The following is a 121896-nucleotide window of genomic DNA, read 5'->3' on the forward strand; positions in this document are numbered from 1 at the left end:
ACACAAGAGCGGTTGTGGAAATAACATAATTAAGACTTCTACTGTAAGCCATCTTGTAGAGAACTTAAAAAGGCATAGAGTACAAGGAGAAAGAGACAAAGGAAGATACAGACAGCCCCCGGGTTAAGTTTATCTTTAACTCAAATTTGTATCTAAGTCAGAATTCATATTTACAAGCAGTCTGTCTAGTACTAAAAATGGAATGGTATTCTTCATCTTCCAGTTGATAAACAGATGAAATTGTGCACTATTTTTATGAAACACTGAAAGCAGGTTGCATATTCAGCTGTTTTTATGAAGCCTAAAAACATTGCATGGATTCAGTGATTCATTGTCTCAAATAAGAACACTGTACACCTTTTTAGTAGTAGGCAGCCCACTTGTAAGTACAAGCTGTTAAGTCAAACATTTTATAGGACTGCTTGTACCAAGGAAGAAATCTGATCACATGATATATAATATGTGCTCTAAGATAACCAGGAATGAATGTGAAGAAAACATCTTAAAGTACATGCAACTTAAAGGAAAGCTGCCTTATTTTCAGTTCTGGCAACTATACTGTAATTATACCTCAGTTATAGGTCTGTTAACAATGGTAATTGGGACTAGACTTTCCATTGCTAAGCAATGTGTTTATATAGCAGTCCTTGACTTCTGTCAGTTGGGATTGGAATCTTGGTCATTGAGTGAAGCACTTAAGTGAGGCATCGCTCAATAACTGCAATCCCAGCACTCCTGATTAAGCAATATCACAGCTTGTTCAATGAACAGAGTCTCAGGTTAGGAGTATGAGGTACCTCAGGGAGATGTGGGAGACCCTGGGGAGCTCCAGTCAGGATCTGAAAATCCTCCCTGCTGAAACCCAACCAGGACTTGAGCAAAGACATTCACATGTGAATTGTGCTACCCACCTGCAGCACCTCACAGCTCACACTCTACCTTATTATGCTGTCTTTCTGATCTCTGCTTGAGTTTCAGCTTCCTCTTGTCTCTGGGGACTGGTTGAAAGAGCTGTCTACCAAAGGAGTTCAGTTCCCCTCCATGTATAGAAGGGAACTCCATTGGCGAGGTGCAGGAACAGAGTTCAAATCTTTAAGATTTGAGCTTTGTTTCTAAACCCCACTGGATGACTTCAGGTTGCCTTGGCAAGCAGGTCTTTTAGCCAGCCTCCAGACATGAGAGTGAGTCCTCTTAGCAGGCAGTAGCAGCTTGCAACCTTCTTCTCAGGCTTTTTTATTGACTTTCTGAGGAAGTTGGCAGAGAAGGTTGCCAAGCACCCCAGATTATGATCATTTGGCTGTAGAGATGGTGGAACAATGTTTTGCAATGGCTGGAAGTGCTTTACAGGCCATAAAATACCCTTTTTGAGACCATCGTAATTTCAGGCAAAAGGTCATCAATCGAGGACTATCTATAAAGCGCAACATCATTTGACTGCATTGCTTGATGACAGTAATCTCAGCGATCCTGGTTGCCATTGTTAACCGAATCCCACCAATTATTAGACAAGGACCCACTCCAAACCATACCATTCCTGGTTTGGTCCTTCTCAAACCTGCATAAACTGTGTCTGCTTCAATTCTCCCCACCCCAACTCACTTGCCCCATCTCTGCCCTTTCTGTACCACTGTATTCCGTTGTCATGTCTTCTTTGGTGTGAGTGTCATTTTTTTAAAATAATTTTTTTATTTTTAAACAAACAATTCAACAATTACGCTGATTGATTCCTTAATCAATCAGTGTAACATCTGTACAATTTTTTGTGTGTGTCATCATATTCAACATTTATCATCATTTTCTTAGTACATATTTATATTTCCTTTTATGCAGTACCAGAGTACTGGGCTTTGTCCCCTTCCCCATGGATCTTCCTCCTTCACTCTGCCTTACTCTGCCCTCTGGTGGACTTGCCAACATCTCAAGCTTCATGAAACGGGGGCTCGGTCAGCATTGGGCTCAATTTATTCCACTTCCTGCTCTTCCTCCTCTTCTTTTTCCATACTGGGGCTGCACTAGAGACAAAAGACATGCGTGCATGCAAGATAGGTAGAATGTGAGTGATAGGGGCTCCAATTCCACTGCTACTATATTCGTGTTAGGTGCATTGAAGTGGTTCTGGGTTGAAAGAATTGAATGGTGACATCCCTGTTGCTGTGAGGATGCCCAGTTGGGGGCTCCTTTCATGTTCCCATGAAGTTGCCCATCAAAGTGATACCCATCCATCTATTTGTAGTCACCTATTTTTGAATTGCTGGGTCAGCAGGAGCAGGAGCATGTGATGGGAGCTCACCCCATCCCACAGTAGCAACCAGGTCTCGAATGTGAGCTTGCTGATCATCAGCCCAGCATCCTAACCTTGAGAACCAATGTACTCCTTCCAATTTCACAAAGGAAATGATTTACTACAATCAACAGGTTTATGTGAATAAACTTTTAAAACTGTAAGGTAAAGGTAAAGGTTCCCCTCGCATCTTTGTGGTCATGTGGCCGGCATGACTAAATGCCAAAGGCACATGGAACGTTGTTACCTTCCCACCAAAGGTGGTCCCTATTTTTCTACTTGCATTTTTGACATGCTTTCAAACTGCTAGGTTGGCAGAAGCTGGGACAAGTAACAGGAGCTCACCCCGTTATGCAGCACTAGGGATTCAAACCACTGAATTGCTGACCTTTCGATCGACAAGCTCAGCGTCTTAGCCACTGAGCCCCGCAGACTGTAGATGAAGAGTACATACATGCAAAGTGTATAAACATAGCTATTTAGAGCAGAATTTTTCCTTGAATTTAGTGTACATTTTTACCCTAAAGTTTATCCTAAATTATGAGGACTGTAAATATGCTAATAAAAACTATAGCCATGGTACATTTCCTGTACCAAAGATCTAGGATAGAGTAAATAGCATCTTTAAAGCTTAACAGTGTTTTTACTCTCTGCCTCCTGCGTCAGAGATTTAAAGAAGGCTCATTTTTAGTTTCATTCTAGCATTCTATTGCTGTGCCACTGTGCCAAGTTTTTAAACCTTGTTTAGCTAATTGCAACTGCAGTTATTCAAATCTGTAGTTGAGCACTGAAATTTCATGCTGCTTCCTTCACACCCACATTGTATAATATGATATAGTCCATAATGTCGTATGTTTTTAATACTGAGCCGGACTAGAAACTTCATAAAGTGGATCGTTTGTGCTAAATTTCATTTTAATAGAATAAATCACTACTTGATGATAGACATCCAACTCTTCATCTCCAGTCTATTGTTACTGGTTGCAGATATAAGCACATGTGATATTTATCTGTATGCTTGGAACTGAGCATTTTAAACAATACTGGTATTTTCTTTGCTGATGTCACGTATCATATTGGTCTACTGGAAGGCAAATATGATGAAGAAATGTTGATAGTGTTTTAATGTTATTTTCTTATACTAAAGGCTATAGTTATGCAGAACATCTTATTTGAATTTAAATTAACTTTTTTTGTGAATAAGATTTTCTTTAGATCGAGAAAGCTGTGTTTTCTCTTGAATACAGAACGGATGCTAGGTTTCATGCCTTTGCTTTTACTCTACTGCCATCTGCTGTAAAGATAAACAATACTGATTACATGATGAATTCTTATAAAGAACTAGTTCAAAATACAGATCAAAATTATCTTGACCCTTGTTGCAAAGGTGCTTCTTTCAAGAGGTAACTGGACTTTCTGGTTTTTCTTTCTCAGAGCTGAAGAAGCTTCTTGGATGAGAAGTGAAACGTCTTCAAAGAAAAACAAGAAAGTCTAGTTGCCTCTTGAAAAAAGCATCTTCGGGACAACCATGACCTGGATGTCCATAGATATCTTGACCTTTTTCTTCTGTTTTAGTTCAAGGAATTTTCGTTCGCAACAAAACTTACTGTATAGAACATAATGCAAACGGAATACTCTTAATTTCTAATTTGTTCAAATGTAAGAAGCCTGGGTGTATATCATATTTCAGAGTTCCTTCAGTTTAAAAAGGGCTTTTGTATACAAATGCCTTTGGGTTAGTCTTGTCTTCAGGCAAATACAGGTATGTGAGTCCATTGTCTTAGAACAGATTTGTCATTGCTTTTTTCTTAGGGATAAGAGGAAGTGGTTGGCCCAAGGTTACCCAATTGACTTCATGCCTAAGGCAGGACTACAATTCATAATCTCTTCATTTCTAGCCCAGTGCCTTTAACCACTTCACCAAACTGGTTCTCAAAATGTGGGCAATAGATGAATACTATTCCCATGGGGTAGGATGAATTGGAAACGGGATGTCCATCTCACTGAGAATAAAATTGTGGAAGTGAAGTTTTTTCATTGAATGTTTTGATTCTAGAAGAAATGGGTTTGTAACAATGTACAGTTTAGAATGAATTGATGCAAAAACAGCAAGTGTCACGTTTCATCGTAAATTACTGGCAGATAAAATGGACTGGAATTAGGTTTTGGGCTATATTGGTATTTTGAATAATGTTTGTTTGAATGCAGCATAATATAGATTATTAGATGATAACTTTAAGATTAAGTATCTCCAGATAATTTGCAGAAATATCACCCTTTTCAACATATGGCCAATTATGTAATCAGTAATTACAGGTTTTATTGTATGGATGAAATGCAGGTAGTTCTTGTTTAATGACTCCTGGGTACAGAGACTGTTTAAAAGTGATGAAAAAATAACAATGCAGCCAATCCTCATATTTATGACCTTTCTTGATCTGCAGAGCAAAGGAAAGCTCAAGTAAGATAATAAGTACACTTGTGATTTCACTCAGTGACTACTTTGCTTAATGACTGAGTTGCCAGTCCCAACTGCGGTTACTAGATCAGAATATCTGTAAGGAAACCAGTGCTTAATATAAAAAAGGTGACCGAGTTTTTTTAAACAATTTTATGAGGAGTTGAAAAAGTTCAAACTTAATCTAAAATATACAGATGAACATATTTTTTTATTATTCAAGGAGGGATTAGACAGAACCAAGCAATGAATATACATAGGATTCAACAACTTAGAAATATTTGATGAGATACCACATATGCCATATGTTCTAATCAGGGGTGAGTTCTAATTTTTTTTACTACAAATTATCTGGGCGTGGCTTGATGGTCATGTGACACTGGGCGTGGCTTGATGGTCATGTGACTGGGTGGGCATGGCCGATAACAATAAATAATAAAAATAATAAAGTATATAAAACAATAAGAGGTACCAAAAAACAACTTTCACACTTTACACACACACAAAACACAACACAACTGACTCATACACAATGTAAAAGCAACTGCACTTCACCCAAAATAGCCCCTGCAACAAGCAGGAACCTCACACAGCCACAAAAAGCTTAAAAACCAACTTTCACACTTTATACACACACACAACATAAGTGACACACACAATGTAAAAGCAGCTGCACCTCATCCAAAATGCCCCCTGCAACAAGCAGGAACTTCACACAGCCACAAAAAGCTCAAAAACCAATTTTCACCCTTTACACACACAGCACAACACAATACAATTGATTCACACACTCACACAAAATGCCACATGCAGCTTTGTGAGATTTTGCGTGTTTGTGTAGTTAGAGTGAAACACTACAGAAACACACCAAATCTCAGAAAGCTGAATAAATATTTTATTTTATTATTTTATTTAATTTATATTTTTTAGATCAGGGGTCTCCAACCTTAATAACTTTAAGGTTTGTGGACTTCAACTCCCAGAGTTCCTCAGCCAGGAACTCTGGGAGTTTAAGTCCACAAGCCTTAAAGTTACTAAGGTTGGAGACCCCTGTTTTAGATAAAAACTTCCTTAACTTTTAATTGCTGTCTAAAAACCCAACTCCTTAAAAAAAACCCAATTAACTATTTTTAAATAGTTTACTTACCCAATTGAGGCAAGCAGATTGAGTTGCTAACCGAGGAGATGGATTGCAGGCAGGCAGATTCAGTTGCTAGCTGATGCAACTGATTGCAGAAGCTGAAGTAAAGTATGGCTTTGTGAACCCAAAAGGAGCAGTAATTAAGCAAGTGGGGAAGGGGGTGGTTGGGTGGGCATGGGTGGGGACTGTTGTAATAGGTTGTAAAAAAGTGGTTTTAAAAGCCTGTGATGATCAGGAAACTCATCTGGGATTGCCAGAGGAAAAAAAGTTTTTAAAAGGCTCCTCTGATGATCCCAGCTGAAGTTGCCTGATGCAGCCCAAAACCTCTTAAAAGGATTTTTTCTACAAGCTCTTCGGCTGAACAGCTTGTAAAAAACATGTTTTTTAAAGGTTTTGGTGATCAGGCAATTCAGCTGGGATCTCCAGAGGAGCCTTTTAAAACCTTTTTTTAAACAACCTCTTCGGCCAAGGGAACCGGTTCGGGGCGTGGCCAGCTGGGCAGCGTTATTGGTTCTGTGAACTTGGCCAGATTTTTGCCAACGGTTCTTAAGAACCAGTCCGAACTTGTAGCAACCCACCACTGGTTCTAATGTCTGAAATCTCCAACCCAAAGTAGTGTTTAAGAGTTCTTGAAGTCAGGAAATAAAACATACAATTCTGCATCACCATGGCGTCCAGAACTGAACTGACAGGAAACAGACTTTCATAGAGTCCAGACTGCTATGAAATTCATCATGTACTGTATGTAAGTGAAAGACTGCCAAAAATGACTCATTTGATTTCAACAAAGGAAGTTACAACAGTTACAACAGAAACAATTAAAATAAGATTGATAAAAATAGAAATGGTCAAAGGTTATTCCAACCTCTACAATTATAAGTTAAACAACGAGTTAAAGGCTCTCCTAACCCATAAACCTCTTTGTCCAACATGGTATATGAAGAAATTGAGAGGGATGAAATGGATGAAGAGATGCCTAGAGTGTTGCTGGCAGAAGACATGGGACAAAATCGAACATGGGTAAGACCTGCTATTAAGGTCTTGGCGATTCGAGTGGTGAAGCATACGTAAGTACTTCTCGACACTAATTGTGTCTGCAGCTGATCAGGCAACAGCCCTCTTTATGGTGAGCTGTCTTCTCCTGGGGAAGGATAGAGAGATCTACCTGAAAAGCCGAGTTGAGGAAATTGCTGATTTTCTGGAAAACAAAATTGCACAGCTTCATTCCCAGTTTGATGCTGTGGTTGCTGGTTCAGTGGAGGCCCTTGTGGCAGGTTCTTGCCCAGTTATCTGGGAACGGTTTGACCCTGTTGCTCCTGAGGAAGTGAACAGGATCCTAGGGAGTATGAGTGCAAGCACTGTGTTTTAGATCCAAGCCCTTTTAGCTTGTTAAAGCTTCCTGGGAGATGAAGCCTCCAGAAGCTGGAGGAAAGAGGAGCGGACGCTAAGGCGAAGACAGTCAAAGGTTTCTTCCTTCTTCTTCTTCTCCCCCTCCCTGCCAGGCCATTAGCAAATGGAGAACGGACTCCTTCAGGAGTCCAATAGAGGCAGAATAGGAGCCGATTTTAAGAAATCCTCTAGATCAGCAAGCTTCCTTAGGACTGCATCTTTCTCACCAGTTATGGGCCAGACCCCCAGTCTCGTCTCTTCCCCTGCCACCCAAATAGAGAGGTTGCTGTCAAGCTACCTCTCCTTGTCTCTCCCCAGCACAAGCTTAGTGGTGTCTGTGAACAGAATTCCCCCATTGGCCAACATCCTGAAGTGAACTCACAAGCCTATTGGCTCATCTCCTGATGCATTCCCAACCTTCTCATGGGCCATTGGATAGCTAAAAGCTAGGGGTGAAATGCTCCCAGTTCGGATTGGATCACCCAATCCGGTAGTGATGGCAGCGGGTGGTTCAGAGAAACCACCCTGCCTCCCCCTTTCCCCCACATGCCCAGCTGAGCCACCCGATCATCAGAGGTTTTTTTTACTTTTAAAAGCATTTTTTCTTCAGCCGAAAAAATGCTTTTAAAAGTGAAAAAAAAGCCTCTGATGATCGCGCGGCTCAGCTGGGATTGTCAGAACATTTTCAAAGCACTTTTTCTACAAGCTTTCGGCCAAAGAGGCTGTAAAAAAATGCTTTTAAAAGGCTCCTCTGGCGATCCCAGCTGAGTTGCCTGATCATCAGAGGCTTTTAAAAGCATTTTTTTACAACCTCTTCGGCTGAAGAGGTTGTAGAAAAAATGCTTTTAAAAGTAAAAAAAAAAAAAGCTGGCTACGCCCACCCAGTCACATTATCTCCCCCCTCCACCAAGCCATGCCCACAGAATTGGTAGTAACCAATTTTACATTTCACCCCTGCCAAAAGCTAAACCTGAATACGTCTTCCATACCTATGGGGAGGAAGACGTTGAAGAGCTGTGTCACCTGTCAATCTATCTTTGCAAAATTATAATTTTTAAAAAGCAGGAAGGAGACCAGAATGCAAATATATTAAGAAAAATGTAAAAAAATTAGAGGACAGATTTTTAGCCTAAAGCCTAATTTGTCAACAGAACCAATAGGCTTATGATGCAGGCTTGCACTATTTAAAGAGAAAAATCCGAGGAGTTGGCATCATGTTGAAACAAGTTGTTCTCTATAAGACATATTGACTCAGATGAGGCAGAGATGACTAGTAAAAATTCAGTAATAACTATAGATTCAGCCTTTTCTATGTTTTTTTCAATTAACTCAATTGAGAGGGTTTGCACAAAAATTGAAGCATGAGCTAACTACATTGGCTTTTCATAACTAGGCCAAAATATGGTTGGTTAGTTTGTGGTTCAGCATAGTGTGTAAACAAATCCTCTTATAAAGGTCTAACTTGTCTCTTGCTGGAATAACTAAAATGGCAATTGAAAAGGGATGAAAAATCAGAAGACACATATTTCACAAACTTCCAGATTGTACTTGTATATTTATGAATCAATATAAAACGTAGAGGAGTTTCGAAAATGTTTACTGTACCGATAAAAACTGATTCCATTGAAAGCATGCTAGTAGAGGATTCAAAACCTAATTGCTCATTACTTCATTGCTAGATACGGTGTATTCTTACCTGAAAAGGAGAGGTCAATACAAATCAAAATGTTTGTTGATTTAAATATCAAATTTCTCCCGATCTCAAGCTCTTATACAACCATGACATTTTGTCAATTTTCTCCTCTTAGTAAGATTCTGCAGTTAGCAGATGCATAGGGGCATCATAGAGCATACCTGGTTGGGTGGTAGTACTTGTGAGAAATATCTAAGCATCCTGATATACGATGAATTAAGTAGGAGCCAGGAGTGTGTTGCAGCTGCCAAAAGAACCCAGACCATCTTGAATTTTGCTACAAGAAAGTGTTAAGATCACCAGAAAGTGATGATTCTGCTCTATGCAGCTATGTTTATTTTTTCTGGTCAGCATTTTGTTTTGTTTTGCCATGGAAGCAAGCAGTGGGAGAGTACAGGATATTACAACTGGAAGCACTATAGACTATATAAAATTCCATGACATGGAGCCATTATAAGATTAAAAATTTTGTGTGGAAACACTCTTGGATGCAAGTCATATACCTGGTTTCCCCAAAAATAAGACCCTGTCTTATATTTTTTTGAATCCTGAAATAAGTGCTTGGCCTTATTTTTGAGGTGGTGTTATTATTTTGGGGCATGTGGAGCAAGATGGGGCTCCTCTTGCCGTCTTACCTGATTTCCAGCTCTGCGTTTAAATATTTTTTTGGGGAGGCTTATTTTAGCGCATGCACTCAAAAGCCCGAGCTTTTGATAATAAGAGCATGGGCTTATTATCAGGGGCTGTCTTATTTTCGGGGAAACAGGGTATTATGGCTTCCTTCTTTTCAGATATATAATTTCTATTTGATGCAGGTAGCTCTTATCATTCTGTCTAAACAGTTTTCTGTGTTCCTTTGTATCATAGAGTTAATCAAAATCTCAGGATTCGTGTTCACAAATAAAAGGGCACAGAGGACTGTGATCTTATTTACTTTGTTTATAATGTCTACATGAAATGAGATTTATTCTTTACATAAAAGATTGCAATAGCCCACTTATATTCCACTCTAGGGAAGTGGAGTACATGGCTTTAGAAACTATCTCCAAAAAGGCAGCTCAGATGTGAAAGTCATGAGAGAAATGCATGTTAAAAAGACCGAGTATTTTCAAGATGGGGACTTCAAAATTATTTATTTAACCCAGACTTGTTTTATAAATACCTCCTTGAAACATGTCGTTTTTGTTTCTTGGCTTTGCTAACTATATCGTACTTGACAGCAGTAAACTTTATTAACATCAAGGAAAATATGACAGGCTCAGAATGTATTGGTGTGGTATTGGAAGCTAAGCAGAGTTGGGCTTGGTTACTATTTGGATGGGAGATTTCACAGAAATTCCAGGTACATGGATGTTCTCTAAGAAACTGAAAATTACTGCCTAGAAAATTATATAAGTGTATCCATTAAGTCACCTGAAATTAAGGCTCAACTTAAAGAAGACATTACCTTTTTATTGCAATTAAAGTTAAGAGTTTCATGCAGCAATTCTAGAACTCTTTGAAAATAAAATCCACCTAATTCAGTGGAATTGAATTCCTGAGCTGCACCCAAGTCCGAAGAAAACATAATAGTACCTTACTGATGAGACCAGGGGAATTCAGCTCAAAGTAATTAAGCAGAACAGATTTTTCTCCATTTAGACCAATTCCTTTCTGAGTTACCATTTTCACAGCATAGGGCAACACTTGCAAGGGCATAAAACTATTAGTAAGCAATGATTCATCTTAAATGCCATACTTCAATATATTAAGAATCAGTCTGTTATATTTATAGTTTCAAAATATTTTGAGACTGGAATTTATAATTTACAAGTGAGTATTCAGTATATACATCTGAAGTAATAGATCACAGTATAAATTAAAGCAGCCTTGATTTAGCACTTTGTAACAGCTAGTTTCAATTTAGAAAACATATATTATGAAAATATAAGCACAAAATACAGTTCTTAGGTATACAATATTGTAGAGATTGCTTGAACAAAGTAGTGGTTCAAATTAATCAGTATCTTAATTCAGAACAATACAATGATCTTTATTACAGAATTAAAAATATATTAAATATATATTTTTAGAAATAGTTCTTTCAATTAAATAGCACATGATGAATATACTACCAGAGGACTGGCCTATATATATATTGGGAGGAGGGGCGCTTTAAACCTTTCTGGCTCTTTTGACCAGACATAGATCAATCCTATAATTCACATAGAGTAATCTAGTTACTATAATGGGTAATGTATAAAATGCAGATGAAATATATAATTCACTATCCTAATTATGTTCTGGCTCAAGAAACAGAGAAAGTTCTAACATGCAGATTTTCAAAGAAAGCTCCCAGTTGCTCCCATTCCTTCTTCTGGCACTTAGGCCTTTTCTACTATGATATATAGCACCATAAATCAGAATCTTGCAATTAAATTTCAACCTAGAAAAAATACATGCAAATACAGTGACTTTCATACTTAACTGCTGCTGCATTACTTGCAACAAAACTTTGCGTAAATTGTTTTGAGACCGGTCTACAAATGTTTAACTCACCTAACCTCATTTTTTCCTTTGTGTTATCCTTCTGTTAAGTTCTGCTTTATCTCTGATGAATATATTGAGTCATCACAGAATAGGTTGTAGATGAAGGACTGCCTTGATGCAAAGGTTATATATCTCTCTCAGACCAAAAATATGCCACTGCATAGCCAGTATAAACATGGCTCAGAAAACTCTGTGAGACAAAGATTTCACTTCACTAAGTATTTTTTGAATAGCAAGATAAAGTTTACAAATTTGCAGGTAATCCTTATTTTACAACCTTTTGTCTAATGATGATTTGATGTTATGACCACCTTGGGAGAAAAGTGATTTAAAAACCACTTTGAAGTTACAACTGCTTGTGCCACCTTGTGGTCACATGACTGTAATTCAGACACTTGACAACTGGCTCTCATGTATTATGGTTGCAGCATCTTGCGGTCACACGACTGCTATTTATGATCTTCTGGCCAACTTCCAACAACAGAGTGAATTGGAAGCTGGATTCGCTTAATGACTGCATGATTTGCTTAATGACATGATTAGCTTAACCACAGGAAAAATATTAATACAATTGGGTCCGGTCACATGAGTCACTAAATGACCATATTAGCAACTGAAATTCTAGTCCCAATTATGATCATAAGTTGAAGACTCTCTATATTTTCTAGTATTTCTAAAACTAGGAATCTCCTGAAGTACCAGTGAGTAGTGAGCTGAATTGACTGTAGATCTGAATTAGCGTTAAGATGGTTTCTTAGATAAGAGTAGAACATAGCACTAGACTTAATCTCAGCCAGCAGATATTTATAATGCATTGAAAATTACTTTACATAGTATTTAAAACTGAAATTTACTAGTGACAAAATTTAGGTGCTGCATAATTTCTAAGACAAGTAATTACAATTACTTTGAAGAAATTTAACTGGGTTCCATGCAAATATAAAAGTGATGTGACCAAATTCATGCACTTTTCTTAAAATCTGATAAAAATTCAGGCTGGGCATATGACATTTCAGCTAGGACAATCAGTCAATCTGGATTGGCCAAAGATTTGATAGTTATCTTTTTCAAATGTAATGTCAATGCACTTATGAAAAATTAACACCAAACATGTATTCTGGCTCATAATGTGTGACTCTAACCTAGTGGTGGGATTCGAGTAATTTAATAACCAGTTCTCTGCCTTAATGACTTCTTCCAACAAACAGTTTGCCAAACTGCTCAGAAAGTTAACAACCGGTTCTCCCGAAGTGGTGCGAACTGGCTGAATCCCACCACTGCCCTAACCACAGTAATCTGGAAATTACCACATAAAGCAGTATGCTGATATGTACTATTTCCCAAATATTCTACCTTCAATATTTTACATACTGCATAAAGTGTTTAAGTTCTGAAGTATCAGGTACCGAAGTGTATAGGGAATCACTTTGGGATTATCTAATGAGTGAAAAAACCATCTATTTACGATAGTTGCACTGTCCTGGAGTTATGTGAAAGAGGCTTCTTTCATTTCTGTTTAAACTTAAAATTAAGATTCTAAAATCTTAACTTCTAAAAGGCAGATATACCAAGATTTCCCCCTATCTCTTAAATCAGAATATCGGGACTCCAAAGGTTACTGGACAATACTGACCATTCTGGCCCTATCAGCAAATCCTAAATTCTTCATATAGATAGAAAACAGCTGACCAATTTCCAATTAAGCAATTTGAAAACTTCAAATTTCACCATTTTTAAAGCCATAAAAAATTAAGGCCATCATTGCAAGGGTGAGTCAATTCACATGCTAATTTATTTGTCTCTGTATTCTATTGTTGAAACATCATTTGGCAAGTAGTTAATTTCTATATCATGTTTCACTTTTAGCTTACTAGTTTTCACCATAAAGAACCCTTAAAATTAACAAAAAGTTTTTACTACTTTTCACTCTAGACAGTCAGCCTCCAATCTTAGAACCAATTTACCTATATCCGTGATGGCGAACTATGGCATTCCTGCCAGAGGTGACATGCAGATCCCTCTCTCTGTGGGCATGCTTATCGTCACCAGCTGCTCTTCTGGTTTTCAGCGTGCACATGTGCCAGCTGGTTTCTGCATGTGCCAGAACACCGGAAAATGGCCCCAAAAATGGCCAAGAATGTGCTGGCCAGTGCATGCGCATTGGCCAGCTGGTCTTTGGGTTTCCAGCACTCCATTATGGATGCATCTGTGTCTCTTTCATTTGGGAATGGAGTGGGAGATCATTCCAATAAATATATTTCTATCAAAAGGAGACGATTTACAGTAGAAAATAGAAGTATGTGAGATGTTCCTATCTATGCTAGAAATAATTTTTGTTATACAATCTTAATCTAGATTTTCCATATGAAATCTCCTAGGGTGGTTATTTGAACATACCCGCATACTGATCTCATCTGATGAATAAAATCAAATCTGTCCATTATAAGTAAGTATCACTTAGAACATGACACTCTGACATTTAGTGTCTTGACCACTACCTTGGGTTCACTACTATTCCAGAAGACTTTTTGTATTGCTTGAATATTGTCCGAGAACAATAACTGCTTAGTACAATTAAGTCTAAAGCAGAAATAAAATTGTGAGTTATATTGTCCAACATATAAATAATATTAATTATTGAGATGTCTGGCTATACCAAGATAGAGAACGACGGACAGCTTTTATCCAGTTACTCATGGCAGGTTCATATTCTTTTGGCTCTCTTTGTGGCTTAAAAACTATGTCAGTTTGCCTCAACGTCTTCAGATGTTCTTTGTCAGTCCAATATCCTAAAAAAACAAACAAAAAGATACAAAATAGTCATTCTCATGTTGACTATAATTCCTGTATTAAAACACATGTAGGGGTATATATAAATCTTGTTCGAAGAATATAAACAACACAATGTTTAAATATGTGGAATATTTTTCATATTACACAATTAACTTACAGAATAAATCTATTAAGTAATAATCTATAGATTTTTCTGCAGAATTATATATTCTGTGGGTTTTTTTCTCTGTAGCTTCCCCTTGTCCTGTGGATCATCCTTCTCCCAGAAATCTACTAGGCCTCACCCTCTTTGTCTTCCAGAAGTTTGGAGAGCTAATTCTTCCTACAAGTGTTGAGGTGGGATGAGGTTGGAGAAGAACATGTTGCAGGGATGTATAGGAAAGTGTTGCCATAAGGTGATATTTTTAATGTAGTTATACCTTATTTTTTGGAGTATAAGACGCACTTTTCCCCCCTAAAAGAGACTGAAAATTTGGGTGTGTCTTATACTCTGAATGTAACCTTTTTCAAGCTTTTTTTCAGCCCTAACGAGGCGCTAGCGAGTGATCTTCCGCTGCTTCGCCTGCTTTTCTCATTGCTGCTCCCTCCAACGATCAGCTGTGCTTTAGCTTTTTTTCAGCCCTAACGAAGTGCTAGCAAGTGAAGTGATCTTTGTCTGCTTTTCTCATTGCTTCTCTCTCCAATGATCAGCTGTGCTTTAGAAGCTGTTTATTCCCAACCCAGCGTGCGCAAGCACGCATTCAAGAGCATCGAACTAATGTGTTGAAGGTGACCAGACTAAGGACGCTAGCCAGATGAATACCTGGTAGGCAGAATTTTTTCTCCCTATTTTCCTCCCCCAAAATTAAGGTGCGTCTTATACTCCAAAAAATACAGTAACTGATTTTTATTTTATGGTTTGGAGCTTTCTGTTGATTTAATGTTTTGTGCACTCCCTAGTGTTGCTGCTACAATTCAGGCAGCTGAATGTAAGTATTTTTAAACAAACAAACAAATAAATGGATAGTATAGTCAACAGTAAGAGAGATATACTACTGCAGTTTCTATTCTACCTTGGTTCAAATGATTGCAAAATAAATTTTGAAAAGCAAAGTCACTACATAGGTTTTCTTGGTTGCTTCAGAGAACTTTGACTATGTAACTAAACTAATTTGTGAATTTATAGAGGTAATCCTCAACTCACAACCAGTCACTTAGCAACCATTCAAACTTTTTGCTGACATCCTCCAAAAGCTACGTATGTCAGGTATGAAATGATGGTTCAGAATTCAGGGTAAATATGGAAATTACCCTGTGGCCATTCATCCTTACGACTGATTGCAGGGACACTGCAGCACCATCACCCCTGTCCCACCTATCAGGGTTGACTTGATGGACCATAACAAAAACTATATAGCATACTCTTGAAAAAACATCATTATTATTTGCCAATTGTGTACAACAGGAAATAAATGATCATTTCTCTTGAAACAGATTCCCCAGATATTCAGACTAAAGCATACCAATAGCGAGGCCTGCTAGAAAAGCTGCTCCAAGACAAGACATGTCTGTACTGTCAGGCTTATTTATTGATTCATTGATTAAATCCGAAGTCATCTGCATCACAAAACTATTTTTAGTGACGCCTCCATCAGCTCTATAGAGATGGGACAGGAAAAACAACAAAATTTATTTCTTTATTTATTTATTTAATCGCATTTTTATACCGCCCTATCTCCCGGGGGGACTCAGGGTGGTTTACAGCCTAATAAAAACATACATATAAATACAAAATAAAACACCAATTAAAAAACTTATTAAATAAGGCCGAATATTAAAAAATTGCGATAAAAATAATAAAACCCCGTTAAAACCAAATTTAAAATTTAAAATTCTAGTCCAGTCCTGCGCAAATAAATAGATGTGTCTTAAGCTCGTGGCGTTAAATAGTATTCAAATTCTTTATAATATATATTATTTAAATTGTATGCCCAAAAGACAAAACATAAACACTATAGCATTGTCATCTGCAATATAAGAATGGTATGCATAATGGGTATTCTACTATAAGTAGCAAATGGGTTGCTTCTTAGGTTTTTTTCAAAAATTCTAAATAAAACTGAATGTAATTATCAAGAGACCGAGATTTTTCATGTTTGTAAAATGCTTAGTTTTATATTTTATTTTCATCAGATATATATGAGGTACTGGAGAATCTGATTTGGAACCTTTAATAACGATAAGATCCAATTATGATAAAATTCACAAGTTTGCTGAAAACTAAGTAGTTCAATTGACCAGTGCAAGAATACACAACATGGTTTTGCCAAGATAATATACTTTCTGAAGGATCCTATTTCCAGCTTGACAGTGATAATAAAGTCAGCATTACTATTGGTGGGATTTATCAGCATATCAAAAGACATATCTCTGTCAATAGGTACAGCATTCTTGTACCTGCAGTCTTAGAATACTGCAAACCAGGGATGGGATTCAGCGATTCAGACTGGTTCGGATGAATCGGCAGTTCTAATGATCAGCAGGCCCTGCCCACCCGCACCCGCCCTATCCTGTCCTTTATTTCCTTGTTTCTAGCTTATATGAATCGTGCGGTACAGCTGATTTATGCATCTCAGCTCTTCTACTTACTGGGGCTGACTTAGAAGGTAAGCAGCTGAGCTTTAAAAACCTCCAGTTTTAGGGCTGCGAACAAGCACCCTAGGCACATGCACATAGCGGGTGCACAAAGCGCACACTCACCAAACCAGTTGTTAAACAGGTTGCAGCCCACCACTGCTACAAACATATAATGCTTCAATGTGTAACATGGCATCATGGCAATGCTTTGAAGAATGTCTAGCTCAATCTAGTTGAAAAAGAAAAGCTAAGTGAAATGGAAGCAAAAGTTATATATGTTGTAATATGTAGAAATGCTTCACGCAAGCCATGAATATGTATTTTGTTCTGATAAAATGTACCATTCTTAAAGGTAATATTAACTACTTTCTATTTCATAGTTTGTACCTACAAGAAAATTACCAAGCTAATATCTTAGATTTCCAAAGAATAAATTGGAAAACAGTGGTTTGACAAATATACAAATACTACTAAGAGACTAACAACAGCTTTGTTAACAATTCTATACCCTGCTAGAAGTATCTTTCGGACAGGAGCTTACAGCAAGAGATGGCTCCAAAACAGAATTATACTGGCTCTAACTTAACCATTGGGCCCTAACATTCATGCACCAAACTTATTTATTATATATAAATTCATATTAAATATTCATATTGAATATTTTGGATGTAATATATTTTATTTTATTTTATTTATTTTATTTTATTATTTTATTTTATTTATTTATATACCGCCTTTCTCCTAAAGGACTCAGGGCAGTTTACAGCCAAGTAAAAACAGTTTTCACAAAAAAATTAAAAACATTTTAAAAATCTGATTCAATTAGGCCGAAAGCAAGTTAAAACTATAATAAAACCATAATAAAACCCACGTTAAAATTACATTAGGCCAGCCCTGCGCGATAAAACAGAAAGGTCTTTAGCTCGCGTCAAAAGGTCCGGAGGTCAGGGAGTTGACGTATCCCCGGTGGCAGCTCATTCCAGAGGGCAGGAGCTCCCACGGAGAAGGCTCTCCCCCTGGGGGTTGCCAGTCAACATTGTCTGACTGATGGCACCCTGAGGAGGCCCTCCCTATGTGAACGCACAGGTCGATGGGAGGCTATTGGTGGCAGCAGGCGGTCCCGTAAATACCCCGATCCTATGCCATGGAGCGCTTTAAAGGTGGTAACCACACCTTGAATTGCACCCGGAAGACCACCGGAAGCCAGTGCAGCTTGCGCAGGAGAGGTGTTACATGGGAGCCTCGATTTGCTCCCTCAATTACCCGCGCAGCCGCATTCTGGACCAGTTGGAGCCTCCGGGTGCTCTTCAAGGGGAGCCCCATGTAGAGAGCATTACAGTAGTCCAGGTGGGAAGTGACGAGAGCATGAGTGACCGTGCATAGGGAATCCCGGTCTAGAAAGGGACGCAACTGGCGTATCAGGCGAATCTGATAAAAAGCTCCTCTGGCGACGGCCGTCATATGATCTTCTAAGGACAGCCGTACATCCAGAAGGACGCCTAAGTTGCGGACCCTCTCCATAGGAGCCAATGACTCGCCCCCAACAGTCAGCGATGGAATCAGCTGGCTGTACCGGGATGCCGGCATCCACAGCCACTCAGTCTTGGAAGGGTTGAGTCGAAGCCTGTTCTTCCCCATCCAGACCCGCACAGCCTCCAGACACCGGGACATCACTTCAACGGCCTCGTTGGGGTGGTTAGGGGTGGAAATGTACAGCTGAGTATCATCAGCGTACAGTTGGTATCTCACCCCAAGACCACTGATGACCTCACCCAGCGGCTTCATGTAGATGTTGAACAGAAGTGGCGAAAGAACCGACCCGTGGCATCCCACACGAGGCGCCTCGTGGCCGATCTCTGCCCTCCTGCCAACACCGTCTGTGACCAGCCAAAAAGATAGGAGGAGAACCACCGCAAAACAGTGCCCCCCACTCCTAAACCCCCCAACCGTCGCAGCAAGATACCATGGTCGATGGTATCAAAAGCCGCTGAGAGATCTAATAGGACCAGGGCAGAGGAACAACCCCTGTCCTGAGCCCTCCAGAGGTCATTTACCAACACAACCAATGCCGTCTCCGTGCTGTACCCAGGCCGGAAGCCGGACTGGAACAGGTCAAGATAGACAGTTTCATCTAGGTACTGGGGGAGCTGTCGTGCCACCACACTCTCAACAATCTTCGCCGTAAAACGAAGGTTGGAGACAGGACGATAGTTCGCTAAAACAGCTGGGTCTAGGGAGGGCTTCTTGAGGAGGGGCCTCACCACCGCCTCTTTCAAGGCGGTAGGGAAGACACCCTCCGTCAAAGAAGCATTGACAATTCCCTGAAGCCAGCCTCGTGTAACCTCCTGTGTGGCCAGTACCAACCAGGAGGGACACGGGTTCAATAAACATGTGGTCGCATTCAGCCTCCCCAGTATCCTGTCCATGTCCTCGGGAACCACAGTGTCGAACTCTTCCCAGATGACCTCCTCAAGATCTACCCCCGTCATCCCACCCGAATCTACCCAATCTGAGTCCAGACCCTCCCGGATCTGAGCGATTTTATCGTGCAGATATTGTCCGAAATCCTTAGCACAACCCTGCAAGGAGTCCTCCCGAGCTCCCTGATGGAGGAGGGAGCGGGTCACCCTAAACGGGTGGCTGGGCGGTTATCTGCCGATACAATAAGAGCGGAAAAATACTCACATTTTGCCGCTCTTATCGCCACTAGGTAGGTCTGAATATGAGACCTTACTAGTGTTCGGTCGGATTCAGAACGGCTGGCCCTCCAACCACTCTCTAGGCATCTTTTCCGGCGCTTCATCTCTCTCAGCTCCTCAGAATACCAAGGAGCCAGTCGAGATCGGCGCCGGGTCAGAGGCCGCAAAGGCACGACTCGGTCCAAAGCCCCTGCTGCCACCCTTTCCCAGACGGCCACTAGTTCTTCAGCCGAGCCGTGAGCTAGATCCTCAGGAAATGGCCCAAGCTCCATCAGAAACCTCTCCGGGTCCATCAGGCGCCTGGGACAGAACCAACGAATCGGCCCCGTCTCTCTGCGGTGTGGGATGGCGGTTCGGAAGTCGAGTCGAAGGAGTGAATGATCTGACCATGACAGGGGTTTCATAACTAAATCCCCTAATTCTAGATCATTCAACCACTGTCCAGAGACAAAAATCAGATCCAGAGTGTTTCCCCTGATGTGAGTGGGACCATTCACTAACTGGGTCAGGTCCAAGGCCGTCATGGAAGCCATGAACTCCCGAGCCGTCGCTGATGCTTCACCAACTGACGGCAGGTTGAAATCCCCCATAACCATAAGTCTGGGGGTATCAACCGCCATCCCGGCTATCACATCCAGCAGTTCGGGCAGGGCTGCTGTCACGCACCAAGGAGCCAGGTACGTAATAAGCAAGCCCACCTGCATCCCCTGACCCCACTTCACAAAGAGAGACTCACATCCAGCTATCTGTGGTACAGTGACCTCCCTCGGTTCCAGACCTTCGTTAATAATAACTGCCACCCCCCCACCCCTACCCTGGGCCCCTCGGCTGATGAAATGCACAGAAGCCCGGTGGACACATTTCAACAAGGGGCACCCCCCCCTTCCGTGCCCAACCAGGTCTCATACCAGGTAAACCTACCGAATGGACATAGATGGAACGTCCACCTCTGTTGTAATGATATCGTACAACTGTTTGTTCCTTGAAAAAATAGATGGGGAAGGAGAAATTCAATAAACTACAATATACTAAGTTACAATTACATTAGAAGCATAAAGTGTCAATCAAAATTAGCTAGATATTTAAACATGTTTATAATGAAGTTAAAATTGAATATAGTAAAATAAACTGCTTAATAAACTAAGAGCTGTAGATTTTTCAGCTACAGTTTCTTTTCTTTTACATTTTAGGTTATTTTTTTCATAAGATTAAAGCAGTATACATCAGGTATTCAACAAAACCCCAGAAAATAAACCATAAGCAGGAAAGGTACTAAAGGTCAACAAGTTAACAAATTAAATTGCTGTATATCATAAGACAGAAAAATTAATGATAATTCCAATGATCTTAATGTAGAAAGTGCTATTAGTACAAAAGTCTAAAAAATAATAGTCATATATTCCTAGTCTATTCAGTCATTTTATCACATAATCACTGTTCCCAAATTAGAATATATGAATTCAGTTTTTCGTCTTATGCTTTACACGACAAAGGCAAAGATGATAATTAAGATTTATTTAAGATAACATAGCTTTCTCAGTAATCAAAATAGTGAAGCATTTTTGCATCTCCTAACAGCAGTGATCATGCATTTTATTTGCCAACAAAAAGTAATATAAATAACATAAAGCCAATTTATAATATACATTTTAGTTGCTCCAGTTGAATTTAAAATTTTATTAGCAAGGAACAAAACAAAATAAATCCCATCTATCTAATCTATTGTCTTAAATCTTGTAGAGAGCCGAAAATGAAATACAAATGGAGAAGTGGATTTGAACATGGGGAGAAAATACAGGATACTGGAAAGAAATGTGCACAGAAAGCAACTGTCAAAAAAAAGTCATTAGAATGAACAAGGGTTTGAGCTTATTTAGCTTGTATGCCATGGGATATAATGATAGGATTCATTTCCTTATAGGGATGTGCTTATATTTTAAGAGAGTTGGGTTGCCTACCCTTGACAGTGGATAAGTTTATTCCAATAAGAAATCCAAAAGTACAGAGATATTACAATGGAAATTAATATAGTAATTTTCTGAAAAACGATGAATTCTAAACAAAACATAAACTAAATGTGATTGGTTGTAATGACTGCTGATAGGTACCATAGCTAGTGTGGATGCGCCTGTGTACACAAATAGTACAAGGACTGAGAACTGAGAACAGGACCAACCATGATGAGAGAGCATGTCCACGTACCTGAAAGCGATGGATTCCAACACAGCTCGAACAAGATGTTTTTTGGTAGTAGTAGGTGTGATCCCCATAAAAGAAGTACATGCATAAGGATCATTCACAGGTATCTGAAATAAAATAGATATTAAAATAAAATATATAGGAATATGTTCTATAGACAATTGTTCAAGAAAGGACTGAAATATTAGGGAAAAGAATAACTTACAGGTGACAATAAGAGGCAGCATAGTAAGAAGAAGAAAATTGAAAAAGCAGTAAGCAGTCTGTAAGCAACTTACATGTAAGTGTGTGTGTGTATATGATTATTCAGAATGTAATTTTATTTAACTTGAAAATATTGTAGAACATACTGAAAGTTGAATAAAATATATACAGCTAGTCCTTGATGTACAATCACAACTGAGCCCAAAATTTCCATTGATAAACAAGGCAGTTGTTAAGTGAGTTGAGTCTCATTTTGCTAACTTCTTTGTCACAATTTTTAAGCAATTCTTAAATGAATCAGGCGGTTGTTAAGTAAATCTGGCTTTCCCCACTAACTTTGCTTGTTGGAAACTGGCTGGGAAGTTTACAAATGGTGATCACATGATCATGGGACACTGCAACGGTCATAAATACGTGCCAGTTGCCAAACACCCAAGTTTTGATCACGTGACCATGGGGATGCTGCAATGTCATAAGTGTCAAAATTTAGGCTTAAACTAAAGAAAGTAGGGAAAAGCACTAGGCCACTCAGGTATGAGTAAGTGTCAAAACTGATCATAAGTCATCTTTTTCAGTGCCATCATAACTTTGAACAGTCACTAATGAATGATTGTAAATCAAGGACTACCTGTAATTTAGGACAATTATACTTGAAAGAAAAACAGTTACTTAAGAAAATAAATCAAAGGCAGTATTTTTACCTGCAAACCACTAAAAGATGGAACAAAACAAACTCCTCCCGAATTTACTAGGCTATGTGCCATTTGTGATGTCTCTTCAACATTGTCAAAAAGTTCTGGATAAGCACACAAGATATGAATTAATAGGTATCAAAAACTCTCAAACTTCTATATATAATTATTAATGAACTCCAGGAAAGTATATGTCCTTTCTGCTCCTTTAGTTATAATTATTACCTCAGTTATCTTTTCAGTACAGGTAGTCCTAGACTTAAAACCATTTAGTGATTGTTCAAAATTATAAGGGCACTGAAAAAGGTGATTTATGACCATTTTTCACATTTATGAGCGTTATAGCATCCCCCATGGTCACCAGATCAAAATTCGGGCACTTTGCAACTGGCATGTATTATGACAGCTGCACTGTCCTGGAGTCATGTGATCACCATTTATAACCTTCCCAGTCGGCTTCCAACAAACAAAGTCAGTGCGGAAAGCTAGATTTGCTTAATGACCGCATGTTTCACTTAACAATTATAGTGATTTGCTTAACAACTCTGCCAAAGAAGGTCGCAAAAAGGGGCAAAATTCACTTAACAACTGCCTTGCTTAGCAATGGAAATTTTGGGCTCGGTTGTGATTGTAAGATTGAGGACTCCCTGTTTTGGAAAATATTCTAGCATTTCAAGTATTGGGCACCTCTTTATGGCAAAATAATCTAAATGGCCCTTTTTGTTTCTCAAAAAAGTGAGTGATGTGCTCTTCCTTACTGTTCTGAGAAAGGAAAATGTTAAATGCTATTCCATCTTTTCACTATTGGCAGTGTTTGCATATTCAGCAAGAGTAGCTGAATGGAAAAATCAAAATAAGGAAGAGCAGAAAAGCATATTTCTTATGTCTGTGTCAGAGGAAATGGAATAATGAGTGTTTGTATAGCTATGGCTTAACAAATTAGTACTACATTTATATATAAGTAGTATACAGCTAGACCTGAACTTCTTTCAATACAGAATGTCTGATACTGTGGAAGACGTTATTCCTAAACTTGAAATGCAATACAGATGCAAATGCTGTGGTAAAATCTTGCAAATCTTTTACTGCATGGTGATAAAAGTACACATTTTTTGGGGTCAGGGAGTTTCTAAATCTAAAATATATTTTTCTTCTAGAAAAGAAGTTCTGAATTCATATTTGCTTTACCTGGTGTTTCATTTGGCATTGGATCATAAATAAAGTTAAAAAAACTGCTATAATTTATATCTTCAGAATTATTGGAAGGAAAAAAGACAGTTTCTTCATCCATCCACGTAAAAACTAGTAAGACATAGAGATGTAATACTTTTTATTTTATCATTCCTAGGCTTAAATAATCCAACTTCAATAATTAAACTCACCTAAGCTCTGAATCCATTTGATAGCATTTCCAGTATCAGAAGCATTGCCTTCAGCTAAGAAGGTGATCTCGTTCCCAATTTTCCAACCAACCAATGGATACAAGCCTTGAAATAACAAAACATACATTTTCAAAGATATGCCACAATAGGCCCATTACATTAACAGAAAAGCTTGGGATTCAGTGCAAGCCTTCAACAGAAGACATGTTAATAATGTTCACCAAATTCCCCTACCACCTCTGAAAATATAACCAGAGAATTAAGACTCCCTATAAGGGATAGAAGGATAACTAAAGAGTCCTTCCCTTCCTCCTTTTTTGGATAAGTAGTAACTTTAAACAATCGCTAAGCAACTGGCCAAGAATAATCTGTAGGTTATATTAATAGGAAAATTAGTGATTTATTATATAGCACAGCAATAAACTACATTCAAATCTAAATTCTTTTCATAGTTATATGTTCTTCCATTGTTTGAATGAATGGGGGGACACAATTACATGAGGTCTCCTAAACATAGAAATCTTTTGAGAGATTTATTCAAATCATATTTTTATAAAATTTTAATAATCTTTATACTCCAGGTTGAATTGGATCTTTTATATCCAGTCTTTCCAATAAGGAAGTCTCTTACTTTGGTGTTGCTTTTTTCCTTTTTATGACTAACTGAAAGCTGTAAGTGCACTTAACCTGTATCAATTAGAACAAAAATGTACTTCTAAGAATTGTGAATTATATTTTGAGATGTGTTTTTTACCAGCATAAAAAATGAAAAAAAAAAACCTGATAAAATATGTAGTTGGGAATGGAGCTTTTCAGAAATGATTTCCCTTTCTAAAACTTTAGTTATCTATGTCCTTTGACTAAAATAGATTTTTGATTATTGATAAATAATTAATATACTTAATTATATAAATCATTTTAATTCTAATAAAATAAAATTTTATCAAATTAAAATAAATACATTTAACATTAAATTTAAATTAACAATTTACAAAGCATTGTATTTATACAATAATTATTTTTATTTCATGGTAAAAGCTTTGCTGTGTCCATAATTGTTCCTGCTAACCAGAAACATACAAACCTACCTTTCTTAGATACATGAATGTTGTTTCCAGTATTAATATCCCAAAAGGTACCAGTCCCCATGGTGACTTTTATGTCACCTGTATCAAAACAGCACTGTCCGAACATGGCTGCCTGCTGGTCTGCTGCCTACAAATAAATATCAGACAGTGAGGTATCAACAGCTATTCTAGAAATTAAACATTTAAACATTGAGAAGTTCATCACAACTTTACTGTGTTGAAAAGCTAATGTGCCAAGCTTAAAAAAATGAAAAGGAATAGAATGGAAAGAAGACATGTAATTTTCCATTTCATTAATCAGATAAATAATATTAATAGGTGTCCTGTCTGTCTATGCTTGTTTAAAAAAGTTTTATTTAAGGTGGCATCAGACTTTGCTATCACTGTTGTGGTAAAATTAAACTGTTAGAGAAATAGGAGTGTGACAGCAAAATAGAAATGAAAAGAAACAAAGAAGGAATGTGTCTTAATCAAATAGACACACAGAGAAAGGTGGCCTTGGATGTCTAGCTAACAAAAAGCTTTATCAAAAAATTTCTATGGCAATATAATGACATGTTTCTTTTTCTAAAACAATGATTCTTTCTTGAACAACAGAAGCCATGTAGAACCAATAGAAACCTAGTAACAATAGAACCACGGGAAATAACTTAGAATTGTGAATATATATGCTTACATCACCTATTATTTAGTCATATGTATGCCTGTTTCTCCTCCTTTCTGAAATGTATGAGTGCATCCTTTGTCTGTAGATGTGTCTCTCAATATTCTTTAGAGGAGGTTTATCCAGTGTGAAAAAAATAAACACTGCAGCACATCTTGATTATTTGCTTTGGATCCTGCATTTTGATTCTACACTGTACAGCAGTGGTTCTCAACCTTTATAGTGCTGTGACCCCTTTAATACAATTCTCCATGATGCGGTGACCCCTTTAATACAATTCCCCATGATGTGGCGACCCCAACCATAAAATTATTTTCATTTTGAATTTATCGCGCCTGAAGCCGTATTGGCTAGCGATCTGAACTGCTTGCAATTGCCTTGAGGACGGAGGCATTAAAGCGGAGACTCCTCCCCTATTAAGTTTATCGTGCCTGAAGCCAGATTAGGCTAGCGATTGGGAGTGATTGCAGCTGGCTTGAGAGGGAGACATCAGAGCAAAGATTTCTCTCTTTTTTAATTTATCGCGCCTAAAGCCGAATTCGGCTAGCGATTTGAAGAGCCTGCAGCTGGCTTGTGGAGTCAACCACTAGAGCGCGATTCTTCGACTCGCAAGTATACTTCCCATATTTCCGATGGTCTTAGGCGACCCCTGGCAAATTGTCATTCGACCCCCAACGGGGTCCCGACCCACAGGTTGAGAACCGCTGCTGTACAGTCATCAAAGTGATAAAACTGGCAGAACTTCTTACAGATGCTGGCTCTGGGTTACATACACTTTATACTTCGTTTCCAATTTCTCATACATTCTTAGTAAACCAGCTATGTTTTAGCTTCTCACAACATCTTTATCCTAGCATTGCCTCTGGCACATTGTGGGGCAATTGAAAGAATAATTAAATCCAGCTGGCTGCTGCAGATAGGTAAGGCCATTGAGACAGGAGAGAATAGAGACAGTAGCTTCTTCCAATCCATTATATTATGGGACAAAGTTTACCACACTCAGGGAACAAAGATGCATTTTATTATTTGAGCTGTAATTCTAACAAGGATAGTATTATTATTATACGTTTTGTAAAATAAGGTATGGGCGGTAGGAAAAGATACTGAATGTATTTAGGAAAACATAATAACAGTTTATGTCCTTAATACTATACTCTTCTCTATTCATTTTAAAACAATTTAGGGACTCGGTACTACATCAATAGCAATGCTATTTATTTCTCTCTTCATGCACAACTTAAAGAAGCTTAGCTAAGAAAGCAGCACTTGTTCATCTATATGTTACATTGTAGATACAAACAGAAAAAGGAAGAAATAGTTGACAAAACCATAAACAGCAGCATTACACTGGCTTATACTCATTTTTTTTAATTTATAAAAGGTTTCAGTTGGTTCACTTACCCATTTTCCTGACATATTAAACTTGACATAGAGATGATAAACAAGTCAAAAATAGTTTGAGAAATATTTAGAGGTGATCATTGACTCCACAATTTCAGTTGAAAGTCATGATGATCCGAAAGCAGGTCATCAGTTGACCAAAACTGATGTTACAACCTTTCTTACAGCAGTTGTTAAGCAAACATGGCAGTTGTAAAATACCATGGTTGTTAAGTAAACACATTGTTTGCTAGGACAGTTTTTGACTGAAATCTGAAATTAATTAGTTTCTGGAAAAAACATTATAAATCAGTCTTGTGACCACAGGGCACCACAAATGGCCATGAATGTAGGCTGGTTGACAAATGCCCAAAATACAGTCATATGACTGCAGTGTGTCTGTGTATGTTTCTCGGATTTCAAAACTTTGAAACTGGATCCTAAGTAGTTTTTGGAGGTTCATAAATTAAGCGCTACCTGTGTATTGTGATGTAATGTCAGGATTAAGTTCTGGCTATGTTCCAGTCCTAGAGCATAAATAAGGTATGCCAGATGTATTGAATATAATAATTATTATCAAATATAGATTCTGAATTATGGCCCTAGATAAATCCTTCCCAAATAATATATGTGAATCATATTTAGGTTTCTAAATCCAGGTTAAGAATATGAGTGTTTTATTAGTTTTGAAAGGCTTCTAGATAAATGTTAAATCTTAAACTCGACTCTCAAAGCATTTATACAAAGAGGTATAAATATTTAGAAAATAATATTGTGCAATTTTAAGGGCTTTAAAAAGAACTTTTCATTAACAGTTAATTCACTGAAATAGAAGATTTTAAAACTGGAATGCTTAGTTTTTAAGGATTAAATAGCATGATCTTCAGAGTAAAAGGAGATTTACAAATGTAAATGCAGCTATTGTACAAATCCATTTGTGCATACTTATTCTTCCTCTCCCTTTCTTCCAATCAGCTTATCTTGAAATTTAAGAACTGAATTAATTCAATGTAAAAGGTTTTAAATACCGGTACGTTAATTTGAATCTATACTTACCAAAGCTGCTATTGCAATAGGTACTCCAAATATTTCAGCATCAACTGATCCAAAAATGTGACTTAAAATAAAGATAAATAACTAAAGTTAACGCTTCCAAATTATTCAATATATTTGCAGTAAATGAACTAGCTAGAGAAACAATGTCATTTCTATTTTAAACAGAACTTTGATATCATTTCATATTTACATTTCAACTATCTCATATTTACATTTCAACTAGACAATTCATGACCCATTGGGTTATCATTTCAGAGATAATTCTTTATCTAAACAGAAAAACAGAAAGACCATGAATGGCAAAAAAATCAGTGGAGTGGGAGTAATATCCAATTTCTTTCTGGTCTCCCACTGAGTTTCCTTGTGGAAAGATGGCAGTAAGCATCAGAAATCTTCCTTCCTTTCCTCCCTCCTTTTCTTTCTTTCCCTTCCCAGCAGGTAGATAACCTGGCTGCTGCAGAGGGAAGAGAGGAAGCATGGTGCAAGCGCAGAGGAATTGCTACTACAACAGAACTGTGGGAAGCTTTCAGGGAACTTTGAAATCGAGGATTACATAACTGGGCTGGTCATAGCAATGCCGTGGTGACACTGAAGCAGGCAAAATTTCCCCAAATTTCAGGAGTCCCAAGTCCCAGCATTCTGTAAATTGGCCTATTTGAGGTACCTTGGTTGAAAAAGGTTTTGCCCTGGAACATACCATTTTTCCCAATTAAAAGTTACAGACATGAGAGCTTTAATAGTATATCGATAATTATTTTGATATTTATGTCTTCATTTGGAAAAAGTAAAAATATATGTTAATTAAAACTTACCTACTGTCCTCTATTGGAGGGAAAAGCGATATTGGAATGGAGAGTAACTTGCTAAAAAGGTCACTCCATTGCAGCTGAAATCACATGCATATTAAAAAAAGAATTAAAAACAATGCAAAGACAAACCGTAACAACAAGGCAGAGGGAACTAGTCATACCTTAAAAGGATCAAAAAACGCAGTGGTACTGGCATTTGAATAATCTGTAGCATACACTGCACCTAGAACAATCAGATATTGAAAAATAAAACAAAAAGCAATTATAGGACAACATGGAAATTATAATTTGGCGATTTATCTCCTGAACAATGTATCAGTCACATAATTCTTAATTATAAAACAATGATTGCCTCCTTCTAAGAGATTATTTAATTACAGAGTATACCATGCACTTTGCACCCCCCTAAAAGGGGGTGGAAATGTGTGTGTGTCTTATACAGGGAATGTTATCGAAGCCCCGCCAGCCCTTCCCTTTGGCTGTTTTTGGCCTCCACACATTGCGTTTTTGGCCAGTTCTAGACGCCGGTGATTGCTGATCCCCGCTACTTGGTACAGGCTGAAAATGCAATGTGCGGAGGCCAGAAACACGACACAAAGAGGTGGCAATTGGCAGCGATGTGCTGTGGCGATCCTGGCAGCATGCAGAGACTGAAAACGCGACAAGTGGAGGCCAAAACGAAACGTGAAGAGGCGGTGATGGGCTGTGGTGATCCCCATAGCCTGGAACAGCTGATTGAGGGTATTCCCGGAGGCCAATTCTGCTGCCAATTAGCTGCTTGTACTGAATCAGGCTGCGATAACGTGCTGAAGCTGATCAGGCTGTTCAGCAATGCTAGCCAGATGAATACTGACGGATGCTGGTAGGCAGAGGCAGAATATTTTTTTCTTGTATTCCTCCCCAAAAACTAATGTGTGTCTTATATTCCAGAGCGTCTTATACTCTGAATAATACAGTATCTTGTAATATAGAACTGAGCAGTTCATTTAAACTAATGTTATTCTATTAATGCTATTATCACCATTCCTTTTATTGGTGCGCTTGATCCTCTACACAGTGCACAAGTATAAAAGCAACCAATCTCACATGCACTATAGAGACTATAAAATTGTGCATGTTAAAGACTTTCCCTGCTTCCAAATGTGAAGGCTTGCAGGGCAAAAAGTTCCATAAGTAACTATTATGGTCTCTTTGCATAGGTCCTTGTCAGAGGAGAACTGAGAATCAGATAACACAAATTCTATGAGACATCTTTTGTCTGAAAGATACGATCTGAGCATAGAATTAGAACTGTCAACTCTGATTCTTAACCCTAAAAACACCTCACAATCCTTAAGTCTATGAGAATGGCAGTATCTTCAAATTGTGGTACAAGGTATAAAATGGTGAAAAGAGCAAGATTTTAAAGCTGAACTTACAGAGAAACATGAACATTTTCTAAATGGATTACTATTAGAACAAAGACATGAATTAGAAAATGTGGGGTTCCAGTAGAATTCTCTGCTGCCTTGAGATAAACCTTCGAGAAATAATGTATTTTGCAATTCCCCTTTTATATTATGTACCTTATTTCAGCTTGCTCATTCAGATTCCTGAACTTTGCTCTGCCTCTTGACTACGCTTTATGCTTGCACTTTGAAACTTTGGTATTATCTGTTTTTGATCGTGGATTAGATTTGGACTAAACGTGTTATTGTTCTTTCACTGCAAATGTCTTTTGAATTTTCAACCTTGGTTAGACAGACAATGTTTTTTATTTCCAGACAATTGATCTATTCTATTTTACAAGTGCTGTTGTGTGAAGGATGTCAGAATAAGATTCACTTGCAGAATTTTAGAGGTGATATGTGGGTATATTACCTCCACTCCATTTAATCCACTCACCTTTAGTGAGTTTATAAAGTAACCATGTGTCAACTGTTCCAAAACAGCAATTGTCATCTTTAGCAGCTTGTTCTACCTGCAAATGAACACACAGGTCACATTTTTTTGCAGGAAGGCAAATGTAATCCATCCATATCAGTGCACTTACAATAGCTCTAGATAGCTAGTCTGCTACTCAGTCAAGTCTAAGGGACTGATAGTAGTATACAAAACCCTAAACAATCCAGAAGATTGACTTAATTAGGATAATTAATAACATCAGCCTTCTTGGTTCTTATGATGTTTAAAGGAAACCCTTTTCTTTATGCCATAATGTGGAAATTGCTGTTTGGTAAGTGTTCAGAAGATGAATCAGATAGTTTTATGAAATGTACAACTCTATGCATCATGGCTGATCCCAAAGCTAACATTTTTTTAGATATCTTTCAAAAACACACTGAGTTATATTTGGGAGGAGGAGGAGGGGGAAGTGGAGGAAAAACCAGTCTGGACCCTTTGCTAGCTACTGACTAAAACTGCCAGTTGAGAAGAACAGATTACCACTGTAAATTGTAAATTGGCTATGACAATGGATGTGTATATTCATATAGCATGCAGCTGGATGATAATCCTGAGAGGAAGGGAACTGTGCTTAATCTTTTACAAAACTTTCTGTAAAAGTTATTTTATCTCAATGCTTACAACATGTTATTGCTGTTGTCATTTCTCATAAAATAATTAAGATTTCCTGTATTGGTCTCTTGATGTTAAAAATTGTTAAAAATTGTATCAGAAACTATTTTTTATATTCCCATATAAAATGACCATCAGATAATTTTAACTTTTATATTATGCACCTTATTTCAGCTTGTTCATCCAGATTCCTGAACTTTGCTCTGTCTCTTGACTACGCTTTATACCTGCACCTTTGAAACGTTGGTATTATCTGTTTTTGATATGGTATTTTGGTGTTTTGTGTGTGTGTGTGTGTGTGTGCCTTCAAATAAGTTTCTGACTCCTGGTAACTGTGTGAACAGGTCTCTGCAGTTTTCCTGTCACTATTTTCAGAAGTGATTCGCCCTTACCTAGGGCCGAGTGAGTGACTGGATCAAGGTTACCCAGTTGACTTTGTGCCTGACAGGACTAGAAGTCCCAGTTTTTACCCTGATGTTTTGACCATTGTATCAAACTGGCTCTCAATAATAACTATGTAGAGCTCAGAAAATAAATTAGTATGAATCACCAGTTTGGAACATCTTGGATCATGGATCTTCTCCAATTGCATGCTAACCAGATATATTGGCCTCTAAGCCCCAATACTCTAGTCAGTCTAGGATCATGTCGAGAACAGTACACTGGAAAAGACTAGAATAGTTACCAAGTTCATCTCCAATTGGAAATTTGATAAAACAAATAAATGAACACTAAGAACACTTAGATACTATATAACCTCAGAGCCAACAGGAAATCCCACACAAAGAATTTAACATGAGGCTTACCTCAGATAAATGTTGTAATATCCAAACCAGTCTTAAAGAGACATGCTGGGTCGTAAAACTAAAAGAACGGGCTAGCAGAAGTTTATTAATCCGAGTGAAAAAGTGCAGCAAAGAAGAAATACCATGGACTGCCTGTTTGAAAGGAAGATTCGTAGTAAACATTTGAGTTTCTGTCCAATTAGATTTAAGTCAAGTTGTATTTATTTAGGACTATACAGAAAATGAAATATATATTTTGAATTGAACCCAGAATAAACAGTGCATTCTGGAAAGTTTGCAAATTTGGCTTCAGTTTAACAAAAAATACATAGTTGTTTGGTTGTTCTGCATTTCAGCAAAGACAAAATCCAGAGGATCCCTTACCTGGCCTTTGCACTGACCCATCCAGTTCCCCATCTTCCCAGTATTTTCCATTCTCTCATTCTATAGAAAACGTATTTGCCTAAGTACCTGCCTCCCTAATACAGTGGTCTCAGCAGTTCAAAACACCATCTTTGACTGGCCTAACTGCTTGCAATCTTCTGGACCATTTCTTTGCAATCTTCCCCCAGCTGCTATTGATATATAAGGTAAAGGTTCCCCTCGCACATATGTGCTAGTCGTTGCCAACTCTAGGGGGCAGTGCTCATCTCCGTTTCAAAGCCGAAGAGCCAGCGCTGTCTCCATGGTCATGTGGCCGGCATGACTCAACACCAAAGGTGCACGGAATGTTGTTACCTTCCCACCAAAGGTGGTCCCTATCTTTTCTACTTGCATATATATATATATATATATATATATATCATCAGCATGCTCATTCCAATCTCCCCAAAGTTAAATAACTGGAAAAAAACAACCCTATTTTCTTCTACATTTGGATCTCAACATTCAAAGCATTTTGAATTTTGATTTGGATGCTTATTGCTCAAAATCAGCTGCACATTTTGTACATTCTTAATATTCTTAGTAGCATATGCCTACAGCTTAGTGCACTGTGTTCAGATACAAAGCCAGAAAATGATTTATTCATGCCTCGGTTTATTGCTTATTGCTTGTTTTATGAGTTCAAGATAATGTGATTTGTAAAGTATAATTTGTCTGAACCCAGCCATATTCGCACCCATGCAAAGTTCTTTCCATCCTTCATCTGACTTACTTTCAACACAAAGTATCTTACCTTCATTAAAAAAGATCTGTTCCAGGATTTAATAAGGTTAGCAGCTCTCACATCTTGCCAACTTATGAAATTATGAAAAGGTTTCCCTGTCTTTCTGGAAGAGCAAAAAGGAATAATTGACTTTCCAATTGCTTCGTTAATATTATCTTATAGTTCAGTAATAGAGTTTAGATATCAGCTCTAAACAGATTACAGATTTTAAAAAATGTAGCAACACAGAATCAAAGAAATGTGCAAGTAGATGGGATCACAAAGATCATCTAGTAGTTTAACCCTCTACATTATGCAGAAAAGTCCATAAACAAATAAACCATGCTCAAAAGGTAGTTGTCTAGCTCTTCTTAAAAACTGTCATTTGTGGTTATAAAGATCTTACAATCAGAAAATCTTTTAAAGTGAAATTTAGGTACTTGCAACTTGGGACCTCCTTCAAAAGGTTTTCACTGACCAGTGACTTTCACACACCAACTGATTATGTTTACTTCTTTAGACTGTCCTGTGCTTTTTTCCTACTGTCAAATGGGGCAAAGTTGTGGCTATTGATTGATGGCTGATAATTACTTCTGCAAATTAACATCCCCACACTGTAATCATTACATTACAATTAATTATGTCCATAATGGGCAAAGAGATTTTAACACTAAATAGATGTGGAGCCTTCTTGGAACTGTTGAAAGGACTGTGTTGTAGACTAGCGGTAGATGATGTTGTATCCCTCCCCCTCTGTTGAGAGAGGGCTGTTCAATAGATAGCCTCTTTGACCCCTCTTTTAAACCAACAGTCCTCTCTGTCCAAAATGTGGACTTTTCTATCTTCAAAAGAGTGGCCTTTGTCTTTTAAATGCTTATGGACTGCTGAATTTTGTCCTGATGGGAAGAAAAACCAGAAAGTCCAGTTGCCTCTTGAAAAAGCACCTTGGGACAACCATGACCTGGATGATTGAGAATCTCCATAGACATCTAACTTGTACCAATTATTTCTTGTTCTCATTTCTGTGGCAATAGAAAGGTTCCTGATAATTATCTCAGTGTACTTCAATACTGATATCAACTCTACTTTGAACGTACCTTGATGAACGTATCTTTTCTTTTATGTACACTGAGAGCATATGCACCAAGACAAATTCCTTGTGTGTCAAATCACACTTGGCCAATAAAAAAAAATTCTATTCTAAATTCTATTCTTTCAATCCTCTGTTCTCCAGATTCATTATGCCAAGTTCCATTGGCTTGTTCTCAAGACCTTGTTTCATCTCTTTTGCCTTGTTTCATCTCTTTTGCCTCCACCCAATCTGTTCTAGTCAATGTCCTTTTGGAAATGGTGCCCAGAATCTCTCACATAGTCCTAAGGCATGGTCTCCACAGTGCGTTGAGAATGCTTCTTCTAATGCTGCCCAAAACTCTTTTAACGTAAGTCTTACTTTGTTGTCTCGTGTTCATCTGTCAATGACCATACCCAAGTCCTTCATCAAAGTAATTCTTCTAAGCCTCTTTCTTATATAATGCCCTGTATTTTTCCTCTCTAAATACAGTACTTTACATTTCTCCCTGTTGAAGGATATCTTGTTCTTCCTAGCCCCGTTTTCCAAACTGAGAAGTTTAGATTGCAATATTGTTAGATCCTGGTTATTGGCCAGATTTCCTAATTGTGTTTCAACTGCAAACAGGATGAGCAACTCATCCATTTCAAATTGTTGACTAATATTGGGTGGACACAGAGACCATTACTTGTCTCCCACTCACTATGGAACTATTAATGCTGACTGGAGTGTGGTTAGCTAGCTAGTTAATTATGGACCCATTCTACTGCAGTACTATCCACCCATACCAGTATAGTTTATCTTGTTGAAGAAAAGATATAAGATTTGTCTCACCTATTTTTGGCAAAACTATGTTGACTTTTAGAAAGATAGCATTGTCTTCATTTTGGCTGCAAATGGCCTGCTTTATTATCTATTCTTCAACATATTACAGATATTGATGTTAGGCTTACTGTCAATTATTTTGTTGCTGTTAGTTGCGAAGTCATGTCAGACCCATCACGACCCCATGGACAACGTTCCTCCAGGCCTTCCTGTCCTCTACCATCCTCTGGAGTCCATTTAAGCTCATGCCTGTCAATTATGTTAATTTTATTTTTCTTTTCTTAATGCCAGGTACTCTATTTACTCTTCCCCTATCCTGTAACACTTCCCCCCCCCCCACGATTCCTTGAAGATAACTGACATGAAGTTCAAGTTCTAATAATTCTTCAGCCAGATCCTTCAGTATTTTAAGTGTATTTCCTTAGGACATGAGCACCTGAAGAGGTTCCAATTAGTTGAAGTGCTGGATTTCAGGGAAGTGTTGGGTTTTAGTGACTATGCTCTACACAACAGCTTTTCTGTTATGACATGAAAGCCTAACTAGTAGATTCAAAGTAGCTGGCTGGAGCCTTCTGTTGTTTGTTCTTAATATATGCTACTCAAATCATCATTTCCTTTGGAGAGAAAGAGCTAAAAACTGCAGTTCTCACCCTTTCTCTTAATTATGTTAGGATCTCTCAGTTTGAAGTAAGCCATAGTTTTACATCTTCTTTGATTTCCTCTTGCTACTGACATGAAGAAATCCTTCTTATTGGGTTTTGCCTCAGTGAATAGCTTTAGCTTTCCACCTTTGCCTTCCTGACCTTATACCTAATTTTTGAGCTAAACATGGGAAAATTTCGTTGAATGTTAATCCTTTCTTCCACTTCAAATAAGCACTCTTCTTTAATCTCAAACTCTTTTGTGAGCTGCCTATTCAGCCACATGGGCTCCTTTGACATTATTTGAGATTAAACCATCCTTTGTTTCCAAGAAAACTCAATTAGTGACAAAGTCTTTGTCTTTAAGGTTTTATTCCTATGCATTTTCTTTACTATTTGATTTATTAAAAATAGTCTTTCTAACATCCATACTTTGTATTTTTGTTAAGATCAACTCTAGGAAATCATGGTCAGTTCAGCTTCAACATTTCATTTTTTAATATATTCAATCAATGACTCCCTGTTAATAAGGACCATATCTAAGGAACAAATTGCCTTGTGCCTAATCATTTGAAAGACATAATTATCGCCAACACAGAACAAAATTAATCTGACATCTCCTGTTTGACAGGATTAACTTTCCTACATATGTCTAGGTAGCTGAATTCTTCACCAATCAAGCCTCATTTATCTGAGGCTTTTTATCTGTTCCAATAACTCATCTATCTGTTCTATGGCCTGTATCAGATTTCTAGCAAAACATCAATTCTTGCCCTTTATTCTAGCCTAGATACTTTTATCTTCTCCCGTTATCCTTTGTCTAGATTCCTCCATTCCTGAAATGCAGCATTGTATTACTCCCTGTCTTGTATTTTCTGTTTCTTTGAAGCAAGCTATACTCATTAAGCCCAATATTTATCCCACATAGTCCTGCTAATCCTTACTTGCCCTTACATTTTGTTCAAAAAGAGACCCAGTGGTTAAGGTACCAGGCTAGAAGCCAGGAGTCTCTGAGTTCTAGTCCTACCTTAGCCATGAAAACCAGCTGGGTGACTCTTTCTCAGACGACTGCTACTCCTGGCCCTTCCATTCTCAGATGCCTCACCGACCACCTGCGCACCTTCCCCACCCAGTAGATCACTGTCATAATAGAGCTGAAATCTATTCAAAAACATCAGCCTTAATGTTATTGTCCTTATTTAAAGGACATGAATTCATAAGAATTAAGCTTAGGCTGTTTATTACTTTTTTGTATTCTTTGTATCTTAACTAGGACAACTTAATATCTTAACTAAAGAATTCAAAACAAACAAAACTATTTTTACATAAGAACATTTTAGTAGAATAACTGGTTTTGCAATGGTGAGATTTATGCAGTGGAAGAGATTTAAAAACCTGTTTTTATATTCCTTTCTCCCTATTCAAAATATTGAAACGACTAGAAGTACTTTGCTGAAAATTTTTGAAAGAGATTGTTTTCTACCCTGCCCTACTTTTCAACTTAAAGTTTATTGTTGTAACTCTTCCTAGGATATATAGTATTTCTTTAATTTATTCTCATATAGAAGAATTCTGACTGAATAGTTGAGATAATTATTGAACTAATTTTATTTATCAAATGTATAAAACCATCCACAGAACAAACTGGACTTATAACTGAAGAATTCAGGAAAGAAATCTCAATATTCATATTATTCATAGACATTTATCCCTGCAACTTGTGTAAATACAAACCCTCTTAATTATACATTTTTCATTTTTAAATTTCATCAGAATTTTATATAAAGACCATAATTATGATATACAGATTATTTGATAGAATTCACATTAAACTGTATTCTTTCTGCTCTCTAAGCTGTTAATATATTAGCTAGTTTAATGGAATCAATGATAAGAATATTTTGGACAGGCCAGACAGATTGATAACTACCCAAGTCAAGTGCTGTTGGTGTAAGCCTAATATTCAACACATTATATTGAAAAAGAAGAATTCGAAAGAAACTGAAAAAGCTACGTTCCTGTTAATATTTAAAGGTATGCAGGAAAAAGAAGTTGAAATAACTTATCATCCTAGGCTGAAAACTTTACAGGGATGATGGGTAGAGCTAATGAATCTTAATTCATTAAGAGATCTCTAATTCTAGGCTGATATTATGATTCAAATCCAGTTTTGCATACAGACATCCACATTTTTAATTAATAGGATTTTTTTTAAAATTTGCATTTATATCCCGCCCTTCTCCGAAGACTCAGGGCGGCTTACACTATGTCAAGCAATAGTCTTCATCCATTTGTATATTATATACAAAGTCAACTTATTGCCCCCAACAATCTGGGTCCTCATTTTACCTACCTTATAAAGGATGGAAGGCTGAGTCAACCTTGGGCCTAGTGGGGCTTGAACCTGCAGTAATTGCAAGCAGCTGCTGTTAATAACAGACTGTCTTACCAGTCTGAGTCACAGAGGCCAACAGAGGATTAATTGTGGACACCTCTAGCAGAAATTATGTTATATGTTTGGTCACTGCCTGCCCCCATCCCCCACTACATATGTCTCCTAGAGAGAAAGGTACCAAAGATCTTAACCAAAAATTAAAGTACAGAGATATCACACAGACAGAGACTGTCCCCAAAGGTCCTTTTTCAAGAGGCAACTGGACTTTCTTGCTTCTTCTTTGATGACATTTCACTTCTATCCAAGAAGCTTCTTCAGCTCTGACTATCCTGCCAGAACTGAAGAAGCTTTTTGGATGAGAAGCTAAACATATTCAAAGAAAAAACAAGAAAGTCCAGTTGCCTCATGAAAAGCACCTTTGGGACAACCATGACCTGGATGACTGAGAATCTCTACAGACGGAGACTACATTTCTTCATTTGTAAAAACATGGCTGTGAAAATTGGAATATCAGAAAGGCTGAAGGACAAATCGATGCCTTTGAATATGGGTGCCAGTGAAAGCTTTTGAGAGTACCATGGACTGTCACCACTGAACAAATCATTCAATCATAGATTAATAAAACCATAAAAATTTTTTAAGTACTTGGGGCACATAATGCAAAGGCAAGAATCAGTTGAAAAGTCCCTGATGTTTGAAAAAAAATAAGGCAACTGAAGAAAAGCCCAATAACATGGTAGCCAGATATTATCACTGATAATACAGACTTGAGCTTACAAGAACTAAAAAAACAAACAAAAAACAGTTGCTGCCTGGCAAACCTAGCAAAATGTTGTTCATTAGATCACAAAGGGTAAGAAGCAGCTAAATAATTAAACAATCTTGATAGTTGGGTATTTTCAAACTAGAAGACTCCAAGGTTCCTTCCAACCTTGTTATTCCATGTTTTATATTCTATATACAGTATATTAATAGTAAATATAGAATTCAGCTACTATTTTCTTACATAAAAGCTGTGGCCTAACTTTTAAAGTGGCATTTTAAAACTAATTAAAGAATTAGCAAAGCTTTTTAGCTGTGTAGAAGTATAACCTACATCCATACATAAACAACGTAACTAGCACCTACCCTGCATCAAATCATTTACTGTATTTCAGGTGTTTATTTAATTGAACTTTGTTGAAAAATACCATTTATAATGATACATATATGGGTTTAAAACAAAAGCTAAATATATTTTGTTATTATTTTCAATATCATGAATGTTAGTAAATAATGCCACAAAGTATTGCTGTAACAAGTGAACTTCATGTATTTTGAAAAGCATCCATATATATCCACAAACACAGAATGTGGTATCAGTTATAACCTTTATACATACTTGTTCCATGTAATGAAAGTTGCACGTTGTGTTGAAAGTCCAAGAGCAGAGATTTGATTCATTTTAAGTCCTGCAACTAAAAGATATATGTATTTATTTAAAAAGATTTGTATGGTTATCCATTCGGGTGGGCCATAGAAATAAAACTACAAACCCAAATCAAAATTGTTAATTCAGTTTCTAAAAGGCGATGTGAAAGTACTCCAATATGTTGTAAGTTCTAGATTAGCTTTAATCTAGGTATTCTGAGAGAATGCGCACTTTGAAAAGTAGTGGGTAGGAGTTTTGGCACCACAGAGCTTTCCCAAGGACCAGGCAGTAATTTCTAATGGGTTAGAAGGTTATATAGAAGGACAAGATTCTGTCCATTAGATGAAAGTAAATAAAGGACTGAATTTGATTGGATTTTACTGTGTCATTTTTGAGCTTCAACGTGTCTCATCTTTGAGCTTGAACCTGACCTTGAACCTTTGAGCTTGAACCTGACCTTGAATGTCTCATCTTTCAGCTTGAACCTGAATCTCAACACAAAATAAATTCAATATGGCAGAATTAAGTTTTGAAAAAGAAAATTAACAGGGTTGCATGATTACCTTGAACTGCTTCTTTAATCACATCAATGAACTGGGTCCACAGACTTTCAGGGTCTAATTCAACCCAACCGGGCTGAGGATGAAGTGCCTCTACCTATTAAAGGAAACACAAGTTTACCAAGATCATAGATGTTAATGATCTTGATGAAGATTACAAAAAAGCATCTTCACATATTAAAAGAATTAAAGTTGCTTAGCTTATTTCTTACATATTTATAACTCACATTCTCCTTTTAAAAAATATGCAAAGATAATTACAGCACAGCCATTAGAACTCAATATATAGTATGTACATATACTATCAAATATATTGTTGGAACCCTCAGCTTATGGCCACGTTTTCCATTAAAGCAGACTGTTGCTTATGAGAATAGAATGTGTACATTTCTTTGGTATTAAAAATCACCATAAAACCACAAACCAACTGTTAACTGAATTTGGAATTTGAAAAACAGTCTAATTTCAAAGATAAAAAACAAAAGTAAGTAATGGAAATTAATACTAATACTTAAGGACTGATCATCAGAAAATAAATGCTACTAATGAACCTTCAAGATCAAATCAATCCTTTGTCTCCAAAGAAACTGGTAGCAAAGTGTCAAACCCCATCACAGTAGTATAAGAAGAATTATAAAACAATAAATATTATACAAAGTTAAATATATTTAAGATGTTTGCATAACTTTTTCTGATTGTTTCTTATATTAAATATTATTGTATACTTACTACTGCAACTCATAGATGAAATCTCATGTTTAATTGCGAACTGCAATTCAAATGCTGTATAATTATTTAATAAAATAACCAGTCTGTATGATCCTATTATAAAAGGAGACTTTGGTGTAGCAACATTATGATAGAAGTACTTAGAAGTACTAAGGAATCCTCCCTGTATTTCCAGTCTTCAAAATGCATCTCTTTAGTTCTGCATCAGGAATGAAGACACGGAAATTAAATTATTCATTAATTAATCATGCCTCCTTAAAATCTGAATTTGATTCAAGTTTCAGTAGGTTTTGTTCACAGAAAATATATTCAAAATGTTCGTACAAAATCTTCATACATCTATTACCAACTCAAGGAACCAGTTTAAGCATTGCCTTCAGAAAGACATCAAGAGACACAAAGTATTAGCAATGTAACAACAGTACGTGTGATACCACAACTACTGAGATGACCTTGGAGATAACACAACAAAAGCATGCCTTTAACCCAAGAAACGGAAAAAGAATGTGAAAGAAGCTAAGACTTCTTGTTGTTAGTTGCGAAGTTGTGTCCGACCCATCGCAACCCCATGGACAATATACCTCCAGGCCTTCCTGTCTTCTACCATCCTCTGGAGTCCATTTAAACTCATGCCTACTGCTTCAGTGACTCCATCCAGCCACCTCGTTCTCTGTCATCCCCTTCTTCTTTTGCCCTCAATCTTTCCCAGCATTAGGCTCTTCTTCAGTGAGTCCTTCTTTTTCATTAGGTGGCCAAAGTATTTCAGTTTCATCTTCAGGATCATCTTCAGGATCTGGCCTTCTAAAGAGCAATCAGGGTTGATCTCCTCTAGAACTGACTTGTTTGTTCGCCTTGCAGTCCAAGGGACTCGTAGGAGTCTTCTCCAGCACCAGAGTTCAAAGGCCTCAATTCCTTGGCGCTCAGCCTTTCTTATGGTCCAACCTTCACAGCCATACATTGCAACTGGGAAAACCATAGCTTTGACTATACGCACTTTTGTTGGCAGGGTGATGTCTCTGCTTTTTAGTACGCTGTCTAGATTTGCCATAGCTTTCCTCCCCAGGAGCAAGCGTTTTTTAATTTCTTGGCTGCAGTCCCCATCTGCAGTGATCTTGGAGCCCAGGAAAATAAAATCTGTCACTACCTCCATTTCTTAACCATCTATCTGCCAGGAATTGAGAGGGCCAGATGCCATGATAAGACTGCTTCCACTCTAATTTGTCAGGATATAAGAGTGAGGAAAAGGAAAATACAACCATGCTTTAAGATTTTATTATAATTTATATCAACTAAACATAGCTCCATTTAAACTCCCTGAAGTCTATTTGTTGACCTTGCTTACTTCAAAAAGGATGAAAATTTGCTGTTTCACTTTGATACTAAAGAGTATTGAGAATATATGGCACAGTGAGCAAGTGATTAAGATGGTGGGCTTGTCGAACAGAAGCTTGGCAGCTGGAGACCTTGGCAGTTTGAGCTAGTTACTTGCCACAGCTCCTGCCCACCTAACAGTCTGAAAGCATGCAAGTGCAAGTAGATAAATAGGTATAATTTTGGTGGGAAGGTAAAGGTGTTCCACACACATTGATGTGTACTCATGCTGGCCACATGACTATGGAAATATCTTCGGATAATGCTGGCTCCCTCTGCTAAGAAATGGATATGAGCACCACTCCCTAGAGTTGGGCATGACTGGACAGGGGAAATCTGTACCTTTACCTTATTAGGAATAAATGTACCCATGAGGGCCTGATTATATGAATGTATAGAAATGCTGTAAAATTAAGAAGAAATTCTTCAATGCCACCTTATACAAATAATATTGCAGGAAATTTATGAATTATTTTATGAATTTAAGTGATGATTTTATATGCTCTTGTATTAGTATTTTTATTTTTAGAAATCGTATTGCTTGCTTTTACATTGTTTTAATCATCTGAAAGTTGGTCAGAGTCATATTAGAGATAGCTAGCTAAATAAAGTAAAATATCTCTTCAGTTCTACAATCAGGGAATGGACAAATGGAAATTAAACTTGCCTCCTTAAAATCTAAATTTGAGCCCAAACAAGACCTTAAATTCTATTAAAATAGAATTCTATTGTATACTGTAGATTCCACCATTCCCACCTTCTTTTGTATTGTTTATGGTCAGCAAGTTGCCATATAGCATACTGTACTGAAATAATACACCTTGTGTACAATTAAGTCAACTCTCATTTACCTATTTAAGGAGAGAAAAAATAAATACATTCCACTGTGATTGTGTACTCTTGCTGTAGTAATTATTCACTGCATAGAAAAGCTACTAAAAATTCTTTCCTCATTCATATCAAATGAGATAAAGTAGAAACTTACTAACTTGAGTAAATAAATGACAATTTAAGAACCAAGTAGATTTAAACCAAGTAGTATTTAAAATACAGTTTGGTAGGGTACTTAAAAGTATTCCCATACAGTAGAAATGGGAGGCCAAGATTCAAAACCATCCTTGGCCACTTTAAACCAAATCACAATCTCTGAGCCCAACCTACTTCACAATGTATTTGTCATGGGGGGAAACTGGAGGAAAGAATGCTATGCAATCTTGAACTCATACAGGAAAATCTAAAATACATACATCTGAACATATGTGGAAAAGAGAAACATTAGTAATGTAACTCTTTAAACCGCAATGCTATATTTAATTCATTTCATCAAGAACAAGATTCCAGTGGCTTTTGAGAATGTTTACCTATTGTTAACTTGCCCAGTTTTCTTTATTCTCATGACACAATCATCAGGTAAATATATGGGTTGGTCCCATAACATACTAAAAGACAAATGTGGTCACAAGAGTGTGGTTCAGTGGGTTATTCAAGTACAGCTTCTATGTCCTTCACCATAGATTTCCAACATGCACTGGTCAGACAGTACATACAAAATGCCACGAAATGCATGTACCGTTACTATACTTGGGAATTTAAGTTACTAAATTGTCAGGGTTCATTAGATCAGAAACATACACTGAAATCTCTCTCTAATAAAATATCTAAGTTTCACAGTAATATGGAATCTTTATACAAATAGTCCTTGACTTACAAAGGTAAAAAAGTATAGTGACTGTTCGAAGCTATAATGGCACTGAAAAAGTGACTTTTGGATTACGCAACATCCCCATGGGTCACATGATTAAAATTTAGCCACTTGGCAACTGGCATATATTTATGACAATTGCACTGTCCCAGATCGTAAGTATATAATCTTCCCAGCCAGCTTCCAACAAGCAAAGTCAATGAGGTAAGCTATTTAACAGCTGCATGATTCACTTAACAACTGCAGTGATTTGCTTAATGTGGCAAATCTTAACCCTAACCCTTGCTTAAAAACAAAACTTTTTGATTCAACTATAGTCAAGGTCTATCTGCATAAGCTTTTTGTGGTAAGCACAATTTGTGCATGGTATATTATGTACTTGAACGTACCAAGAATGAGCAAGATTGAGAAAAAGCTGAACTATTATTACAGATAGTCATTGACATATGACCACAATTGAGCTCAGCATTTGTTGCTAAGTGAAACATTTGTTAAGTGCATTTTGCCCCATTTTACAATCATTCTTGCTACAGTTGTTAAGTGAATGACTACAGTTAATAATAATACCAGAGTTTGAAGGGACCTTGGAGGTCTTCTAGTCCAACCCCCTGCCCAGGCTGGAAACCCTACACCATTTCAGACAAATGGTTATCCAACATTTTTTAAAAAATTTCCAGTTGTTAAATTAGTAGCACTGTTGTTAAGGAATTACAGCTTCTCCATTGCCTTTGCTTGTCAGATGGTTACCAAAGGGGATCACATGACCCCAGGACATTGCAACCATCATTAGCATGAGTCAGTTGCCAAGCATCTGAATTTTGATCATTGACAAGGGGGAAGCTGCAATGGTTGTAAATGTGAAAAATGGTCATAAGTCTTTTTTTTTCAGCACTGTTGTAACTGTGACTGGTCACTAAATGAATTGTTGTAAATTGAGCACTACGTTTTACTTGATCTGGGTAGTACAGCAGAGGCATAACTGAAAAATGCAATTACAATGCCACAGAGACCTGTGCTCACATGATCAGTTTCCGATATTCCCTATTGGTTTCCCGAAAGCAAAGTCAATAAAGAAATAGACAGGAAGCCAGAAGTTGCTATTACATAAAGTCCTCATTTAACAATGGCAACCAGGACTACTGTTGCTAAGTGACAGTCACATGATATTGCTAGTCATAAAGTGCAATATTGTGTGACTGTGTCACTTAGTATTTATTTATTTATTTATTTGTTCACACTTTTATACCGCCCTATCTCCCCAGGGACTCAGGGCGGTTTACAGCCATATAAAACACATATATATACAAAATAAAACACCAATTTAAAAAACTTATTACATAAGGCCGAATATTTAAAATAGGAATATAAATAATAAAGCCCCATTAAAACCCGATTTAAAATTTAAAACATTAAAAAATTCTAGTCCAGTCCTGCGCAAATAAATAGATGTATCTTGAGCTCGCGGCGGAAGGTTCGAAGGTCAGGAAGTTGGCGAAGTCCTGGGGGAAGCTCGTTCCTGAGGGTGGGGCCCCTCACAGAAAAGGCCCTTCCCCTGGGTGTCGCCAGTCGGCACTGCCTGGCTGACGGCACCCTGAGGAGTCCCTCTCTGTGAGAGCGCACGGGTCGGTGAGAGGCAATCGGTGGCAGCAGACGGTCCCGTAAGTAGCCCGGCCCTATGCCACTTAGTGGTCCCAAATGCCATCATAACCTAAGGACTCTATTTATATCCCACTACAAGCTACAATCTTAAGGGACTCTTGGCAGTTTATGGAAAGTACAACAAACAAAATAACCCTGTTGATTAAATCTGGTCCGTTTGTCAACGCCATTTTTAAATTGCAGCCTTAATCACTGGAAACAATGAGTTAATGCAATATGGTGCTAAATAGAGAGGAAGAATGATTTTTTACATTACACATCTGTTGAAGTAGCCTAGAACTACATTTGTTTTTTATCATTGCATCACATTCCTGACTCATGTTCAGTTTGTGATTTACCACAATATTCAAGCTCCTTTTTGCATTTAGCACTGCCCAATATGACCTCCCCCCTTCTATATCTTTTCTTAGTCAATCTAAGAAAAACCCATTTTGTTCTGCATTTCTTCCTGTAAATTTATCTTCCTGGTTTCTGCCTATTGTTTCAGCTTATAAAATCTTCCAGAATCTTTTTCATACTTTGCACGGTTATCCTTCATCTTTATTCTGTTTGCAAATTTCATCACCATATTTTTAGCAGGTTATCCAATTCATTTAAAAATATGTTAAACAGCACAAGGAGAATAACAACAACAACAACAACAACAACAATAATAATATAAAAATAATAATAAAAACAATAGACTTAAACTTAATGTCAACGGCTTCAAACTTGATTGCAGAAAATATGACTTCTGTAACAGAGTTGTTAACACTTGAAACTCATTACCTGACTCCATAATCTCTATTCAAAATCCCAAAATCTTCAACCAAAAACTTACTATTGACCTCACCCCATTCCTAAGAGGACTATAAGGGGCGTGCATAAGAGCACAAAGTGCCTACCATTCCTGTCCTATTGTTCCCTTCATTATATCAAATTAACATAGTTATTACATGTCTTTATTTATAAATACAGGTATTTCTTTCATGATATCTTGTTTTTATTTATGATGATGTTTGTGTATACTGTGTGACTAATAAAAAAAAATAACTAGAATTCAGACCTATGGAATGCCATGCAACACTTCCTTCCAGCTTGATATGGGTTTTTCCCCCCAATAAACTTTATGTCTTTTTCAATATCCAGACACTGGTAGCATGGTCAAGACTGCATTTTGCTACTCTTTCTTTTCACATTTCATAGGAGATCTGTGCACTATCACTGTACTTTCAAACAAGATTTGTATCCCACTTTATTTTTCAAGCAACCCAAGGCGATGAACGCATTTAACACTATATCCTCTTATTTTCCCCATAACAGGAGAGCTTTTCACCAGGTTCGCCTGATGCGTCAGTTGCACCCCTTCCTCGACCGGGATGCCTTATGCACGGTCACTCATGCTCTTGTTACCTCTCGCTTGGATTATTGCAATGCTCTCTACATGGGGCTCCCCTTGAAGTACACTCGGAGGCTTCAGTTAGTCCAGAATGCAGCTGCACGGGTTATAGAGGGAGCCACACGTGGCGCCCCTGTAACACCACTCCTGCGCAGACTGCACTGGCTGCCTGTGGCCTTTCGGGTGCACTTTAAGGTGCTGGTCACTACCTTTAAAGCGCTCCATGGCTTAGGGCCTGGGTACTTACGGGACCGCCTGCTGTTACCACATGCCTCCCACCGACCCGTACGCTCACACAGAGAGGGACTCCTTAGGGTGCCGTCCGCCAAGCAATGTCGGCTGGCGGCGCCCAGGGGAAGAGCCTTCTCTGTGGGGGCTCCTACTCTCTGGAACGAACTTCCCCCTGGCTTGCGCCAATTGCCTGACCTTCGGACCTTTCGTCGCGAGCTGAAGACGTATTTATTTACTCGCGCGGGGTTGGCTTAAATTTTAAATTCTAAATTTTAATTTTTTGGATGTATTTTAATGGGTTTTAAATTTTTAATATGTTTTAAATTTTTGCCCAATTTTATAATAAGTTTTTTAACTGTTTATTTTAAATTGTATTTGTTACTGTTTTTATTTCTGGCCGTACACCGCCCTGAGTCCTTCGGGAGAAGGGCGGTATAAAAATCTAATAAATAATAATAAATAAATAATAATAACAGCAACCCTGCGAGAGTTGTGCTGAGAGTGAGTGACTGGCCCAAGGTCACCCAACTGGTTTTTATGGCTAAGGCAAGACTCAATTGGAAATGTTATTGCTTTCAAAAGTACTAACACCTACATTTTTATATTATTTATCTTCAACTTTGAAAAATGTTCAAAGGTAACATGGATAGTATATATGGTGTGATTATTAAGCAAAGGTTAAATGCTGAAATTTTAAAACGGTATTTAAGCATTACATAGAGTAAGATATCTGTAAATGCTCCAATAAGAGGTCAGCATATCATGCAGTCCATGACTTAATCATGGACTTTTGTTATTCAAATTCCTGCTGCATAAACAGTTCAGAGTAAGTGCCACATAGCAAACCAAAGTAAATCCAATTTCTATATAACCATTACAGGTCAATGTGCAAATTAGTTTTATTTACTTATACTACTAAACAAGAACAAAAAGACAAGCAAGTTATATATTTTAATAATGACAGAAATTGCAATATACATTACAGAAAAGCTACAAAGCCCAATGTGATCACTAAGACAGAGACTAGGGCAAAAAACAAAACAAAACAAAACCCACAGATCTTTCCTCATTCCTAAGACAGTGGAAACAAACCTACTGCCCAGAAGTAGTAAAAGACTGAAAGGAAACCAGCTTGGATTACAGGAGGCAACCAGTGGTGGGATTCAAGTAATTTTTTATTGCTTAACATAGTGTAAGCCGCCCTGAGTCTTCGGAGAAGGGCGAAATATAAATTCAAATAAAAAAAAAATAACAACCGGTTCTCTGTCCTAACGGTTTCTTCCAACAACCAGTTTGCCAAACTGCTCAGAAAGTTAACAACCGGTTCTCCCGAAGTGGTGCAAACTGGCTGAATCCCACCACTGGAGGCAACTGTTTATAAAATATACACCAAGGAAAAACTTTAGTTTTAATTGTATATAACTTATAGAAAGGCAGCAAGTGCCACTGAATTTAAGTAGTAATTCTCTCCCTACAATTTAGGAATACCAATCTCTGAGTTTGTTTTTGAGTAAATTACGAAGTTGGCACAACCATGATTTACTGAATCAATTCTGTTGAGCCGAATTATTTACTGAACACAAGAGCTGAGCACACACATTTTGGATTAACCTGTATTTGGACACTTCATGATTCAGTGTCTCGAGTGCTCACAATTTTTGGATTAGGACCACGTTGCACTGAGTTGTAATCTTAGGCAATAGCATAAAACAATCCCCAAAGAACTCCGTGAGTAAAACGGAGTTAAAGGAACCTCATTATGTCGGGCCTTCTTCCCCGAGGCCCGCACAATTCTCACCTGTTTGCTACTGAATCCTTTGAGGACCGCCGCCTTGTCGTACACATGGCACCGTATCACCGAGCTGCCCACGTCTATCCCCAAGATATACTTCACCTCCGGGGCAAGATTGCAGGCCGTGGCATCGCTGGCGGTGGAGGCATTGTTGGCCGCTGGTGCGCCACTATCGATCAGTTTCATCCGCGCCGCGCCGCGCCTGTTCAAACCCCAGGCAAGCAACTTTCCGCAGAATCTAACGCAAGTCTTCTCGCAATGGCTCCGGCGGAAAGTGTCAACCGACCCTTTCAGGGGCCGGCAGTAGCCGCCCTTACTTCAGGGGCGGGTTTTATGAGGCGAGAAAAAGGGGGCGGAGGCTGTTGGCAGTAAAAGCTGGTAGGGAAACGAAAAAATCGCGCGGGGAAGCCGGAGCCAACCAGGGGAAGGAAATAGGGCGAGAGAACTGTGCCGAGTCGCTCCCTTTCTCGGATTTCTCGGATTTGACTTCGGATTTCTCGGATTTGACTTCCCAGGCGGCTCCCGTGAATGCTTTATTCTAATTTAACTACAGAGACGATTGCAACCTTTGCCTGTTTCCGTAGGCAGGGCATATCGAGGAAATAACTGAGCGGGGCGAGGACAAGAGCGATTTTCCACGAAGTTGCTTGTGTAAGGCAATCATTCTCCAGAGGCCGCCTGCGAGTTTGAAACATAAAAACTTGTTTTGGTTTTCTAGTATAATTTGCATTCTAGGAACTGAAGCCCAAAAATCAGGTGGTTTCTTTTTGTTTCTAGAGCACCAGCGTGCCTACCGTCCTTGTCCTAATGTTCCCTTTAATTGTATTCACTTTTATGTATTCAATTCCTGCTTATACTTATATATATTATCTAATATGTACTCGACAAAATAAAAAAAAGATGATGATGCAACCGCACAAAGAAGTTACCAGTAAAAGATAGGTGCTGCGGTTTTAGTCTTGTTTGGTTTTTCCACCCTCTTAAGAGTTACTTAAGAGTCATTAAAAGGTGTAAAAGGACCCAGAAGGAGGCGGGAACGGAAAACGAACCACTTCTCAGGGTTCCCTTCTTTCCCTGGGCACTATTGGGGAGAGGGGCTGTCAAAAATGAAAGAATAAAAGATTGTATCGACTTTTCTCACTGGAGGTGATTCTGGCAGTACGACGGGAAGGAAAGGAGGGAGGGTGGTGGTCTCTCTTCAGCTGCTTTTTCCTTAAGTGTCAGGACAAGGGGTGGGTGGGGATATGGCGAATGGCTCCTCTTGATACGGTTCTCCAATCTCATACTGAGAACGGAGAAATGCCTCAATTCTCATTTCTTACCCTCCCCCTTTCCACCTGCTTCAAGTGAGGACAAGCCCTGAGGATGAACAGGGGTGGGAAGTTTCCTCAGGACTTAAGGTGGCAGAATTTTCTGCGGGTTCTAACCTTAGATAACAAGATTTGAGGACTAAGGACGATTCCACACAGCAGCTCCAAAATAACCAAAATTCTACCCCAAGAAAGAAGCTGAGTTTGCATAAAGTCACCGGAAAGATTTGACTAGTTTGTATATTGGTGATGGGCAGGTTGTATACAGTAATCTTCGCATCAACTCTCAAGCAAATAGGGTTCTTTTCCAATACTAGAAAAGGAGAAAGGAACAAACAACAAACTTCTCTCAGAAAATTTATCAGAGAAATTTAAAAAAAGGCGGTGGTGGACTGAAAGGGAAAAATGATTTGGTTAAGCGGAAGATAATTTAGGGAAGAGGGTTGTGGGTGTATGGTTGAACCAAATGAGTTCTAGGCAGTCTTGGTTCCTGAAGACTTTCTTCCAGAGGAACTGGAGTGAGACTGTTGATGTAATCACTCCCAGGTGGAGTGATGAACAGACCAGTTCTGTTTATGGCAAGGGATTTGTCTTTGTTACTGATGCCCTTAGGGAGAAATAACCAAGTCTTGCCAGCCTAAGAGACAATGCCAGCCAGTGTAATTGTACAGTCATCTCTAAATTGGGAGAGGAAGAAAAAAGGTTTACTGGCACAAGTAGAAATAAATCACTGCTGAATTTTTATGTATTATTGAAGCAGAGATGAGAGGAGGGGGGCAGAGAAATTATGTTTACTTAAGTGTTTTAATTGCTTTACATGCCTAGAAATAAAAAAAACATGTTTATCACTATTAGTAAATGGTGAAATCACAAGTTCTGTTGTATTATTTCTGAGAATCTATAATAAACCATATTTAGACCATTCAAAAGAGAGAACCAAAAAGCTAAGAAAAAAAAGACCAGAACATATCCTCTCCAGCAACCAAGACACAGATAAGCAGAAAAACAAGCAAAAAGTAATACCCTAATCAACGACTAAGGAGAAAACCATACCCCATAGGGCAATGCAATCTATACTTGCATTTTGTTGTTTTATTTGCTGTACACCGCCCTGAGTCTTCGGAGAAGGGCGGTATAAAAATATGAATAAATAATAATAATAATAATAATACTATACAGAGGGAACAAACCCTAGTGATATTAACTAGTTGAATAATGACATGTCTGCAAACAAATGACCAAACTCGGAGAGAAACAAGGACTCTATAATCCTTTCTAGTTCTTCCTTCAAAATGTTTTCCTTGGAAGCAGTAAGAAAATGATTTTTTCTCATGCTATTTTAATACTATAGCTTTTATATTATTAGTCTGATTGCATGTGACTGCTCTGACAAACAGGGTAATGAGAGGCAACAGGAATGTTCCAACATGTTCACAAGATTTGATGAATGACTATGAGGGCAGCTCCATTAATCCCTTTATTAAGAAACATTAAAGAAGCATGTAGAATATCTTGTCTTGGCCATACTTGACCAACTAATTGCATTACTTTGCAAATTACTCCCTCCACCCAAGCTTTAGTTGATAAGTGACTTAAAATGCAAAACACTAAAGTGAAAATAATTTTAAGGACAGGCATTTGCAGGTCATGCATTTTTAACTTGTGTTTAATCTACTTCTAACGCTACCTATTTCTTAATTTTAGAGTTAACAAAGAGTTTACAGATTAGTGGCATTTTTTCTCTTTCTCGCTTAGACTGGCAGCGGGCTTTTTTTCAAGTAGTAAAACTTGCTTTTTTAATCCCTGGAGATTGTATGTGCAGAGTAGATTATATCCTATGACACATTCTGTACTTTCAGACTTCAATATTCTCTGGATTATATTTCTCAAACCAAAAACAGTTCAGCAGTATTCATAAGTGCTATGCTTAATATTGTGATTCCATTGAATTTATGTTGATGGTATTATTACTGTAAATACCATATTTCCCCGAAAATATGACCCTTATATTTTTTGACCCCCGAAAAAAGGGCTTGGCCTTATTATGAGGGGAGTCTTATTATTTTGGGGGTGTAGGAGGCAGTGAGCATGGCCACCTCATGACTCCTGCTGTTTTGTGCTGCTGTGGCAGCACAACACAGCCGCTCGTCAGCTGTTCGCTGTGGCAACCAAAGGTGGGAATCTCCCTGGCGTTCTTGGCACTCGCCCGCCTCCCATCCATCCATCCCCATGGCCTGCAGACTCCCGCCCCACTCCCACCTCTCTGCCGGGTGACCCCCAGCAGCCCCAGACGTCCAAAGCCTGCACCTGCCCAGCTCCCTTTTCCACAGCACCCAGCTCTTTATCGAGGGGGGTGGCATTTGGGGCAGGGGAGAAGCAAGACACATGGAGTGAGACGGGGCTCACTCCTCTTGCCATCTCTTCTCCCCCCCTCACCGGGGGCCGGGGAAACGCGAGACGTGCGTCTTACCTGCCTTGCAGTTCTGTTGCGTGTCTCGCTGTTGTCTGCAGGCAAACACATTGTAGGGTAAAAAAAAAAATTCTCGCGAGTTCAAATTCCTCAAACTTGTTAGAAGTTTTTTTTTAATCCTACGTGTTTGCCTGCAGACAACAGACACACGACGGAGCTGCAAGGCAGTTAAGACACATCTTACATCTCCCCAGCCCCACCCGTCCTCAAACGCCACCCCCAAATTGCATCCAATTTGGGCATGGGCAGGAAGCCCTGACATGCCTGGTGAGAGGGGGAGAAGAGACGGCAAGAGGAGTGAGCCCTGTCTCGCTCCATGTGTCTCGCTTCTCTCCCACCCCAACCCACCTGCCACCCCCCGCACTTCATAAAGAGCCGGGCGGTCGTGGGCTTTGGGCATCTGGGGCTGCCGATGGTTGCCCAGCGGACAGGCGGGAACAGGGCAGGAGTTTGCAAGCGATCACTTCCCCTTTGCCTTCTCTCGAACTGTGGTGCTTGAGATGACTCTTGAAAACTCCTTGGACTATAAATAGATCAAATCAGTCAGTCCTAAATGAAATCAACCCTGATTGTTCTTTGGAAGATATTGAAGCTGATTGTTTTCTGGAAGAGACTGAAGCTTAAATACTTTCGCCACCTAAGGAGAAGAGAGGACTCACTAGAAAATACCTTAGGTCAGGGTTCAAAGTAATAGTAAATGTTGGGAAAGTTTGAAGACAAAAGAAGGGGGCGGCAGAGGATGAGAGGGTTAGTTAGTGTCATTGACACAATGAACATGATTTTGGGGAAAATCCAGGAGACTGTGGAAGACAGGGGAGCCTGGTGAGCTGTAGTCCATGAGGTCATGAAGAGTCAGCCATAAGTTAGTGATTGAACATCAAAAAACAGAATTAAAGCATTTTCCAAATTAGTAAGTCAAATGAATAAAGAGTTCTTTCTATGCAAAATCATTTAATGCTGAATCTTTTATATATTGTTTGTACCATCAAAAGCAAGGTGATACACTGAACAACTAGAAATGCAGTTGCAATACAAATTTGAATCAACTGGTATATCTACAATTTGGGTAGCAAATTATTCATAGATAAATGTGAATACAGCTCAGCAGATTTGACTGTTTTGGAACTGATTCAAACTTAATTTATTTGAAATTATGATATAATATTAATTGTATTTTGACTAAGAATGTCATTTAAATTATAGTTTTATTCCTTATTCCATATTTACCCTGAATTCAGAACTGGATTATAACTGCCTATATTAATTTTTATAGTTCAATTTTGATGATCCTAATGTCAAAATATGTAAAAAAAATTAATACATGTTATCATTTGGCTACTAAAACCTCTAGCCAAATCATTACATTATTACATTTTAATACAAGGAGACAAAGCCAAGTCTTATATAAAATTATTGTATTAAATTTCTCCATGGTATTTCAACCATATATGTTAATCCTTCATTGTACATTGTAAATTTGCATTTTAAAATACCTTTGCACAATATTTTATATGATATGATAGAATTCTGACATACACGCACTATACACAAAAATACACTTGATATTCATGCCAATTTATGACATCTCACTTAGGTAGACAAAGCATTTTCTAGAAAAGAAATTATAAAATCTGCACATTTTCCCTTTGAGATTTTAATAAAATACTGTTTTGTACAAGATTTGTGAAAAAATCCAGCATTTATAAAATACACTCTGAGAGACCTTAAGCCAATTATTTATGTCTTACAACATAAAAAAACCCCAGGGTACCTTATATGGACACTAACACTGATTTGGCTGATTCATAAGAAAAATGAAAATACAACAGATGTAATGTACAGATATGAATGAAATCATTGAAAGTAAGTAGCAATTTGGATAAAAAACAAATATAAATCTAATAGGAAAAAATGCATATTTTTGCTAGTTGAAAGTCAACTTTTTCTTAGTTGCTAACACAGAGTTTACAGATTTTGACACAGAAAAAAAACATTCCAGGGCCTAGAATATGAATGTTTATATTCCTTAACATGTAAACAAAAAGCAATCCAACCTTCAGTCACACTGGCAAATAAAAGTGGTTGTCATCCATGGAAATCTGTAACCAGACCGTACCTATTAAAAGGTAAAGGTTCCCCTCGCACATACGTGCTAGTCGTTCCCGACTCTAGGGGGCAGTGCTCATCTCAGTTTCAAAGCCGAAGAGCCAGCGCTGTCCGAAGACGTCTCTGTGGTCATTTGGCTGGCATGACTAAACACCAAAGGTGCACAGAACGCTGTTACTTTCCCACCAAAGGTGGCCCCTATTTTGCTACTTGCATTTTTGACGTGCTTTCGAACTGCTAGGTTGGCAGAAGCTGGGACAAGTAACGGGAGCTCACCCCGTTATGCGGCACTAGGGATTCGAACCACTGAACTGCTGACCTTTCAATCGACAAGCTCAGAGTCTTAGCCAACTGAGCCACTTCATCCCTCACCATACCATACCTATTGCCAAAACCCAAATTAACAGGCAGCCTAATTTACTTAAACTCAGAAAAATAATAGGCTGATTCCTAAACTACTCTGGATTTAAAACCAAATGCCATCATTAAGTAAGTATTCTCTGTTAAACATAATTCAAGGCAAAGTATAAGAAAAGTACTGTTTGTTCAAATTGAAGGTGGTGAGTATGGCCACTTCCCATGCTGTGATGTAACAATGTACTAATTTTGCCTGAAATTGTTAAATTTCATGTTAAAAAGGAGTTTTTTGTGTTGGATCTACATGGACTCGGCTTGGATGCAAGTATGTGGAGATAATATATTGACACCATTATTTGGGTATTTTCCTATAGTGAAATTACTCTAGCATGAAAAATGTGTTATTTGAAAGTGATCATACTCATGCATATAATGCTATTGCTGCTTCCAGTAAAAAAAAAACATTCTGAATGTTTCAGACGTTAGTAATAAAACAATATCCTGCTGATTCATGTTTTATTTCTCCCAAAAGACACTGAAGGTGAACAATGAAACAAAAATAAAAAGACTTGTGGGGTGTCCAAGAATCAGTTAAGACTGTCAATTATTTTCTAGGAAATCTTATAAAATTTTTATCCTATGAAAAAACAACTGTTCCAAATTGTAAAGAGTTCATTTTCATAAATAAGGATAGGTTCAGAGCTCATGTTGTATGCCACATCCAAGTGTATGAGATTACTGAACAATGTGCAGAAATAATTTTTGTGTTCAGGATAAACCCAGATCAATAAATTGTGTACCTTATTTGCTACAACATGATGCAATTTAGTTAAATACATTTAGAGGTAGTCCTTGACCACCATTCATGACTGTTCAAAGATATGATGGTGGTGAATAAATACACTTACAACCCATGCCTGAATTACAGCTGTTGTAGCACCCCTATGGCTGCCTGATCAAATTTTGAGTGCTTGACAGCCTGCCTACATTTATGACCCCAGGGGCACTTCAATTCCTCCCCACCTATGCCCCCATCTGTGCCTTTTGGGAACCCTGACGCCGTGTGCTCCACTGCCTCAGCTAACTTTCACTGTCTTCATCCTCCCACTGCTGATGAGGTTTGCCCAGCCTGGTTGGTGGACTTGGCTTCAGCTGTGGAAAAATAAAACCTGAAGCAGACCTTTCGTAACCAGCTTCTGGGTGGGGGTGAGCTTTCTGTTACTAAAAGTGTAGGGGTCCCTCAAAGCAACCCCTTGTAAAGAGCTTCTAGAAGGGATTAGCCTACTGTTCCAACCCTCCCCTCCTTGGGACTGCTTTTAGTTTTTATTTATTTATTTATTTTGGGAACATAAAGCTCAGCTTTGCTGAGAAACTTTTTGCAAAGGGACTGCCTTGAACTCCCCCCCACGCCCCCCCCCCCAGCGGAAGGGCTGCCCAGTCCAGCAGCCAGATTAGGCATACCTCGTTGGCAGTGGGAGCAAGGAAATGGTGAAGATCAGTGGAGGGGGGGTTGCAGAGCACAGGGTGGGAGGGGTCTGCTAGTGCAGAGTGGTAAGATTAACTAGGACTAGGCTGAGCTTCCCATGGCATGTCACACAGCCTCAGTCATGTTGTTCTTGGGGTTGCTTGCTGCTCCACAAGGTAGAGTACAGGGTGGTCAAAGGGCAGAAACTGGGTGTGAGATAGATGGGAGGGGGGAAACTGGAGGCAGTCCGTTACCTTATTGAGACTTTGGCTGGGAGGGACAAAGAATGCTGGATTGTAGTCATTAAGCAATGTAGTCAGTAACATTATTCTTACTTTATGACCACATCACTTAGTGACAGAAATTCTCGTCCTAATTGTCATAACTACCTGTAATTGTCAGGTAGTTGTAATTGTACAATAATTTTAGGACATGTTTAAGTTCTTAAATTGCTTTGGTATAATTCCTAGATATAATTTTATATAAAGTTGGCAGTGCCACAGTAGTTAAAATCTATTCACGCCGTATCAGATTAAAAGAATCTGAAATATAGAAATAAAATAATGGTTACATATAAATAGTTTGTAGAAGTTATGTAATCTTTAAAAAGGAGACAAATCATCAGAAATAATTCTTTCAGACTCACTTCCAGTTTTGAAAAAGCAATTCTAGCGCTATCAATATTATTGCTGCTCTCTTGCGTTAATGTTTAAAACCCATTTTAAAAAAATTTTTTAGGCAAGATGGCTAGTATAACTACCTTAATTCAAAAGTTTCTGGATTTTATCAACTAAATAATATTCTTTAATGAGCATAATTAGTATTAAAAATAATGTGACTGGCAGAAAATATTAATTAAAAGCATAATTTGGATTAGAATTAAATTTTAAAATTGAATTTATTCGTATAATACAATAAAAAGGTAAGTATTCTGTGTACCATACTTATTCTGAAGATTTCGATGTACCAAAATTGACAGCCAATTTTCTGGGTTTTCGTTTGGTAGAAACATTTGGTGTTGACTTTTTACGAGGTACCCTTGAATTTGGAGGTGCCATTTTTTCTTGAAAAGATGCTGCAGATTGAACAGTCTGAGAGGGTCTTAAAGGATCTGAGGAAGTATCTGGTGAATTCAGTTTTGTAGTGTCAGATATTGACTGATCGTTCTTTAACTGTGCATCCTGAAGAGAAGCTTGGAACTCCTTAGACTCAAAAGTTATTTTGTTTGCAGCTGTTTTTTTAGTTACCTAAAAACAAAGCAATAACCTGAATTACTTTTCTAAAATCAGAGAACGTACTTATAAATACATTCCATCTGCTGTCAAACTTACCTGCAAAGGTATAAATTGGTTATGTGTGCCAACTGGTATTGTTGCAGGATATGCAGTTCCAGGATATGAACCTGTATAGTAAGATTTGTTGTGAACTGGCATTGCTGCTCCCCATTGCACTGAACCAAAGGCAGGAAATGATGAAGGAAATATATTAGCTGTGAAAAGAATTGAATATAGATATATTAAATAAAAACTGTTTTTTTATTTAAACTGTTTTTAGTGGGTTGGTTTTCAACAATTCCCACTAAATAAATTTGGTAACTGCAAGGTCTAAACTGATGATACTGCAGCAGAACTCCTATAGTCTCTTATTTTACTCTATAAAATTAGAGAGCAAGAGGTACAATTTTTTTGTTTTGTTTACATTTATATCCCGCCCTTCTCCGAAGACTCAGGGCGGCTTACAGTGTATAAGGCAATAGTCTCATTCTATTTGTATATTTTTACAAAGTCAACTTATTGCCCCCCCAACAATCTGGGTCCTCATTTTACCTACCTTATAAAGGATGGAAGGCTGAGTCAACCTTGGGCCGGGCTTGAACCTGCAGTAATTGCAGGCTACTGTGTTCTAATAACAGGCTCTAACAGCCTGAGCTATTCCGGCCCATGGAACATAGTGAATTTTTTAATATATTAATCAATTGGTTACTTTTTATTATACAACTTGTCTCCCTACAATTACCTTTTTTCAAGCAATATACCTATTTCATCAATATTTTCACTTGTTCATATTAAAAAGAGTGCAAAATAACTTTTTTCCTATTAAGGGCTCCATTCAATTAAGTATAATCAGTTAAGGGCATGAGGAGAGCTACTACCGCTTTTCTCCTTTTCTGATGTCCCAGTCTTAAATAAAAAGTATAAATTCATTCTTGCCAGAGCACTTGCAAAGCACTAGACTATGTCATACTTGAATCATTTGGACAGCAAGTGTCTAGAGAAGAAAATAGATTCTATATTTAACTTTTTTGTATGGAAAAGATTTCACATCCTGAACGTTTCTGAACAAATAAAAGATAACATTTAGCAAATTTACCAGTCTGCTGTTGACTAAAAACCGGTGGGATTGCTCTCGGTGCCATAAGATTTCCCAGTGGCTGATAATTTGGAAATATTGGTGGGGGTGGCAATGGTTGCTGCGGTGGCAGGGGAAAATTCATCCCAATAGAGCTCTGTATAAAAAAGAAAATGTTTTCAACGTTAGAAAATAGAAGCATTATATGTTAAAAATTCAATGCAATGCAATAGTTTCAGAATATGGTCTCACCAACTGTTGTAAAGCAAAAAATGCTGCTTTCTCTTTGGCCTCATTTTGAGAATGGCACTGAGGTCCATGCACTAATAAGCCATTGGATAACTTCACTTGACAAACTGTCATTGTCTATGGAATAGAAGCATATAATGTAAATAAATACCTTTTTTGCAAACAAAAATAGTAAAGAGCTTATATTTTAGTCCTGTGATAGGCTCCTAAATTCTCCTAAATAAAAGCAGGATGCAATATACCATTAGATCTAGCAAAGAAGGCATGTACCATCTGCTAGGGACTTATATTTTAGTGGCTCCCAGGAGGCAAGCCTTTTCTGCTGTGGTGCTGCCTTAGGGAACATTCTCCCTTACCCCATCCTACCCTCTAGTCACGTTAGTTCCATCCCTATTATTGTTATGTCACCAGGCTTTTGGGGGTGGGGGATGTCCCAGAAACGAGATATGGCTCTGTGGCTCACTATTGTGGTTATTATAGTCATTCTCTTCATGCCTTAAGGTTTCTATAGTTTTAATTTAATATTATTTTAATTTTAACAATGATTTATATATTTTTATACTTATTGATTTTACATATTTGTTGTTTTATAAGAGAATAACAGAGTTGGAAAGGACCTTGGAGGTCATCTAGTCCAACTCCCTGCATGAGCAAAGCCTCCCTTCATTTGCATTCCCTCCTACATAATCTAAATTTTATCTCGTAAGCCTTCTGAATTCACTGACAGTGAGTTGGGCAGCCATATATGTTTTCTTAGATAAATAAATAAAATCTAAATTTACCTTGAAGAGATTTCTAGCAAATTATTTAGGTTCCTGCTTCTGTCTCCAGAACTGTTTACCATTATATCCACTGCTATTTGTTCATTAATAAAATGATTTAGATCTTCCTTGATAGAAGAGAGTGAATAAAGGAATGTCTTTATTTATGCTTTTTTATACGATGCCATGTTTGTATTGTAAACTGACCAGAGTCACTGGTGAGGATGTGGGGGGGGGGGAATGTAGAAATGTGATGATAGACAGACAGACAGACAAACAAATCCACTCCCTCTATGACTAAGCACCACTGAAAAAAATTTTGATGTTAGAAGAAACTTTTTGTTGATTATATATGAAGTTTACTGGATGCCTACACAATCCAAATGCAATAGCAAATCTTTGAGTTATGCAAGTAGAAAGAGGCTGTTAAAAGGCAGTATTTCCTTCAATTTTAAATAAGTAATAATTAACTTATTCAACCAATTTATTTAATTCCAAGGTTACCTGTGGGGTTCTAAGGAATGAGAAATCTGGTTGCAACATTCCAACAAGAGAACAGATACGAGAAAGTTCAGACACAGCAGTGGATACTGTATTTGGTGTTCCAAGTGGAGGATGGCTTCCTTTTCCCATAGCTTGAATGTTCTGTGACCCTCCAATATTAGATTTATTCATGAAGTCCACTATCAATGAAACATAATATAAAAATGAATATATAACACCAATGTTTTGAATAAGTCAAAATATTTAGCTTTACTTGCTTCAATGTAACATTCACAACTGGTCTGCTACAAGCAGACACTCATACTCCCTCTATTTTAGATGGCCCCTTCAAAAAGTACATAGATGGCTAGGAAATGTCTTTGAATAGACCAGCTTCTGCAGCAAGAGAATAACAGATCCTAGAGTATCAAAAAGTCTGTATATAATAGTGGTTCCATGTTCTTTTGAAGGTGTATTTCTTTACAAACAAACCAGTAAAAACAAATTTGCCCATCCTCCCTACTCTTAATATTTTTAGTATGTTAAAAAAATTCTAATTTGAAGTGCTCATAAGTAATTATAATTATTAATCTGATAATGTGCTACAACTATTCAATTTAGTAAAATAAACCAGACATACCTATCTTTTGGGGGTGTCTACATTGTGATGCAGGTTCAAAAGAGTCCTGTTTACAAGTGGAAGGTGAAATTTCATTAGTCTTTCTTTCTGGAGTGGCAGAAGCATCTATCTTCAAAATTTCTTTGAGCATCTGTGTTCCTTTCTTTAAAAAAATGAAGTTAAATAGCAATATAAGCATATATATGTGTATATGTGTATGTATATAAATATAGAATAACTTGAAATTTTAGCATACATTCTGCATCTTAATTTAAAAAACAGAATTCCAAAGGAAATTCCAATTTGACAAGTAAAACAATCCAATATACAAACCATGGCAAAAGACTGGGGAGATAAATGATCTTCATTTGTTGGCTCCTTGGAATCAGATGATTGTTCCTTTTCTTTGAAAATTTTTAACGATGCCAAAATATCTCCAAGTTCAGACCCATTCTAAGAAGTAGATAAAGATATAGTTAAAAGCACACAGTATGTAAAAGTAATGAGATTTAAATATTACGTAGAAGGTTCTTACTAAGTATATTCAAAACAGTTTGAGTGCGTTTTAAAAATAGTATTTTACCAATTTTTCTGCCATGTTACCTACTTATACAACTTAGCATAGTTACTAGCCACTCTGTTATTACAGATTTAAGTGAAAAAGAAGAGAATAAATGGCTTATTCTGGACTCTGAGAAAACTCAGCTAATTTGAAACAGGATTTTTCTTCAAATTCAAAACTAAACACATTTTGATTCTGAGACACCTGTTGTTTATACTATTCACTATAATTTTTGTCATCTCCTTCAATAGAATAGTGAAGAGTTCAGTTCGCCGCGAACTGAAAACATATCTGTTTGTTCGTGCGAGGCTTTCTTAAATTGTCTAGTTTTAAATTTTAAATTTCTTTTTAGTTTTAACTTGGGGTCTTTTAGATTTTTAACTATTTTAATTTCGGCCACACTGTATAATAAGTTTTTTAATTTATTTTAACTGTACATTGTTTCTTTTTTACTTTGGCTGTACACCGCCCTGAGTCCTTCGGGAGAAGGGCGGTTTATAAATCTAATAAAATAAATAAATAAATAAATAAGAGAGAGGCTGTACTTGGAAGGATGCACAACAAATATGCATTCTCAACAAGGTTAAGTGTTTTTAGTAAACCATATTAGGGACAATTTAATAACAATCCATTATAGAACTTCTAATATGCTGATCTTATTGTTTTAAACATGTAAGTGACCTAGTTTACTGAAGACACTATAAAATTCTCCCTTTTTACAACCCTGTAGTCCATTAATTAGGAGTAGAATCGGGGCAACTGGATGGAGCGGACGGCTTATTGGTCTGATGCCCTTCCTGATGCCTATATGGACTTCGCAGCAGATATTTTTACTGCCACTGCCTGAATCAAGTTTCAAACTTCCAAGTGTGTGTCAAAAGTAGAACCATTTATACATATAAAGCATTGGTATCAAACTCGCAGTGTCACGTTGCTGTCACATGACATATCGTGACGTTTCCCCCCTTTATGGAGCTGGGTTCGACGTGGCCTGCACATGACACATCCAGCCTGTGGCCCACCAATTTGACATCCCTGATATAAAGCATCCTCAGTGTGTCAGTCTAGAGATCATTCTTACTTTTACACTTTTGAAAACTAGGGTCCCTTCTGAGATGTTTTGTTCCCCCACTCCTCCTTCAGACTCAGATTTTGTTTATCAAACAAGTGTCTAGGCCAGGGATGTCAAACTTGATTTCATTGAGGGCCACATCAGGATTGTGTTTGACCTTGGAGGGTTGGGGCTGGGGGTGGTCATGGTAGGCATATCTAGCTCAACATCACTCGTGTTGAGGGCCAAGTGCTAAGGCAGGACTTCCCTGAGACCCTCCCTCACTCTCATTATAATCTCTTTTCTTCCTTCCTTGATCTTTTTTTCCCTTCCTTCTTGATTCACCTTTCCTCTTCCTTCCCAACTTTCCTTATTTTTCTTTGTCTTTCCTCTTTCCCTTTCTCCTTTCCTGTCCCTTCTTGAATTCTCAAATGCAAAAGGGAAACATTTCTCCTTTTGTTTTGTTTTTAGTTTGTTTTGATAGCCCTCTGCCAGCGAAAACTGAGCTGGGGGGGCCCTCCATTTTCTCTGGCAGAGGGCTGCAGGATGCCTTTGCAGCTGAAAACGGGGCACAGTATGTGTTTGTGTGTGTACGCGGGCCCCCAAGCTCTGTTTTCACTGGCAGAGGCACCCTGGGTTGGTCCTTTGCTGTTTCCAGGCTGGCTCCATGGGCCAGATCTAAGCACCCCATGTTTCAAGTAGTTTAATAAAAATGCAGTTAAAAACGCTATACAAGCCATCATAAAGCTGCCTACAAGGCAGACGTAACACCTGTAACACCCTGCAGGCAGATTCGGTGAGTCTGAGACCCCTGGTTTGGGCTGTGTCTCTCTTCCTATCTCCCAAGGTTAATCCACGTACTATTACAATCTCTGTATTTTGAATAGTGCAGCTAGTTAATGTTCCAGGGAAGCAATAAGAATAGAAAAATAATTCTGGCAATAAAATAGGCATCTGGGCTCTTATATGTGGGGTTACATTTGCTTATTTCTGCCAGTGTCATTTTAGATATCTCTTCACCCATTTCATTTACTGCAGTTCCTTAGTGAAAGAAGAAATGACAGAGGATCAGTGAACAAGGCCTACTGGCACCCGGGTTTCTTTATATTCCAGAGACTAGTAAGATTTCTCCAGATCATTGGGAAACTCCTCACATGTTATCAGAAAGCCTGCTGAATCCATCAAACATGAGGGGCATCTCAATAAGTCCTTCTTTCTTTCAAAGGTTGGCTATTAACTTCACTGTCAGGAAAAATTGATCTCCCTATGGCCAAGAGATTGATGGAAAAGTCTTACAGAATCAGATCATGATTGGTTCAAGATGAACACCACACCTAAACCCTGACCAGACACGAGTTGGGACAGTGATGACCTGGGACAACTTCATATTTGTCATACAGCCATGAACTTCCAAGAAGTCTTGAGAGGTGAGGTTGAACTCATCCAGCACTAGCAGTGTGAGTGAATCCACAACCACTCTACACTAATAGCAGTTTGGTGAAGTTTACAATCAATCATCAGATGTCTGATCATAAGGAGAAAATGAATAAAAATCAAATAAAAAAGCAAATGGACTGAGGGGAAGTAGAAGGCCATTAAAGTCAGGTTTGAATGGAGCTGATGAGAACATCAAAGTGGTAAGAAGTTTACAAAACAAAAGCAATGTAAGAACTGGTATAATAAATAGCATTCTCCCTGAGATTTGGCTGGCTCCAACCCTGCCTGATTTTCAAAAGGCAGTAACACTTGGTTTACTGTGGTATGACCTGTTGAATAAGTTTTCCTGGCATTATGTGTTTTTGTTTTGGAATTACGGGTTTTTTTTAATGATTGTTTCATTGTGTTCTACTAATTATCTATCCAATTGTGAGTCCTGTGCAAAGTGGGCAGTTACAATATATAAATCAATTAATGTAGCATAATAAGTATATAATGCTCATGTAAGCAATTTCTAAATTTTATGTCATTTATTAACTCAATAATCTTGCCAAATTAATATTCCAATGGGCCACTGAGATTAAAGGCATCCATCTCATGGGTAATCAAGGCATATTCTGATTTATATTTGAGAAAGGGAGATAGGGGCCAATATTACTTCATGTTCAGAGCTTTACATTATCAGCATAAATATAATTATATAAACACAGCCACAAACAAAATTAAATGCAGTATTTAACTACTTTGGCAAAAGCAGAAATCTGTAGTTTCCGGATGTCGATCCACTTACATTCCCATCAATCCCAATTAATTATGGCCAATTGTAAAGATAGTTTAGAACTGTTGTCCAATAACAAATGGAGGGTGGCGAAATTTCCCAGTTTTCCATTATGGGTTAATAAAACTCTTTCTTTCCAGAGTACAGTCAAATATATATTTCTATTCAGTCAGCCATTTCCTACCTTTGCAGTTATACTGGGATCATGAATTGCAGATTTTTGTTCTATTTGTGTACTTGAGCTTTCATTTCTTTTCAGAAGCTTTACATTACTCTTACTTGCACCTGCAAAATTCTGCAATTTAACAGAAGTTTTTTCATTAAATTGGTTCTTATATGTGAAAATATTGTAAAATAATTCTTCAAAAAGCAACTACCAATATTTTAAAATCAAGCATAAGCTGTAGAATTCTATAATGAGTCATCTACAAGTTATATATACGAGGAGAGTGAATGGTTCAGAAAACAGTTTTCCAAATTCACTGTGTGAAGTCTTCATACAAGTATCTTTTATGTATGTACATACATACTGAAATGACATGGGAAGGTCTCAGAGTAGCCTCAGTGAGCCTTCAAGAGGACATAACACTTCAAAACTTTAGCAGCAGGTTAAGAGGGATATTTTATTTGCTTCCTGCTCTCACATTAAAGGTTCCTTGGTTTTGCAGTCTTACTGTATAGTGATTGGGATCCCTCTTCATATTTCTATAAGGCCCAGTAGTCAAATTGAAGACAAATTGTTCTTAACCTGTAACCTGGGTATTACTATTGATCTTGGAGAAAATGACAAAGTAAATTCTAAATTATTAGGAAAACTATAATTTCAAAAGATGTTGACATTCTCTTGCAAAAATGTGTGTGTGTGGGTATAATATTAAAATCCTATGAAATTGTAATCTTTTCATATTCCAATCATTTTATGAAAAAAATCATTCAGGAGTCTTCCAGATGCCATTTTGAGGGGCAGAAATTCCTAGCTTATGTTATAGTGTGCATGAAGGAAAATACTGGGATAACTATTGTAAGCCATTTAAAAGCAATACTGACTGCTCTTTAGAAGGCCAGATCCTGAAGATGAAACTGAAATACTTTGACCACCTAATGAGAAAGAAGGAATCACTAGAGAAGTGCCTAATGCTGGGAAAGATTGAAGGCAAAAGAAGAATGGGACAGCAGAGAATGAGGTGACTGGATGGAGTCACTGAAGCAGTAGGCGTGAGCTTAAATGGACTCCAGAAAATGGTAGAGGAAAGGAAGGCCTGGAGGAACGATGTCCATGGGGTCGTGATGGGTCAGACACGACTTCACAACTAACAACAACAAAAAGGAATGCTATATTGCTCATCACAAATCTGCTTAATAAAATTCTGAACTGCCTTCCATAAACAACTTCAAAAAAAGTAAAATAAATAAATAAAGTACAATTATGATAATAATAATAATAATAATAATAATAATAATAATAATAATAATAATAATAATAATAATATAATTACCAGTTTGTTTGATATTTTTTGTGTTTGACCTTCATTTCTTGGCTCTTTAGAATCTTCTTTAGCTGGAATTTAAAAATTCATACAACCAGTTTAAAGAGTAAAATACAATGAAAAATAAAATTTCTGTATGTGTCTACTAAAAAAAAATCCATTAATTATAGTAGGATTTATTGTTAAGTAGAACAGCAAGCTTTCTTCACAACTCAGTATATTTTTCCTCGCTTCCTTCATGGTTTATCTATTTAGATATTGTACTATCATAAAACAGATAAAATAAGGATGTGAAGCTACAGTGGGAAATTTCAAAAGTGCTATGTTTTGGGGAGAATTTTGAAGAATTAAAATCCACAGCCATGGACTATGGACTTAAACTTCTTTTAGTTCAGGATTCAGTGATACTCATTGAAGTCAGCTGTTTTCAAAACAGGATTCTTAAATTTAAAGTTAAATGTTAAAAAAATATTTAAAGTAAGTTAAAGAATTTATACTCTACAGTACTTACATTTCCTAAATGAGTCCTGGGTTTTTTGCTGGCTTTCAAAGCTATTTTCATTGAAACCTGGTTTGCAGGACCTATTACCGGCACCGAATTTTACATATTGAGGTAAAAAATCTTCAACCTAGAAAATCAAGTTTTGCAAGAGTAATATTTTGCATAGACTTTAGAATACTTAAAACGTGAGGGTGTAATCCAGTGTTGGCGAACCTTTTCGGCATAGAGTGCCGAAACGGGAGCATGTGCACCGGAAACTGGAAGGGCAGCCCCCCATTGCGCATGCGTGCAATGGAAAGATGATCTTCCATTTACAGCGAGTGTTTGCACACCAGCCAGCTGGTCTTCGCGCACGCATACGTGCCAGAAACCAGAAGAGCAGCCGCCTGGTGCACATGTCTGCGCCGGGAAGATGATCTTCTGGTTTCTGGTGCACACTGGGCACCTGGTCTTCCAGTTTCTGGCATGAATGCGCAAGCGAAGACCAGCTGGCCAATGCGCATGCGTGCAATGGAAAGATGATCTTCCATTTACAGCGAGTGTTTGCACACCAGCCAGCTGGTCTTCGCGCACGCATACGTGCCAGAAACCAGAAGAGCAGCCGCCTGGTGCACATGTCTGCGCCGGGAAGATGATCTTCTGGTTTCTGGTGCACACTGGGCACCTGGTCTTCCAGTTTCTGGCATGAATGCGCAAGCGAAGACCAGCTGGCCAATGCGCATGTGCGCACCAGAAACCAGAAGATCATTTTCCCGGTGTGCGCATGCATTCTGGGTGGCTGCTCTTCCGGTTTCCAGCACTCCCACATGTGTGAAGACCAGCTGGCCGGTGCACCAGAACCCGGAAGAGCAACGGGTAACGGCTTTGCGTGCCACTCCCAGCATGCCTGCCATAAGTTCGACATCTTGGCTATATACTGATTGGGATCCCTCTTCACATTTCTATAAGGCTCAGTAGTCACATTGAATATAAATGGTTCTTAACCTGTAACCTGGGGATTATTGATCTTAGAGAAAATGATAGTAATTTCTAAATTATTAGGAATAACTATAATTTCAAAAGATGTTGACATTCTCTTGCAAAAGTGTGCGTATGTGTGTGGGTATAATATTAAAATTCTATGAAATTGTAATCTTTTCATATTCCAATCATTTTATGAAAAAAAAATCATTCAGGAGTCTTCCAGATGCCATTTTGAGGGCAGAAATTCCTAGCTTATGTTACAGTGTGCATGAAGGAAAATACTGGGATAACTATTGTAAGCCATTTAAAAGCAATACTATATTGCTCATCACAAATCTGCTTAATAAAATTCTGAACTGACTTCCATAAATGACCTCTAACAAAAGTAAAATAAATAAATAACAAAGGTACAATTATGAGTAGTCATATGCAAGCAGAAAGATGACAATTACCAGTTTGTTTGATATTTTTTGTGTTTGACCTTCATTTCTTGGCTCTTTAGAATCTTCTTTAGCTGGAATTTAAAAATTTATACAACCAGTTTAAAGAGTAAAATACAATGAAAAATAAAATTTCTGTATGTGTCTACTAAAAAAAATCCATTAATTATAGTAGGATTTATTGTTAAGTAGAACAGCAAGCTTTCTTCACAACTCAATATATTTTTCCTCGCTTCCTTCATGGTTTATCTATTTAGATATTGTACTATCATAAAACAGATAAAATAAGGATGTGAAGCTACAGTGGGAAACTTCAAAAGTGCTGTGTTTTGGGGAGAATTTTGAAGAATTAAAATCCACAACCATGGACTTAAACTTTTTTTAGCACAGGATTCAGTGATACTCATTGAAGTCAGCTGTTTTCAAAACAGGATTCTTAAATTTAAAGTTAAATGTTAAAAAAATATTTAAAGTAAGTTAAAGAATTTATACTCTACAGTACTTACATTTCCTAAATGAGTCCTGGGTTTTTTGCTGGATTTTAAAGCTATTCTCATTGAAACCTGGTTTGCAGGACCTATTACTGGCACCGAAGTTTACATATTGAGGTAAAAAATCTTCAACCTAGAAAATTAAGTTTTGCAAGAGTAACGTTTTGCATAGACCATATACTTTAGAATACTTAAAATGTGAGAGGATAATCCAATGTTGGCGCCCTGGGCAGCTGGCCTTCGCACACGCATGAGCACCAGAAACCAGAAGAGTAGGTGCCCAGTGGGCATGCCAGCACCAGAAGATGATCTTCTGGTTTCCAGCACACATGAGCACCAGCCACCTGGTTGTCTGGTTTCTGGTGTGCATGCATGTGCGAAAACCAGCTGCCCAGTGTGCATGGGCGTGCCAGAAGCCAGAAGAGCAGCCACCTGGTGCACATGTGCACTGAGTGGCTGCTCTTTCGGTTTCCACTGCTCCCCCGTGCATGAGGATCAGGTGGCCGGTGTGCCAGAACCTGGAAGAGCAACGGGCCATGGCTCGTGTGCCTGGAGAGATGGCTCTGCATGTCACTTCGTGTGCGTATGCACACCGGCCACCTGGTCTTCTGGTTTCTGGTGTGCATGCGCATGCAAAGACCAGCTGCCTGAAGATCATCTTCCTGATGCGCACATGCACACCGGGCGGCTGCTCTTCCAGTTTCCGGTGCTCCTGCGCGCATGAAGACTAGCCAGGTGGTGCACAGAAACCCAGAAGAGTTACAGGCAACGGCTCTGCGTGCCCCTTCCGGCACACATGCCATAGGTTCGCCTTCATGGTTTTCGACTGTGTTTATAAAGGTAGAAATCCCAGAACATTTCATTGTCCTCAGTGTAAAACCAATACACAGACTTGGAAGCCATGGAATATGGTGAAACTGATTGGCTTCAATTTGGCAAAGGAATGAGACAAAGGTAGACCTTGATTTAAGACAAATTGCTTAATGACCTTCCCTCAAAATATTTACGAGCTGAGTTTGCTCCTCAACGTGCCATATAAGATAGGTACAACTGAGCTTGCCCTTTTTGACATATACTAACCAGTTCATCCTTATTTTGTAGGGAAGACTGAGACTTTCCAGGGTTCTGCAATGATTGCCAAATGTTGCAAAATTCATCATCTTTTTTATTGTGAGCTTGCTAGGAAAGAAAAACAAAACAAAATAAATGGAAACTGCCATGAAAACTCATTGAGAACAAAAATCTGGAGTCTTATTATTTTTCCCCACAATGTTTTCATTATCACAAGAACTAGCCATGTCTTAAGTTTCAACAAAGTAGCAATTTAAATTGCAGGCATATATCTTAGTTACTTCAGTTACTAGTTATTAGTTACTTCAAATTTTTAAATTTACATTTAAAAAGATAGAAGTGAAGACATGTTGTCCCATGATGGAATATTATTATATTGTATTGCAGAGACAGTATTTCTAAATTCTACACCAAGAGGTTTTTTTACATTTTTTCCCCATTTCCAAGGCATAGTCATGTTCCATGACTTCGATCCACAAAATTGATCATCTCTTTCATACAGAAACTCTCAGAAGCTTTCATGAATTTCTCATTTGTGCTTTACAACTCTGTTCAGTGCCATATAGTACAATCTCTCAATTGTTTGCCATCTCTCATTATTTCTAAAAGTAAACTGGTTCACAGTAGCTATTACTACCACTGTTGCTATTTAATCCTAGACTTTTGGGAATGGGAAAGATTTTTTTTTAAAAAACCCAATCAAAAATCAAAACTCTGTTTTGATTTGAGCCACCATGACATTATCAACTAGTCAATGGGTGATAAATTGGAAATTTTTTAGTCCACCCTATTCCATTCTTAAGAATATATAGCAACTCAATTGAGTTACCGTATATACTCGAGTATAAGCCGAGTTTTTCAGCACGTTTTTTGTGCTGAAAAACGTCCCCTCGGCTTATACTCGGGTCTATACAGCTTATACTCGAGTTTTGTTTTTTTTTAAGCCCCTCGGCTTATACTCGAGTATATACGGCTTATACTCGAGTTTTTTTTTTTTTCTTTTTTTCACATTTTACCGGACGGCGCGGGGAAGCCCTGCCGGTGCAGTGAGAGGGCGGGGCGGGGGAGCCGCCAGCCTTCTCAGCTGAGGGAGGGAGGGTTTCCCCAACCGGTAGGTGCCTCATTTCCCACCCTCGGCTTATACTCGAGTCCCCAGTTTACCCCAGTTTTTGGGGTAAAATTGGGGACCTCGGCTTATACTCGGATCGGCTTATATTCGAGTATATACGGTATATTTAAAGCAGACTCATTGAAATAAATAGAAAAAAAATTAAACTTGATCTATCCTCTTTTAGGATCCTAAGATTGTCAAAATGTCACTTACTACAGCAGTGCAGTACGAACAAGAAGCAAGTTATATTGTAGAATCAATTTTATGAGGATATCATAAAATTGGGTTTAATTCAACTGATAAATAAAATAAGGTTAAGTTTTCATTAATTTTGGAATATTATCAAAATTAGATAATTTGATGTATAACTCACAGACCAATTCAGTGCTTGTAAACATAAAAGTGTGCCTTGGGGAGATAGGCAGCATTATATATTTGTAAACAAACAAAAATATTTACATAAACACATTTCACAGGTGTGAAAAAATGTGTTTATGTAAAATATTTTGTGTTTTTCTTGAATTTATTGCAACTTGATACATTTTGGAATATGTGTCCAATGTATTGTCTTTGCTTGGTGTTATTGTTTCATTTGCATTACTTTAGCTTATGTTTACATTATTTAGAAACTGATTTTTAATGTATTATGTCATTATGTATCTTAAGAGTATTGAAAAATACAATTTTTATACTATATATATATATATATATGTATATGTTTTCTGAGGTTTTCGCGGGTGTTTATATGTAGGTCTTTGGTTATTCGGGTTTTTCCCTTACGCGGGAGAATTCGGGTTATTCGGGTTTTCTCTTTACGCGGGAGAAAACCCGAATAACCAAAGACCTACACACACACACACACACACACACATATATATATATATATATATTTGTTTTCTGAGGTTTTCACGGGTGTTTGTATGTAGGTCTTTGGTTGTTCGGGTTTTCTCCCGTGTAAAATTGGAAGTGTCTTGGCGACGTTTCGACGAAGTCTCATTCGTCATCTTCAGGCTTCAGCTTCGTGCTTCTGGGAGCAATGTGTGAAAAAAAAAAAAAGGAAGAAACAGCTGCAATCACACATTGCTCCCAGAAGCCTGGCTGAAGCCTGAAGATGACGAATGAGACTTCGTCAAACGCCGCCCAGACACTTCCAATTTTACACGGAGAAAACCCAATAACCAAAGACCTATATATATATATATATATTTGTTTTCTGAGGTTTTCACGGTGTTTGTATGTAGGTCTTTGGTTGTTGGGTTTCTCCGTGTAAAATTGGAAGTGTCTTGGCGGCGTTTGAAGTCTCATTCGTCATCTTCAGGCTTCAACCGTGCTTCTGGGAGCAATGTGTGAAAAAAAAAAGGAAGAAACAGCTGCAATCACATTGCTGCCAGAAGCACGGTTGAAGCCTGAAGATGACGAATGAGACTTCGTCAAACGCCGCCCAGACACTTCCAATTTTACACGGAGAAAACCCAATAACCAAAGACCTATATATATATATATATATATATATATATATATATATGTTTTCTGAGGTTTTCACGGGTGTTTGTATGTAGGTCTTTGGTTGTTCCAAAGAACAACCAAACACAGGAGAAAACCCGAACAACCAAAGACCTACATACAAACACCCATACACGGGAGAAAACCCGAACAACCAAAGACCTACCTACATATATATATATAATCTTTTTTCACTTTATTATTTTAACAAAAGCCAACTTACAAACAAACCCTAATCCGACTTCCTACAGAACCCAAAACCATTTACCCTAAGGTAGCAGGTAAAACAACTTACTTTACATTTCTGATGGATACTTGTATAGGTTACTTTCTGCTGAGAACTGGAATTGCCCTGCTTTTCTGTTTTGATACTATTATGCTGTCTTCCATTCAATTGCTGGATAATAAAGAAAAAAAAATCAATTTTTTCTATTTATTTAAAATATTATACATTCAGCTATTTTTTCTCACACAATATTACAAATTAACAGGCCCACAATATATACTCAACAATTTTAACAATAATTGTTGTGGGACATTATCTACTTTCTTTCTTTAGATATTATGGAACAGAATCTCAAACAAATGTAAAAATAAACTTCTCTGATATATTCACAATAACTGAAGTGCTCAAGGCACATCTGAGAACTATCATTTCCTTCTTTATGCATATATTAGTCTTGCTAGTTATCATATCAACATCATTTTAGCCATTGTCTATTCATTGCAGGATGAAGGCTTTCTCCGCATGTTTCCAACCAATATGGTCCTGAGCTTTGTTTTCTCAACTGGACCCGCAATACTTGCTGATGTTGTTGATCCATTTTGTTTTAGGTCTCTTTCATGGACACTTTTTTATCAAGTGGGATTCATTCTATGAGTGCCTTGGTCCACTTGCCATCAGTTTTTCTTGCTATGTGACCAGCCCATTGTAATGCCAAGCATTTATCTTTCCATGGCTCTTTGCGTCACTTATAGTTTTTGTATCAATTGTGAGGTTAGTGTCTTATGTTTCATTGACGTATGTTAGAGCAGGTAATACACACTAATCAAAAATATACCGGACACACAGCAAGAAGAACTAATGGCAAGTTCCAAGGCACTCATAGAATGGATCCCACTTGATAAAAAGCATCCTCAAAAGAGATCTAAAACAAGATGGACTGACAACATCAGCAAATATTATGGGCCCAGTTGGCAAAAGAAAGCTCAGGACCATGTTGGTTGGAAACATGCGGAAGACACCTTCATCCTGCAGTGGATAGACAATGGCTAAAACAGTGATGATGAATTGCTATAAAAAAAAATCAGAAATCATTTCTTTACAATGTTTTTTCTTTTCTTTGATTTTTTTCTTTGCTCCTTTATTCTTTCCTTTTTTCATTCTAAATATTTGGCAGCCTTAGTTTTTATTTTGTTTTCAAACTTCTAATGAAGTTTATTAAAAAAAAACTATCGTTTCCTACTTGGAGGGCCAGGGATAGGGGTTATTCCTCTGCCCTGGTCCTATTAGACCTCTCAGCGGCTTTTGATACCATCGACCATGGTATCCTGCTGCGCCGGTTGGAGGGGTTGGGAGTGGGAGGCACCGTTTATCGGTGGTTCTCCTCCTACCTCTCTGATCGGACGCAGACGGTGTTGACAGGGGGGCAGAGATCGACTCCAAGGTGCCTCATGTGTGGGGTGCCGCAGGGGTCGATTCTCTCACCCCTCCTGTTCAACATCTATATGAAGCCGCTGGGTGAGATCATCAGTGGCTTTGGGGTGAGATACCAACTGTACGCTGATGACACCCAGCTGTACTTTTCCACCCCGGCCACCCCAGTGAAGCTGTCGTGTTGTCCCGGTGTCGGGAAGCCGTCCGGGTCTGGATGGGGAGGAACAGGCTCAAACTTAATCCCTCCAAGACGGAGTGGCTGTGGATGCCGGCACCTCGGTACAGTCAGCTGCAGATGCGGCTGTCTGTCGGGGGTGAATCATTGGCCCCGATGGAGAAGGTACGCAACTTGGGCGTGCTCCTGGATGGCGGTTGTCCTTTGAAGACCATTTGGCGACCGTCTCCAGGAGAGCATTTTATCAGGTTCGCCTGATCCGCCAGTTGCGCCCCTTCCTGGACCGGGATGCCTTATGCACAGTCACTCATGCCCTTGTTACCTCTCGCCTGGACTACTGCAATGCTCTCTACATGGGGCTCCTTGAAGAGCACCGGAGACTTCAGCTAGTTCAGAACGCTGCGCTGGTTATTGAGGAGCGTCTCGGAGCTCCCACATAACACCTATCCTGCGCAGACTGCACTGGCTACCTGTTGTTTTCGGTGCGCTTCAAGGTATTGGTTACCACCTTTAAAGCGCTCCATGGCTTAGGACCGGCTATCTACGGACCGCCTACTGCCGGCTTCTATCTCCCATCGTCCGGTACGCTCCCACAGAGAGGGACTCCTCAGGGTGCCGTCAGCCAAACAGTGTCGACTGGCGGCCCCCAGGGGGAGGGCCTTCTCTGTGGGGGCTCCGACCCTGTGGGACGAACTTCCCCTCGGACTTCGACAATTACCTGACCTTAGGACCTTTATTTCATATGGCTGGACTAGCCTGATTTTTATTTTTATTGGATGGGTTTTTAAAATTGTGTTATTTTACAGGGGAGTATGTTTTTTAACGTTTTGGGCATTTAAATTAGTTTTTTAAGGGTTGTTTTTAAATTATTGTGTGTATTTATATTTTATCTGCCTGTTCACCGCCCTGAGTCCTTCGGGAGAAGGGCGGTATACAAATTAAAATATTATTATTATTATTATTATTATTTTATCACATGTAAGTCTGGTAAATCTGCACCAACTAATTATTCTTCTCTCTCTCTCTCTCTCTCTCTCTCTCTGTGTGTGTGTGTGTGTGTGTGTGTGTATGTTCCTTTGGGTCAGGATTGTTTGTTTTGTTCTTAACTCCTGGCAACTGCTTGGGAAAGTCCCTGCAGTTTTCTTGGCAAAATTTCAGAAGCACTTTGCCCTTGCCTGCTTCCAAGGTCTGAGAGACAGAGTGACTGGCACAAGCTGGCTTCATGTCTAAGGCGAGACTAGAATTCATGACCTCCCAATGATTAGCCTGATGCCTTAACCACTACACCAAACCAGCTCCGCTACTTATTATGACAATTGTTAAACTTCGTTTAAATTTGGCTATGCTTTTTTACTAGCTTAAGAGAATAGCAGTATATTTATTTTCATGATAGAACTGGGTAACTGAATTCACACTTACTTGAGTTGGAACAAAGAGGGAACGAGGAGAATGATTGAGGCCTCCTAGAGGTGCTTTTTGGGAAGATACAGAAAAGGATTCTGATGAATATGAGTTGTAGGAACTCACAGCTGGCTGTGGCTTAACTATGGCTGTTAACTTCTGATTTCCTGTTTCAGTTCGATAGCCATGAGATATGTTAATTAAGGCACAAGCTGGCATGCGGTATCCTCTGGAAGGTGAACTCCTAATGAAAGAAGGGCAATGAAAGCAACTTTGTCACGGTCATTACTCATATAATTTCAAACTATATATTTAAAATATTTATAGAATATAATTTAATATTTTGGATGGAGCATAAAATGAACTTGACTAACATACTTCAGATCCAGTTTTATGAGGCTGAGGGAATGGCTAGATGGAGGTGTTTTTGATTCAATAAAATGAAAGTTTATAAATTTACAATGACAATAAAAATAGATAATAAAGAACAAAATTACCCCCCCAAAAAGCATTTTAGTGTCACCTTCTTATACAATTATTTTATGTTTCTGAGGTTCTATTGAAACACTTAAGAAAAACAAGCAATTGTTTGCAACAAACCTTATTGTTAAACCTCCATGAAATTCTTCATCAAACAGTACTTCATACAGCACATCAGATTCTCTGCTGGCTAAAGAAAATATACATTGTAAGCAATAGCATCAAATGTGAAATTGCTAAAGAAAATCATAATAATATCGCTTATTACTACGACAACAATTTCTTTATTAAAAAAATCATTATATTTATCTCCAGAACTACTTACAAAGATCAGAACTACCAAATAAGAATTTTCAATATTCTCCTCTATACTGGCTTACATTCCTGGTCAATATAGCTGACTACATAGACTATCTTCACCTACATGCAGGGTGTATAAAAATCGATGATTAAAAAAAAATTGCATGTTTTTTATTTAAATCGGATTTTTAAAAAAATCAAATTTATTTTAATAAAATGCTTTCGGAATACAAATCTATCTAAAGATAGTTTTCTATTTAAGATACATTAATAATTTACTTTATTCAGCATGAAATGGAGCTTAGTTATGTAACATGAGGCTGTATATTCTGCAATATTGGGACTGTTGGTGAGTCAACAGCAGGTCAGAGGAGGAGCTGCTACGGGAAAAAAATGACAGTTGCTCTTTTAAAATTATGATTTAAATCAAGCCTTTTTACTAGTGATTTAAATCAACTTGATTTAAATTAATCCATCCTGCTTACATGGTTCCCTCCTAATGGTGTGTATTATACATTCCAGAATTCTCAATTATTATGACTAACGAAATGTTATAACCAGTGGTAGGATTCAGCCAGTTCGCACCACTTCGGGAGAACCGGTTGTTAACTTTCTGAGCAGTTTGGCAAACTGGTTGTTGGAAGAAATCATTAGGACAGAGAACCGGTTGTTAAATTATTTGAATCCCACCACTGGTTATAACCCAGAGGCAGAACTCTGATTCATTTTTATAATTTCTTTATTATTGACTTATGTGCATCAATGAATTTTAAAGTAGTTTCAGTCTTACTAGAACAACACCACCAAAGTCATGGTGTTTTTAAACTGAGAATATATACAAAGACATGTTATGTGAGTTAACACACATTCTCATCTTTCCAAAACAAGAAAAAAAAGATCAAAGAAGGCATCTAGTAGCAATGTTTTTTTTCTTATATTTTATGCAAATAATGAATTAATAAGAGTTAGGCTTTCCCATGTGTTTGATTATACTGTATAGAAACATGTGTCCAAATGTTCTTTAGTTACAAATGCTACAAAAGTACTATAGATCTGTTACCTTGTAGACGAAAAATAACAACTCATCCAACCATGTAGCCTACTCCATTTCATAATAACCAAGGGGTGATGTATGGTGTGGACATTATTTTTTTAAAAAGATTAATAGCAGTGGTCACATATCAAAACAAAACCATTATGTCAATTGTTTGGATCCAAAAGTGTCTGTATGAAATGTTATTTGTAAAACAGCTTCCCAATTCTCTCCTGACCCCAAATTGTATATTTTAAAAGGTCTAGAGGCCCTTTTAAATAGCTTGAACTATGGTGAAGGTACTGCAATAAAAGAGCAGAGGCCATTTGGTATGGACAAAATTCTTATGCTCAACTGTAGCCTGTGTGATTCAGATTAAATCTTTGACTGTCTCCAAGAATATCAAGAAAAGTATACAGAAGCCCCACTTATAGAATTTTGAATTCAGCTGATTAAAACAAACAAAAAGATGTACCTTTTTAACCTCAGTTAAACTGGATCTTTGATAAATATCCAGTTGATAGTAATCAGTATTTTTTTAAACATAGAAATCATTCACAAATCAAAGGCAGAATTATCAAAAGCTAAAAAGAAATTCAGTCATACCTCCTTTAATTCCTATTATAGTACCACGAAGTCCAAGGGGAACAGAAAAGTTCTCTCTCACATTCACAACACGATCAAACAATCGATAATCTGCATCTTGATCTGGTAAAATTCCATGTTGTTGTTCTAAAGGCTAATAAAACCAAATATTTAAACTATAGCAAAAATATCTAATTGTGAATATAATATAGAATAAAAGTAGTTATATATGCCTCTTGGGGTATTAATTTTATGTGCAATTTTATTAAAATGAAAAGATTAAATAATCATGTAATGTCCTGTTCATTCTATTGAGCTTCTGATGCAAGGATGATTTCTCAGTAGAGAGCAAACAGACTCCAAATCCGGCTATCAGAAAATATAGTAAGTTTCATCTACACAATTGAACCAGCATTGCCATTTTTTACATACCTTGTTCATCAGTTTTACAATATGTAAGATGGAGGAAAAAAGAGGAAGCTGGTATGAAATATAAAACCTTCCTTGAGTCAAGCTTAACTCTTGATGACTACATGATACATTCATGTTTCTTTCTTGGCAACATGAAATTGGTTTGGTACTGCCTTTAACAAAAATTCTTATGCAACTAGTTATATTAAACTTACTCTGTATAATAAGTGAGATTTCACTGTCACACGCACTTTCTTATTACTTTTTCTTTGCTAAAAAAAAGCAAAAATAATTGGATGAAATCATTCATAGATTATTATTGCTATACAAAATTAAAAGGTCACATATTATAGCCCACATAAATTATAACAGTGATAGTAAATCTATTTATATGCCTTAGTTTAATGTGTGTCACTCAACCTTATTTTAAAACCATTTTGTTAGATAAGTCCAAGAATTATGTAACAGCTCTCTGACTCTTTATTGGTGCCTGCTGTTTGGAGAGTGGTTTGAGAAAAAACAATATGCTATTAAGAGAAAACAGGATGTGAGAAAGACAACTTTAGACTTTGAATACATGCACTGCTTGCTTATATTTTGACTTATCACACAGAACTTAATGGACAATCCATGAAAATAATATGACCTTGATGGAAAAAGTTTGTTCATTCCTACTCCAAATATTGTATTGATAGACGGTCATACTGTATAACTAATGTTATGGGTATTCTAAACTATTCTGTTGTTTAGAGTTCTCCAACACCAAACACTGATCTAACAGAGTATAAAGAAACATACCAGTAATCTAACAAGAGCAGGACAGAGAGGAACCTTATGAACAAAACCTTCAGTGTAACTCTAGAGGTATGAGACTTCATGAATTTTAAACTCAATAAAGTTTATCTAAATCAAGGTGGGTGATACAGATTATATATAAACAAGTAGGTCATCAGGTAAGCTGGTAAGGTCTCCCGAATGTTTTATTTTATTTTAAAATTGACTTTTTTATTGCTTTGCAACTCAAAATTACACTCAAATATTTATAATGTAAACATTCTAATAGCAATTTAAATGACATTTGAAACCTAATTGCAGTATATTGTGATAAGAATCAGATAATTTAGACAATATTTTATGTACCTTGCATTTGTCTATTTCTTCTTCAATCTTTTCAATGATAGCTGCATCCAGAATTTGCAAATCACAAGATGAACGTGAAAGTGTACTGACAGGATGAGCCTTAAGCCATGACATGATTTCTTGAACTTTTTCAGCACTATGTTAAAAATTATTCCATATTAATAATCATCAAGATGTAAAATCTAGCATAGTCAACATGTAAATATTATAAAATGGAAAATTATTATGTATTATTAAGATTTGTTTTTAATTTTTTAAAAAATATGTCCTAATGTAAGAAAAATAGATATAAGCATTGTCCCAAAGCTTAACAATTACATCAAAGCTGTCAAAGCAAATTTGAAAATTATAATCCAATTATGGCAGTTTGGTATATATACTTTATTACTGTTATCCATGTGTTCTATGCCATATGCTAAATAAATAGGGCAACAAGAATAAAAATCTGTACAAAAGAAATTGGATTATTTTTATATCTCGACCCTACAATTCCTTGAATCAAGATTATATATTTTCAAAATAACAATTGTGTTCTTAAGAGACAATACCTGGAAAATAGTATTTTGACTGCTTGATAGTAATTAGACAGCTGCAACCATGAAAGAATGCGGCATAAAATTGTTCCTCCTTCAATCCAAGGACCTGTCTACTAAATTTGAACTAGCAATCTTCTTGCTGATTGTCATTATCTACTTATTTACTAATCTACCAAAAATATAAACTACCTACCCATTCTCCTCTTCACCAGGCCAAATATCATCTTCATAAAATATATCTTCTGGACTGTTTTTGGCTAAGTAAGTAAAAAGTTCTGGTACTCTGTGAAATATATAAATATATTTGAGTATCTATTTCATATTTACAAACATATATATCATAAAACCTCCACCATTATTTACTAGACTCCTGTTTGCAGGAAAAATAAGTTGCACATATTAGTGAAATATACTATGCAGAGCTCCAGAATTATATCCAAAAAGATGCTTTGCACTAAAACACTAATGTAACACTGATCTGTCTGTAACTTTTAAAAACAGCTGAGGTGTTTTTCTAATACATTGCAGAAACAATCATGTAACTTTCATGGTATGAAAGATATGGATTCAGTTTTCCTCACATAATGGTAGTACAGTAACCAAGGAATAAACAACTATACTCACATATGGAAGGATTTAAAATTAATTAAAAGTATTTCTTCACCCAGTTAATATACTACTAAAACTTTGATTCCTCTTATAACAAAATGGTGTATCATAGGACAAAACGTTTGAACCAAAGTACAGTACCTCAAATGGGCTAACTTACAGAACACATTCAAAATTCAGGGCCAAAAAATGGAAATTTGACCAATTTTATAAAACCTTCTATGACATAAAATAATCATAAAAGTTTATGGCATAATACAAATTAGAATAGACTAGAACAGAATTCTTTATTGGCAAAGTATGACTGGACACACAAGGAATTTGTCTTGGTGCATATGCTCTCAGTGTACATAAAAGAAAAGATACATTCGTCAATTATTATAAAACATTCCCTGTGCTGATGTTTGACGATGATATACAGTTCAGTAGGGGATATTTTTAAGACAGTGTATCTCTGAATATATCCCAGCTTTTCCAGTAAAGGCAGTTACATTAGAAGCTTTTTCAGTCTTGAAGGCATTGAGGAATCTGATTAGGAAATGTCTCTGAAAATACGATGGTCACCATTTGTCTGGAACTTTATCAAAAACTGAAATGTACTATCATCAAAATTGGTGAAGTCCAGGAATCAATATTGTTTTGAAAAAAGAATACCTAATTTTGGCACATTATGTCTTTTATTTGATTATTTGGTTCTTTTTGTTTTAACTGGCCATTAACTGCCCGGAGTCTAAGTGACTAAGCAGTCATACAAACTGAAAAAATAAATATAAATATAGAATAAACCATAAATATCTAAACCCAAAAATCAAAGCCAGTATGATTAATAGGCCAGTTGCCTATTAAAGAGAATGCTTCAATAGACAGTTATCTGGCTCCAACAAAGCTCCCTACAATAACGCTCTACAACAACATTATCCATTACAAGGGTATACACACAAGTCCATAATAATTTTAAGCTTACCTTTCTAAATATTCAGCTAGAAGCTGTTCCACTGCAGAAGAGTACATCCATTCATTTCCAACTTTTTTAGTGTAGCCAGGGACTTCTTCATTCCTTTTATTGAATTTCAGATTTAAACCTACATTTGCTTTATGGTCTCCACGTGGACTGCAAAATAGATGTTGAATGTTTATTTATTTATTTATTTATTTATTTATTGTTTAAATTTATATACCGCCCTATCTCCCAAAGGACTCAGGTAAAAACAGGTAAATACAATCTAAAAACAGTTAAAAAACTTATTCTAAAAGCCTAAATTAAAAATATGAAAATAAAACCCAATTTAAAAAACCATAAATTAAAATCTAGCTCAGTCCTGCGCAATTAAATAAGTATGTTTTAAGCTCGCGGCGGAAGGTCCGAAGGTCCGGAAGCTGACAAAGTCCTGGGGGTAGTTCGTTCCAGAGGGTGGGAGCCCCCACAGAGAAGGCCCTTCCCCTGGGCGTCGCCAGGCGACATTGCCTCGCTGACGGCACCCTGAGGAGTCCCTCTCTATGAGAGCGCACGGGTCGGTGAGAGGTATTCGGTAGCAGTAGGCGGTCCCGTAGATAACCCGGCCCTATGCCATGGAGCGCTTTAAAGGTGGTCACCAAAACCTTGAAGCGCACCCGGAAGGCCACAGGTAGCCAGTGCAGTCTGCGCAGGATGGGTGTTATGCGGGAGCCACGAGGGGCTCCCTCTATCACCCGCGCAGCCGCATTCTGGACTAACTGTAGCCTCCGGATGCCCTTCAAGGGGAGCCCCATGTAGAAAGCATTGCAGTAATCCAGGCGAGACGTCACGAGTGCATGAGTGACCGTGCATAGGGCATCCCGGTCCAGAAAGGGGCGCAACTGGCGCACCAGGCAAACCTGGTAGAACGCTCTCCTGGAGACGGCCGTCAAATGATCTTCTAGAGACAGCCGTTTATCCAGGAGGATGCCTAAGTTGCGCACCCTCTCCATCGGGGCCAATGACTCGCCACCGATGGTCAGCCGCGGATTTAGCTGACTGTACCGGGATGTCGGCATCCACAGCCACTCTGTCTTGGAGGGATTGAGCTTGAGCCTGTTTCTCCCCATCCAGACCCGTACGGCCTCCAGACACCGGGACAGCACTTCGATGGCTTCGTTGGGGTGGTCCGGTGTGGAAAAGTACAGCTGGGTGTCATCCGCATACAGCTGGTACCTCACGCCGAAACCACTGATGATCTCACCCAGCGGCTTCATATAGATGTTGAACAGAAGGGGCGAGAGGATCGACCCCTGCGGCACCCCACAAGTGAGGCGCCTCGGGGCCGACCTCTGCCCCCCTGTCAACACCGACTGCGACCGGTCGGAGAGATAGGAGGAGAACCACCGATAGACGGTGCCTCCCACTCCCAATCCCTCCAACCGGCGCAGCAGGATACCATGGTCGATGGTATCGAAAGCCGCTGAGAGGTCTAATAGGACCAGGGCAGAGGAACAACCCCTATCCCTGGCCCTCCAGAGATCATCCACCAACGCGACCAAAGCCGTCTCCGTGCTGTAACCGGGCCGAAAACCGGACTGGAACGGGTCTAGATAGACGGTTTCATCCAGGTGTAAGGGAAACTGATATGCCACCATACTCTACAACCTTTGCCGCGGGTTGGAGACCGACGGTAATTACCTAAAACAGCCGGGTCCAGGGAAGGCTTCTTAAGGAGGGGCCTCACCACCGCCTCTTTCAAGGCGGCCGGAAAGACACCCTCCACCAAAGAAGCGGTCGTAATCGCCTGGAGCCAGCCTCGTGTCACCTCCTGGGTGGCCAGCACCAGCCAGGAGGGGCACGGGTCCAGTAAACACGTGGTGGCATTCAACCTACCCAACAACCTGTCCATGTCCTCGGGAGCCACAGGGTCAAACTCATCCCAGACAATGTCACCAAGACCACCCTCGGGCGCCTCACCTGAGTCACCGCAATTTTGGTCCAACCCATCCCGAAGCTGAACGATTTTATCGTATAGATAACCGTTAAACTCCTCAGCACGTCCCTGCAGCGGGTCATCTCGCTCCCCCTGGTGAAGGAGGGAACGAGTCACCCGAAACAGGGCGGCTGGGCGGTTATCTGCCGACGCAATGAGGGAGGAGGCGTAGCAACTGCAATTATATACTGCAATTTACTAAAATTCTAATAACTAATTTTGCTATATGTTAATATTAATACTTAATATTCATTCTTCAAATTTATTGTCTGAAAAAGAGCAAATGATCAATATTAATAAAATCTAAACTAAGTTTGAATGATTTATTCAGCAAAATATATGCTCATAGTTATTTCCATGCTAGATTGCTATAACATGATCTATAGTACATGCATTTATCTTTGAAGATTACCCAGAAATTACAACTACCGTATATACTCGAATATAAGCCGATCCGAGTATAAGCCGAGGTCCCCAATTTTACCCCAAAAACTGGGGTAAACTGGGGACTCGAGTATAAGCCGAGGGTGGGAAATGAGGCACCTACCGGTTGGGGAAACCCTCCCTCCCTCAGCTGAGAAGGCTGGCGGCTCCCCCGCCCCGCCCTCTCACTGCACCGGCAGGGCTTCCGTCCGGTAAAATGTGAAAAAAAGAAAAAAAAAAACCTCGAGTATAAGCCGTATATACTCGAGTATAAGCCGAGGAGCTTTAAAAAAAAAAAAAACTCGAGTATAAGCCGTATAGACCCGAGTATAAGCCGAGGGGAAGTTTTTCAGCACAAAAAACGTGCTGAAAAACTCGGCTTATACTCGAGTATATACGGTAATCCAGAATGTAATGGCACAAACAGTTCTGGGTACTCTGTGGTTTGCCCTTATCATACTGCTGCTGCCTGAGGTAAAATGACTCCTAGTTTGTTTCCTGGCAAAATTCAAAGTGTTAGTGATCACCATAAAAGTCCTAAATAGTCCAAGGCCAAGTTATTTGAGGGACCTCCTCTCCTTGAGGTATCTATCAGTCCTAACAGGTCAAATAAGAAGGAAGTGTGCTCCAGGTCCCCTCCTTAAATCCTATAATTTGGCAAAACCTAGGAGACACTCTTTTTGTGAAGTTGCACCTATCTGGCAACTAAAACTAATGCTAAGGCATTCAGTATCCTCAGAGGTCTTGCCATAGGTTGCCTCTGGAAGTGAGTGCTTTGATTCCTTACAGTTCCAAATGAAGCACTGTCTGTATATTTACTTGGAGACAACCTAGGAAGGCCCTGAAGAAGTTATGCCGAGTCTTCAAAAAGTCATAACTGCCTAAATGCTTCAATATTATCAATATTATTAGTATCACTGATCAGTTTCAACATGTAAAGTATGTTCTGCCTTCATATCTCTAACTGCTTCTCTTCTTCCTGTTTCCATTTCTTTTTCCTGATAAATTATGCTCAAATTCAACCTATCCATGTTTTGGAATACGTTTTAAAAATGTACATACAAGAATAATTCCACATGGGGAAAAGAAAGACAGAAAATTGGACAAAGCACTTTATAAAAGAAGTACTTTGGAAAAATAACTTTAACTATGCTTTAGAGTGCTTTAAAAGGAATTTTACAAAACAACAATAAACATTCCTTTTTAGTAAAACAAAAACAAAAACCAGATAATGGCATTTCAAACTCTCTCTGGATGAGCTTTAAAGAGCCAAAATACTCCCAATGAGTTCACTGGCTCACAAAAAGGGGCAAAGAAAGATGTGCCTATACATTAGTGATGCAAAAGTGCAGTGGGTTATGTTTTTGAAAAATAGTATTTGCACACTTATGGTAGTTCCTTATCATACTTTATAAAGGTATTCTTTCCCAATTTTAAACTAAAAACTGGGCACAACTAACCTAAAATTGTCTTTCTCGACACACTGCAATCTAATCTTCTCTCTGTACTAAATGCATAAATAAAGGCAGAAGGTCTAGTTCTGTTAATTTTTCTCTGTTAAAACTGATTTTCAAAGCAAATAGGAAGAATCAGATTAATAGCATTTTAACCAGGGTTTAATTCAAATGTAATTAGATATTTCACTGCAAAATGGTATTATATTCCGAACTTACTTTCTCCTGGCTCCTCTTCCAATAAAAATGCTTCCTGTAAATCTTGACACAAGATAGCTGCTCACTCCAAGGCGACTGGCCAACACATATGCAGGATTATATTTCACAGAATATTTCTAAAATATCAAACATTTTACTTTTAATATTTGAGAACTATATTAACATTTATAGAAAAAAAATATGGAGCCTTTGGAAGACTACGGATTTGTTATGCAATACATTTTTATGGACAAGTCTTTACATAAGGTATCTCATGAAGCGGATTTGAATCATCCTTCTTCAATTCACAGGCATATAGCAAACTATACATTAGGCTTCAAGTAAGTAGGATATATATTTTCTGAAATGGTATACAATAGGATAAGAAACTACTGAGGTTCACAGTGTACCATTTCTAATAGAAAAACAAAAAGAATAAAAATAATGAAATCAGCATTTGCTGAATAAAGAAAAGAAAGAGATATTATGAGAGTGACGGGGGGCATTAATATGTCAGGAAAAGTTGGTTGTTGGAAGAAAAGAAAAACAGGAAAAAGAAAAAATATTTCTTTTCGATAGATTTACAAAGAAATAAAAAAGAAATGCACATAGTCCTTGACTAACAACAGTGACCATTCAAAGTTACAGTGGGACTGAAAAAAGTGATTTATAACTGGTTTTCACACTTATGACAGTTGCAACATCCCCATGGTCATGTGATCAAAATTCAGGAACTTGGCAACTGATTCATATTTATGACAGTTGCAATGTCCCAAGGTCATGTGATCACCTTTTACGACCTTCTGACAAGCAAAGTCAATGGGAAAGCCTGATTCATTTAACAACCAGGTTACTAACCTAACAACTGCAGTGATTCACTTAGCAACTGTGGCATGAAAAATCATAACATGGGGCAAAATTCACTTAACAACTTAGCAACAGAAATTTTGGAATAGATTATAGTCGCAAATTGAGGACTACTTGTAACATTATTATTAGGTATTCCAAGGCAAGAAGAAGCATTTCTTTCCCAGCAGAAAGATTAGCATAAGTTACGGTTATCTTTCCAGTTCTCAGCTAAAGTGCAATGCAATTTGGTTGCCACTTCTGAATATTGTAGTTTACAAACAGCAAAAAGATTTTATATTTATCCCAAAGTCATTGGGACAGCAAAGAGCTAAAACAATAATATAATTGCATGATAAACTCACAGTCAAGCTAAACCAAAAGCATACAGTGGCTTTTAAGGCAAAAAGTAAAAATAAGTAAGCTCTAGAGAGTTAGAAACCAATTAATTTTGTTTGGAGCAATGAAATGAATTATTGGAGTCATTATTGAAATTATTTCTGATTAACAGAATAATGCAAAGATATTCTAATGAAAGCAAATGTAAATCAATATAGTCATAGATTGGTCTTAAGGGCTGGAATGTTTCAGAATTTTGATACTTTTCTCATCAGAGTTCTGATTTGTCAATAATTATCTAATAATCTAAATCAATAACTGGATGGATGTTGAATATTGTATTCACATAAGTAATTTTCTTTTTTTTAAATAAAATATTATTAAACAGATCAGAACATAAAATTCAAATGAAAATGAAAATAGTGGGAAAATGGGAAGAGAGAGAAGTGAAAGATGCAGGAGAAAAATAAATAATAAACATAATAATATGCATAGGTAATTTTCTAATCTAGTCAATGAAGGAAGCTTTTAATTCTAAATTGCAAAATGTTTCTTTAAAGAATATTTAAATAAAAAAGTTGTAAAACCAGTTCAAAATACTTTAGAACCTTTTAGATTCTAAGTTATGTATACAAAAATATAAATGGAAAAGATTAAAGTAAAAAAGACATAATTGCTAGTTATTTGAAAATTTTTCCATAGTGTTCAATTACTTCCTGAAAGATTAACATGAACTCTGCAAGGGTATTCCATTGCTAGAGAAATAACACTTACATGCTGATTCTGTATTAAGATATCCAGCTGAGGTTCAATTGGAATGTTGAAAACAACACGGATTCTGCCATCTGAGATTACATCAGAGGAATTCTGAACCTAAAAGAAATAATCGATACGCTCAGGTTCACAATGGAAAAAAAGTCTTCCAAATATTTATAGTGATTACAGGTAGCTTAACAACAAAATTAACAGCCTTGGAAGGGATCTTTTATGGCCTGTAAAGCATTTCTGATCACTGTACGTACCCACCTCAGTCATGTGAATACATACCAGTTGCAAGCACCCTGTGATCATGTGACTACCATTTGCAATCTTCTCTGCCAGTTTCCATAGAAAGTCAATGGGGTAGACAAAAAGAAAGACTGAAGATACTGCTGACTGATGAGAAGACCTTATCTTCGGGAACTAGATAAAAGCTTCCTACTGAAAGATTTTAGCTCCATGCCTGCTTGACATGGAGCTGTAATTCTTAGTTCCTACTTGCATGGAACTGAAATTCGTTCAACACGGAGCTCTTTCAGCCGGTCCCCAGAAATAACAGAGAAACAAAATCAAGCAGGATTTTCAGCCCATGGGTGGAAAGGCAGAAATGTGGATGTTTCGTGAGTGGGGAGGTCTAGTGCAGGCCACAGTCTCTTGATGTTCAGGAGCTGAAAATCCTGCTTGGATTTGAACAGGGAGGATTTTCAGCTCCTGAGCAAAGAGACAATAGTGCATAGTCTGCACCAGGCCTCCTCCACCCTTACACTCCTTACCTAAGACTCTGTCTGTCTACTTAATGACCCATAAGATCACCTAACAAGTGCAACCAGGAGTGCCAATATTATAGACATTAAGTGAAGCAATCATGTGATGTCTCACTTAACTGCTTCACTTAACATCTGAAATTCCTGTCCTAATTGTGGTTGTTCAGCACCTTTTCTGTGAAGAAAATAAGAGGTGGGAATATTATGTACATTGCTTGGAGTTCTAGAAAATAAAGACAGGACAGAAATATAATGAATAAATACATTTTAAAAAGAGATGGAGACAAGTACAAAGTCATATATTCAACAGGCAGACAAATAATAACTCAAAACAACCTAGATAATCATTTGATCGATTTCTGATTGTTTAAATTTATGAAATGAATCTGATGGAAGATTATTTTGAAACTCACTTCTCCTGTACAGCCATAGTAAGGTGTTCCTAGCATGAAAACTGTGCATCCAAGAGGGAATAGGTCATCCAAAGTTTTTAATTTGGAGAAGCGGCAATCAAAAGTTTTTATATCCTGTCAAAAAACCCCAGAAAGATACGTCACATTAACACAATCCACACTAATCACTGTAATAATGCTTGCCAATGATCTATTTTAAAACAGCAAGTTTTAGTCTTCAGTGAAGATGAATAAATTTAGGAGTTTCGGTTAAATAATGTCCTTCAGCTGTTCAGCACAGACAGTATCATCTTAAGTACAATACAGTTACTCATGACAAAAGAAAATGATAGTGATAAGAGTGGGGAAGATCTGGTAATATTTCATGACTATCTGTAATCCTACTGTTTATGACATATAGTATGATCAGAGGTTTTTCTAATTATTACTTACATATAAAGAAGTTCTGGTCAAACAAGGCAGTACAGTGTCTTTGTTTTATTCAATACGTTAAGCCAATATTCACTGTCTTTGTTGGAAAAAGTATGTGACATTTCAGATTTAGTAACTAGTGGCATCTCCTTTAGCAGCAAGATCTCCAACCAAACATTTCCTAACACGTTGATCAGCCTTGAATATTGGCTTAGAGGTGTCTCAGCCTGTACCTATTTATAGCACTGCTTCAGATATTATCACATTTCAGTTGGACTCAGGTAAGAAATCTGAATTGCCCATTCCCAAACACAGAATTTATTTTGGTTCAATCATTCCATCAAAAATTTTTATGTGGGTTTAGATCTAGCTGTGTTACATAGCCCACATTTGGATATATTCACACCATGGATAGAAATCTTGACATGGAGAATATAGTTGTTCAATCCCAAACACATTGTTTCTTGAAAGACTGGGGGTTGTTTGTTCCTGAGATTTCAAAGCAACCCCAAATCATGATATACTGTATTCCCTACATCATGTTTCATGGCTGTAATATGGTTCTTTTTATCAGAATGAGGTGCTTCATATTCTTAAAAATTTCTCATTAATGCCATGATAGTTCTAAAAATTTCAGTGCAGGTGGCAATGTGCTTTCCAACCAGAGACGGCATCTTCCCACCACTATTTTTTTGTTCAGTTTTTCTTTCTGTGGACACGAATACAAAGAATTCAAGAGTGGCATACACATTCTTTACTGTCATCTTGGGGTTCTTTATAACTTGAAGTATTGAACGCCTTGCTCTTGAGATATTCTTTTATTACATTGCTATTCTTGAGAATAACAACAATGGTGTTGCATTTTCTCTATTTGAAAACTATCTTCCTGAACATGGATTGATGAAGCTTTGATCACATTTACAGCTGGAGTTATACAGGGTTCATATAATAATAATAATAATAATAATATTTTAATTTGTATACCGCCCTTCTCCCGAAGGACTCAGGGCGGTTTACAGCCAAGATAAAATACAATGAAAACACATGCAATACTAAAAACAGACATTAAAAAACTTATTAAATTTGGCCCAATTTTAAAATACAGCCAAACCCTATAAAATTAATAAAAATTAAAACCCATAAAATCAACTAAAAAATTAAAATTCAAGCCAGTCCTGCGAGACGGGATAGATAAGTCTTAAGTTTGCGGCGAAAGGTCCAAAGGTCAGGTAGTTGTCGAAGTCCAGGGGGAAGTTCGTTCCACAGGGTAGGAGCCCCCACGGAGAAGGCCCTTCCCCTGGGGGCCGCCAGTCAACATTGCACCCTAAGGAGTCCCTCTCTGTGAGAACGCACAAGTCGATGGGAGGTACAAGATGGCGGTAGACAGTCCCGTAAGTATCCCGGTCCTAAACTAAGGGTTAAATTGCAACCTATGACCATCATTTGTGTTGTAAATGTTGTACCTTAGATGAAGGTATTTTTTTCTTTCTTTTTCTTTTTCTTTTATGTACACTGAGAGCATATGCACCAAAACAAATTCCTTGTGTGTCCAATCACACTTGGCCAATAAATTCTATTCTATTCTATTCTATTCTATTCTATTCTATTCTATTCTATTCTATTCTATTCTATTCTATTCTATTCTATTCTATTCTATTCAGATGTTTCATGACCCAACTAGCTAACAGTGCTGAGTGGGGTTTGAGCTCTGTTTATATACAAGTGATTTGCCCTATAAAAACAGTATATATATACCTTCTCTATCTACAGTACTAAAGAATGTTGTTATCAGAGCATGTTTCTCACTGGCTATAGTACTTTTACAGGATTGCAGAGCAGCATAAATGAAGGTCTCTGCATCTAGATTTATGTGTCTAGGTACATGTCTATGTAAATATAAACATGCATATATTTCTAACAAAATAATAATAATAGTAATAATAATAGTAATAATAATAGTAATAATAATAGTAATAATAATAATAATAATAATAATAATAATAATAATAATAATAATAATAATAATAATAATAATAATAATAATATTTTAATTTGTATACCGCCCTTCTCCCGAAGGACTCAGGGCGGTGAACAGCCAAAATAAAATACAAAAGGAACAATACATACAATACTAAGAACAACCCTTAAAAAACTTATTCAAATGGCCAAATTTAAAATACAATAACACCCTATAAAATTGACAAAAATTTAAAACCCATAAAATCAAATTAAAATTTTAAAAATCAAGCCAGTCCAGCAAGGCGGAATAAATAGGTTTTAAGTTCGCGGCGAAAGGTCCTAAGGTCAGATAGTTGTCAAAGTCCAGGGGGAAGTTCGTTCCACAGGGTAGGAGCCCCCACAGAGAAGGCCCTCCCCCTGGGGGCCGCCAGTCGACATTGTTTGGCTGACGGCACCCTATGGAGTCCCTCTCTGTGAGAACGCACCGGTCGTTGGGAGATAGAGGACGGCAGTAGACGGCCCCGTAAGTATCCCGGTCCTAAGCCTTGGAGCGCTTTAAAGGTAGTAACCAATACCTTGAAGCGCACCCGGAAGACAACAGGTAGCCAGTGCAGTCTGTGCAGGATAGGTGTTACATGGGAGCTCCGAACTGCTCCCTCAATAACCCACGCAGCCGCATTCTAGACTAACTGGAGTCTCCGGGTGCTCTTCAAGGGGAGCCCCATGTAGAGAGCATTGCAATAGTCAATAGTTAAGAATTTAAACATAAAAATATTTTAAATTTGAACTGTGCTAATAAATATGGATTCTTTGAATTAATAGATATATAAATAAGTATAACAATAACAAATTTGAAAAGATTACCTTGACAATTGTCTGGTATGCAAAAGGTAGATTTTGCTTGGACCACTGCTTTTCAAAATACACTTCACCATTTTGATTTAACTGATATCTACTCCCAGTTAGTAATTGGGCATATACAATTATAGATGTTTCGTTTATAATTACTCCTTTTCTTCTCTGGTAGCTGATTAAAAAAAAACAAATTATATAGTAAATTAAAATTTGCATTTTTAAGAAATGGCAATAAGAAAAAAAAGAAAAATTAATAATCATTTGGGGGAGGCAAAGTCAAACAAACAATAATAAAATCCATTAATTTAAACCTATCACTTTTTCCAAAGTTTGAAAGGGTATGCTGGATTCCTAAATTAGACAAAAGGTAATAAGATTATTAGTAGCCACTTTTCTAATAAAAATTAGTAGTTGTATATGTTATGGAAACTAGCAGAAAGATTCTGTAGAGATAATACCCATGAAGCCTTAAAGTCTGACAGGAACATAAGGAAACTTCACTCATCTTCTTCCAATCCAACTTCCCATAATATATATCCAGCATATAGTTTGACTAAATAAGGGGAGCGTATATAGCTGTGTCTTTTGCCAGTCTGAAGCCAGTCTGCTTCACCCAAACTATGGCATCCTTACCTGTAAATAAGTTTTTCATGACAACATTGAGATGTTCTGGGATTCTCATTTTTATGAGCATAATCTACTGCTTGATATAATTGACATAACTGAAGCCCTATCTATAATCAATGAATCACATATTGAGTTACATTTGGTGTTATTTCAGTTTCTGAATTATTCAGCATCAATCACCAATAATGTATCATGCTCTTTGTCCTTTTATAAAGCCATCTTGAACTTTTGGCATCTTTTTCCATGTTGTGCTCTTATCTGCATTGGACGATCCTAAGCGTTATTTTGCTAGCATGTAAAATTAAAGATACTGAACACTTTATTATGTCTCCTCCCTCTCTCTCTCCATATCTCTTTTGGTACTGGAATCTAAATCGATCTCTTCCAATCTACTGACCACCTTACAGTTCATCATATTTGCTGGCACAGGTTGGTTACAAAACATGAGTAATTCTTCTTTTGTTGCCATATTTCAGTGAAAATTCTGAGGAATTTTTGGAAACAAGATGATGTTGGAGATAAGGTTTTCTGCTTTATGTCATCCTCCTAATTTAAATAAATTAATTCTAGTGCAATAGGATAGAATAGGGGCACACTGACTTCTATGGCCAGTAGAGTTATACTAATCTGCGATCTTGTACTTCTAAAAGTTTCTCCTTCCCCTCTCTAAAGTACTCATATAGTACACATAACTCTTTTTTCTACCCTTAGATTCTTCCATACAGTTACATAGCTATAGCCCTATTTAAATGTTGCCTATATATGTATTTTTATTTTTAAATAAATTATAATTGAGTAAACTATAATTAAAAAGCTATTACCTATTTTAAAGAAGTCAGCTTATCACTTAGGAATTCCAAAGATACTCTATGCTCATTTGTAGGGATACTGTATCAGAAAATGACCTCTAAAATGTGTAATGACTGCCTTTAGTGGCATTTACTATATACCATATTCACCAAAGCTACTAAATGCCAAAAATATTTCTGGCCATGTCTAAGAGATTGTCAATCATCCAGGTCATGAATGAGGTGCTTTCAAAAGGCAATTGGACTTTGCTTTTTCTTTGAAAATGTTTCGCTTCTCATCCAAGCTTCTTAAGTTCTGATCTGGTCTATAGCTGACCATGCATTTCTAAATGAGACATTTCCACAAAGCAACCTGCATACTCTTAATTTGCTGTAAAGTCTCCAATCAAACTATAAATCAGATTCAAACTTACTGTTCTGAAATTCCCTGGATTTCTTTTATCCATACATTATTTTCCTTTTCTCCAACAAATGCTACTTTAGTTGGTGGCACAGCATTTCCCCTATAAACTTTTTGGGTTCCAGGACGCTCCTCCAAGTAAAACCTTAAATAAAAGCATGCAATTAGTTTAAAATAATACATTTTAAACTTTCATCTCGGTTTTAACATATTACACAAGTTTAAGTATCTTAAATTCAGTCAATATTGATGGAATTGTTGTGTTCTTTGAATATGTTTTCCTGTAGATCTTTCATTAGTAGTATCATCAATGCATGGGAGAGTTATTTATATATAGAAGCTTGCCTTTTCAGTCCTGACTGGGGTGTGATTATTTTCCTTGTGAATTCCTTAATTAAGAACCTTAATTGGTTCTTCCCTAATTGTTTATCTGGTATGGTTTTCTTCTTATCTGAGCATTGCATAGAAGGGAAGATCACTTCTGCATTTTTCCTTCCATTATTGTCATTTGGTTATGTCTTTTGAATTGTATATAGATGGAATTTATGCATCTGTTGATAGCTGATTTGTGTGATTGCTCCTGGTTGTTTTATGATGTTACAACTGCCCACGAAAGGAGTTGCATAGAAACAAAGGAAACATGCATACTGCAAAGCAGAGGTCTCCAACCTGGGCAACTTTCAGCCTGGTGGACTTCAACTCTCAGAATTCTGGGAGTTGAAGTCCGCCAGGCTGAAGTTGCCCAGGTTGGCGACCTCTGCTGCAAAGGATACATTCAGTAAGCCAGAATTCCAGCAAGAGGAAAAAGACTACATGTACAATATCTTCCAATAAATACACATACCATTTTGTTAAAAAGTTCCTAGATAATAATCTATCAATCACAACCTATCAAAAGAATAACTGCCATATATCAAACATTTCTGAGACACCCAATAGACCACCACAAGTACTTGACATTCTTCCAAAACATAAACCAACAAAATATCTCCAAAATATCTTAAGCAAAGTCCCAGTAACCAAAGAAGAAAAAGGACTCATCTACAACGTATGTTGTAAAGACTGAAACAGCAATTATATAATTATAAAACTAACAGGAAGAGGCCTGGCAGAATACATTCTTAACATCACCTGGTAGTTTCTAAATCTGTCAACACTTAGATAAATTCAAAGACAATTTTATGTGGGAAACTGTTGACATTTTAGGTCAAGCCAGACCAAGAAAGCTGGGAAATTCCTGAAATCTTGGCATTCTAAAAAAACAAATCCAATAATCAGAAGTCAGAATGGAAATAAACAGCTCACAGTACATTCCCTTTATAACCAGCACCCCTATAAGCAGGAAACTCCCTTGATAAACAATCAGGAAAGAAACAATATCCTAATAAAATAACTGTTAAGTAAGAAACCACATCCCAACCAAGACAAGAACAAGCAACTATACATAAGAAATCAGCAAACATCACTTTCCATACACCAATGATGATACCTAGTGTGTAGTAATGAAATGTCTGCAGGAAAGCAGCCCAAATTCAAAAAGCGACAAGAGCCTAACAGTTTAACCAACCCTATCACATATTTTATTTATTAATTAATTATATTTTTATTCCACCTTTATAAGTAACTCAAAACAGTGAACATTCATAATACTCCTTCCCCTCTTTTTCCCTACTTTCTCCCTGTGAGAAGAGTTGGGCTGAGAGGCAGTCACTCAGCTGGCTTTCATGCGTAAGATAGGATTAGAACTCAGTCTCCGGTTTCTAGGCCAGTACCTTAACAAATATATTATTTGTCAATGTCCTTAAGGTATTAGGTGAAACTGAAATTAATTTGCTAGAAACACAAGTTGAAAGTAAAAAACACATTCTTGGAGCTTCTTACATGTTTTGTTTTAACATGGTTTTTTTAAAAAATTCTTATAAACTTTTGTTTCAACACTATCTTCTGAAGTTTAGCCTTAAAAGATACATATATAGACCTAATAACTCTTCCAAATTAGTCTCTTACTTAGTGTCACCATCAGATACAGCAACAGCTCTGGCTTCCTCAAGATGTGGCCAGTTAACAAAGATTGATTTCCCAAGTATCAAACTGGCTACTTTTTTTATATCCTACAGGAGAAAAATCATTGTTTAGTGCAGCAAAAAAAAATTCCATCTCTACATGGCTACAAGTAGTCTTCACATAACAACTTCCTTTTTAGCTCGTTTAATGTTATGATGATACTGAAAAAGCAATTTTACAATCAGTCCTCACTCTTATGAACATCACAGCATCATGTGATCAAAATTCATGTGTTTTTCAACTGGCAGGAATTTATGACCATGGCAGCAGCCCATATGTGATTGCCATTTACATGCTTCACAGCTGGCTTCCAACAAGCAGAGTTAAAGGAGAAGCCAGCAATAAAGTTGCAAGTTGTGGTTATATTATGTCTTGCTTTAACAAGTGCAGAGGAAGTGCTGTCACAAGTCTGGTGCTGTCATATGATGTCTCACTTAATGACCATGTTGCTTAACAATGGAGTTAAATTTAATAATTAAAACTAAATTTTGTTCTAGTTGGATTCTGTTTATAATTATTTATGAATAACAATTCATAAATACATGTATTACTTTAAAAACATACTTGATGCATATTCTATTTTTATATGATTTAGATTTGTCAGTGAAACTTTGGTGATATGCCTTATTTTAAACATTCGTAGCAAGATTGTCACAACATTAGGCCCTCTTGAAACTATTATGCAGATCAACAGCAAATACATCAGATTTTAGATGTAGAAATAATAGCACTAACAACCTCAGATCTACAGATGTGTTGGCTAGTTTTATGGCAACTTTCTTTCTTTTGTGAAGCTTATTCCCAGGTCTGCCAAGATGAACATAGCCTCTGCCTTCTTTTCACATCAAATATAGATTTAAGTCAGCAAACTAGTGCTGCAAGTAAAAATGTGGACTATGTTTTGGTGACAAGATGATATTCAAAACTTAGCATTTCCTACACAATGGAATCATTGCTCAACATTCAGAACAAGTATTAAAATAGCATATTACTTTACCCTTTCAAGTTATCACCAGTACATGTAGTGGAAGCACAAGAATTCTCTTCCAAAAAGAACAAATTAAGTTAAGACTAGTTCCTAAGATCAACTCAATTATAAATAAATCAACAGTCAATGAAATCAATACTCAGGTAAGTGTTGCTAATTATTTTCATTCTGTATTCCATAAAGCTTCTAGCCAGATTCTTTTAGTCAGAAACTTCTTCCCAAATTTTGCCCACAGTATTATCACCATATTATTTTCAAAATGAAGTTATCAATCCCCAATGGCATATATTTTTGACTTAAATTCAAAAATATGTCCATTAACCTCAGAACTTACTTTACAGATGGTAGAACTGTGGACATGTAATGATGATTTGTGTTCCTTAATTGAAGTACAATTGAAGTATTATCATATCAGACTCTCAGAAAGGTTTTAATTACTATAGTTTTCAAACCAGTTGTACAAGTGATGCATTAATGCTTATTAAATTAAATTAATTTACTATTAATGTGGTGTAATACAAGTAACATAAAACTCTCAGGATGCACACTGAAATCCAAACTGCAAAGAGTATTTTTTCTACAAAACAAGTTTGAGAACGCTAAATACTTACTAACTCCTCTGAGTCTTCTGCAGCTATAATTTCCAGCAACATATTTTCTCCATGACTGCTTTGCTGAAATACTTGCACTCCACTTTTTTTCAGAAAAAACTAGGACAAGGGAAGAAAGATGATATTTACCCAAAAAGAGGATAATAGGGACAAAAATAAAATCCTGGGAAATATAATAATGCTAGGGATCTCAACTCTTGAAAATTCCTCTGCTGCATGTAACATGCTCATATATTCACATGTATGCATGTGCATATTACACAAACACACAAAATATAGGCTGAACTCACAAACACAAAGCATATATAAGTTCTGATGTATATATTCATATGTACCAAAACTACACTTCAGTCAATTTGTCACCAATAGTAAGGTCTATGACTAAAATAATTAAAATGAAGTTATACCTAGTTCAAGCTACCAGTAAGTAAACAAGCCAACTGAACCCCATATATGTATCCATTTCAAATCCATTCAAGCTACCCTCACACCCAGAAACATAGTACACCTACATACATTTCCTTTTTCTTTTCAGCAGAAATAGCAAAAAAAAAGAAGAATTAAGATAGGCTTGTGAGAAAAGAAAAAACAAATTTGGATGGAGAGGAAGTGAGAGGAAACAGAAATGGGCACAGCTGGAGAGAAAAGAGAGCCACTCAGTTTGACATTAGAAAAGGATACATATCACCAAACAAGTAGCCTTGCAAAGTCAAAACTAAGCTTCAGAAGCGTATCTTTTTTGCAACAGCACTATTAGTCCTTTGTAATAATCAATCACTAAAGAGTTTCTGCTATTCATAACCCTCCCTCCCATTCATAAATATAATCAAACAGAGCAAAAATAGTATTCTTGCATATACAATTACTGTCAGCCATTAGGTTTTCTACATTAAAAAACAAACTACTGAATGAAAACTTGCATTTTACCTTGTGATTAATGTGTTTTAGAGTAGGAAAGCCACAAAAATATAACTTCTCAGTATCTAATTGAGTAATTTTATTATCAGCTATATCCACATGCCAAGCATCCATAGACACAGCTTCACACCTACATAAAAGAAAGAAAGAAAATTAATTAAACTGCAGATAAACCATTAATCAGCATTAAAGACATATCATGAAGACATTGATGTTTTGGGGGTAGGGTGGGGTAACAACTTTGAACACAAGTATGCAAAATAATAATTCTGAAGCCAAGAGCTTTCCAATACGGCTACTTAAAACCATGATTGAGCTCAAAATTTCAGCTGCTAAAAAAAGGTAGCAATGTAAAAAAGAGCAATACTTCATTTATATAATTTCTTAGATTAATATTCTGTGTTTCCTTCAGATGTTCAGGGCGGTGCATTTATCCCTCCACTTTTAATTTATGCTTTTCATTTATAACAAAATTCTATAGACTTACCTCGTATGACACTTTTCTATGGAAAGGAACTTTTCTGGCCACGGTGATAAATACCGGAATTCTTTATCTCTATCATATAAGCACATTAGGCATTCACTGTGTCTATTTCTTTGCTTTTCTTCTGCTTTCAATAATTTGTTGCTTGGTGCCATTGCTTCTAATAATAATTTCTAAAAATAGAAGACATAATTTTGTAGTCATGTAAAAATCATGTACTTTTAAAATATTATGAAAACATGTTATAAATACTGGATTGAATCAGAGTCATGTTTGCTTATAAATCAATGGAACAAGTTACTTCAAGGTCACATGGCAGGTATCTACTAACTATACTAATTTAAATTTATGCTAATTTGTACTGCTGAAATGTATGACTATTAAATTTAAATCATTGTCCCTTGTTATATTGACATTCATTCTGGTACAGATTGCCTATTTCTGTATGAAATAACTTTTTCAATTTTAAGATCTGTTGAGTTATATTGGTATTGAGTTATATTGGTTCTGCAACCCAACAAGAAAAACACAGACTTCAGAGGATAATTAGAACTGCAGAAAAAATAATTGCTACCAACCTGCCTTCCATTGAGGACCTGTATACTGCACGAATCAAGAAGAGGGCCGTGAAAATATTTACAGACCCCTCGCATCCTGGACATAAACTGTTTCAACTCCTACCCTCAAAACGACACTATAGAGCACTGCACACCAGAACAACTAGACACAAGAACAGTTTTTTCCCGAAGGCCATCACTCTGCTAAACAAATAATTCCCTCAACACTGTCAAACTATTTACTGAATCCGCATTACTATTAATCTTCTCATAGTTCCCATCACCAATCTCTTTCCATTTATGACTGTATAACTATAACTTGTTGCTGGCAATCCTTATGATTTATATTGATATATTGACCATCAATTGTGTTGTAAATGTTGTACCTTGATGAACGTATCTTTTCTTTTATGTACACTGAGAGCATATGCACCAAGACAAATTCCTTGTGTGTCCAATCACACTTGGCCAATAAAAATTCTATTCTATTCTATTCTATTCTATTGAACAGGAAAATACCAAATAAGAATCATACTTAGGAGATATATAGGAACAAGAGGACACATGTTTTTATTATCTTTTAAACTGGTCAAATATGTGATAAATACTGTAGTAATAATAATAAAAATAATAAAGGTCTTACCTCATCAATAAATGGGATTAAAACTACAGCTTCCCACTCTTGTTGCTTTCCATTTAAATCAGTTTTAAATTCTGTTGGATAATATTCAATAATGGGAGAGTCTTCACTAGTCATTAAATGCTAAGAGATAGGAAAGGAAAATTCATATTATTTAAACATTATATTAAACAGGATGACTAATATAAAAATTAAACGTGTATGGCAGAAATTCCAAACAAATCAAAGTATGGATCAATTATGTAATAATAGTACTGAACTAATATATCTATATACAATAATATGAAAAAGTAAGTATATCTTATTGAAACTTTTTACTTTTTCAACATGTTTCAATATGTAGATATTAGATCTTCATTTCATCAATATTAGTAAAACAAATATAATATTATAAATATCACACATCATTTATATTTTGTACTTCATTGGGTAATTTAAATAAACTTAAATACAAATTTTGCATGTGGACAAAGCAAAAATACCTCTACATTTATCACAATGTCAAATATAATGCAAATTAATAGAATCTTATTAAAGAGTATCTGAAAAGAACATGTCTTATTTAAACATCAGACATTTAGTTTGATTTGTTCTTTTTCGAAGTGTGTGGTATTACTATGCTTATATCAAAAGAGATCTTTGAGATCTTCAAAAAGGTTACGGATATCTATGAATCTGGAAGGGCATTTTAAAAGACTGCCAAACAAGTGAACATTAATCATTCCACTGTCTAGAATGGTTCACTTGTTTCATCTACAAATGAAAAGATTTCAAACAAATGCCCACTTGCCCAGACTAGACTGTCCCAGAAAGTTCAGACAAAAAATAGAATGCAAGATGCTGAAACAAGATGCTAAGAACTCCAGAAATTGATTCATGACCTAGAGGTAGCTGTCATCACCACTGATGTCAAACAGTATGAGTTTACCACTAGAAAAAAGCTACATAAATTAGATCTGCATGGGAGGTGTGCCAGAAGGAAACCTTTGCTGACATAAAAGAAAATCATGGCAAGACTAAAATCTGCTCATGAACATGAGAAGGTTCCTGCGCATGCGCAAGATGGCGCTGCTGTAAAACTTGGGTCGGCGGATTGGAGATCGCCCAGCGGATGGTATCGTCGTGGCCACTCGTCTAGCTGTTTTCGCCCCCCGGCCCAGTAGACGATCTTCCTCGCAGCCGCGGGAGGGGTCTGTGGACCTTTTAGGACCCGCGGCTGCTGAGAACGGGCCGGGAGGGCGATCGGTGAATGACGGCGGCCATTTTAGACGTCGGGGAGGAGGTGGCGTTTTGGTCGGCGTTCGGTCGGCGTGCCGGCCCCCCCCAGTTTTCCCTGGCTTGCTCCCCATTCTTTTCTATCTTAAGGACTCTTCTGCGATTAACAACGGACAACTGCGATTAACGACGGCGATCCCCTCGATATCGGAGGGAGGGGGCGATTCCGGAGGTAAGAAGGGCAGTTTGGCCTACTTTTTGGCCTGGCTTTCCTGCCACAAGATCTCCCCTGTCGCAAGGACAACTGCGATCTCATCGCCATCGGAGAGGAGGAGGACGTTTCGGCCTGCCTTTTAGGCCTGGTTTGGCCTGGCTCCCTAATAGCGGTGATGTCGGCCGCGGCCCCTCCCCCTGTTTATTGGGGGCTTTAGGACATATAACATCTTTTGGGCACCTTGTGCTCTCTGGAAGCTGTTTGGAGTTGTTGGGCTGTATTGGAGTCAGACTGGAGTTCTGGGAGCTGCTGGGAGCTGTTGGGAGTTCCACCTGGAGACAGCGATGGACTCCTTCCCCTCCCCCCCCTCTTTTTGGGACCCAGATGTTTTGTCTGGACAGATTGTTCTACTTAACTTCCCCCAGGACTTCGTCAACTTTCTGAGCTTCGAACCTTTCACCGCGAGCTGAAGACATATTTATTCATCTGCGCGGGACTGGCATAGGATTTTAGATTTATCTGGTTTTAATTTTTAGTGGGTTTTATCGTTTTAAAGATATCTTAATTCGGGCCAAATTGAATAAGTTTTTTAACTATTATTTTATTCTGTATTTATATTGTTGTTTTTTTATCTGGCTGTAAACCACCCTGAGTCCTTCGGGAGAAGGGCGGTATAAAAATTTGATTAAATAAATAAATAAATAAATAAATAAATAAACATTTAGGCAAAAATTGAGATTTCTGGAACAATGTGCTCTGGACAAACGAAGCAGAATGGAATTATTTGGCCATAGTACCCATTTTATACAGCAGGGATGTCAAACTCAAGGCTGGATCCGGCCCGTGGGACGCTTAGATCTGGCCCACGGGGCTGCCCTGTGCCTCTGCCAGAGAAACGGAGCTTGGGAGGGCTGTGTGCAGCCCTTACAGGCTCCACTTTTGGCTGCAAAGGCCTCCAGTTCCCTTATGAGCTCCATTTTTGCTGGCAGAGCGCTGGAGGAAGCCATCATGATAGCAAAACAAACTACTAGTAAAACTGGCATTTGATCATACAAGTGATGTCGAGCTGTCCCCCCCGCCCCGCCAAGGTCAAACACAACCCTGATGTGGCCCTCAATGAAATTGATTTTGACACCCCTGAAATACAGTATTTCACCAGAAGAACGTACTACCATTTGAGGTGGAAATGTTATGGTTTGGGGCCGTTTTGTTGCATCAGACAAGTTTAACATCATAAAATCCACTATGAATTCTTTGTTGTATTTGAGCGTGCAGCGTACAGGAGAATGGTAGACTTCTATAATAAATACCTACTTAAGGTTGTTTCTACCAAAGGGCAAAACAAGCCAAGAGTGTACTTGCTTATTCCAGATGCAAAATTTGCATTTATACTTACCGTATATACTCGAGTATAAGCCGAGTTTTTCAGCACGTTTTTTGTGCTGAAAAACGTCCCCTCGGCTTATACTCGGGTCTATACGGCTTATACTCGAGTTTTTTTTTTTTTAAGCCCCTCGGCTTATACTCGAGTATATACGGCTTATACTCGAGTTTTGTTTTTTAAGCCCTCGGCTTATACTCGATATATCGGCTTATACTCGAGTTTTTTTTTTTCTTTTTCACATTTTACCGGACGGAAGCCCTGCGGTGCAGTGAGAGGGCGGGCGGGGGCCGCCAGCCTTCTCAGCTGAGGGAGGAGGGTTTCAACCGTAGGTGCCTCATTTCCCACCCTCGGCTTATACTCGAGTCCCCAATTTACCCCAGTTTTTGGGGTAAAATTGGGGACCTCGGCTTATACTCGGATCGGCTTATATTCGAGTATATACGGTATTTAAATTACACAATGAAATACAAAATATAAATGTTACATGTATTTGTTATATAACTTTTATCTATCAATATTGTTAAAATAAAGATAAAATAACTGCATGTTGAAATATTCCAAAAAGTCAAACATTTCAAAAGGAATTTACTTTTCATATGAGTGTAGTGTGAATGAATTAAAATTCTCCTTATACATACCAATACAAATGCATGCTTTATCAAAATATTGCAACCTACCTGGTAACATTTCGGTAATAAATCCTTGCTAGCTGCAGGAAGCACTGCAAGAAGTTGTTCAAATGGCATAAATGGTTTTCCTAAATCTAAATGAATCTTCAGTTCACTGATATTGCAAATATCTGAGAGATAAGGTGCATAATGGAAAGGGTAGTACCTAGAAGGAAGTAATGTACTATTTCAGTTCTTTAAAGTTCAGTTCTTTAAAGTTCATAAAGTTCATAAAGATATGAAAATCAATGTCTTGAGCTTATTCAATTAAAGAGCTAAAGGTAGGAAAAAGACATCTGAAATAACATCATTGGAGTGACAATTCAAGTAACATAATTCTGGGAGTAAGATACAGGTTGAGAAAACTAGAAGGGGGTGGCTTTCTAAGGTCTTTTACTGTAAAAAAATTAACCTAAAATATATAAGTATATGATATATAATTTATTTTGCAATAATTAGCTTACCAGCTCCATGATTGAACCCCATGGTAGTAATAATGCAATATCCACTGTATTGCCTGGACGTAACATTTTGCCTGGTCAGCCAGAAAGTCACTAAAAAAAAAAAACCACAAACACATACATGATGGACAGAAATAAGAAGTTATGCATTTAAAAATAACTAAACAACTGTGTCCATTAAGCAGCTGGGATATTTTCGCAAGTTTTTCATAGCAAAAGTTTACAATACTTTAGTGCTAACACTTACTCTGAAACAACTTCTACACCCATCTTTGTCATATAATATGTCCGTTTGTATTGTCTAAATTCTGCTTCAAACAAACCCTCATCTTCCAGTTCATCTTCTACTGCTGCTAAAAGAGACAAAAAATTGAACAATACTTATTATTTAACTATTAACAACACTATCTGTAGTTAGACATTGAAACTTGTATGTCAAAATAATCTCCAGAAAATACTAGTTTTTAAAATTGACATGGTATACATTAAATGTGTTAAGATATAACAGCTCTGAAAGATCTTTGAATATTAGTAGGTTGGCAGTTACGTTGTTGGTTTGAGCTCCGAGCTTGGCAATTTGGTTGCAAACATTTCATCCCCATTTGAGGAGACATGATCTTCAGTGCATTTTGGATTGTGCTTGTCTGGGGGAGCACGTTGGGGACGAAATGTTTGCAAACAAATGACCAAGCTCAGAGCTCAAACTAACAACATAAACAGCTCTGTCAATTCAGGCTATATAAAATTCATCTTCAGCAGTATCATGTTTACCACAGTAATTAATCAGCTATCTCAGAAATATACATAAGCAATACATACAGTATTACAATACAGTACTAGTACCAAATGCAAATTTTCTAATTCTGAATTGGAAAAATAATTTTCTTCAATCAACTGAGCTGCAAATCTCACTTCCATTTAATTGATAAAGAATGATACATTCACTATGTAAAGTATCTGAAAAGTCTTCCAATAGCTAAAGTATTTAATAAGGGTTTGATGTCAATTAAGTAAAACATCTAATATGATATTACGGATAAAATAAAAGCGCAGAAAAGAGTTTATATAATTTTAGTATTCTTGAAGTATATTAAATCCTAATGTTGTGTGAAATGACTGGAAGATGCCTAATATAAGGAAACTTTTTTTCACTGATAGCAAGTTGTTAATATAATTACTTATATTTATATCCACATATAAAATATAGTATTTTTTGCAATATAAGATGCATGAGACCATGAGATACACATTAGCTTTAGAGGAAGAAAACAAGAAAAAAAAATCTGCCTCTGCCTCCCAGCATCCATCTAGCTAGCATCTTGCAGCAAACAGCAAACAGGCTGGTCAGCTTCAACACGTTATCACAGCCCCAGCACATGGCTCATCAGGGCTCAGCTCCGTTGCACCCACCACTGGTCAACTGAGCTGAGCTGCTACTGCTGCCAGGGAACACTGGAGCCTTCGCTGTTGAACAGCTGATCAGCAGTTGGATCGGCCTCCCGGAATACCACTGATCAGCTGTTTTATGTGGCGGGGATTGCTGCCGCCGATTGCCACTGTTGGCGGTGGCAAACGGCAGCAACAGCAGCAGCAATTGGTGGTGGACAACGGTGGTGATAGGCTGCCTAGAACAGCTGATCAGAGGTATTTTGGTAGGCGATCCAACTACCGATCAGCTGCTTGGCAGAGAAAACTCCAGTGTTCCCCAGCGGTGGCAAATGACAGCAGCAGTGACAGGCGGCAGCAGGTGGCAGTGGTGACAGGCACCAACACCCCCCCCATAACATTCACTCTATAAGATGCACAGACATTTCCACCCACTTTTTTGGGGTGGGATAGTGCCTGTTATAGTGCGAAAAATACGGTACCTAACTGGCAGCAAAACATAGGCAAATATAGGGGTTTTATTTAATTTATATATTAGAAGTTAATATAAACTACGTAGCTCTGTTTGTTATGTGAGAATAATATTTTATATTAAGTTTTTCAGATACACAAGAAGCAAAAGTATAAGTTTGTATTATCCAATATATTCAAAATAATAGTACCCTGTTGTGGGTAGACTATAGGTCAAAATATGAACAGAACTGAACAGTATTTCTGAACTTACTTTTTGAAGCTTCTATATGTCCATTGTCAGTTTTCTCTAAAGCATCCAAGCATATAACGTTTTCCTGAGCCTGTGACATTGTAATTCATACTTTTGAATTAACAAAGTAGTAGTGATACCACAATACTATACAAAGGAAAAGTCTAAATAACAGCACTTTCATTACATCCTTGGACAGCTCACAAATTGCCTCTAATGGTTGAGGTTACCTCCAGAGCCAATTTGGAGGTAATTTTTCTTGAAGAAAAATAGAGGAAGAAAAAATTATCTTCTCCTATAATATTGGATTTAGCCCAAAATTAAGAATGACACTTTAATAATGAAGAGAACAAAAACAAATCAAAGCTCAAAATCTGTTCATTTTTAGCATTATTTCAACACTCAGAAAGTGCAATAAGGTCCAAACATACCAAATTGGAAATGAATATTTAATTAATTAATCAATTAAATTTATTAGATTTATAGGTTTCTGAGCAACTTATTTAAAAAACCCTCCAAAAATTCAATAAAAATTATTAAAACAGTTTAAATTCACATAAACAGGTAGCAAAAACTAAAATGAACAATATAGAAATAAAAAACCTTACTAATATGTACCAATGAAATTCAACACTTCTCTAATTACATTTAAGGGAAAAAAAAGCAAAATCCAGTATTACATGTGTAAACTTCAGCTTTTAATTTTCTTCTAGTAGTTACTAGGTCCCCTAAAAATATACTTAAGTGTGTTTCTCAAGAGCAAATGCTAAAGAATAGGTGAGAATGAAAACTGCTTGCTCTATTGATAGAAACCACTCTGTCATCTTGCCAAAATTGTATGTCAGGGTTCCAAGGAACACCCCCAACGAAATAAAGCTCTGAGGCTTGAAGTTCCTCAAAGCTCCAATTTATTAGAGATGTCATGTTGGCACATCTGGGAAACCCAAATCTGAAAGCTTTCAGGTTTTCCACACCCAGCTGACAGTTCACAGCCCTGCCCCACACCCACAAGTTCATCACATTGTCCAATCAACTCTTCACACTCAACTGGATACAATCTTCAAGCAGTTTCCATCAGATGCAGGCAAAAGTCCTTGAATACAGAGTGTTGTTATGACTAACTTTCTACCGCTCCAACAACAACTCCCTCCCAACTTCCCCAGCTAAAATATGTGGCAGTTAAGAAGTAAAAAAGAAAATTGTCTTCCAAAACTGACACTGTTATCTAAACAATTGCACAGTCATCAGAAAACAACTGGACAAGCCTGATATGTAAACTTTAAAGAGTATAGTAATTACCACTTTCTATTTAATGAGAATAAATTACAGAACCAAAGAGTTGGAAGTGATCTCAAAAATCATTTAATCCAACCCCTTGCCCAGTGCAGGAATACTCATACCATCCTGAACAAATAGCTCCCTAGTCTTTTGTTGAAAACCTTTAGTGATGGAGCATTCACAAATTCAGAAGACAGGCTGTTTCACTCCACAATAGCTCTTGCAATCAGGAAATTTGTTCTTATTTCAATTTTTCTCTGCTAAGCTTTTATGAACTCTTTTAGTCTTATCCACGGATGCTATGGAGAGTAAATCCATACGTGCAACATACTTCATGTATTAAAGCTGATATCATATCTCCTCAGTCTTCTCTTTTTTTAGGCCAAACTTAACAAGTTCCTTTAAGCATAGGATTGATCCTCCCAGCCTTTTACCATCCACGTCACTTTTCTTTGCACCTATTCCAGTGTCACGGTATCCTTTCGCATGGTTGACATCAGAACTGGAAACAGTATTCCAGTAATGATCTGATCGGGAGTGGTAGTATTCCTGTGATCTTACTACATCTGCTGACACAGTCCAAAAATTGCATTGGCTCTTTTGGCAGCTGCAGCACATTACTGGCTCATGTTTAATTTATGGTCTGCCAAGATTCCCAGATGCTCCTCACATTTCTACTATGCCACATACTTGTTCTTTATCTGTACATCTATTTTTTCCTAAGTTCAGAATCTCACATTTCTCATTATAGAGAACCATTTAACATTGAATGGAAATTTGCTTCATTCGTTAATTCAATCCTTTGATCCTGAGGCACAATCTCTTCTTTAATTCCTAAAGATTTATTTCCAGCAAATTTGCTCAAGGCATTTCTCTTGCTGTTGTAAGGGCCACATATATATTTAGGAATAAATACAGTAAACATCTTTACATGTAGTAAGCACTAAACATTAATTTGTCATTCAAAAATGAAAATTCTATAGATTATCTTGAAATACCAACCTTGAGATTTTTTTGTTTTTTTGACTCTTCAGCTGCAATACCAGCTGCTTCATTTAAATATTTATTACCAACTTTGCTTTCAAACCATTTTAGATCTACAAAGATTTCACTGAAGTGTTCACGATCAAACTATTAACATAAAGGGAAGGAAAAACAAGCCATCAGTTATTCCATAACCTGTTTTACAGACAAAGTTTAAAAACATAAAGGACCAAATACTATATGCAAAAATATAGTTAAAAAATTCATAAGGCAATAGATGAAGCAAACAAAATAGTTATATTATTAAGTATAGAAAGGTAATCAAAAGAATTATGGTAACCTTTATGAAAATCTCAAATTACCTGTCAGCTCAAAAGAGTATTTGCTTCTAAAATAGGGGTTCCTAACCTTTTCTAATATCCCGCACCCGTAGAATGCTTCTGATATATTCTCACACCCCTTACAAGTAAATAATTATATGCATATAATTATGAATACGGACTATAATTTTGAAACTTCTAAACCCAAGTTGTCGCACGCCCTGGAATATTGTCTTGCACTCCCGGTTGGGAACCCCTGTTCTAAGCTAACAAGGTTATATCTTAAAAGAGACATTATTACCACACCAATTCTTTTTTTAAAAAAAAGAAATGCAGGCATATTCTGTTTATCCAGATGGTCAGTTGCTGTTCCCCTGGGGAATTATGGAATTTTCCTTCCAGCAATGTGGATGACAAATATAAAATCAAGCAAAATATAAGCATAGTCCTTTGAGCTGAACATAGTTTCTTGGGTAAGTAATTAATTCAGGAGAAAAATCTTGCAAACAGGTCTGTCTCATACAAGGTGAGGATGATACTTCAAACTTCCTAGATACTGTTGTCAAGAGGCTAACATTTCAGTTCACTCCAGTTTCTATAAGGGCAATTGTGATCAAATGTTTATTTATTTATTCTGAAATTTATCATATTATGTCACTTCAGAAGCACAAAAAGTACAGCAGCCATTATGAAATTCACTTGGACAAAAGATAGGCATTGCATACCAGCAGCTCTGAAACTGTTGCCATGACTCAAAAATACTCTATGGTGTTCAAGTGGTGCCATTTCCACATTATAGGCTATTAGAAATTTAATAAATAGTTCTTGAAAATATTGTTTAAGGTACCCAGAGGTACAGTTAATGCATCCCTCCAGGTAAAAGCAGAGTAACCAAAAGTCGAGCTGAGGGCCTGGCTATTATTTACTCCACTGGCTTAAATACTACTATTTTCCATAAAGACTGATCCCCTGAATCCTTGCAAATCACTGACCTAACACAAGGTGTCATTTGAACTCCTCTTTCTGGATTACACTCAAGCTAAAAGAGAGAGGATTCTAGATGTGAAATATCAGAATGAGTTCAGCCAGATTCTAGCGTACATCGGAAATGTATAAAGCACCATAGATAGCAGTTAGGCAGATATTTATAAAAATACTGAACAAAAACTTTTTCAAGAGCTAGGCTTGAGAATTCCTTTCTTAATGAATTCTAATGCTATTTCTTTAATTTTATGCAATACAAAGAATACATACTTACATCTGACAATTTTATAAGGTATTTCTCAAAGCGGGGCAAGTTGAGGTGCCCACTTTCATTTATATAACCTAAGAAACAGAAGAAGAATTTATATTTACAACCTTGAGCTGTGTTCCCAGCCCGTTTCCAGCCTGTTTTAAAAAATGATTTATACTTATTTCTTCTGTTTAATAAAGGAATTGTGGGGGCTTCCCATTGAAGAATTAGTATCAGTTAGTATTAGCATACTAATAAACACAGATGCCTTTTTCTCCCTGCAGCCCTCCACCATAATTTAGATCAGATTGGAAAAGCATGGGAGGCTGGTAAACGGGGCACAATATCACCTTCTCCTCCAATGCCAGTGGAACACAAAGTGCATGCAAATCAGGATCTACTGATCCTGGGTAGATCAGGAAAAAAAAAATCAGCTCCACAAACAAGAGAATCATTAAATTTTGCATTTTTCTTTCTCTTTAGTTAAGTGAATAAGTGCCTATCTGAGCTGCTTCCAGTGTTTTGTACTCAAACAATGTTTTATTCTTTTCCTTTTGCTTTGGCAACGTACTTGCATATGTTCCTTAAGGTCATCTTTTTTACAGGTAATCCATGCCTGGTACCACTGACTTTCAGGCACTATTCTACTCTTGTTGAAAGGCCTGCAGGGCCTATCCAAAACAGTTCTTGGTCACATCAGATCTTCTTTACCAAAGCTGCCACAGACCCAGTTCTTTATTTTAGGGCCATGCCCAGCACTGCAGTCATGTGCCACTATGCAGGGAGCCTAGATCAAAGGGAAAATAGGTGTAGGAATTGAATGGCTTTCCTCAGTGGTGGCTCCAGAGCTGATGCCTAGAGAGGTGGCAGCTGGCCAAAACTGCTTTGGCCTTTATTTTAGGCCCAAGTCAGGAAGACCAGGATCCGTTATCCATGTGCTTTATGCTGTACATTAAATAAATAAATGCAGAACCAGGTTGGGGCCACCATCCTAGCTCATGTGTGGTCTGTGCCAAGCCTACCAGAGCCTCCTTTAACCCTTGAGACACTTGCTTAATGACAGCTGGGATTACATTTTTTGAGTGAAGGGGTCACATTGGCATCTCACTTAATGACCCCTTTGTTTGCAACCAAGATTTCAGAGCCAAATATGATAGTCAGTAAAGAGCTACCAGTATTGTCTACAGAACCCAATCCACGAAATGAAAAGAAAAAATGTAATTTCCAGCATGATACAGACCATGATATCAAGATTAAAATAATTATTTTCTTTCCCATTCTACCTTTTACTCTGTAGCAGGGCCTACTGTAAGATCATCTTGCAGTAACTATATGAGATAGCTTACCTCCAAGTTCAGGCAATGTAGTCATGTATGTTCTATAAAGCAGCGGCAATGCATCATGGTTAATATGAAAATGAGGTAGATGAGGAATAAAATCATTTCCAACAAGAAAGCCCATTAAAATCCAGTCATCTATTATTCTTTCAATTTCATATGGAAATGAAATCTTGTCCTGATAAATAAATGTTGATACAAATAATTAATTAACTAAATGTATAAACATTTAGCAAATTTTTAACAACTTTTAGCAAATCCACTCATACTTACTTTAACTGGTGAAAATTCATAGTCAATATATTCTCTCATTAATGATAAGTGCAAAAGATGAAAAGTGGTTTCTTCTGGGGCACTTGCTCTGTAAATTAATATAGTTCAGTAAGCTAATTAAAATATTATATTTCATAGATTAAAATGTGAATGTTTAATACTGAAGAAATACAGTGTTCTCGGTTATTTAGTAGTTTTGCATAACTTCTTTTGCCATCATTTAATAATTTTTTCAGCAGATTACCTTTGTGACTTTTTGCCACCAAACCGGACCTCTTCTCTTAAAAGGGAGAAGTGTGGGTCATGACTTGTCAGCCCAAGCATTATCTATTAAAAGAAATAATTTAATAGAACCAATAATTTAAAAATTGATCAATAATGAATGAGTTATTCTAGCAGCTTATTTTACCCTGATAGCAACAGATCTCATTGACATCCATGAGAATAACATTGCCCCTTTCCAAAGAGATAGCACACTATAAAACAAACTGCTTGCATAATGCATACAAAATATCAGGCAAATCTGATCCTGTGGGTAAAATAAATCCTTACAACGTAGAGACTCTTTTTACCACAATTATTGGCATTTATAATCAAGAATCTTATTTCTTTTTTTTTTTCAAATAAATCATATTTTACATGTAAACATACCAAGTCAGCATCTAAACCATAGAGACAGTGTCTTGTGTTTGGATCATGGTCAGGTTTTGTTTTTTCTGATCTAATAAATTCCATAATTTTATGTTCTCCTTCTCCTGGTGTCTGAATGAAAAGAAAAAACAAATTAATAAATGTTGAATTAATAACAATTAATTTAAGAAGTCTTATAAAAGTAAATAGTAACCTCATGGCCTGATAAGTAGACAGTTATGCTTTGCCAAGATTTGTCTGTGGAAATCTTCATATTTACAAAATACTTCAGGTGTTCGTGCAACCTGGCCATAAATTCAGTCCCTAATAACAGAAATCTAAAAGTTACATTTTCATTCACTAAAATCTAAAAAATATTTATTCAAATACCATGGAAACATATTTCTTTAAAAAATGTTTCACAATTTTTAACAGTAGTAATATTTGAAATTATGTTAAACATGTAAACCATTATAATGCAAATATAAATGTTGAAGTTAAACATAAACATCTCTATTACATTACTTCAACTATTTTCTGATTTCAGGAAATACAACATCCTTGGAACTGCATCTCCTCCATTAGAAATCTTAATCAGAAAAAACAGTTTAGTTTGACAAATGTAATGGGGCAGTATCAAACAAGATTATTCAGACACACAGAATCCATATATGTGTAAAATTTGCTTATTAATTGGTTTTAGTATAAGATGGAAGTACTTAATTGAAAAGAAAAAGCATTAAATAATGAATAACCGTAAAATGTAGCTTGCAATTCATGGTGTGTCGTTATTGCTATGGCAAGGGAATAGGGGCAGAAGAGGGAACATTCTATTACAGAGGTACCATACTGTTTAGTTTGATATCTGCGGCCTCTGATATATTTGAAAATCACATTTTTTTTTATTTTAAGGGAAGGATAAAATTCTCATGAAAATAAGAAATAAAAAATGAAGAAATTCAAAATAATGTAGCAAAATAACAAAATTCCCTACCTGGTGTAATGCAATTAGAATCAAATCTGGATTCAGTTGGAAGAATTTCTCCTTTTTCTAATGCCTTCTTAATTTTGTCTTCTGCTTCCTTTGCTGACCTATAACAACACTTCTTAGTTTAGTGCTGCAATAATCTGATGGCTACATACGTATTAAAATCTCACAACAGTTCTGTAGAGATTATGGTAGAAATATCTTCGGATTACATATAGACTTTGCAGGAGAATACCCATGCCAGCACTTACTCACATATAATATACAGTTTCCTTAGCAAAATAAATTTAATAAAAGTTTTTTATTATTTAAATTTTATTACTGTATAGATATAAAGCTGCATGGAATAGAACAGTTGGCAACATTGTTAATACTGAATGTATATAAATAAAACCATCCAAGGAGTTGTGAAACAAGTCCAACACCTCCCCCTGAATTGAGAGTAAGCCTGGGGATTGCTTGGCAGCTCTTTGATGAAAACACTTGAAGAAACTTACTGACAAAGACCAAATAGACAATCTATATTATTTCCTATATTAGACTAAGAAAGGCATACCATAGCTTACAAAGGCACCACCATTTTGAGGGACCAGAGCTGAATGCAGCCCTAGAAATCTGAAACTATCATTCTAATAGAAAAGATAGGAGAAATTAACATATAATTAAGGCATAATTATACATTAACTGTATTTAATAAATGAAACTGGTTTTAGTCAGTCATCAACATAAATTAAATTATAACAGGTCTCCATTTTCTTAACCTGCATTTTGGAAAGTAGGCCATGAAATACTAAATACAACATATACAACAAGCTTCCTCTGATAAACCAATCATGACCTTACTTGGAAAAGATATGATTTGAATTCCTGCATTATGCTTTGTGTGAGGCAACCAGTAGATACAGCTTAGAAATTACAGCTGATCTGGGATGTTGCAGCATGGATAATGAAGGGCATCTCTTGGGCATCTCACATAACTCAAAGGTCAAAACAGGCTCACCCTGGACATTGGTTTTCCAAGCCCAATTCAAGTATATTTTGCTGTTGTTATTAGTTGCGAAGTTGTGTCCAACCTATTGCGATCAGAGGTGGGTTTCAGAGGTTCTGACCAGTTCTGGAGAACTGGTCAGAAATTTTGAGCTGTTCGGAGAACCGGTAGCGGAAACTTTGAGTAGTTGGCTGGCCTCAGAGTGGGATGGTAATGGAGATTTTGCAGTATCCTTCCCCTGCCACACCCACCAAGCCACATCACGCCCACCAAGCCACACCCAAAGAACCGGTAGTAAAAAAAAATTGGATTTCACCACTGGATTTAAGTGTAATTGTAAAGTGAAATGTCACATGTCCATGCAGACGTATGACATCAGTTCTAGCTGCAGTCATTAAGGGAATCACTGCAGGTCATTAAATATGATGTCATATGACCACAACTTGCAACTTGCTACTGACTTCCCCACTGAGTTCACTTGTCAAAATTTGATGGTGAAGTTTGCAAATGGGGATCATGTGACTGTGCAACTGTTGTAAATGCACACCAGATACCAAGCAATTGCATTATGATCACGTGACTATGGGGACACTGCAATAGTAGCAACTTTGAGCATCAGTACAGTACAACTGTAAGTCTACTTTTTCAGCACCACTGTAACTTTGAACAACCCTGAATGAGTTCAATGGTCAGTAAGCAAGGAGCTTACTTGCTGTACTTACTGTACTATCTCTCCCTACATGGCTTCCCTTCAGAAAGGAATTATTGGGTTGAAGCCAGAACCACTTATTCCCCCTTAGGATTCCCTTTGGGACCAATGGCCAGAGAAGTCAGTTTGTTACCAAGAGCAGGAAACATTTCTAAAGTGCCATAGTTTTTCCAGGGGGAAAAAAAGATAGCATCAATTGAGCAACACTACATTCACTCCTATAAATAATCATAAGAGTATGAAGAAACAAGCATATTACATCAAAGTCTGCAGGAAGTAGAGACCAGTGAAAACAATAAATGAAAAACCCATTTTACATACATACCTAAAACGTCTGCCACGTTGCTGGTTCATTTTTGCTCTTGGAGCTACTCCATCAACTGCCATAAAAAAAACTTTTCTTGGTTTAATAATGCGAAATAAAACTTCTAAATAGTGAAATATATCAGCAAAAATCTTATCTTCAGAGATTCGGAAATGAACATCATCATCATTAGGATGTGAACATTGATGAATAATGCCATTCATGTCCAAATATAAGTTGTCAAATTCTGGAATCTAGAAAACATATTAAATAAAGTTGTTGTTCTATAAATACAAGTTTTAATTCAGTTAAATTTCTTCTATGAAAATTGTACTTTGCATTATCTAATTTCATTTTATATTTCTATTTGGAAAACACATATGCTAATATTCAATATATTCTGCTTATAAGAGGCCACCTAAGTTTCATAGAGACATATATCCTGTCTTCCATAAAAGTTTTGATTAAAAATAAAATTCAGAAACTGCTGTTAATACTGCTACTGTTACATTAACATGGTTAATGTAATCACTACAATTACATTAACTTTAATTCTAAACTTTCATTTTTTAATAGTGCCAGAACTTTTCAAAAAGCGCATATTTATTTATGTGGAAAATTTATATGGCCATCTACTCACTTTCAGTGACTCTAGGCATCTTACAAACAATAAAAAAAACTAATATAAAAATAGTAAAAACAATAACTCCCCCCTCCAGGTGACAACAGGCAATTAAACAAGCCACTTAATGGGCTCCCACTTTGGATTTCCAAGCCCATTGGCAAAACCAAACCCTCAGGGCCTTGTGAAAGAATGTCAAAGTAGGAGCCAGTCTAATCTCCATGGAGATGATGTTCTAAAGGAAAGGATCCACCACGGAGACGGATCTTCTGGATCTCACCGGATCTATCTCCTTAGGAGAGGGAACCTGCAACATTCCCTGACTCCCTGCTCTAGTGAGTCAGATGGATGTAACTGGAAAGAAATGGTCTTTCAGATAACTTGGTCTCAAGACATGTAGAGCTTTAAAGATGACAACCAGCACCTTGAATTGCACACAGAAGCAAATCAGCAGCCAATGCAGCTCCTGCAGGAGGTGACACCTGGATCTGCACAAAACCATATAGACCATGCATTTTGAACCAAGTGGAGTTTCCAGATGCTTTTAAAGGGCAGCCCCATGCAGAGCATGTTGCAATAGTCGAAAGGTGACTAGGGCATGAATGACTGTTGGTCCAGGAAAGGGTGTAACTGGTGCAAAACCTGCAGTTACACAAAGACTCTCCTGGCCATGATTGCTATCTGCTCCTCAAGCAGGAGTCATGAGTCCAAGAGAACTCCCAGATTGCTCACTGGATCTGTCTGGGCAGTGTAACCCCATCCAAGACCAGAGATGGCAATTCTCCTGGACCAAAGAATCCCAACTCAGAGCCACTCGGTCTTGCTAGGGTTCAGTTTCACCTGTTGTTCTCCGTCCAGCTTTATCAGCCTCCAAGCAACACTACTTAATTTGAAATAGTCCAATTCAAAACACTTTGCATATTAGTAACTTGTAAAACCTTACAATGTAAAATCTTAACAAATGGCACAGAAGTTCGTTTTAAATATTTCAAAACTTCAGAAGCATATCTGTTACCAGAATAGCCAATGTACCCTATGTCTATCATTAAGTGTTGTACCTTGATGAACGTTTCTTTTGTTTTATGTACACTGAAAGCATATGCACTAAGACAAATTCCTTGTGTGTCCAATCACACTTGGCCAAAAACAAAAATTAAAAAAAAATTCTGTTCTGTTCTATAAGAGTATTGAGAAAGGTTTCAATTGTGTTTTGCTGATTAAGATTAAGATTATGAAACACAACCCAATGATAGTTACACCTATTAATTTTCTCATTACAAAACTTATTGGAGATGCTGAACTTCACAATATGTTCCAAATATTTGCATATGTAATACAATTCAGGGGCAGTGCTAAATTTTAATAACACTAACCCATGCTGAAATCTATGCTCCGCTATAAAATGATTGAGTTATCATTCAATCTAACCTTGTGCCCCTAGAAACACAGGTGCCCACCAGGCTTTTGACATATTCTTGTTAATTTTTTGCTGACCTAATTTGGTCAGCTTTCACTGGGAGAAAAAAAGAAGTTTCACAACTATTGTTTCATTTATGGTGAGGATGACTTTGAATTACTGTGCTACTTCACGTACTGGCAGTGAAAAGAGTAATATTGAAAGTTCATCCCTTTTCTTGTGGAAATAGGCTTAGGAATTATTATTCCATCAAGAAGGGCAATATAGCAGTTCTCTCTATAGGCTTGTATATGGGTGAAAACTATGCATGACTCTCCTCAGAAATATATATATATGTGTGAATAGCTAGATTTACATATACATTAAATTATAATGCAGCTGGTTTGCATCTGACTGAACATTTTCTAGGAACCCTGCTTATAAGTACAAAAACTGCATGTTCCCAACAAATGATATAGCATGATATTTTACATGCCTTAATTTCTAAAAGATTATGTACTCTGGCCTACCAAATTATATATGATTCATCTTCCCAAAACAGCAAGATCCAAATAATTTTTTATTTTATTATATTCAAAATATAATACAGCAAGTACATAGAAACATTTAATAATGAACATGCAAGTGTACATGATTCTTATGAACTCATCATGCTCTGCTTTACTTTAACCCATACAAAAAGTATTAAAATAAAGCAAAATAACAAAATATAAGATAAGATATTAAAAAATTCTTACATTATATCATGAGAATCTTAGGCACAAAATGTAACACAAAAGGCACTTAAAATATGTAATAGTGATCTGTAAACAGTGATCTGTGTTTATTTAAAAATTATTTGAGGATTTACATTTTGAAGTGATTAAAGAAAAAGGCAGTAGGCGTTCATTTTCAGGCCAAAATTGTTCTATACAGGTAGTTCACAACTTATGACCACAATGGAGCCCAACATTTATGTTGCTAAGTGAGAAATTTGTGAGATAAATAAGTGAGAAAGAGCAGTAGTGGTGCAGTGGTTAGAATGCAGTACTGCAGGCTAACTCATTGCTCACCCCAGTTCAATTCTAAGTGGCTCAAGTTAATTCAGCCTTCCATCCTTCCAAGGTCAATAAAATGAGGACCTGAATTATTGGGGGCAATATGCTGACTCTGTAAGCCGCTTAGAGAGGGCTGTAAAGCATTGTGAAGCAGTATATAAGTCTAAGTGCTATTGCTATTCCTATTTGTTGAGTTTTGTCCCATTTTATGACTTTTCTTGCCAAATTTGTTAAGTGAATCACTGCAGTTAAATTAGTAACATGGTTGTTAAGTGACTTTGGTTTGGTTTCCCCATTGACTTTGCTTGTCAGAAGGTCACAAAAGGTGATCGCATGACCCCAGGACACTGCAGCCAACATAAATGTGAGTCAATTGTCAAGCATCCAAATGTAAATCATGTGACCATGGGAATGCTATAATGGTTGTAACTGTGAAAAATTGCCATTGTAACTTTGAATAGTCACTAAATGACCATTGTAAATTGAAGACTACTTGTATTTGAACAAGAATCAATAGGAAAAAACAAAATAAATCTGCACAATATTTTCATTTAGAACTGTACTTTTAAAAATAATTTTTATCCAGAAATTCAATTCTGGATAAAAATTCTACCTAAATTTTATCCATTATTTTTATTCTGTATTGGCATAATAAAATAACTGACAAAAATGAAGAAGCTATATATGTAAACTAATTTATCTTGAATTAAACCATATCTACTAACACTAGGGTTGTATAAAATCGTATTACAAACTACAATGGCTTACTTTAGAAACAATATTTCTCTGAAACAAAGTGCACTGTCTTTAATCTAGTATTTTATTTTACATTGGTTTAAAGCAGGACTGTTTAACTGAGAAGCTCTCAGGAAAAGAATGTCAAGCTAGGAAGCAAATAATAACTGATAATATTGCAACTGTATGACACTGCACTTAGCTAAATTCATACAGCACTCATAGGCCAAAATCAATTAATAGTATTATGCCTTAGCACAATTAATTATACCCTATGCAAACAATTCTTAAAATGTGATTCAATAGAAATTTCATATGATTTCTTGTGTTAATACTGATAGTTAGGACTACAGTATTATTTGTTTGTTTCCCACTTTCTCAGCATAACCATCTGTATTATTGTTCTTCATTCTTTGTTTTGAATTCTTTGAATGCCTTTCAATTGTTGGCCAGTACAAAAGAAACTGTATTGAATTTTTAATGTAACAAACACGAGGAATGCTACATTTTCCCAACATGTCGCACATTTTTCCCACTTTCTCAGCATAACCATTTGTATTATTGCTCTTCATTCTTTGTTTTGAATTCTTTGAATGCCTTTCAATTGTTGGCCAGTACAAAAGAAACTGTATTGAATTTTTAATGTAAGACATAAGGAATGCTACATTTCCCCAACATGGCGCACCTTTTCAGCAATCTACTCCTTGTCTTCCCCAAGTCTGTTAAAAAGTTAAAAGTACACTAGGATGCGATGTGCTTTATAAATCAGATTTAAATTTTAAAACAATACCGAGGAGATGTAATCTCCTTAAAGACGCTGTCGGGCTAAAAAGGAAAAGAAAATATTTCTAATGAGGTGGAGACCATGAAGCAGAACTGAAAATATATTGGCAGGCTCCAGACACCTACAAATAAGAGCCCGTCACTCTCTTCTGCGCGGCTTCCCACACGAAATGAAAACTACGAGGTCGCTGGGAGTTTGACAAAACTCTTTCCAGAGCCGCGTTCGTTCCTCAATGAGAAACCAACCTACTATTAGGGGTCAAAGACACCCGGACAGAAAGGAAAAAGCTGAAATGTGTTTGAATGTGAGTAAGTTGTAGCCTTTCTCTCGGGCTCACTCCTGTTCTCCACCAATTTCTCCTCTCCTGAAAAAAGAGAAAGCGGCCTAAAACTCTTAGCCCGGGCAAAAAAAAAAAATAAGAAGAAGAAGAAGAAGAAGAAGAAGAAAAGAAAAATGGAAGGATTGCCAGCAAGTCAGGAATCCAAAATGGTATCTCCGCCACGGCGCTTTCCAGGTGGGGATCCACGCAACAATTCCAGAGGCAGGCGCGGCTTTATTGCCAGACCTGCCGATCGCACTAGAGGCCCCTCACGAAGAAGAAGAGAATCGCCCCGGGTGCGACGGCTCGGCAGCCTCTCCGCTTCCCTCTCCAGAGCAGGGAAGCGCAAACCGCAGCTGCTCACCTGATGCTCCTTCACCACCTGACTGAGGCAAGGATACCGCTCCGAGACCCACCGATAAAACTTCGGCACCCCCATAGCGGCCGGCTTCTGCCCTTCCTCTTAAGCTACCTCTCGGACCCAAACAACCACCTTTGCCACCTTTCCTCTCAGGGAAAGCGCTTCCTTCCGCCAAGGCCCCAAACCATAGAGCGGGCCTCAGCAGAGCGGACGACTCAACGTCGGAAATTAAAGGCGGGCGGCGGCGGCGGCGCACGCTTCTTATCGGACGTCGTGAGAATTGCAGGTTTGCAACCATCCTGTATCGACCAAAGAAAGTTTCTCCTTGTTACAATAGTGGCAGGTGATGGAGGAGATAAAGTGGCGAAAGTAACTTTTTCGGTCCCTATATAGAATAGAATAGAATAGAATAGAATAGAATAGAATAGAATAGAATAGAATAGAATAGAACAGAACAGAACAGAATTCTTTATTGGCCAAGTGTGATTGAACACACAAAGAATTTGTCTTGGTGCATATGCTCTCAGTATACATAAAAGAAAAGATACCTTCATCAAGAATTCTAAGATACACTTAATGATAGTCATAGGGTACAAATAAGCAATCAGGAAACAATATCAATACAAATCATAAGGATACAAGCAACAAAGTTGCAGTCATACAGTTATAAGTGGAAGGAGATGGCTGATGGGAACAATTGCCATAAGGACCATAAGGGGCGTGCATAAGTGCACAAACGTGCCTACTGTTCCTGTCCTATTTTTCTTTTTTCTTCTTCTTCCTATATATATATTGATGCTTATACCTCCTAATATTTACTCATATATATCTTTATTACTATATAATCCTTTTTATATGATGTTGTGACAAAATAAATAAA

The 121896-nt window shown here is 37.3% G+C and overlaps 2 protein-coding genes across 7 annotated transcripts; both read right to left on the reverse strand.

The window, feature by feature from the left end:
* Positions 1 to 10388: 10388 nt before the first annotated feature.
* On the reverse strand, positions 10389 to 50220 carry GK5 (glycerol kinase 5). 3 transcript variants are annotated; one of them, XM_058187701.1, is made up of 16 exons: positions 49331 to 50216; positions 40466 to 40559; positions 39873 to 39948; positions 33592 to 33685; positions 32436 to 32567; positions 30958 to 31033; positions 29235 to 29296; positions 29077 to 29150; positions 28265 to 28325; positions 25165 to 25291; positions 24077 to 24181; positions 22704 to 22798; positions 21802 to 21905; positions 20521 to 20580; positions 15787 to 15920; positions 10389 to 14280 (listed from the first exon to the last, which is right to left on the reverse strand). In XM_058187701.1, exons 1-16 carry the CDS (start codon positions 49508 to 49510, stop codon positions 14126 to 14128), a joined length of 1629 nt encoding a protein of 542 aa, XP_058043684.1. In that variant the 5' UTR covers positions 49511 to 50216; the 3' UTR covers positions 10389 to 14125. The 3 variants fall into 3 exon arrangements, with proteins under 3 accessions (XP_058043684.1, XP_058043685.1, XP_058043686.1); XM_058187702.1 differs by lacking the exons at positions 29077 to 29150; positions 30958 to 31033 and having other exon boundaries at positions 49331 to 50220; XM_058187703.1 differs by lacking the exons at positions 33592 to 33685; positions 49331 to 50216 and having other exon boundaries at positions 40466 to 40524.
* Positions 50221 to 54504: 4284 nt separating this feature from the next.
* On the reverse strand, positions 54505 to 121201 carry XRN1 (5'-3' exoribonuclease 1). Of its 4 annotated transcripts, none has more exons than XM_058187698.1 (45): positions 121020 to 121201; positions 115763 to 115995; positions 113747 to 113844; positions 112967 to 113076; positions 112774 to 112884; positions 112367 to 112449; positions 112123 to 112210; positions 111859 to 112027; positions 110537 to 110604; positions 108977 to 109105; positions 106718 to 106787; positions 104855 to 104957; positions 104611 to 104700; positions 104156 to 104312; positions 100669 to 100788; positions 99472 to 99641; positions 98994 to 99114; positions 98067 to 98165; positions 96411 to 96514; positions 94417 to 94548; positions 92577 to 92739; positions 89343 to 89456; positions 88181 to 88279; positions 86243 to 86358; positions 82181 to 82327; positions 80801 to 80890; positions 80072 to 80207; positions 79147 to 79203; positions 78542 to 78674; positions 76723 to 76792; positions 76141 to 76366; positions 73185 to 73286; positions 70285 to 70383; positions 69220 to 69337; positions 68726 to 68787; positions 67320 to 67437; positions 66818 to 66879; positions 65506 to 65616; positions 61827 to 61946; positions 61515 to 61656; positions 60896 to 61074; positions 59634 to 59747; positions 59403 to 59538; positions 58364 to 58521; positions 54505 to 58279 (listed from the first exon to the last, which is right to left on the reverse strand). In XM_058187698.1, the coding sequence occupies exons 1-45, from the start codon at positions 121092 to 121094 to the stop codon at positions 57977 to 57979; spliced, it is 5505 nt and encodes a 1834-aa protein (XP_058043681.1). In that variant the 5' UTR covers positions 121095 to 121201; the 3' UTR covers positions 54505 to 57976. The 4 variants fall into 4 exon arrangements, with proteins under 4 accessions (XP_058043681.1, XP_058043682.1, XP_058043680.1 ...); XM_058187699.1 differs by having other exon boundaries at positions 61515 to 61560; positions 104855 to 104960; XM_058187697.1 differs by having other exon boundaries at positions 104855 to 104960.
* Positions 121202 to 121896: the final 695 nt, after the last annotated feature.

Source organism: Ahaetulla prasina, chromosome 6, assembly GCF_028640845.1.
Source record: "Ahaetulla prasina isolate Xishuangbanna chromosome 6, ASM2864084v1, whole genome shotgun sequence".
In the NCBI taxonomy this organism is placed as follows: domain Eukaryota; kingdom Metazoa; phylum Chordata; class Lepidosauria; order Squamata; family Colubridae; genus Ahaetulla; species Ahaetulla prasina.

What these genes read in the sequence shown, in the direction of transcription:
- GK5 (XM_058187701.1), bottom strand. Translation starts at nt 49,510, where the DNA reads ATGAAACTGATCGATAGTGGCGCACCAGCGGCCAACAATGCCTCCACC. An exon ending in GATTAAAGAAGCAGTTCAAG is followed by an intron (nt 39,949 to 40,465) that starts GTAATCATGCAA and finishes TATATCTTTTAG; the next exon opens with TTGCAGGACTTAAAATGAAT. An exon ending in CATTCATGTATCTAAGAAAG is followed by an intron (nt 24,182 to 25,164) that starts GTAGGTTTGTAT and finishes TGTTATTTCAAG; the next exon opens with GCTTGTATCCATTGGTTGGT.
- XRN1 (XM_058187697.1), bottom strand. Translation starts at nt 121,094, where the DNA reads ATGGGGGTGCCGAAGTTTTATCGGTGGGTCTCGGAGCGGTATCCTTGC. An exon ending in ACTATGGCTGTACAGGAGAA is followed by an intron (nt 88,280 to 89,342) that starts GTGAGTTTCAAA and finishes TATTTCTTTTAG; the next exon opens with GTTCAGAATTCCTCTGATGT. An exon ending in CCAGGACTCATTTAGGAAAT is followed by an intron (nt 68,788 to 69,219) that starts GTAAGTACTGTA and finishes TTTAAATTCCAG; the next exon opens with CTAAAGAAGATTCTAAAGAG.